The sequence below is a fragment of the Lepidochelys olivacea genome (genome assembly GCF_965140295.1).
Source record: "Lepidochelys olivacea isolate rLepOli2 genome assembly, chromosome: 4".
Classification (NCBI taxonomy): Eukaryota; Metazoa; Chordata; order Testudines; family Cheloniidae; genus Lepidochelys; species Lepidochelys olivacea.
Genome location: NC_140414.1, coordinates 112996098 through 113140276, shown reverse-complemented (window position 1 = coordinate 113140276; position 144179 = coordinate 112996098). Strand labels below are relative to the sequence as shown.

The 144179-nt window shown below is 41.2% G+C and overlaps 1 protein-coding gene and 1 long non-coding RNA gene across 3 annotated transcripts; one reads left to right on the top strand and one right to left on the bottom strand.

Annotated features, from left to right (window-relative positions):
• Positions 1–8726: 8726 nt before the first annotated feature.
• On the bottom strand, positions 8727–29478 carry LOC311519417. Its single transcript, XR_014711272.1, has 3 exons — positions 29390–29478; positions 9920–10113; positions 8727–9266 (listed from the first exon to the last, which is right to left on the bottom strand). It is a non-coding gene; the product is annotated as an uncharacterized lncRNA (long non-coding RNA).
• Positions 29479–48210: 18732 nt separating this feature from the next.
• RBPJ (recombination signal binding protein for immunoglobulin kappa J region) lies at positions 48211–143269 on the top strand. Of its 2 annotated transcripts, none has more exons than XM_084626971.1 (12): positions 48211–48306; positions 106006–106044; positions 109919–110014; positions 119114–119279; positions 120333–120507; positions 123972–124058; positions 124316–124428; positions 127877–128017; positions 137119–137274; positions 138298–138401; positions 138585–139231; positions 143030–143269. In XM_084626971.1, exons 1-11 carry the CDS (start codon positions 48287–48289, stop codon positions 138898–138900), a joined length of 1413 nt encoding a protein of 470 aa, XP_084483097.1. In that variant the 5' UTR covers positions 48211–48286; the 3' UTR covers positions 138901–139231; positions 143030–143269. The 2 variants fall into 2 exon arrangements, with proteins under 2 accessions (XP_084483097.1, XP_084483096.1); XM_084626970.1 differs by having other exon boundaries at positions 48214–48306; positions 123972–124109.
• Positions 143270–144179: the final 910 nt, after the last annotated feature.

Below are 144179 nucleotides of genomic sequence, written 5' to 3'. Positions count from 1 at the left end.
AGCTGCGATAGGCCAAATCTGCGGACGTGGCAGGTAAACAAACCAGCCGGGCCCGCTAGGGGCTTTCCCTGAACAAGCGGCGTCCCAAGTTTGGGAAACAGTGGCTTAAAGGACTGTTCCTGTACTTCCAAAATTGAAATACCTTGTTTTCTTGCAGTCTTCGATTTCTTGCAAACGTCAAGATTTTTTTAAAATTAAAAGTGGGTGCGCCTTCAGATTTGTCTCTCCTCAGATGTAACAAAACATTCTGGAGTAGTTATTCTATTGTGTGATTTATTCCAATCTCTCTTCCAGGGAGAGATTTCACAATATTTGGAATAATAATCTATTGCCAGTAAATACTCATTCTCGTCCCTGTGGAAAGTTTGTTCCCAGAGTTTGCCACAGGTGACATGGAAATTTGTGAATGATAAATGTTTCTTTTTGTTGTGATTTTCACATTTTCTTTTTGGTGTTGGCATTTAGACAATTTTTTCTGCTGACATTAGGTGACAATTTCTTCTCTCTGTCCAGACATTCCTGGACAAAACATAACTTTTTGTGCTTGCTTTTACATTGTTCAGTTCCCAGTTTTCCTAGATGAATTCTTTGTTATTGATCTAATGATCACTAGTTTTAAATTATACTTGGTCAGTCTTTCACTCTTATGTCTTATTTCTGTAGTTCCAGCATTCTTGTGTGAGATGAATGAAATGTCACTTTTTTTGAAGGTCAGCTGTTTTGTTTTAGTATTTTTAATATGTTATTGCCTCAAAGATTCAGAGAAATATAGGACTGGAAGGGACCTTGATAGGTCATCAAGTCCAGCCCCCTGCGCTGAGGCAGGACCAAGTAAACCTAGACCATCCCTGACAGGTGTTTGTCCAAGCTGTTCTTAAAAACCTCCAAAGATGCGGATTCCACAACCTCCCTTGGAAGCTTTTTCCAGAACTTAAGTATCCTTATAATTACAAAGTTTTTCTAATATCTAATCTAAATCTCACTTCCTGTAGATTAAACCCATTACCCCTTGCCCCACCTTTAGTGGACGTGGAGAACAATTGATCATCATCCTCTTTATAACAACCCTTAACATATTTGAAGACTGGTATCATGGCCCCCCCTTCAATCTTCTGTTCTCAGGACTAAACATACCCATTTTTTTTAACCTTTCTTCATGAGTCAGATTTTATAAACCTTATATCATTTTTGTTGCTCTCCTCTGGACTTTCTCCAATTTATCAACATCTTTCCTAAGTGCGGTGCCCAGAATTGGATACAGTACTTCAACTGAGGCCTGACTAGCTGAGGAGAGTGGGACAGTTACCTCCTTGCATACAACACTCCTGTTAATATACCCCAAAATGATATTAGCCCTATTTTTGCAACTACTTCACATTGTTGACTTATATTCACTTTCTGATCCACTATTACCCCCAGATACTGCCTAGCCAATTATTTCCCATTTTGTGGCTTTTGATCTTTTTGTTCCTAAGTGAAGTACTTTGCACTTGTTAATACTGAATTTCATCTTGTGGATTTCAAACCAATTCTCTAATTTGTCAAAGTTGTTTTGAAATTAATTCCGTCCTCCAAAGAATTTGCAATCCCTTCCAAGTTGATGTCATCTGCAAATTGTATAAATGTACTCTACCTTCTATTGTCAAAGTCATTCATGAAAATATTGGTCCAGGACTGATGCCTGTAGAACCCCACTAGATATGTCCTCCCAGTTGACAATGAACAACTGGCAACTGCTCTTTGAGTAAGATCTCTCCATCAGTTGTGCACTCCTCTGATAGTAATTTCATCGACACCAATTTCCCTAGTTTTGAGAATGTCACGTGGGCTTGTCAAAAGCCTTAATAAAAACAAGATGTGTCACATATACTGGTTCCTCTCTATCCATCAGGCCAGTAACCCTGTCAAAAGAGGAAATTAGGTTGGTCTGGCAAGATTTGTTCTAGATAAATACATGCTGGTTATCTCTTATAACCCTATTGTCCTATAGGTGCTTACAAATGGATTGTTTAATCACTTGTTCCAGTATCTTTCCAGGTATCAAAGTCAGGCTGACTGGTCTATCATTCCCTGGGTCCTCTTTGTTCCCTTTTAAAAAAAATCTTTAGTATAATGTAATATGATATTGGTTTAACTGGTTTTTGTTCACTCAGTGTCAGGTTGCTGCTGATTAACAATTTCCTTTTCCCTTTTGGAAACTGAATCTATAATATTTTTCATTCAGGTATGCTTGAAAGTGGATCTGCCCCATGCATTTGTTGCCATTGTTTACATGTTGTTCTGAGACAATAAATTTCATTAACAGATCATTGGTTTTTCTACTTTAGTAATCACTCTAGCTTTTTCTATCCTCCTCAGTTCTGGTTAGGTATCTCTCTTAACATCACAGTCTGACCGGGTTTGACATCTCCTGTTTGTAGCTCTGACATGCTGAATATCTACAGGTTTGAAGGTGTCTTGCCTTCCATTAAGGCTCTGCCTGAGATAAAGTACAGAAAGCTGAAAGGATGTACAATATGTGGAAGCCACATAGGTAACAAAAGGATTGTGCTGTTGTGGAGGCAGAGGACACCTTTCAAAGGAATTTTGGCGCTCTGTGGAAAAAAATAAGAGAGCCCATTCCAAAAAATAGTCATCCAATGGGTCTAATTTTGCTCTCTGTTATGCCTCTGCAGCCCCTGATGAGGTCAATGGCGTTGCACAGGTGTAACTGAGAGCAGAACTGGTGCAGTAGGGTTTGTGAAACACAATTTTTATATAAACTTGAAAATATGACACCTTCACATTAGGTAGCAAAGAGTGCTACATGAATAACAGGATGTTTCCTGCTGAGGCAGGAAACTATTTTAAAAAACTGTCAAAGCCCACTGCACAATTGTAATTACAAAATAGTGATGGTTTACTCTTTTTTTTTTCTGGTGGTCTGGCATAGCATACTGACTACAGGGACTTCCTGTTTTTGAACTCCAGAGAGCCCAAGACTCAAAGATTCTAAAAATATATGTTTTTTTTTTAAAATGCAAGGTGTCAGAAACACAAAGCAGCATTAACAAATACAAGCTTGATGAGAGGGCCAAATGTTAGCTTTGCAGAATTTGATATTTCTAAAACTACACTTGGGCTGCCTGGCATATTCTCAAGCTATAGAGTAATCCCTAACTCAGACAGGTACCAGTGGGAGCGTTCTTTCCTTCTCAACACAATTCTATATTGTTCAGCTATACAAGCACAGGAAGTTTAAGAATCAGGAAGCTGTGGATTTTTATTTTTGATTATAGATTGATAGGGTACTTATCGATGTAGCACTTAATTACACACCTAAAAAGCATATGACTACCCTCCCCCACCCCATGGATAGTATTAAAAATTACTGTGGCTGCCCCCAGAAATGTCTGCAACCATGTCACCATTTTGTCCATGAGAGAGGGCCAGGATCTGAGCGGCTGGAAAGAAAGCTCTGCTCTTTCACAGGAGGTCCTAGTTAAACAGAAGAGTCTCTGAGTTTCCAGTTTATTTACAAGGTCCTTGTTCAGCTAAACTAACACAAACCAGCAAAGTCTCATGTAACTTAACTATCCATAAACTTCAAACATTAAAAAAGCGGGAGTCTTTGGAGCACTATGTTCTGACTTCTGGTCAGCAAAGCTCTGTCTATCAGTCTATAAGAGGAACCCTTAGTTACAGCCCAGGGAGATGTCCTCAGCTGGGACTCTGAAACTTCTGTTGGGATTTTACTCAAGACCTATGCCACTCTTTGGCTTGATGGGCCTATTCCTAGGGGCATCACTGGGACAGGCTATATACCAGGACTATGGTGCCCTAGTTTGTACATCCCATCGCAATCAGGAATAAAAACACGCAGCCCAAATCAGACATATAATACAGCTTACTTCCTGTCTTGAAGCTTACTAGGCTTTAGAATTTGCATCCCTCTATGGCCTTTCAGAGCAGGGAGCTCAACTATGAAAGCCCTGACATCAATCCTACTGACTCGAATCCCAGGAAGTGGAAGCGAAACCTGCCCAGTTGATCTTAATTGTCATTTTAGGGTAGAGATTGAGATGTCGTTGCTCAGATAATCCTGTCCCAGCATTAACAGAGTATTAACAGAGCATTAACACGTACCCTGAGCTGATAAAAAGAGACATGATATGACCAAACTCAGACTGTGCAAGGAAGTGTGAAATCCTGGCCTCACTGAAATCAAAGAGAGTTTTGCCACTGACTTCATTGGGGACAGGATTTCACCTGAGGTAAAAATATGTTGATTTCAGTGAATAAGTGTCCAAATAAATCAGGACTGAATTTTGACCAAAGAGCTGAGCATCATCTGAATAATGACTAGATTGATCAGTGATACCAGCAAACTAGAGAAGACCTGAAGAAGAGCTCTGTGTAAGCTCAAAGTTTATCTCTCAAACCAATAGAAGCTGATCCAATAAAAGATATTACCTCACCCTCCTTGTTTCTCCAGCAAACTAGGCTGGCATGCAAGAAACATCTCAATTACTAAACTGAGGTAGTTGTACACATTGTGATTACTAAATGTTATAGCACAATAAACATTGTATGTAGGTATTATAATACTAGAACAGACTGGTTCAATTTAACACTATTTATTTATGAGCATTTTTGTAATGCTTATCTCTGTAGTATCTAAGTGCCAGGTCCATCTAGTCCAGTATCTTATCCCTGAAAGAAGTCAAAACCAGATTCTTTGACGGTATTGTCACTAAGTTTATATTACTATAACATTAGAAGGAATTTTGTCCCAACTCCAAAGCTAACAGGTAATCATTCTATTTCTGAAGCACACTGGTAGTCCTGTGATCTTTTTTGGCTAGTGCAACTGCAGATTCAAATGTAAAGAATTTCAGAATCGAACATCCCTCACGTTAGTGAATCAACTCTGTCCCTTTGGTACTATATATGAATGTGGGGGGAAGAGCATGGGGCTGGCTGTGGAGCAGCAGAAGGGGTGTATGTGTGGAGAGTCGGGGGCTGGATACAGGTGCAGCATGAGAGAGCTCAAGACTTGGGAGCAGCAGGGGATGAGTTCAGGACAGGTTGTAGGGCAATGTGGGTGGGGAGCATGGGGCTGGGTGTGGGGCGAGGAGACTGCAGGGTTGGGTGCAGTGGGAGAACTCAAAGCTGGGTGCAGAGGCAGTGGATGGGGTGCAGGCTGGGTGCAAGGCAAGAGTGAAGGGGAGAGAGCTTGGAGCTGGAAGGGGAGGGGAACTTTGACCCCTTCCTTAGGAAAATTCTGTTTGCGGCCCTGGTGAGAGTCATGTGTGGAATGAAGGTCAGAGATGGCTTTTCTGAGAAATAATTAACTACACTGGTCCCATTTGCCTCCTCTCATAGGGTATGTCTACACTACGAAATTAGATCAAATTTATAGAAGTCGTTTTTTTAGAAATCATTTTTACATAGTCGATTGTGTGTGTCCCCACACAAAATGCTTTAAGTACATTAACTCGGCAGAGTGCTTCCACAGTACCGAGGCTAGCATCGACTTCCAGAGCGTTGCACAGTGGGTAGCAAGTTCCCGCAATCTCCGCCACCCATTGGAATTCTGGGTTGAGATCCTAATGCCTAGTGAGGCAAAAACATTGTCGCGGGTGGTTCTGGGTACATGTCATCTGGCCCTCCCTCCCTCCCTTCTTGAAAGCAACGGCAGACAATCGTTTCACACCTTTTTTCCTGAGTTACCTGTGCAGACGCCATACCACGGCAAGCATGGAGCCCGCTCAGCTCACTGTCACTGTACGTCTTCTGGGTGCTGGCAGACGTGGTACTGCATTGCTACACAGCAGCAACCCATTGCCTTGTGGCAGCAGACGGTGCAATATGCCTGAAACCATTGTCATCATGTCCGAGGTGCTCCTGGCTGCCTCAGTAAGGTCGGTCAGGAGCGCCTGGTCAGACATGGGCACAGGGACTAAAATAGGAGTGACTCGACCAGGTCATTCTCTTTAGTCCTGCCGGCAGTCCTGTTGTACCGTCTTCTGGCTAGCAGGCAGGAGATGAGGATGGCTAGCAGTCCTACTGCACCGTCTGCTGCCAGCCAAAGATGTAAAAATAGATGGAGTGGATCAAAACAAGAAATACACCAGATTTGCTCACCCCTCCCTCCCTTCGTGAAATCAACGGCCGACAATCGTTTCGGTGAGGTCTGTCAGGGGCACCTTGAAAAGTTTCATGGAGATTCAGTCCTGCCTGAAATACCGGGGGGAGGGATAGCTCAGTGGGTTGAGCATTGGGTTGAGCATTGGCCTGCTAAACCCAGGGTTTTGAGTTCAATCTTTGAGGGGACCTTTCTGTGTGACAGTTGTTTTTGTTTCTCCTTGATGTAAAGCCACCCCCTTTGTTGATTTTAATTCCCTGTAAGCCAACCCTGTAAGCCATGTCATCAGTCGCCCCTCCCTCCGTCAGGGCAATGGCAGACAATCGTGCCACGCCTTTTTTCTGTGCAGACGCCATACCACGGCAAGCATGGAGCCCACTCAGATCATTTTGGCAATTAGGGGCACATTAAAATCACGCGCATTATCCAGCAGTATATGCAATACCAGAACCTGGCAAAGCGAAACGGAGTGAGTAGGCAACGTCAGCGTGGTGATGAGAGTGATGAGGACATGGACACAGACTTCTCTCAAAGCACGGGCCCTGGCAATGTGGGCATCATGGTGCTAATGGGGCAGGTTCATGTGGTGGAACACTGATTCTGGGCCTGGGAAACAAGCACAGACTGGTGGGACCGCATAGTGTTGCAGGTCTGGGATGATTCCCAGTGGCTGCGAAACTTTCGCATGCGTAAGAGCACTTTCATGGAACTTTGTGACTTGCTTTCCCCTGCCCTGAAGCACAAGAATACCAAGATGAGAGCAGCCCTCACAGTTGAGAAGCGAGTGGCAATAGCCCTGTGGACGCTTGCAGTGCCAGACAGCTACCAGTCAGTCGGGAATCAATTTGGAGTGGGCAAATCTACGGTTGGGGCTGCTGTGATGCAAGTAGCCCACACAATCAAAGATCTGCTGATATCAAGGGTAGTGACCCTGGGAAATGTGCAGGTCATAATGGATGGCTTAGCTGCAATGGGATTCCCTAACTGTGGTGGGGCCATAGACGGAACCCATATCCCTATCTTGGCACCGGAGCACCAAGCCGGTGAGTACATAAACCGCAAGGGGTACTGTTCAATAGTGCTGCAAGCTCTGGTGGATCACAAGGGACATTTCACCAACATCAACGTGGGATGGCCGGGAAAGGTTCATGACACTCGCATCTTTAGGAACTCTGGTCTGTTTCAAAAGCTGTAGGAGGGGACTTTATTCCCAGACTAGAAAATAACCGTTGGGGATGTTGAAATGCCTATAGTTATCCTTGGGGACGCAGCCTACCCCTTAATGCCCGGGCTCATGAAGCCGTACACAGGCAGCCTGGGCAGTAGTCAGGAGCTGTTCAACTACAGGCTGAGCAAGTGCAGAATGGTGTGTGACGGGGCAAGCCCAGATGGCTATAGAAAAGTAGTGGGAGATAGATATATTAGCTCCAGGCTAAACAAATCCCTGGTACCAGGTTAAGTGAAATGGAAGCTGCTCCAGGTCAGTTAAGACACCTGAGGCCAATTAAGAACTTTCCAGAAGGCAGGGAGAATGCTAGGTTGATTGGGACACCTGAAGCCAGTCAGGGGCTGGCTGAAACTAGTTAAAAGCCTCCCAGTCAGTCAGGTGGCTGTGCATGTCAGGAGCTGTGGAAGGAAGTTGTGCTGTTGGAGAGGCTGAGTAGTACACAACATATCAGGCACAAGGAAGGAGGCCCTGAGGTAAGGGTGAAGTGGAGCTTGAGGAATTGAGGGCTGCTGTGGGGGAAGTAGCCCAGGGAATTGTACATGTCATGTTTCTAAAAGGTCAGCTACCATCGCTGATACTATTAGGGTCCCTGGGCTGGAGCCTGGAGTAGAGGGTGGGCCCAGGCTCCCCCCCCCACACACCTTTGCCCCCTGATTAATCACTGAGACTGGGAGACAACAGAGACTGTGCAAGGAAGGATAACTTCTCCTCACCTCCCTTACTGGCTTATAATGAAAATGGCTCAGTAGACTGTGACCCTTGTCTCTAGAGAAAGAAGTGTTACATGGAGGGTAACAGTGAGCCTCTGAGGCTAGCGAAATCCACCAGGAAATGCGGGACCCACGGAGGCAAGGACAGAGCTTTGTCACAGGTGGTAGAATGTGCATTTGGATGTTTAAAAGTGTGCTGGCACAGTTTACTGACTTGGTGAGACCTCAGCAAAACCAATATTCCCACTGTTATTACTGCTTGCTGTGCGCTCCACAGTATCTGTGAGAGTAAGGGGGAGATGTTTATGGCGGGGTGGGAGGTTGAGGCAAAACGCCTGGCTGCTGGTTACGCGCAGCCAGATACCAGGGCGGTTAGAAGAGCACAGGAGGGCATGGTGCACATCAGAGAAGCTTTGAAAACCAGTTTCATGACTGGCCAGGCTACGGTGTGAAAGTTCTGTTTGTTTCTCCTTGATGAAACCCCTTGCCCCTTGGTTCACTCTACTTCCCTGTAAGGTAACCACCCTCCCCTCCTCCCTTCGATCACTGCTTGCAGAGGCAATAAAGTCATTGTTGCTTCACATTCATGCATTCTTTATTTATTCATCACACAAACAGGGGGATGAGTGCCAAGGTAGCCCAGGAGTGGTGGTAGAGGAGGGAAGGACAAGGCCACACAGCACTTTAAAAGTTTAAAACTTTAAAACTTATTGAATGCCAGCCTTCTGTTGCATGGGTAATCCTCTGGGGTGGAGTGGCTGGGTGGCTGGAGGCCCCCCCACCGTGTTCTTGGGCGTCTGGGTGAGGAGGCTATGGAACTTGGGGAGGAGGGCGGTTGGTTACACAGGGGCTGTAGCAGTGGTCTGTGCTCCTGCTGCCTTTCCTGCACCTCAACCATACGCTGGAGCATATTAGTTTGATCCTCCAGGAGCCTCAGCATTGAATCCTGCCTCCTCTCATCATGCTGCCACCACCTTTCAGCTTCAGCCCTCTCTTCAGCTCGCCACCTCTCCTCCTGGTCATTTTGTGCTTTCCTGCACTCTGATATTGTCTGCCTCCATGCATTCGTCTGTGCTCTGTCAGTGTGGGAGGACAGCATGAGCTCAGAGAACATTTCATCATGAGTGCGGTTTTTTTCACCTTCTAATCTTCGCTAGCCTCTGGGAAGGAGAAGATCCCGTGATCCTTGAAACACATGCAGCTGGTGGAGGAAAAAAAAAGGACAGTGGTATTTAAAAAGACACATTTTATAGAACAATGGGTACACTCTTTCATGTTCAACCTTGCTGTTAACATTACATACATAGCACATGTGCTTTTGTTACAAGGTCCCGTTTTGCCTCCCACCACCATGTGGCTAACCCCTCGCCTCTCCCCGTGGCTAAGAGCGGGGAACATTTCTGTTCAGCCACAGGCAAACAGCCCAGCAGGAATGGCCACCTCTGAATGTCCCCTTAAGAAAAGCACCCTATTTCAACCAGGTGACCATGAATGATATCACTGTCCTGAGGATAACACAGAGAGATAAAGAATGGATGTTTGAACGCCGGAAAACATACACTGCAATGCTTTGTTCTGCAATGATTCCTGACTATGTGCTACTGGCCTGGCGTGGTAAAGTGTCCTACCATGGTGGATGGAATAAGGCTGCCCTCCCCAGAAACCTTTTGCAAAGGCTTTGGGAGTACATTCAGGAGAGCTTTATGGAGATGTCCCCTGGAGGATTTCCACTCCATCCCCAGACACGTTAACAGACTTTTCCAGTAGCTGTACTGGCCGCGAATGCCAGGGCAAATTAATCATTAAACACGCTTGCTTTTAAACCATGTATACTATTTAAAAAGGTACACTCACCAGAGGTCCCTTCTCTGCCTGGAGGGTCTGGGAGGCAGTCTTGGGTGGGACTGGGGGGTACAGGCTCCACATCCAGGGTGAGAAACAGTTTCTAGCTGTCGGGAAAACCAGTTCTCCGCTTGGTTGCTGTGAGCTATCTACAACCTCATCATCATCATCTTCCTTGTCCCCAAAATCTGCTTCCCTGTTGACTCCTTCAGTGGAGATGGAAGCAGACAACATGGTTGGGGCAGTGGTGGGCTGAACCCCCTAAAGTGGCATGCAGTTAATCATAGAAGCAGCATGTTTTGGGCTGTGACCTGGAGTGGCTGTTTGCCTCTCTGGTTTTCTGGTAGGCTAGCCTCAGCTCCTTAAGTTTCATGTGGCACTGCTTCGGGTCCCTGTTATGGCCTCTGTCCTTCATGCCCTGGGAGATTTTGATAAATGTTTTGGCATTTCAAAAACTGGAACGGAGTTCTGATAGCATGGATTCCTCTCCCCATACAGCAATCAGATCCCATACCTCCCGTTCAGTCCATGCTGGAGCTCTTTTGCGATTCTGGGACTCCATCATGGTCACCTCTGCTGATGAGCTCTGCATGGTCACCTCTGGTGATGAGCTCTGCACTCACCTGCAGCTTGCCACGCTGGCCAAACAGGAAATGAAATTCAAAAGTTCATGGGCCTTTTCCTGTCTACCTGGCCAGTGCATCTGAGTTAAGAGTGCTGTCCAGAGTGGTCACAATGGAGCACTCTATCTAATTGCATCCACAGTACCCCAAATTTGACCCAGCAAGGCCAATTTCAGAGCTAATCCCCTTGTCGGGAGTGGAGTAAGGAAATCGATTTTAAGAGCCCTTTAAGTTGAAAAAAAGGGCTTCGTCATGTGGACGGGTGCAAGGTTAAATCGATTTAACGCTGCTAAATTCGAACTCAACTCCTAGTGTAGACCAGGGCATAGAAATACCCTGGGAGGAGAGAGAACCTCAGATGTTCCTAATATCTTGCACTGGTAAATGACCAGGTAATGAGGACACCCCTCATCCAGTGTTAGCTCATCTGACCCCTTACTTATATTCCTGGTCTGTAAACTCTTATGTCTTGGTGTCTCCATGGATCCAGGTGACCTGAATAGGTGCTGCCATCTGCAGCAGCTCAGATTTGATTAAACTTTCCTCTACTGGTAGTTGGGCACACTCTGAATCCATTTATCCAGACACTGTCTCTCATTCCAGATGCTCAGACACAGTATACTCTCTGGGAGCCCCAGATGCCATAACTGCAGGAATAGCACATTCCGCCATTGTCATGTTCCATACAGTGTAGAATTTCTTTGTCCATCTGACATCAAGAAAAACAGAGAATAGAAAAAGCCGGTTTTCTCCTCCCCAGCATATTCTGTCTGAGCATCCTTATTCCTTTTGACTTCCCTTTGCAGTCTTTGAATCCCTTCCTTTGATTTTTCTTTGATTGTTCCTCTGTCTGTCGCATGGAATGTCCCTGGCTGTGGTGGCCTCTCTGGCAGCTCCGCCGATAGGTATTCTCCTGTTTGTTGTCCAGCTTTGAGCACTTTTGACAGCTAGTCCCAGCACACCCAAGTCTGCAGGCTCCTAGCCAGAGTTTCTAAATTGACTTCCAATACGATGATGTCCCTTAGATTCCCTATTGTCCAGAATTTCAGAAGAGCTGGATTTTTAATTTTTAAGTTTGGAAAATGGCCTTTAAAAATTGTGCTTTTGTTTGTTAGTTTTATTGCTTTCTAAGATTATATGGACTCTGTTAAGTAAAGATCCATAATTCTTCTGTCTAAACTTCTGATTCTTGAAACACCAACAAAGTGAATTATCTTAAAAAATGGCTTTTCTTGTGCCCACAATGACAGAAGATAAATCTGTATTTTAGATTTTCATATGGAAACTGACATTGCAACAGAATTCAATGTGAAGTAAATTTGTCATAGCCCCATTTCTACTGTAGCATTACAACTGCTTTATTTGCACTTGCTGATGACCGTTTCGTTTAATGGAATGCTGATATTAATGTCTGTGACTAAGATTTTGCATCTGTTGTACTTTCTGGGACAGAGTTAATGTTGTGGTTGTTCTCAGACTGTGAGTCCTTGTCTCTGAGAATCTTAGATCCCAGTTCAGCCAGATGCTTAAGCACATGCATATTCTGAGACTTGAAGTCAATGTATGTATTCCAAATTGTATGTGTGCTTAAGTAATTTAGTGAGTCAGGGCTTTAGCTCTGTACATAGCTGGATTTCTAGCATTTGAGATTTTATGTAACTCCATCCTTGTACTCAGACCACTGATATGTGTCTGCAACTTCGCCTTAATGATTTGTTTGTGAGTGACAGAATAGATACTGTCTAGTTGATACAGCACAGACTTTACTATAACAGGTCTTGGTCACATGATACAATTTGGGCTGGATCCTGGCCCCTCCTATCACTTTGGCTTCAGTGATGCAAAACAGCCATAATGCTGACTTAATAGGCCAGTGGAGGATAACCCCTGCCAGGGGGAATTCCTGGGTGCTAGAGAACTGCTGTGATGACTCTACATTATCAGCTGTCTTAGTCCCAAAGCAGTGGACCTTACCTGGAAACAAGGGGCATCTCTACACCCCAGCAATACTCAGCTACTGGGAAAACTCATTGAGGTCATAGGTGTTACTGGATTAAATACTTAAAATCCTGGTTTCAAAATACTTAAATTCATAATCAGGGGAAAATGGGATGTGTGGGATAAAAACTGAAGAACATTCCTGCAGCCTGATTACAAAAAGGTGTTTCCAACACCATGTTATCTAGCAACCAAAGTACAAAATTCAGAGTCGTGATAAATGTATTCATAAAGGAAGAGATCTTTATTCAAGCTACAGACTATATGCAAGTCTTAAGAAGCAAACTTTGGTTCCAGAAAAGACTTTTCTACTCAAACCCCAATTCCAATTGGACTTCATCACATTTTAAATAGACACTTCCCTTCTTATTTTGGGATTGGCTGCGGCTTGCATCACTAGTCCTCACATGTCATACTTGGTAAAGGGCTATTCCAACGCTGAACTGTCATTACAACCACATACAGTATCATTTACTTTACACTTGTACAAAGAACTCCACCCAGACACACTTCTTATGCCAAGCCACCCCTTCCATGTTCTGTCTGAAAGTGTGTCACAATATATCTCGCTTTGGTTCTACGTTCAAGAGACATTACATACATTCCGCAGGAATGATTAATAGAGAAAAGTGACAATACCTCTAGCAAAATTGATTTCAACTTTCTAGAGTGTTCATTATGCAATTAAAAACAAAGCCTATTCACTGGAAATGATCATAATGTGACTCCTGCCCCTACCAGATGTCTTGGCTGTTGGGGCAACCTGTTTTTCCTTTCCTGGCTCTTTCTCTGGCAAGGTGTATAAACAATTAGTAGAACACTTCAGAAGGTCTCTCTCGTATGCTTAAGTAGGGCCACCAGCCTAGAGACAGGTACCATTTAGGATCACATGACTCATTCTGCCTATCATATTGACTTGCATTTGTGTGGTGGTGAAGCTGATTGGTGATACACAGAACTAGTAGCAATAGAGGAGGAAGTGAGGTGCTGAGCACAGAGCTTGATTAAGGCAATCTGGTGTCCTAGGCACACCATGACATGTGGGGCCACGTGGCTCCATCCTGTGATCTGACCCTCTGCCATAGCTCCTTCAGCCTCCTTCCTCATCGTGTGGTTGAGGCAGCAGTGGCAGCAATGGGCCCCCCAATGACTACCTCACCAGCCAGGTTTATCTGGGTGGGCCAGGTCCTTTTCACTCTTCTGCTCTTGCCACATGGACTCCTCTGATGGATGGTGTTGGTGGGACCTTCAGAGCAGTGGGACTAGGACTTCACACATCATTGACATGCACTGTACAGTTCATACCTCTCAGAGCTATTGTTTCAAACTGTCTACTGACTCAGCAGGTATCACTGCTTCAGTTACACTGATCATGCTTCCAAACATCTCTTCACCAAGACTTACTTTTTATTTTTAAATGAAAACTGAGATGTGATGTAATCACATGACTCCAGGAGCCATAGTCTGCCTTAGGAGGTAATGGCTTCCAGTCTTGTGCTCAGTCTGTTAATAGAAGTGATGAGTAAGATGGCATGTTAGCCTCCTCCCCATCCTCCAACCTCCTTTCAGTATCATACACGTGGTTAGACTCCTTTCGACCTTCTTGCCCTTGCCACTGTCCCAATGTGTATAAGGGACCCTAATTTACATCACATCTGAATTTGGCCCAATAACTAGAGAGGACAATATGGTCTACAGAGACAAAATAGGCATATGGAGATAGTAGAAACTACTGGTGAAAAACAGAAGAGTGCACAGTAAGAAAGACAGAAAATCCATTCCTTCTAAAATACCTCATCAACCACAGCACATTGTAACCTAAGGGATACAAGGTAATTACTATGCCTGCTAGTGGTCAACTGTAAATATATTAATTATTATTAATTACTATTATTATTGTAAAGTATTATGTCCAAATATTTGTAGGCTTTGGACACTGAAAGTGTTAATTGACAACACGGGATGTTATACAATATAGTGTCTACCAGCTTTCTCTTTTCTCCAACAATGTCAGTGATGGAGAAATGTGTCTAATTTGCACATAGCCTGATTACTCACTGCATTGGACCTTGTATAAAGGAGAAGTTAATGCTTCCATTCTCATTTGGTAGAAGTTAATCTTTATCCAGAGAATGTTATCAAATGAGTAAATTAAACAGAAAGAAGTCCCTACTCTGAAATCTGTTGGGGTTTAAACAACATTTGTTTACCGTGTAAGTTGTTTGGAGGGTGGAGTGGATAAATGGCAGAAAGGCAATATTGCTTATCACCTCTGTATCTACAAAGCACTGTTCAGCCATTCACTAATTCTTACATATTATTCTCTCTCCCTCTCCATACAACAGATGGGGAAGATGGGATATAGAAAGATTGACTGAGGTTTTAAAAACCGCCTAAGGCAGAGGTGGGCAAACTATGGCCCGTGGGCCACATCCAGCCCGCGGCACTGTCCTGCCTGGCTCCTGAGTTCCTGGCCAAGGAGGCTAGCTCCAGGCACCTCCCCTTATGTTCCCCCTCCCCTGCAGCCTCAGTGCAATGTGACGCCAGCTCTCTGGCCCGCCGCTCCTGCTGGGCAGCGGGATGGTGCGGCTGCAAGCTCCTGCTGCTCTGAGTGGCATGGTAAGGGGGCAGGGAGTGGGGGGGTTGGATAAGGGGCAGAGGGTCCCAGAGGGCAGTCAGGGGACAAGGGGGATTGGATAGGGGGTGGGGTCCTGGGGGGTCTGTAAGGGGGCAGGGGTGTGGATAGGGGTTGGGGCAGCCAGAGGACAGGGAGCAGGGGGCAGTTGGATGGGGCGGAGATCCTGGGAGGGGGACAGGGAGCAGGGGGGGTTGGATGGGTTGGGGGTTCTGAGGGGGGCAGTCAGGGGGCAGGAAGTGGGAGGGGGTGGATACAGGGCAGAGGCCAGGCTGTTTGGGGAGGAACAGCCTTCCCTACTCGGCCCTCCATACAGTTTTGCAACCCCGATATGGCCCTCGGGCCAAAAAGTTTGCCCACCCCGACCTAAGGGATATGGGTGTTGTGTCCATATCTTCTAGGCCTGTGGTTCTCGGGTACTCAGAGGTCTTCCAGGGGGTACATCAACTCATCTAGATATTTGCTTAGCTTTACAACAGGCTACATAAAAAGCACTAGTGAAGTCATTACAAACTAAAATTTCATAGACAATTATTTGTTGCTCTGTATACTATACAATGAAAAGTAATTACAATAGTTATATTCCAATTGATTTATTTATAATGATATGGTAAAAATGAGAAAGTAAGCGATTTTTCAGTAACAGTGTGCTGTGACCCTGGTGTATTTTTATGTCTGATTTTGTAAGTTTTTAAGTGAGGAGAAACTTGGGGGTACACAAGACAAATCAAACTCTTGAAAGGCTTACAGTAGTATGGAAAGGTTGAGAGCCACTGTTCTAGGCAGCTTGAAAAAATATTTCATCCAAAGCCACATGGAACATCAGCCATGGACAGTATTTAAGACCTCCTGGCTCTCAGGCCCGGGCACATTCCACAGGTCATGCTGCCCCATGTACGGATAAGATTTTCCCATTTGCTGTCTCTTTACATAACCCTCATCACAAAACCATGCTTTTTACATTTTCACTTTTCACTTATTTTTAAAGCTAGCATGCTATAAGATGTTTCTGTAAAAGCCTTAAAACAGCCTGCATTATTCCATAAGGTAAGAGTAGAGAAAAGTCAGTAAAGTTAGCTTGTTTTCATTTAATTTCTGCAGACTGACTCATACTCTCCAATCCCTTGCCCTTAGGGAAGATACAAGGAAATGATGTAATTCTTTTTGGATTTTTCATGCCTTGAACTTTTTCTTTTGGCATAAGCAGTACGGGGCCTGTTTTGTAATTAGTCTGTGCTAAACTAAAATTCAGTCCTTTCTCTCCCCCTCTGTACACACACACACAACGAAGCACACAATGTTTGTAATTAAAAAGCATTGATTTTAGTGACTTATTGGGTCACCCATTCATTGCATGCCCACTTTACAAATATAACTTTAATAAACTGGCTGAGGCCTACATGTGATATACGGCTATTGTAGGTCTTCCAATTGTGAAATGATTCTTGCAGTTAGAGACATTTTACCCTTTTGTGTTTTGTTGACTAGAGAGAAGCACAAATCAAACTACGGATCCAAACACTCACCTGGATTGCAGGTATTCCAGATCTGCATCTGAATTTTGCTAACAGCCCCCTTGTCTTTTATTGGGTTAAAGTGAAACTGCAGATCTGAACTGTGAACTATCTGAAATCCAGATCCAAAGTGTGGCTTGAGGCTGTATCTGGTGTTTGATTCTGGATGCATGTCAGTGGGTATGAACTTTTCTCAATGTTTTTGGACTAGAAATTGGGCTGGGAATGTCAGAACAGATTTTGGCAGGGAAAGAAATATTATTCTCTCCCGATACCTAGGTAATAATAATAGGTAATAAAAGCACATTGGTTCCAATCCTGCTCACAGTGGGGTACGTGGCCAAGCTCTCAGTGTCTTCAATGGGAGCATGTGACTGGGTGCTATCAGCAGCACCCTGATCACTGACATTGCTGCAGCCAGTCAAAGGCAATTATACGCTCTGTTGTGGGGTCTGGGATTGTGAGCATGTGGGTGACAATCACAGGGCTAACAAGGTTGTTGGAGAGAATATAAGGGGAGGAAACAAGAAGTAAGGGGGCAGTTCAAGAGGTGCTCACAGGGTGAGCTGTGAGTGAGGACTGCAGGGAAGCCAATCCTTGCTATAAGCCTGTGTTATGTAAGAGAGAAATAAATGCACATCTTGGTGAAGGATAAACAGTCCAGTGTGCATTTGTGACTGTGAAACCATTTGAACTGGCCAGCAGTGAGGTCACCGAGTAGCGACAGAGGCGCACTGTGACATGTGGGGGCTTGTCCAGGATCAGTAAGTCCCTCAGCAGAAGAGGATACGTGATGGGGGACCTGCAACAATGAATACTGCAGGAATTCTTCGAAGGGCAGGCCCAGGTACAGCAACAGCTTCTGCAGGGGCTGGTGAATGCCAGTGAGGGGACTGGGAAGTGAACAGTGGGCCTGGAACTATGTAAAACTATGTAAAATGGTGCCAGGGGATGACCCTGATGCCTTTTTATTAACTTTTGAGCAGCGGTGACTAGCACCAGATGGCACAAGGGTGCATAGGCACTTTGGCTGGCGAGGCTCAGGCAGCCTATATGGCCCTGAGCAAACATCAGGCGAAAGACTATGATACACCAAAAGCTGCTATTTTGGGCAAGGGAAAGCTGAGAAAGCTGTCAGCTGAGAAATACCGCAAAAAGATCGGGTGGCCAGATGGGATGGCGGGATATGCCCCAGGGCCTCTGTGCAGAAATTGTTGGACTGGGCAACTCAATGGTTTCAGCCAAATAGAGAGCATATTGAAGCCCTAATGGACTCCATTATTCTGGAGCAGCTTATACAGAGCATTCTGAAGACTACAAGGATCTGGGTTTGGAGGCAGCAGGCAGAATCACTTGGCGCGGCCATGAAATTAATGGAGTACGTGGAGGCGGACTTTCCACGAAAAGAGCTCTGTCCCCTGATGACTAAGTGTGGGGGGAGAGGGCTGAAGAATCGCAGACAGCAAAGCCCAGGAAGGAGATGCAGGGGGCAAAAGAGGGTGCCCCAGCTGCCCAAGTGGTACCAGGCAAAGGACACATAAGGCGGGACTGTCCCTGCCTAGACTGTGAGTTTGTGGAGTTCTGAGGGTGGATAGGTGTAAAAGGGGTGCTAGGGAGAAAAATGATTACGATCTTTAGGGACCCCGACTGGTGGGACTGCGTGAAGGATCCATGAGTACAGACAGAGCAGTATCAAACTCTTTAACGAATCCTTACATCACCTTTGTGAGAACGTTAAGTATGAGTAGCTATAGGAGCTGAGGAAATACTGCAAAACTACTTTTTGTAAACTTGTTTGAATTTTTAAACAAATTCATTTTGGCTGAGTTTTTGCACCCTTTTTGTGTTTTCTGTGTGCAAACATGTGGGCACTCGAGCTTTAAAACCACAAATACTTGTGGAAAGCAAATGTGATGGCCACACCCTCAAGTATTCACTGAAACTGAATTTTAAACTTCTTTCTATGAGCAATTGCACTAGAAACCTGTTTGAGTTATGGTGATTCAGCCAGGGAACTGAAATGGCACTTCCTGACTTGTGTGACCAATCACAATAAAGCCACTCAATTCAAAGAGTAAGCCATCGGGAAGATGAAATTCAGGACAAATTTTTAATAAATTAAAGAAAATTATTGAAATACATTCCATGGATGGAAAGAGGCAAAATGAGTTAAATTGTTAATTATTCTCTGCCTTCCTGGAAGCATTAATATTGCTGTTTCTCAGATGTGGGGGACTGAGACATAGAAAATTGAAGTAACTTATCCAAGGCCACACAGCAAGCCATGGGCAAAGTGAGAATTGGCACTTGGGCAATCCTGATTTCTAGACCCATGGTCAATGACTGTACTTTCTCTGCCCTGTGCTGTGCTCCCACAGACTGTCACCTCAGTTTCACTCCTTATCAGCCCCTCTTCTCCCCAGCCCTGCCCTCCTTGCCTCCTGCTTTACCCTTTTCTTTCCATTTTAATTAATCCTCTGCTCACTAAACCAACCTCCCAATTCGTAAATACATTTTAAAAAATTGTAGAACTAACATGATGTTTGCTTCCATACTACTGATTGCTCTGCTTCTGTGTTCTACCCTTCCACCCCACCTTGTGCCTGTCCTAGTTACATGGTAGCTCTTCAGGGCTGTGACTGGCTGCTATTGTGTGTTTGTACAGTGCCTAGTACAATGGGGCCCCGCTTTTGGTTGGGCCTTAGGCACTACCATAATAAACATATTAAAAAATAATTTATTAGTGCACTCTTTCCCAAGTATATGGTACCTGCATTTCTAATAGTACCTGAAATTGCCACTGGTAGAGATGAGTAAAAACAAATGAAGAGTTAACCACACTTTTTTTTTTCCCCTGACTTCAAATTCTGATTTTGAATGATGGCTCTGACTAATTAATATTTTTCTGAACCCTTTTGTTGACACATGACACATTTTACACTGTTTAACTTATGTTCTTCATGATCTTTAGAATACCTCAACTTGCTTTTCAGAATCAAACACCAGGCTAAGCTGGTGTATTACAGGAAACGCCCTGTTTTGTTCAGCTTCTAAAATTTGTTTACATAGTGTTTTCATTACTTAAAACCATAAATAAAACCAGAAGCCTGTGATAAAATCTAAGATGTGAAACAGAAACCTTGATCCACGCAACAAAAAGAGAACGCTTCATGAAGTTGAATTTTTAAATGTCAACCTCTTATAAAATCCAAGTATTATCATTATTAGATATACTGGTGCAGATTTTTTCTGAAATTGCCCTTAATATAGTATTAGGTGCAGATTTTCAGCTGATGCAAATTGTCATAACTCCATTGAAATCAATAAGGTAACTGTGGATCTCCCCATAATCTTTGCTTCTAAAACTGGCCAAATCAAATTCTATATTTCCCTGAAGAAATAAAGGAAACATCAGACTGAGAGGGGCAAGTGTGTGGTAATTACTTCATTTAACTATCCTTTACTTGAATACTGAAGGTTTTTCATGCAAATTGTTTTCATTAAGTTTTCTGTGACAGGGTCGGGCCAGATGGCTATAGGAGAGTAATAGAAGGCAGATATATTAGCCCCAGACTAAGTAGGTCCCTTTCCCTGGGTAAGGTAACAGAGAACAATCAGGAACCTTCTGGAGACAATTAAAACAGGCTGATTAGAACACCTGCAGCCAATCAAGAAGCTGCTAGAATCAATTAAGGCAGGCTAATCAGGGCACCTGGGTTTTAAAAAGGAGCTCACTTCAGTTTGTGGTGAGCGTGTGAGGAGCTGGGAGCAAGAGGCACTAGGAGCTAAGAGTGAGAACACGGACTGTTGGAGGACTGAGGTGTACAAGCATTATCAGACACCAGAAGGAAGGTCCTATGGTGAGGATAAAGAAGGTGTTGGGAGGAGGCCATGGGGAAGTAGCCCATTGGGTTGTAACTGTCACACAGCTGTTCCAGAAGGCACTCTAGACAGCTGTATTCCACAGGGCCCTAGGCTGGAACCTGGAGTAGAGGGTGGGCCCGGGTTCCTCCCAAATCCTCCCAACTCCTGGCCAGACACAGGAGGAGTCGACCTGGACTGTGGGTTCAGGAAAACGGCCAAGCTGAGGGCTGCCGTGAAGCTCCAAGGCCAGCAACTCCGCCAATAAGCACAAGGCCCACCAAAGTAGAGCAGAAACTTTGTCACATTACATAATATTAGATTTTTTCTTCTCCTCTCCCTCTGTCTCTTTGAAATCTTATTCTCTGATGAAAGACAGTTATTCACATTTCCTGATTGGCAAACCTTTATTTTTTTTTTAATTTGGTAAAACTTCCTCAATCAACAGTGCAGTTTCCTCACCAAACAGCTTGATAGGAAAATAGCTTTTTATATTTAATTATATAAGGACCCCACTAGCTACCACTTTATAAAGTACAAGCTACTTTTTAAAACTGTCCATTCAAGTACATGTTTAGGACCTCCATGACTGTGTGATGATTCAGTGTAGATGGTCTAGTTGGGCCGTGGCAGTCATTAAGTATGAAAAACTTTCCAGAGTTTGCTGGCCAGTAAGGAATAAAAGTCAAAAAAATTAATGAAAAATTATTTTTGCAATTTGGAAAAATCAAGACACAAATGAGGATGACGACTGGGTCACCACGGGAGGCCCCGAGGGATCATCCCCTCGGCGGCGGGGAGGGAGAGGGTTTCGGGGATGCATGCCTGCTCCTCTGCCCTGGCCCCTGAGTGCACCACATGCACTGAGTTCAGTGTCACCGATGCTGTTGGTTGCTGCTCTGAAGTGGCGGCCAAGGAATGGACTGACTGAGACATTGGCGTCACAGGCATGCCCGACGAGCTCCAGTAGGGCCATTTCACCACAGTGGCATTGTGGAGTCGACATGGCTTCAGGTGCCCCATTGCACCAGTGCTGTCGCCGTGAAGGGCTGAATTCTCTTTCCAAACTGGAGGAAACACCTTCTGGTGACCACGGGGGAGCCGTTGAAGCTTGCGTCTCATGGCTAACCACGGTGCCAGCGATGTAGGATGTCCCGCAGAAGACAGAGACCTGGGGTGTGGAGATGGAGAGTGCTGTCTCGTCTCTGGTGACTGCCATCATTCTCCCATCATCTGGGGGGTCTTTACGGCTGGCTTGCCCTCACCGGGAGCTTTTGCCATGATCTGCGATACACACGCTGCCGGTGGTGCTGGTAGAGGCCTCTGCTTTCTGGGTGCCAGGAGAGCCTGGGAAGGCATTGGCACTCCCACCAGTCTGGGACCCCTACCACTCCCTGGAGTTGGTGACGGATCCCTCGGAGGGCTAGGAGGCCCCCATAGGAGGGGCATCCACATGTGGCTCTGATGTGGGATGTCTGCTTGAACTGTGTCCTTTGCCATTCTTGCTCGGTGCCGGGGAGTCACTCTTCTTCGACCTCTTCTTAGGCACCCATGATGGGAAGCAGTGATGGGTGTAGCCCATTGATAGGGATGTGCTGCTTACCAAGGCTGAGGTTCTCGGGCAGAGTCTGGCTGGGAAGGCTTGAATGCCAGGCGGAGAGCAGGCTCCATGAGGAGGGCCCTCAGACAGACGTCTCACTTTTTCTGAGTTCCAGGATGAAAGTTCTTACAGATGCAACACTTCTCCTTGTGATTCCCCTAAGCATTTGAGGCAGCTGCTATGGGGGTCGCTAGCAGTGATAGGCCTGTTACAGTCAGAGCAGTGTTTAAAACCCGGAGACGGGGCATACTTACTGACTAACTACTGTAAACAAACTATTTACAAGACCTTAAGGCTCAAAGACTGAAGTAGAAGAATCGCTAGCCCTTGCAAGGCAAGGGAAAGGTGCTCCAACTAACCATCATGGGTGGTAAGGAGGAACTGAGAGGGTGTAGGGCCGGTGGCACCTAATATACCGATACATGCGAGCGGCACTCAAAAGGGCGCTACAGCCAACCCTACGGATACCGCTATGGCAAAAAAATCTCCAATGGCCTCACATGCATGTGCGCGCACACCTAGAATGGAATCAACATGAACAAGCACTCAAAGAAGAAGAAATATATGCTAAAAGTATACTAGTAAAATTTTCAGGTGGCACAAAATGAGGAAAATGGTAAACTGGTAAATAATTAGGACAGGTTAGTTATACAGATCACCCTGGATTGCTTAGTAAAGTAAGCTCATTGAACATGTGTTTTAACACAGCCAAATGCAAGGTCATATATCTAGGAACAAAGTGTCTACATAGATATCATACTTAGAAGACAGGGGCTATACCCTGCAAAGCAGAAAGCAGTTATTCTGAAGAGGACTTGAGGGATCATGGTGGGTAACCAACTGAACATGGACTCCCAGTGTGATGCTACAGCTAAGAGGATGAATGTGATCCTTGGATGTATATGTGGGGCATATCAAATAGGAGAGAGGAGGTGGTATTACCTCTTTATGGGTATGCCTACACTGCAGCTGGGAGCAAGCCTACTAGTGCAGGTAGACAGACTGTCGATAGTGAGGCTTGAGCTAGTGTGCTAAAAATAGCAGCATGGGCAATATGGCTCAGGCTCTTAAGCCCACTCAACCCCCTGAGTCTGAGCTCTGGTAGCTAGCTTGGTTGTCCACCAGAGCCTAGATGTCCTCACTGCTATTTTCAGAGCCCTAGCTCAAGCCTCACTAATATGAGTGTAGACCAGAGGTCCCCAAATTGTGGGGTGTGCTCCCCTAGGGGAGCATGGAGAAACATTTGGGGGGGCACGGAGGGCTCAGGCCAGCTCCCAAGGGGGGGCATGGATGGAGCACCAGCCAGCCCCGCCCTGCCCCCAGCTCTGCTCCTGCCCCACCCTCAGCTGCGGCCCTAGCTCCCGGTCCTACGCCCGGCCCCAGCCTTGGCGCGGATCCTCACCTGGTCATGGGCCCAGCTGCCAGCCCCCCAGCCCTGGCCCCTGGCTGCAGCTCCATTCCTGAGCCCAGACCCATCCCCAGCTGTGGCCCAAGCCTCAGTCCCCTTACTCTGGCCATGTTCCCCGCTCCCCCTGGAGCTGCAGCCCCAGTTCCAGGGTGGGGTGCAGGGGCACAGACAGGGGTAAGGGGGGTGCAAACCTCAAAAGTTTGTGGACCACTGGTGTAGACCCTCCCAGCTGCAGTGTAGACATATCCTATATGGCCCTACTGAGACAATTTCTTGAATATTGATTCCAGCTGTAGTAGCCATACTTCATGGCAAAAAATTGTAGAGGGTTCAGGAAAGAATTACAAGCATGATTTGAGGTCTGGAAAATGTGCCATATAGTAAAGAAGCTCAATCTGTTTAATTTATCTGATAGAAGGCTAAGGGCCAACTTGATCACCATCTGCAAGTATCTTCATGGTGAAAAGATTTTTGACAGTAGGTGGCTCTTTAATCTAGCAGAAAGGCATAACAAGATCGATTGGCTGAAGTTAGATAAATTCAGGCTAAAAATAAGGTGAAATTTTTTTACAGTGAAGGTAATTATCCATTGAAACAACTTACATAGGGATATGGTGGAGTCACCATCCCTTGAAATCTTTAAATCAAGCTGGATATCTTCTTAAAAGATACATAGTTTAAACAGAAGTTGTGGGCTTTATGCAGAAATTATTAGGTGATGTTCTTCATCCTGTGTTATGTAGGAGGTCAGATTAGATGATCAGAATGGCCCCTGTGATTGTAAAGTCTATGAAGTCTTACACTTGTATGTAACATAACACCCACCAGAAGAACTCTGCATCTACAGGTTTCACTGCTGATCGGAACCAACCCCAAACTGATATTCAATTTACAGGTTTACATAGCTCTCAACAGCATTTTATTGGAGTGCCTCAGAATTAATTTTAATCTCCTTGGGAATTAGGAAAGTATTATCCCCAATATACAGATGAACAGAGACACTGTAAAACTTGCTCAAAGAAACCTATAGCAGAGCCAGGAATTGAACATAAATGTCCTGAATACCCATCCATTGCCTTAACCCTTTCTCCAAGTGGTTCCCTGCTTCACCAGGCCATTTCTTTATTTGCTATATTATCATGGTAGGAGCATGTGGCAGAATATACCTCTGTGTTCACACCCTGCACACTATTGTAGTAATTTTTGTATAAGGCATGCCTTGTAAGGTATCATTTGAAAACTCATAATTTTCAGGTCCATATTGTCCTGATAAAATGTGTGGGAATATTGTATGTAATGTTATAGGATTTCCCTGAATCATATTAACACATGTTCAAACCCCACAGTACTGCCCAAACAGAATTCGGAAAACAGATCTGTCCTAAAGAAAGGAATGTGTGCTTGCCATAATTTGTATTTAAACAGCAAATAGTCATGAAGCAGGGAGGGAAACAAAGACAGCTCAAACAGGTGAGGAAAAAGGCAGCAGGGAACATCCTTCCATGTAGAATCTTTGTCCCCTCATACCCTGCTAGAAATGTTTTTCAAGCGGGAGACTGAAACTATAAAAAGGAGGGACAAACATCCCAAGGCACACACCTCCCCTCCCCGCCTCTAGCATTCACTACATCTGAAGAGACACAGGAAGTAAGTGTTGGACTGTGAGGGAGGAGTCCTGACCTGAGAGTTTGGTAAACTGCTGGAGTACACAGTAAGAAACTTTGATGGAATCTAACATAGTTTGTTAGGCATTAGTAAATATCTCATCTTTATTTTTCTTGTAACTGTTTTCTGACTTTTATACCTCATTACTTGTACTCACTTTAAAATCTAACTCGCTGTAGTTAAACTTCTTTTACTGTTTTATCTAATCCAGTGTCTTTTAAACTGGTGTGTCTGAATAACTATTTGAGATAATAAACTGGCATATTATTTCCTTAAAGGAATAATGGACTTTAAATATCTGAACTGTCCACAGGAGGGCTGGGCAACACAGGACATACATTTCTGGGGGGAAATCTAAGACTGGGGGTGTGTTGGGGTCGTCCTTCAGTATAACCAAGGCTGGTGAGAGCCAGAGTGTAACCCAAGTGTGGCTGGCAGATTGCAGTAACACACAGACACTCAGGGCTTGGCTACACTTACATTTTATAGTGCTCTAACTTGCTGGCTCAGGGGTGTGAAAAATCACCCCCCTGAGTGCAGCAAGTCAGAGCGCTTTAAAGCAGTAGTGTAAACAGGCTCTGAGCACTGGGAGCCATGCTCCCAGTGCTCGGAGATAATCCCCTTGTGGAGGTGGATTACCAGGAGTGCTGGGAGAGCTCTCTTCCAGCGCTCGCACACGACCACACTTGCACTTCAAAGCGCTGTCGCGGGAGCGCTCCTGCGACAGTGCTTTGATGTTTCCAATGTAGCAATGCCCTTAGAGTGTGGCTTGTATGCTGGAAGGCTGTTCATGAGAAGTCCACATGGGAGCTCCTTCTGCAAGGCATCATGAGGCACCCAAGGTTGCAGGGCAGGGATGACACAGTCCCCCACTGGTCTGCACTGTAACCTGGTATGTCACAAAGGGTGGGTCTATTTTGAATGCCTCAAAGCTGTTTGTGATGCTTTGGGGTTCAACCCAGACCAGTAAGGTGTTCTCACCACCTGCCTTGCAACTCTGGGTGCCTTAATTGGTATGCTGTGGCTCACAGCCTTGACACCAACAGCCAGCCTTCAAGGATGCAGGTCATACCCTAACTTCCACCTCCCAGTTGCTTTTTGCAGGGTGACCCTGACCTCCACAAAACTATATCCCTACAGCATCTAGCCCCCTTACTGCACACTTATAGAAATTGTAAACTTTGTTGATCCTTTAAATAGATGATACACTGAGCCTGTTAACTTAAATGGAATTAACACACACTTTCCTTTAGTTAGTGCACTGAACTGGCTTACAGTAAAAGTAAAACAAGTTTATTTAACAAAAGGACATAGGATTAAGTGATACCAAGAATAAGGAATAAAGATAGAAAGGGTTACAAGCAAACAAAAGTAAAAATACACTTCTAAAACCAAAACCTGATTTTAACAAATTAGACACTCTTGTTCACCAAGTCTCCTTTACAGTATGGCTGACCAAACTCTCTGGCCATGACCCTTCATAGATCTCAAAGTGCTTGGTTCCTTTCTCTCTTTAGGTGAAGGATGCCAAAATGCCTTTTTCTCTCTGCTTACATCTTCCCAAAGTTCATAGACCCTGCTTGAAGAGGCAGCAAGGCCTCCTGGGGTTGCAATCTCCATCCCCTATTGAGATTAGGTGGTCACTTTCCCCCACTTGCTCTTCTGATGGCTTTATTTACCTCACATGTAAATGTGCTTTTCTTTGTCTTTGGGTGAGACCTTGCTTAACATACATTGGAGACGGCAGACAGCTGCATTAATTGCTGTCTGGGAGAGAACCTGTTTCTCCCTTTGTTTGGTCACAGACTTTAACACATAATATCAGTGAATATCCATAATGTCTCCTGTAATATTAATATATACATTTCACAGTGATATTAATCACCAGTGTGTCATCAGTTTTCAAATGATATATTATATGCCACCTTTTAGATACAGATAATAACAACAGTGTGTTAGGTGTAGTGAGTAAGTCAAGCCTGACAAGAGTTGCAGACACAGAGTTGTGAATAACCAGTGGGCTTCTGTGTCATAGAAGCAGACTCCATTTTGTCTTAATAGCCAATAGTTCTTAATAGCTTAATAGTTCTCCTTTCAACTGCACCCGTGCAGCCGCATTGATTTTAAAAGAGCTTTACTAATGTAACTCAGAGGAGAATTTGGCCTTTATCATACGTGGAAAAATAATCCAACTAAACAGCTGAAACTTGTGGAAAACTTGGCATGCCAATTGTTATGATTATAATTTAAAATTCTCAACCGTGTGCTCTGGCATTACACAGCAGCAGTCTCTGGGGAGTGTTGGGAGGTGGAAAGTTTGCTTCTACATATTCAGCCAATTCAGACTTGGATAGGTATGCTCAGCTCCCATTGAAGTAAATGGTGCATTTCTACTTCTATCTGTTTCCGATTTTTGTTGCATCTCTTGACCCCTCCAAGAAGTGTTGAAGGACCCTGTAAAAACTGTAGAAATACCACAATGTATCAAGCAGTATTAACTCCTCTGTGTGCTCTGATCCCATCTTAGAACGCTCACAGACCACCCAGGCACCCAGTGGCAATACAGCTACTTATCTAGCCATGATGCTGTAGTTGGTAGAGGAGATGGAGTCCCTCTGAATGGCTTTGCAATGTTGGGGCTTGGTCCACCTGGGTTCCCTGGCCTCTCCTGCTTTTGCTCACCCTGTTGACATCCTGGTCTCCCTTCCTATTGATCCCATGACTGGGGAGGGAAGGCGAGAACAAGCCAATTCCATGGCTTTGTTTTCTGTTAGTTCATCTCTGCACATTTCTATGCAGATGGGGCATATATTGGTCTTTACGTTTCTTAGGTATCTTCAATTATTTTTGCTTCTCTCTGGAACTAGACAATGTGCGCAGCATGCGGCTAGAAGCTGGGAATTCCTACCTTCTATTCCTAGCTCTGTCACTGACTCACTGTGTGGCCTGGGGTAAGTCATTTAATTGCTTTGTGTTCCTTATCCCCATGTGTAAAATGGTGATTATAATACATACTCGCCTATGTTGCAGAGGTGCAGTGAGGATGACCATCTGTAAAGCATTGCATAAAAGGTGAACTTCCTTATTATTATTATTTAATTTTATTAAGTTTAGGGCAATTCTTTTTCTTCTGACTGTGCTCTTTTACTTTGTTTGCTCCTACACTCCCATTTAATCTTCCCCCTCTATTCTTTTCTCTGCCTCTCTCTGGTCTCTTTCATTGTCACATTCTGCTCCCTCAAATTCAGCACACACTTTGTCAACGGTGCTTCTGTTATGGCTTGAAACTAACAAGACAATGAACTGTTGCTTTCCTGGCAATAAGAGACCAGCTTTTTTTTGTCAGTTTTCAGCTGCTCTGGAGACAGTGTCCGTTAGTTTCTTTCTGCTACAGAAAAGACTGGCAAATGGGGGGTAACAAATTCAGCATGTCCTTCTGGTCTGTTATCAGAGCAGAGACTGGGAGCAATTTAATGCTGTCTCCTCAGCCAACCCCTGTATTGTTTATTGCAGTGACAGTCTCTCACTCTACCTTTCCACCTCCTTTTCTTTCCTGTCTCTCCATTTCTCTCCTATAACATGTCTTCCCTCTCACTAGATTGTCACCCCTTCCATCACTGCTACTCCAGAATAGCCACTGTTTTTGTAGGAGTTCCTTCCCCACTCTGACCTCTAGGGTACAGATGTGGGGATCCGCATGAAAGACCCCCCTAAGCTTATTCTCACCAGCTTAGGTTAAAAACTTCCCCAAGGTACAAACTTTGCTTTGTCCTTGAACAGTATGCTGCCACCACCAAGCGTTTTAAACAAAGAACAGGGAAAGAGACCACTTGGAGATGTCTTCCCCCCCAAAATATCCCCCCAACCCCAACACACCCCCTTTCCTGGGGAGGCTTGAGAATAATATCCTAACCAATTGGTTACAAAATCAAAGACCCAAACCCCTGGATCTTGGAACAATGGAAAAATCAGTCAGGTTATTAAAAGAAGGGTTCTATTAAAATAAAGGTAAAAATCATCTCTGTAAAATCAGGATGGAAAATACTTTACAGGGTATTCAGATTCAAAACACAGAGGATCCCCGTCTGGACAAAACCTTAAAGTCACAGAAAACAGGAATAACACAGGGAAAATTCACATAAAACAAAAGATAAACTAATCCGCCTTGCCTGGCTTACCTATACTGGTTGCAATATTGGAGACTTGGATTAGGATGGGTTGGAGAAGATGGATTTCTGCCTGACCTCTCTCAGTTCCAAGAGAGAACAACCACGTAAGCAAAGAGCACAAACAAAAGCCTCTCCCCCCAGATTTGAAAGTGTCTTGTCCCCTTATTGGTCCTTGGGGTCAGGTGCCAGCCAGGTTAGCTGAGCTTCTTAACCCTTTACAGGTAACAGGATGTTGCCTCTGGCCAGGAGGGATTTTATAGTACAGTATACAGAAAGGTGATTACCCTTCCCTTTATATTTATGACAGCTTCTTTTCCATTTTTACATAAAGGGAAAAAGCAAATGTTACAAAACTGATCAAAACAAAACAGCTGGAGTTTTTTCCCAAAAGGATTCTATAAACAATGAAGAATAAAAAATATGGAAAATAAGAGAATAAAGTTATTTCAAGGTGTTGACTAAGGACTGGCTGTTTAACGTATTTAATACTCTGCAACCTTTTTTTCCTCCCAGAGTTTATATAGGTATATCTAAAAAATGAGTTTTCATGTAACCCCATGGTTAATTATGTTTTCCACATGATTTTCCTTGTTAAGAAGCTGAGTGGAAGTCACTGGCAGATCAAGAAAGACAAGCTTTGCTGGTTCTATTAAGCCACTTGTAGTAACTTAGGAAATGAACAAAAGTATATATGACCTTCTGATCTGCCTGCAACAGCTTGTGAAGATTTATCCAGGAAAAAAATTCTGCATAAATATAACCCCCAGGGCTTTGGTGGCAAGTTCTAAAGCTGCCTATTTATTTATTTTTATTTTTAGTATCCTGAAACCCCAGTCACAATGGGGGACTCTTTCGGCCAAGGGCTGTGCAGACACACAAAATAAGAGGCGGTACCTGTCCTGAAAAGCTTTCCGTTTAATTAAGACAAGATGCAACAAGTGGGTGTAATACTCAGTTGGAAAGAACAAGCGATAGTAGCACATGACTACATATTATACACAAAGTGTGCTCTTAGCTGGTCTTGAATCATTCAGAATTGTCTGGTTTTAAAATTACAAGATATCCATTTGACTTTTGTTTTGTTTTGTTATTTCAGTATTCCCTATTGGCCATTTATCAAGCCATGACCAGATAGCATTCTTCTGTAGGCATTGTGGTAGAAGTGGGTCTTGACAAGGGATTTGAAGGACAGGGTAGTGAAATTTTGAATTAGTTCAGGGCGGGTGAAGAAGTATTGGCATCAGAGTGTCAGAAGGTGGTTGGCGAGAGAATGTGGGATCAAGGCTGATGCTGGCAAAACAATGCGGCAATACAAATATTTATTCTGGGCCAGATTTTCACAAATGCACGACATGCACCCTTTATGCTGGATTTTTTTTAAACAGCTCAGCTCCCATTTAGGTGCCCAAATGAATTGTTTTCAATGGGACTCCTGGGAACTGAGCTCTTTTGAAAATCTGGCCACTTCATTTAGGTGCCTATGTGGGAGCTCTTCTGAAAATCCATCCCTACATTTATAAAATGGAGCCCTATCATATGGTTCATCCTCAACATGAAACTTTGTAAGTGATTTTTATTTAGATTAGTTTTAAGAGCAGACAAAGATGGAAGAGAACTTCACTGAAAACCTCCTAAAAGAAAAATATAGCACAGTTTAGCAGCAGTGCACACAAACATCCCCACACACATCTGTGCATAAGTGCGCACACATACTTTGTTTACTGTTTGGAGACAACTGAATTTTTATATGTAAAATTATTTTATGAAGCCAGAATGCATTCTTGCTTTAGCTTGTTTTGTTAGTTAATTTAGCACTCATGAAATAGTCCTGGATTGTTAAGTCCTACATTTATCTGAAGAACAGGTAACAGTAGTCCTTGTTTCCCACAACATTGTCTGTCTGACAAATGTGCCTGAACTCTGTTCAGGAGGCACCACTTACGGGGGTGAGAATGTGATCTGTTCTCCACTCTCATTCAGTCCTTGGCCTCTCTGCTGAGGCTGCCAATAAGAGTGAAAGTGAGTGCCAAATGGGATGACTTCCATGATGTGGACACCTGTCCTCTAGGAACTAGACTGAGAGAACAACAAATAATGTCTCATAGGCTGCTGGACAGTTATCAGATGGTCATGACTTTCAGTCTCTCACACTTCGACCAGATTAGATCACTGACCTAGAGGTGAAAGGCTCCCTTTATCCCATTAGTAGTCCCCTGAAACATCCAGTCTGTCAGCTTTTTTTGTTCGTTTGTTTTAATTTAAGGGGCCCGCAAATTATTTACACTTTAAATGTTCAGCACTATCATATACAATCTATAAATGAACTACTGTTCTGACTCCACATAGCTTTTCTTTTTAAAATCAGTCCTTATAACATTGATTTTTTTTTTTAAACAAATCCTGTCTTTAGCTCTGGCTATTCACGTAAAAGCTATCTGAATAGAACATGAACTTTGTAGAGCCCAATTCAGGACTGAGATATGCAGGTGCTTCATCGGTGCATCTCCTGAGCTAGTGCCAATGTGCACTGCTTCCGGTGAAATTTTTGCAGAGTGGAGTAAATGCTTCTCCACATTCAGCAAAAGGCTGCAGAACCAGCTTCAGAGCTCCTGCACAATCTGGTGCGTACTACTGCATGTTAGGCCAAGTGGGTGGAGTTTGGCAGGAAAGCAGGTGCAACCAGCCCGAAGGTCTACTGCTACTTATTATGTACCAGGCAAAAACAGTGCATGGTGGAAGCAGCAGGTACCAGCCTTATAGCTGTTGCATAGGTGTAACAGATATATACGGACTTACCTCTGCCAGGGCTCAGGCAGGTGTTAGTAAGGACATGCTAGAGCAGTTAAGGAGGACTCCATCAGTATCTGGCCTGCGTGGGTCCAGGCTAACGATTTGCTAACAAGACCATGCAGCTCAGATGAAATGTCAAGGTGGGAGGTGAAAAACACTGTGTAGCAACATAAGACAGACTACAACCATTCCCATAGGCATGATGGTATATTCTCAAGGGCTGGCTAAGTGGGTGTTATCATTTTTGTGCAGGAGCACTGGAAAGCCCTGTGTGTGTGTTTTGCAACAATCTCCACTATGCTATCAAGTGAGCCATGTTACCACTCTTGCATCAGAGAGGTTTTTTTACGTGAGAGTCAGTTTCTCACTGTTTGCCTTTGGGGCTGAAGAAGGGCTTAGGCTATGGCTACATTAGAGAGCTTATAGCGACATAGCTGCTCGGATGCAGGTGCACTGCTGTAAGCTCTTTAATGTAGCCATTTTAAGCCAAAGAGGGGGAGAACTCTCCTGTCGGCTTAATTACTTCAGCCCCCATGAGCGGCAGTAGCTATGTCGGCGGGTGAAACTGTCCTGCTACGTTGGTGGTTAAATCAGCATAAGTTATGTCTCTCGGGGGGTGGCTAACTTATGTCAACTTAAGCTATCGTGTAGCCTTAGCCTTAGGTCCCTCAGAAGTACCCTGATTGAAAAGCCTGACATGAAAAGCAGAGACACCTGGCCAGACTGAGGCGCCTCACTCTAACACAAGAGAAGAAGTTATTTGTTTTCCCCCTCAGCCATCTCTGCTTTATGAAACATTTATTACGCTCCCTACTGGAAACTTAACTAAACTCAGCTTGGAAAGCTAGGTGAAAGAAAATTGTTAATGAGAGCTAAACTCTGAGTTCACTCTGCGCAAAGCAGATTGTAAATTGGGAAGCTCAAAGGATCCTCCAGAGAACATGCATTGCCACACAAAAATGCTGTTACTCCATTAGTTACTGGAGCTTGTTAAAGTGTGAAATTATCAAAGATCCATCTAGTTAGAGACTCTTTGTGCACTTAAAGAAGGACAGAGTCATAGACTGAACTATACATACATACATGCCGATCGATGCACAGAAAGATACAGAGATCCATGAAAAGGTCTCATTCTTTGTTTCAATTATGGAGAGCTTGCTGCCCGAGGCATCTTTTTCAAGTTCTCATGTCTCTGAATCCATTACTATGTCTGACACAAATACAGTGCTACAATCACTATTTTTTCAGCTGACTGGTGACAGTTTCACCCTACCCCCATTTGTGTTAGCAGCCTGAAATTACAAAGATGAGATCCCCAGTACGTCTTTTGTGATGCATATCAACTTTTGTTGTGTTCCTTTGTTTGGAATGTGACAGAGTACTGTGTTGCCTGTGTCTAGGGAGCAGGTTTGCTTTATTGTTCTTGTAAATATGTACTGCCGAGTGCAACTCAGTGGTAAGCATTCAGTTTGTGCATGACTGACGCCGACCCGGACAACTGCTCTGACCCCAAGCAGATGGTGGTGCAGGGACTCCAGTGATCTGGAACTAATAGCATGTGCCATTTCTTTTTGTTTTGAGCAGACAGCCAGGCCTTACATTTCCCTCCCCTATGCAGCAACAGCTGTATATACAGTACAAGCTGGCAAAACCCTAACTGTCTCTTCAGTGCTCCTCCTCTGTCATTAATCATAGGTCCTAGGGTGATGAGACTTCATCAAAATGAACACTGCATGTACACAGCATGGCTCTTTCCACCATTAATAAAAATGATGTGGGCTAGAGGATAATTCAGACCTCTAGCTGCCCAATTCAATTGAAATTTTCCTGGAAAAGGAAGTAAAATGGGTAATAAATACAAAAATCCTCCATAGGAAATAACACTTTGGTATATATCCTTAAAAGGACAGAGAAGTGGGTCAGGATTAATTATACCATTTTTTTTTCCAGCATGCAAACAAGAGACACTATGATTTCATTAATTTTTCATCTCCATTTATTGTTGTTTTTGTCAATGGGTCAAAATGAAGGACTGTTTTGAAAATGATACATAGAACTGATGAAAGTCTCCAAACTGAAGTTTCTTTCCAGGGCCACAGAGGATTTATTTCTTCTGAATGACAGCAAAGCTGTGGTGTCTATTTTTATAAATGAGGAGCTGCATTTTATATAAACTAGTGTCATTCATAGTGTGCGGGGCATCTTGTAGGCATGCAAACAACCTCCCTTCCTCTCCTTCCCCCTCCCTGACAGGTTTATAGCTCATTCAAGGCTTGATAGACAGGGTCCAATTTATGTTTGCCCTATGGTGTAAAGGGGTAATAGTTCTGGTGTAACAGGACACCAGGGAATTCCTCTGGTGTGGGAGGACTCCTGCCTCAGTGTAGGGGTCTGGGCTAGATGACCTCTCAAGGTCCCTTCCATCCCTACATTTTTATAATTCTATGACTACCTGGATCATAGAAAGACAGAGTAACCGTTCCCTGCTACTCCCCTTCTAGCTCCAATGTAAGCAAGTATTTCAGAGAAAGGGTTTATGGCTGAAGTGCAGCTGCACTCTAAATATTCCTGGCTGCCGCAATGTCTCCCTGGGGTGCTTGACAGCCAGGCAGAGGTAAAGCAGATCCTCAAGCTGATCTAATTTTGCTAGTGGTCTATATAAATATTGTCTAGCCCCAGCATTTGGGAGATGCAAAGGTGATGTAAAGTTATCTTTACACCCCGTCACGTTGGAGCCAGCCTCAGCTCAGGCAATACTGATGAACTGGGCCCTATGGATGACAAAATTTAAAAATAAAAAAACCTGTTCCATACTCATAAACAGGGGAAGAAGGTAGCACAGCTGAAAAGCAGGCTAAAGTTAAATTCAAATGATAATGCCCATTTGTAAGGAACTGTAGGCCTGATCCTTAAAGACGCTGAGCATGTGCAACTCCCATTGGAACTGAAGGTGCTCACCATCAATCAGGATTAGGCCCAAGAGAAATTGTGCAAACGTATCTACATGTGAACGGCAAAGAAAATGATTCTGCTCAGTCTTAACTCCTTCCAGGAAAGGTTTCACAATCTTGACAAAATAAAGGTCGCCAGTGATACCGGGCCCAAACCTGCAGACACTTAAGTAGCTTTACCACGGAGACTAGTCCCATTAGTTTCAATGGGTCTACTCACATGAGTAACATGATGCATGTAACTTAACTGCTAGCAGGATCAGGGCCAGAAATGAGCAGAAAAGCAAATTGACAATTAAGCAATGAGTAATATGGGTGGCAGTCTACAAGTGCTGTAGAAAGGGCTTTAGCTGGCTAGGCCATTTAAAAACTGAAAAGCCAGAATTAAGTGTAAAGAGCAAATAATGTTAGGTTAATTCTGAAACAAATATTGAGATAAACATTCACTAGAATTTCATTTAAAACTAATCAAAATTAATGATGTTTCCACTCACTTCAGCAATAAATATAAAGTCAGTATCTCAGCCATGACTTCTCTGTTCGACCATTCATTTATAAAATGCCCATCACCATTTTATCCAGCACTAATGGGCTAGACAGCTACGAATCATATTTAAGTCATTCCCCGAAGGGTTATTTTAATCCATGAATATCATATACAGTGCATAAAAGCAGTAAGATATTCCTATTTGTTTTTGAATTTACTTCCACTTTATAGCTATGTCAGAGTCCAGTGGATTACCATTGATACACATTTTGTCAGGATGCAAAAGCGATACAGAAAAATAGAGGTTCAAAATGAAAAAGTTATTGCATAAAAGTTAGAGTAGGCCCTGGAAAGTCAAATTCGTACAACTATCCCTTTCACTACAAATAAGCCAAAAATGACATTGACTTGGCAATATCACACACTCATTTTCTTCAGGATGAAGTTTCCTCAACAATGTCTTCAATTTATTCCCTTCTGTTTTGAAAAAAAAATCTTCATTCGGCATGTATAACTTTCCTATTTATTTTTGTTTGAACTATAGAACCAAACTAATAAAAACTGTCCTCCTAGACTGTGGACAAGGACAGTTTCTCCTATGTCACCGAGCACATCAGGTTAAATTTGCCCCAGTGCAGAGGACCAGCACGATGCCTATACATCACATGTGTGAATCAAAGTAGGATTTAAGTGGGATTAAAGTGATACCTCTGCCTTGTCCTGACTCCCTGCAAAGGGGTGAATGTCCTAGTTCTGCTCTGAAATCATAGTAAAATTCCTGTGTGCACATGTAAGCCACACACCTTCTGGGTGTGGTGTTCTGTCCCATCTAGTGGCACCAAGACCACTTAGAGAGAGAGAGAAAATAAGTCTGCTCTACAGCCTTAGCTAAGTGCATGTCTACACTATGAAATTAGGTTGATTTTATAGAAGTCAATCTTTAGTAACCGATTTTATAGTCGATCGTGCATGTCCCCACTAAGTGCATTAGGTCGGCAGAGTGCGTCTTCAATACTGTGGCTAGCATTGACTCACGGAGTGGTGCACTGTGGGTAGCTATCTCATAGTCCCCGCTGCCCATTGGAATTCTGGGTTTAGCTCCCAATGCCTGATGGGGCAAAAATATTGTCGTGGGTCGTTTTGGGTACATGTCATCAGTCTCCCCTCCCTTCTTCCCTCCTTGAAAGCAATGGCAAACAATCATTTCACGCCTTTTTTCCTGGGTTATCCATGCAGATGCCATAGCACAGCAAGCACGGAGCCCACTCAGCTGCACACTGCTTTTGTGAGCATTGCAAACACCTTGTGCATTATCCTGCACTATGTGCAGAGCCTAGCTAGGCGCCGCCAGCACGAGGAAGATAGTGAGGAGGACATTGACACAGACGTTCCTGAAAGCACAGGATGTGGCAATTGGGACATCATGGTGGCAGTGGGGCTGGCTGATACAGTGGAATGCTGATTCTGGGCCCAGCAAACAAGCACAGACTGGTGGGACCGCACAGTGTCGCAGATACAGGATGATTCCCAGTGGCTGTGAAACTTTCGCATGCGTAAGGCTACTTTCCTTGAACTTTGTGAGTTGCTCTTCTCCACCCTGAACCACAGGAATACCAAGATGAGACCTGCCCTGATAGTTGAGAAGCGAGTAGCAATAGCCCTGTGGAAGCTTACAACGCCTGACTGCTACCAGTCAGTTGGGGAATCAATTTGGGCAAATCTACCATGGGGGTTGCTGTGATCCAAGTAGCCAGGGCAATCAATACCCTTCTGCTAAGTAGGGTAATGACTCTGGGAAATGTGCAGGTCATAGTGGATGGCTTTGCTGCAATGGGGTTTCCTAACTGTGGTAGGGCAACAGATGGAACGCATATCCCTATCTTGGCACTGGACCACCTTGCCAAAGAGTACATAAACTGCAAGGGGTACTTCTCAATGTTGTTGCAAGCACTGGTGGATCATCATGGGATGGTCGGGAAAGGTGCATGACGCTTGCATCTTTTGGAACACCGGGCTGTTTGGAAAGCTGCAAGAAGGTACTTTCTTTCCAGACCAGAAAATTACCATTGGGGATGTTGAAATGCCAATAGTTATGTTTGGGGGCCCAGCCTACCCCTCGCTCCCATGGCTCGTGAAGCCGTACACAGGCAGCCTGGACAGCAGTAAGGAGTAGTTCAACCATAGGCTGAGCAAGTGAAGAATGGTGGTAGAATGTGCCTTTGGATGTTTAAAAGGGCGCTGGCGCAGTTTGCTGAGTAGGTTAGACCTCAGCAAAAGCAATATCCCCATCGTTATTGCTGCTTGCTGTGTGATCCATAATATCTGTGAGAGTAAGGGGGAGATGTTTATGGCAGGGTGGGAGGTTAAGGCAGATCACCTGGCGGCCAATTTTGAATAGCCAGACACCAGGGCAATTAGAAGAGCATACCGACGCACGGTCCGCATCAGAGAGGCTTTGAAAAACAGTTTAATGACTGACCAGGCTATGGTGTGACAGTTGTGTGTGTTTGTCCTTGATGCAAAGCCGCCCCCTTTGGTGAATGTACTTCCCTGTAAGCTAATCCCCCTCCTGCCTTCGACAACAGCTGGCACAGGAAATAAAGTCCCTATTGTTCTGAATACATTCATTCTTTATTTATTTAAAAAAACTTCAGATCACTGACAATGCTGGCTAGTAAAAGGAAGCCCAGGTGTACAAAAAGTTTGATAATAGGGTGCGGTTGGGGAGGAGGGAAGGACAAAGCCACATTGCTTATTGTAGCCACACTACAAATCAAAGCTGTTTGAATGACAGCCTTCTGTTGCTTGGGCCATACCCTGGAGTTAAGTGACAGGGTGCCCGGAGCCTCCCCCCTCCGCGTTCTTGGGTGTCTGGGTAAGGAGGATATGGAACTTGGCGAGGAGGGCAGGCGGTTACACAATGGCTGCAGTGGTGGTCTGTACTCTAGTTGCCTTTCCTGCAGCTCTACCAGATGCCTCATCACGTCCGTTTGCTCCCCCATTAGCCTCAGCATCTCCTCCTGCATGTTCCAATCATGCTCACTGTATGCTTTCCTGTCCTCTGCCACTGAATGTCTCCATGCATTCAGCTGTACCCTATCAGTGTGGGAGGACTGCATGAGCTCTGAACACGTCATTGCAAGTGCATTTTTTTCACCTTCTAATCTGCGATAACCTCAGGGACGGAGTTGATGCTGGGAGCACAGAAGCATTTGCAGCTGCAGGGGGGAAAAAAGGGAGAATAGACTTTTAAGAAGATATATTTCTGAGAACAAAAGGGAGACTCTTTCACAGCGAATCAAGCAATTCACAGCAGACAGCAGACGTGTTTTAAGTACAAAGTCACATTTTGCCTTTTATATTGAGCGCCTGCTGGTATGGTGACACCTCACACATGGCTGACCAACAGGAGTGTACGGGGAGATGTCAGCAAACCAGTAAAGTGCCTGAAACCACTATGGCTTATTGCTAAAAGCAGCCAAGTCAGCAGGCCGTAAAGTGCCCATGTATCAAACTTAGCTTTACCAAGGCAGGAGAGGAGGGGGTTTTGGGTGCCACAGAAAGGGCAGCTTGACCCCGCATCCTCCCTAAAGAGAATTGTGTTGAAGTTGCTGATACATGCATTTTGGAAGAGCAGAATGTGCCCCAGGAATGCCTATTGGGGCCTCAAGGCTGCAAACTCTGGAAAATCAATCCTGGTTAATCAATAATCGGAAGGAACCTCTTGCTTGACTTACTTAAGTTTTCTTTAAGGGACATGTCATTCTATTACTAATGTATAAATAAGGGGGAAAACTTTGAGGTAGCTGAACTCTTTTTGGACTCTCCCTCTGGATATATTTTACAGTCCCCACCGGCAGACAGAAGATTTGGTCACCAGAAGCCTGCTGCTGTGTCACTTGAGAGCTACACTTAGCTTTAGTAATTATCAAGGGTTGGGGGTGTTTTACTAACCTGTTGCGGACATGTGTAAGTGCTTGAGACTAAGTAAAGTTTAGCTTCAAGTGAAAGCACTCTTGTGTTGTCCTGTTTGTGCCAGCCATCCAGACGGCCATGTCTCCCCTGATTTATTTCCTGACACCACCTTGCACAGAGTAAAAGTTACCAAGAGCTTTGGGTTGCAAGAACCCCGGGTAACAGGAGGAGCTGCGGTTTTGGGGTGGATGTGCAGCAAACCCCTTTCCCCCCACGTGGCTATTCTCCAGGATGATCACTTTTAGCCAAGCGCAACTAGCCCAGCATGCCTGGGGTCTAATAATAGAATATCAGGGTTGGAAGGGACCCTCAGGAGGTCATCTAGTCCAACCCCCTGCTCAAAGCAGGACCAATCCCCAATTTTTGGCCCAGATCCCTAAATGACTGAACTTACAACCTTGGGTTTAGCAAGCCAGTGCTCAAACCACTGAGCTATCCTAATGTGTCAGTGATCACCAAACAGAGGGGATTACTGTTCCCTTACAAAACTTCCCCTATTTCAACCAGGTGACCATGAATGATATCACTCTCCAGAGGGTGACACAGAAAGATAAAGACCGAATGTTGCATGAATGCGACCAAAATCCAGGACCATTCACTGCCACACTTTGTGCTGCAATGATTCCAGACCTCTTGCTGCTGGCTTGGGATGGTAAAGTGTCCTACCATGGAGGATGAAATAAGGGAACTCTCCCCAGAAACCTTCTGCAAAGGCTTTCAGAGTACCTCCAGGAGAGCTTCATGGAGATGTCCCTGGAGGATTCCCGCTCCATCCCCAGACACGATAACAGACCTTTCCTTTAGCTGTACTGGCTGCGAATGCATCCCAATTGTTCAGGGCAAATCAAATATTAAACACAATTGCTTTTAACCCTTGTAGTGTCCTTACAAATGTTCTCTCATCAGAGGTGCCTTCTCTGCCTTTAGGATCCAGGAACAATATGCCCTGGGAGGGTATTGGCTCCAGAGTGAGGAAAAGGTCCTGGCTGCCATGGAGAACAGATTTTCCGCTTGCCTGCTGCGCATTCTCCTCCTCTTCCTCCACAAAATCCTCATCTGTGTTGCGTGAGGCTGCCACCTTGCAGGCATCCACGAAGAGTTTTGGGGTACTGATAGGGTCCCCCCCTAGAATGGCATGCAGGTGCTCATAGAAGCAGCATGTCTGGGACTCTGACCCAGAGTGAACATTTGCCTCCTTTGTCTTTTGGTCGGCTTGCCTGAGCTCCTTAATTTTCACGCAGCGCTGCTGTGCATCCCTGGTGTAGCCTCTCTCCACCATGCCCTGTGCGATTTTAGCATATATATCAGCATTTCTTTTGCTGGATCCGAGTTCTGCCTGCACAGATTCTTCTCCCCATACTGCAATCAGATCCAGTGTCTCGTTTGCTCCATGCTGGAGCTCATTTGCGATTCTAGGACTGCATGGTCACCTGTTCTGCTGAGCTCGCCACGCTGACCAAACAGGAAATGAAATTCAAAAGTTCCTGGTGCTTTTTCTGTGTACCTGGCTAGCGCAACGGAGTTGAAAGTGCGGTCCAGAGCGGTCACATTGAAGCACTCTGCAATAGCTCCCGGAGACCAATACCATCAAATTGCACAGTGCTGCGTCTACACTACCCCAAATTTGACCCAGGAACATTGATTTTAGCGCTAATCCCCTCATCAGGGAGGAGTAGAGAAGTCAATTTTAAGAGCCCTTTAGGTTGGCAGAACGGGGTTGGTTGTGTAGACACATTCATTACAAAATTGACCTAACACAGCTAAATTCAACCTAACCTCATAGTGTAGACCAGGCCTGAGAGGTAATTGGCTTTTAGCTCATGCAACAGAGGCTCCTGCACTAAGCTCCACAGGTCCCTGGTTCAATCCCTCCCGGTGAGGACCGGCGTCTCTCAGCATTACACACATACAGTGGTACTGGTTTGTAGAATTGCAGGTTAAGGATTTCTGTTGGTATTTTATCACATTCTACATAGTTGTGGTTGGGGCCCAGACTTTGCTACTATATGGTAAAATGGGTTAAATTATGTCAAAGAGTTTCAGCAGTTTTATCAAGGGATTGTATGTGTCTAGTGACGTTTTTATGGGGTAGGTCTGCTGACGTCTTCACTGTAATATTTTTATAGCTAGTTTGAAACTCCCTCATGCACTAACTATGAGACCAAAGTATGCACAGTCAAGGGTGTGGTCTGCTTTTGCATCTGTAAAAATCAAATTTGAGTTTTGGTTATTTCAGGGCTTTTCCTAGAAAATCATGATTTTGATGTTTTCCATATTGGCCTGCAGAGTTCATGTGCTGATATATGGAAACATGCATTATTTCAAAGGATGTCTTTAATAGCAAGCATGTAAACTTACTTATTTAGTGACAGTCCTGGGTGTGAGATTTGCACCAGCATGTAGGTAGGTCACTATTGTACATGATGAAAAGATTAGAGCTGAGGCAGCACCTCTGGTTAACTACTTTTTCCTGCAGGAAGGCATCTGTTTTAAGTGTAGTTTATTTTTACCTTATAGGTGATAGATTGGTACATAGATTTAATTGTCATCTATTTTCACATCAGTTCAAAATTGTGGCTGTCACAGATCAATCCAGAGTGCAATTTTAATTATAGATAAACAGGCAAATGTCTTTTCTCTGAGATGTACTTTTCGATACTTATTATTAAGCATCCATAAAGATGTAATTCCATTAAAAATAAAATAAAAATGGACCAGTTTAATTCCTGTTGTAACTCTGTTGATTTCAGTAAGGTTTAATCAAAAATGAATTTGCTCCTATTAAGCTATCCTTATCATCTCAGAAGCAATCCTAAATGTAGAATAAAGAATGGCAAGAAGGGACATATCATCTCACTTTTCTCTAGCATATTTTGAAAGATTGGGGGAGATGCTTACGGAATAAAATTCCAGAGGATATTCGTTATTTCTCTTTTTATTAAATTATTTTGTAATCATATCTAGTGTTTGCTTAATACCAGAACAGGTTTGGTGTGTATTACGCATTTACCACTGCACGAAGCAAGTACTCTAGGAGCCACAGCCCCAATAGCTCTCTTAATGCACACTAACACCAGGGCAGGGTCCGGTGCAAAATCTTAAGAGCCCTGAAAATGTCAGCAGTTCTGAACTTTGACTGTTGGGTGTGTGAGAGAGGTAATGGGCACCCCATAGTTGCACCTTCACAGTATTGGAATTCAATGAATATGTCTACACTGCAATTAAACGCTTGTAGCTAGGTGGTGGTGTGTAGGGGACAAATGGTAATACTGTATGAGGGATTGTGGTTTGATAGGGAATTTTTAAAATGATGCTAAAAAAATTAAATGATTCAGAGCCATCAGTGCACACTGTTAACCTACATAACCACGATATTAATACTGTTAACCTCATCCTCCCTCCCCCTCTTCCTTCCTATTGTTTGTTATGCTCACTTGTTGCACTTTGTCTTTAGATTATAAACTCTTTGGGCTGGGACTATCAACCTCGGGTTTTTTTGCAGTGTGTAGCACAATGCAGCCCCAACCTGACTCTAGCTTTTGAGAGCTTTCATAATAATAGTAAAATAATACATAGTAAGATATAACCTATTAGCATTAAGATTTAGACAGATTAGAGTTTTTCTTTTCTTTTGTCCCAGTGGCCTACTTGAGAATACAACACACAAGTGTAAACTGTTTAATTTCAAAATCATACCTTTTTGAGATTGCTAGTAATAACTATTCTTATTGATCAAAAGGAGATACTGTAATATTGCCTTCTTTTCTTTCAGCTATGCCGAATAAGAACTTCCATTTTAAACAGCAAAGTCACTTCTGAGATCTAGGTCTTATTCAGTTAGCAGTTTAAGCGATAACTTTTGTTGGTGTATACACACAAGCTTAGATGTAAGATATACTCTGTGGGCAACTGTATTTATTTTCTTTCCTAGAAACGTGGTTAAACCATATTGCACATCCTGTGCTTATAAAATTCCAGAAAGGTTATATCATAATAAGTACTAGTAGTTTATGTGATTTACATCCAGAAATGTAAACTGAAACATCGTGAGATGAAATGTATTATTTATAATGAACTAAGATATGGATAGTCTGTGAGGTACTGGCATATATGTTGCTTATTAGTGTCAGTATCTTTTATAAAGCAGCTAGGGGTTAAAAATACAATTATTAACGACTCTTACGTTTATTAAAACAGTGCCTAAGGATCAACCAAGAATGGGGCCCCATTGTACTAGGCACTGTACAAACTGTAGTAGTAGCAGCCAGTAGTTGCCACAAAGAGTTTATAAACTAGGTTAAAAAACAGTACTTCCTTAGTCACTTTTGAAAATTTTAATCCTACTGTTTTCGGATGCCCAAACTGACACCTTGAAAGGGGACTAAATTTTAAAGGACAGGTGCTCAGCACTTTCTGAAATCAGTCCCCTTTGTGTTTCAAGTTGGGCTCCCAAAATTGCTAGTCACTTTTGAAAATGTAGTCCCTAATACCTGATTTAGAACTCTTTCCATTGAGTTCAATAGGGGCTGGGTTAGATACAAGACTGTATACTGGATTGGCACAGACTGCCTTGTATAACAAATAAATCCAAAGTCCTTACTGCCCTATACTGTATCTAAAGTTGTTCTTATTCCTCAGATCTGGTACTGTCTTCCATTAAGGATCAGATGTTAGGGCCCTGTCTCATGAGGTGGTAGGTGCTCTCAACTCCCATTGAAATCATTAGGAATTAAATACTCAGCACTTTGTGAAATAACAAAAAACAGTCAGTACTAGCAATACTTTAAAAAAGTCCATCCAAAAATTTAAATTTGCCTGAAGTTTATTTTCTTTCCAGATTTCAGAGTAGCAGCTGTGTTAGTTTGTATCTGGAAAAAGAACAGGAGTACTTGTGGCACCTTAGAGACTAACAAATTTATTAGAGCATAAGCTTTCGTGGGCTTCAGCCCACTTCATCAGATGCATAGAAAGGAACATATAGTAAGAAGATATATATCTACATACAGAGAAGGTGGAAGTCGCCATACAAACTGTAACAGGCTATCAGCAGGAGAAAAAAACTTTTGTAGTGATAATCAAGATGGTCCATTTAGACAGTTGACAAGAAGGTGTGAGGATACTTAACATGGGGAAATAGATTCAATATGTGTAATGACCCAGTCACTCCCAGTCTCTATTCAAACCCAAGTTAATGGTATCTAGTTTGCATATTAATTCAAGCTTAGCAGTTTCTCGCTCGAGTCTGTTTTTGAAGCTTTTCTGTTGCAAAACTGCCACCCTTAACTCTTTTACTGAGAGGCCAGAGAGGTTGAAGTGTTCTCCTACCGGTTTTTGAATGTTATGATTCCTGATGTCAGATTTGTGTCCATTTATTCTTTTGAGTAGAGACTGTCCGGTTTGGCCAACGTACATGGCAGAGAGGCATTGCTGGCACATGATGGCATATATCACATTGGTAGCCCTGTCTCTGATTTTATGGTTTGTGTTCCTGATTTTTAATTCTGGACTGTTAGGGTGAGTGACCTTTTAGGCTACTATAGAATACTTATAATTTTTTAAAAATAGTTTAATATGTATCCTGGGGTTTTTAAAAATGCATCTGAATCAGTGATAAAAGCACTTTTCTCAAATTATTAATGATTAATCCTTGGAAACAATATACCTTTCTGGGATCCAATTTTTTAAATCAAAATATGTCCTCTTTGGAAAATATTAAAGTCTTGACATATGGTACACAAGAATATTTTTAGATTTTCCAGTTTGATTCAAAACACACACAAAAAGAAGAGGCCCCACAAAATAACCATTTACAGACAAACTAGGGCAAAAATCCAGAAACCATTCTTACTGCAATGGAACTAGCATGAACTGAGATCATTCATCAGTCTTGGAAAAAAAAGATGTTTTCAGGAAGAGCTTTTTAAAGGGGGATTGTGAGTTACTGCTCCACAAACAATACAGAGGATTTTCAGTACGCATTGTGCTTCAGATGAGGAGTGTACCTGTAAGGAACCAATCAAAATCCTTTTGCAACTAATGAGGAGGGAGAAATTATGGTGGGAAAAGAGTATTCGTAATGATAACTAACACTAGTTGTTTGTACAACTACAGCAAACTCTGTGGCAAAGCAGTCTTTTAAAATGCACAAGTTTACTGTAGTTTGTCTAGGAAGCTGTTTTCCATTGCATTATATTAGCAGTAGAGAATAAGCTGAAGAAGCAGACCAAAAATCATATAGATGATAGAGCCAGACCTGCCAAAGTAGAGTGATAAGAATGAAGTAAACTTTAGAATCTCATTCTCATATTGCATTTTTTTTTATTAATATGGAGGATCTGAGTGTTAAGCTAGATGGTTTCTGATACTACAGAAGCAGCAAGAGGAAGCTGAAGGGGTGAAGGAAGAGCTAGTAGTGATCTTGCACATCAGTAGTCTACTTTTCAAATGTAGTCCACATCTGATATACATTCAGACCCTGAACTGGAAAGTCCTAGTGCACGTTTAGTTATGCAAATAATCTTTTAGGCTCCTAAATGCCAATTTTAGGGCCCCAAATCAGGATTTCCCACTTCCTCTTAAATCCCTGCTGCCAAGACTATATTAGACTCTAAGGTGGATAGAAAGCTGGCTAGATTGTTGGGCTCAACTGGTAGTGATCTACGGCTCGATGTCTAGTTAGCAGCCAGTATCAAGGGGAGTGCCCCACGGGTCGGTCCTGGGGCCGGTTTTGTTCAACATCTTTATTAATGATCTGGATGATGGGATTAATTGACCCTCAGCAAGTTTGCAGATGACACTAAGCTGGGGGGAGAGGTAGATATGACAGAGGATAGGGATAAGATCCAGAGTGACTTAGACAAATTGGAGGATTGGGCCAAAAGAAATCTGATGAGGTTCAACAAGGACAAGTGCAGAGTTCTGCACTTAGGAAGGAAGAATCCCATGCACCACTACAGGCTGGGGACCAACTAGCTAAACAGCAGTTCTGCAGAAAAGGACCCGGGGATTACAGTGGAAGAGAAGCTGGATATGAGTCAGCAGTGTGCCCTTGTTGCCAAGAAGGCCAACAGCATATTGGGCTGTATTAGTAGGGGCATTGTCAGCAGACCGAGGGAGTGACCATTCTGCTCTGTTCGGCACTGGTGAGGCCATACCTGGAGTACTGCATCCAGTTTTGGTCCCCCTACAGAATGGATGTGGATGAATTGGAGAGAGTCCAGCGGAGGGCAATGAAAATGATTAGGGGGCTGGAGCACATAACTTACAAGGAGAGGCTGAGGGAACTGGGGTTATTTAGTCTGAAGAAGAGTAAGATGGCGATTTGATAACAGTCTTCAGTTACCTGAAGGGAGGTACCAAAAAGGATGGAGCTCGGCTGTTCTCAGTGATGGCAGATGATAAAATCAAGAAGCAATGGTCTCAAGTTGCAGTGTGGGAGGTCTAGGTTGGATATTAGGAACAACTATTTCACTAGGAGGGTGGTGAAGCACTGGAATGGGTTACCTAGGGAGGTGGTGGAATCTCCATTGTTAAAGGTTTTTAAGGCCCAGCTTCATAAAGCTCTGGCTGGGATGATTTAATTGGGGATTGGTCCTGCTTTGAGCAGGGGGTTGGACTAGATGACCTCCTGAGGTCCCTTCCAACTCTGATATTCTATGATTCTAAGAAGTTTGTCCATGTGTAGATCATTTAATAGCCTGGTTACTGACATTGTTTCTCTTGCCTGCTCATTCTCCCCTCTACCTTTCCAGTGCAGCCAAAAGGCAGTTGCCAAGTTAATTGTGTTGAAGAAAGTGAGGCCCATGCTCACCACCACGGCAGTTCTCTACTTATCTGTCTGTAACCGAGCAGGGGAAAGGGGGATGCACGCAGAGCCCCTGGCCAGTTGGGGTGCCCTGGTAACCTAGCATGGGGGCTGTCCCAGGGAGGCCCGGGTGGGAGAGTGGGGGAGCCTAGTGAGGAAGGGAGAAAGGACGCACCGCCCCTGGAAAAGAGTGGGTTTCAGAGAGTCCCTAAAATAGAGGGGGATGGAGGGTGGCGGGCAGGGGAGACGAATGGGCCGCAAGGAGCTAGAACATCAGCGGTTACCCAGCGTGCAACCTCCTACCGCGGGCGGCTGCCCGAGCCGGGCTGGGCCGTCCCGCCCCGCGGGGAGGGCGGCGCTGGAGCGAAGGCCGGGGCGGCTCCACGCCCCGCCGGAGCGCTGCCAGCCCCGCGGCCGGGCACGTTGCGTGCCGGCAAGAGGCAGAGGCGCGCGAGGGAACCGCTCCGCTCCCTGCCTGTGGGACAGGGCCTGACTGCCCCACGCAAATGGTCCCTACCGCACCTCTCCCCCGAATGGTTTAGTCCTCGCCCGCCGCCGCCGGCTCAGGGAGATTCAGAGAAACAAGGACCACAAACGCGCAGCGCGGCAGCGAGGGAATCCCCCACCCCCTCCCCTTCACTCTGTTCTCGCGATACGAGTCTGGCTTAGCGCCGGGCAGGCCGCTGCTGGAGTTCTCGCGAGGCTTGGGCAGGTTCCCACGCCTGCTGCTGCTGTTGTGTCTGAGGGGAGAACCCGGGATGAGGGGGCGGCGCGCCTCCCCACTCTCTCCCTTCCGCGACCGCGTGTCTGTCTCACGGGCCCGCGCACGCGCCCACTCGGCCTGGGGAGGAGGAGGCAGGTCTCGCGAGAGTAGGAGTTTTGGCGAGAGTTTGTGGAAGATGGCGCCTGTTGTGACAGGGTAAGTGCGGGGGGTTCGCAGCGCCGGGCCGGGAGCGATCCCTTTCCGCGGGCACTGGGGTTCACCCACCGTCGTCCTCTGGCCCTGCTGCTTCCCCGTCGCCAGTCTGGGGAGGCGGGAGCTCCTAGCCGGGCGATCCGGGGGAGGCCACGAGACACAGACCCTCGGGGGCTGGGACCCCCCAGGTGGCTGCACCGGAGAAGGCCCCTGGGTGATAGGCCGGGATCCCCAGGTGGATAGTCTGGGGGCGGGTCCAGGGAGGGCCGAGATTCCCAAATCCCAGGCGGGACGGGGGAGCGGGCTCGGTGCCGGGCACACTCTTCTCTCCCCCACCCCCACGGTGGGTACCTGTTCGTGGGGCTTCCCAGCCCGGGTCCGGGCTGAGGCCCCCTCAGCCACCGGCCCTGGGGCACCAGACAAAGGCTCCTGTCTTGCTGTGGGAAAGCCGCCTGGTGCCTTCCTCCTTTCTAGCAGGGCGCGCTGAGAGGGGGCAGAGCACTCCTTCCCCGCGCGCCGGGGTGCGCTGAATTCATCAGGCTCTAGGTCCCATTCAGTAGGAACAGTCTCTTCCCAAGCAAGACCCCCTGCTGTCTTGCAGAAGTGGGTGGAAGTTCCCCTTTCCTTGCCTGTTCACCATTCTCTGGGTTACAAGTGAATATTCTTAGCTGCCTCCCTCCCAACAGAAGAATAGCAGCCTTCCCACTCCATCTGCTCCTAATTGACTCCGCATGAAAACTACTTGCCATCCCCATTAAGGCGACTGGGTCATACTGAATAATGGCCTTCCACCTGTAAACTGTGTCATGGTAATCGGTGGCATACTCCTAGTCAGCTGCTGTTAGGTAATAATGGTAGATTCACTATAGTGGTAGGGTGCATCAGCAGCTGTTTTGCACACCTCTGCCACATCTTGAGTTACACTGCACAAAGCAGGCACCATACCCCCAGTCTTGGGTCACACTGTGTAGTTGCGTCCACTCCACTGAACACACACTGACTCTTGAGGGATGGGGCTCCAAGTACAATAGCGGGCCTTGTCTGCTCACCACCTGTTTGTTCATAACAAAATCCTGGTTCGTAAGAATATTGCTGGGTATCTTTACATTGTGGACTTAGTTTGATATTTTCACAGTGAATGTCACAAACACACAAAAGTACTCTTTTCCCCATGAGATTACATTATCTCCAGCTATGGCTATGTGGTTAGAGAGGCCAGCAGCCTGTTTAGGGTGGGGTTGGTGGTTGGTGGTTGCTTTTGTTCTCTTGGCAAAAGTGGCATTATGGTATTTTTCTTGTTTCATTTTGGCCTCAATGGTTGTTCCATTTTTAATCTTGATTGTTGAAAACAAGATCTAAGCTGCTGCCTGGATGTTGCCTTGTTTCTTTCATGTTCAAATGGAGCTTGCTGCTGTTGCTCATTTTTCCTATTTAATATTCTTTAAGGCAGCAGGTGTTTGTTACAGTTTCTGGATGGCACTATTTAGAGTTCTAAGGGTTGTGGGGAACAAGACAAAAAAGTGCTTTAAAATGTTTGTTTTAAATGTTGCTGTGGGGTTAGTTATGGATGAATTGTATTCCAGTTTATGTTCATTTCATTTAATTGTCTGATCATTTGACAGTTATTTTCTTTGCTTGTTGATTAGCAAACTGCTATCAATAATGCTCTCAGGTCTGTATCATCCTGTCTCTTCTTAGGAGATATGTACTACCTTTTGACTAATTCATAATCCTAGAAAATTTCTTAGAAATGATTATACCAGGCTAACAGTAGGAGAGAAGAAAATACATTGTGCTTTAACATGAGAACAGAAAAGACTGTGTGTGTTTGAGGATTCTAAAATTGGTTGTATTGATCAAAACCTGTATAAATTTACTAATTCCTATTAAAGGAAGGAGTTCATTGTTACTCCCTGAAACCGTGAATCATAATACTGTACTTATTAAAGGTGGGAGATCATTTGTTACTACCTGAGACCCTGAATCATTTTTTATTATTATTATGGCTAATCACTTCAAGCATATGTCTATCACACAGGTAGACTTTAAAAGACATGCTAAAATTTATTAACAGGTGTGGCTTTATTGTGTTGAGGAGTGTATGTTAGTATACTGAATGATGGTCTCAGGACCTGCTATCTGGTAGAACCTTGCTAAATGCAGATGACTAAATTTTGACAGGAGTAGTTTAGTTTGCCATGATTTATAATATTTCATATTATAAAGTGGAATGAGTTGATGTTTTTTGGAAGAATTACTAGGTTTGTGGATTAGCAGTATTAAACTCTAGTTTTGAATTAGCAATGTTATACTAATGTTATGCAATGTTATATCCTGTTTTCATTGTGGCTATGTTAAAATTAAAATCTGATGTGTCCTTCAGTAAGTGAAAAATTTTCAGTGGTGGCTTGCAATTTTATTGACACTGAGATTGCTAGACAAAGCATGTAAGTGATTGTTTTCTAGTCAATGCAAGTTGAATGTCTTTCTATAAAAACAATCTTTCTATGAAAACTGAATGCTAAAACTTAAATTACAGTAAATAAACCTGCATACATCTATTCACTTGTGCCAGTAACCTGTTCATGAAATAGCGAGGTTAGCGCTTCACCACATAAGTTGTTTTTCCGGTATGACCAAAACCTACCTGCTTTCTTATCTACACGAAGTTATAGACTGTAACCATTTTATTTCAAATACATTTTTATCGGAATAGTGAAGTATACAGTCATTATTATGATTGAACCTAAGTTACTCACTTCAGGGGCAGAGAGAGAGATAATGAAAAATGTGTTAGAAATGTAGCAGACAAGTAACTGAAAATGTCTTATTCTCAAAAATATTTTACTAATGGAAATGGATAACTTATGGACAGAATATCATAAGCTTTTCTGCAGAATGTAAATGATTGGGAAAACGTTAATCACTTTAAGGCTATGAAGTATTAATGAAAATATCAGCTATTAGAGATGCATAGATTCAATAAGAAACCTTCATTCTGAGCAATTTTGTGTTATGGAAGTACCTAAAGGCCCCAATTAGGTCAGGAACCCATTGTGATAAGCCTCATACAAATATATGACATAGTGAAAGACAATTTCTGCACCAAAGATCTTAGTTTTGTTTAAAACAAGATGGGTGATATAAGCAAACAGAGGTGGATGGGGTAACAATAATATGAGCTTGTTTTTTCGTAGACTTAGCTGTGTGAATAATGTATGGTTATACAGTTTTTAATTATAGGTGTAATATTATCAGATTTATTATTATTTATTTGTTACTGTAGTGCTTAGGAGCCCTAGTTATGGACCAGGACGCCATTGTACTTGGGTGCTGTACAAACACAGAACAAAGAAACGGTCCAGGCTTCAAAGAGCTTACATTTTAAGTGCGAGACAAGATGGCTATAAACAGACAGATGGGGGGAGTACAAGGAAACAATGAGACAGTATTGGTCAGCACGATAGGCAGTGGTATTAGTATACCAGCAGCATTTCCATTGTCAAGTTTTTTGTAGGTATCACAAAAAGGATATGACACAAACACACACACACTATATGTATTTACAGAGGGAGAGTATGCACATGACTGCATGTGAGCAAGACAAGCTTTTAAAAAACAAACCAATGCCAAAACAGCTAAATGGTCTTGAGCCGGTAAGTGGCCATTGAGTCAGCAGTGTTCACTATGGGAAGACCTCTGGGGAATCCAACACAAAAAGTGCAGCCATCCCGCATGTATGCAGCTTCCTGCACAGCATTAAAGGTGCACAGAGGGCTGTCCTTGATGCCCTAGACATGGTCTGTCTTGGCATAGCAAACCCTGCCACACCTGGACCTATTGAACTGTCTCCAAAGGTGGCATAGTTGCCCAAAGTCAGGTTGCTGTTCATCCAGCCTGGTGGTGATGTGAGAGTTACAGGCGGTGGGAGAGGTTCTCTCTCAATTCTGATCACCATGGTGAGCGGAGGATGATATCAGTTGCACAGAGTGTGTGCAGCACTGTCCAGATAAGATTTCTGCTGTGCAGTTGGTGATGGGGTACATCCCATATATTCATTTGCTATATCTTGGTGTCTTGATAAAGGTACTTTGCACCCTGATCAGTTTATTCGCTATATTGTGATGCTAGCTGTTAGGTTGAGGATTTTTGGCTAGGATTGGTAAACATACAAGTTTTATTGTCTTGAGGGTGCCTGGTAATAATTCTCATGGTATGATTGAGTTGTTTGTCTGCTAGTGTAGCATGTGCAGAGCTTAATCAAACGGGCACAACATTCTCCATCTCAGTAGCATATGGTGAGCCCCAAACCACATAGCGCATTGACTCCCCAAGAGGAAACTACTAGTTTGTTCAGAAGACAGTTTCTGCTCTTGATTTTTTGAACTACTTTAGTGAGGTGGCATTTGTGTATAAGTGTGTGATTTAGAGTAACCCCTTGATACATTGGTTTTAGAACATATGCCAACTTCTGACCGTTCAAAAACATATTTAAGCTCAAGTTGGCTCTCCTCATGATGTAAGAGGAAGCATGCTGATGCAGTGTTTCATGTACTTGGTTTGTCTCCATTTCTTACAGTAGTCACCTTTGGCAGCAATATCACTGTTCAGGTTCTCTTCAGTCTTTTGGAAGTTAGAGTCCCTTGAGGCCAAGCAGGTATCATGGGACTACATGAATCTCCTTGAGATGATGTATGTCAGTTCATTGGTGAATGCATAAAATAAATTTGGTTCCAGCATCAAGCCTTTCTAGAGTCTGTTCTTCTGGAACCTTCAAGTGCTGGTTTTATGGTCTAGAGCCACTTGCACATGTCTACCTTGGAGCAATAGCACAGTTGCCATGGCAACCCATCTAGGAAAAATTTTTGACATCTTTACAGCAGCCCTGTGTGCCACATGGTGTCATAGGCTGCTGACCAAAAGAGAGTGTAGAGGAGAATGAGTGAGTTTTTGGAGATGTTTACAGGGAGTTCCTCACAAGCATGAGGGACAGCATATGAGGAAGCATCAAAGGTGTTTAAAAAATGTAACAAGTGGGTGGTAGTGGCTGGCATCATGGGTTGTTTGGAGGTAGGAGTTGATGTCTCTGTGGCATATATGAGTTAATAGGTAGTGTGGAGACAGACCATGAACGGCCTTTGTCAAGGTTCCTCCCCCACTCTGAACTCTAGGGTACAGATGTGGGGACCTACATGAAAACCTCCTTAGCTTACTTTTACTAGCTTAGGTTAAAACTTCCCCAAGGTACAAATTAAATTTTACCCTTTGCCCTTGGAATTTCCACTGCCACCACCAAACTTTAACTGGGTTTACTGGGAAACGTAGTTTGGCCATGTCTTTCCCCCAAAAATCCTCCCAACCCTTGCACCCCACTTCCTGGGGAAGGTTTGGTAAAAATCCTCACCAATTTACATAGGTGACCACAGACCCAAACCCTTGGATCTGAGAACAATGAAAAAGCATTCAGTTTTCTTACAAGAAGACTTTTAATAGAAGTAAAGGAATCACCTCTGTAAAATCAGGATGGTAAATACCTTACAGGGTAATTAGATTCAAAACATAGAGAATCCCTCTAGGCAAAACCTTAAGTTACAAAAAAGACACACAGACAGGGATAGTCATTCTTTTCTCAGACATTTAAAGAAATCATAATCTAACACATACCTAGCTAGATTACTTACTAAAAGTTCTAAGACTCCATGCCTGTTCTGTCCCCGGCAAAAGCAGCATACAGACAGACCCAGACCCTTTGTTTTTCTCCCTCCTCCCAGCTTTTGAAAGTATCTTGTCTCCTCATTGGTCATTTTGGTCAGGTGCCAGCGAGGTTACCTTTAGCTTCTTAACCCTTTACAGGTGAGAGGATTTTTCCTTTGGCCAGGAGGGATTTTAAAGGGGTTTACCCTTCCCTTCATATTTATGACAGCCTTGAAAGTGAAGACAAGCAGCTAATGTTTGATTCAGTAGAGAAGAAGAGAGCCTATTGAGGAATGAAGAGAGAGGGGTGACATGGTCGAAGTGCCATGCTAGGAAAATGTCTTTGTAGCAACATTCTGAATTAATATGAGTGGAGCAAAATTGCATTTTTCAAGGCCAGAGAGTAGGATAATGCAGTAATTGGGATGCTGGGTGAAAGTTTTGGCTCTGTGGATGAATAGAATAGATTATATCTTAGGATCTTATGGAGAAGCACTCAGCAAGATTTAGACATAACCTGGCGGTCCAGCTCAAAGGTGGCACTGAGGTTATGAGCCTGAGTGACAGGCAGAATGGTGGTGTTGTCCATAGGAAAGAAGCAGGAAGGACTGTGGTGGGGGAGACTAGAAGCTTTGTTTTAGCCATGTTGAGGATGCAGAGATGTCAGCGAGAGAGTCTGAGATTTTAGTGTAGACAAAAGGCATTTAGAGGAGAAAGAGAGGAATAGAGAAGAAGCTGTGTGAATTGTCAGCATAGAAATGGTAGTGAATTTGTGGTTGTGAATGAGATTACCCAGAGAAAAGATGTAGAAGGAAAAGAGAAGGGGGGACCGAGAACAGAGCTCTGGGGAACTGCCATTGAAAGTTGGAGGGTGGATAAGGATATGCAAAAGGAGCAATTAGAGAAGTAGCAGAGCCAGAAGAGGACAGTCATGGAAACCAAGGGATAACAATATTTCAATTAAGAGCATGTCAAAGGCAGCTGAAAGGTCAAGGAGTACTGGTTCTGAGCTTAAGCTAGGAAGAGGTCATTAGAGACTTTGGCAAGAGGAATTGCAGTGGAGTGCAAGGCACAGAAGATGGACTGAAGAGGGTCTAGGGTGGAATTGGAGGAAAGCAACTCCAGACAGCAATTGTAAACAGCTGTGCAATGAGCTTAGCAATGAAAGGGAGAAGGGAGATGTGCCTATCACTCTAGGTTTAAACTTTATGGTTAAGATTTGAGAATAGTAAAACTATGGATGTTTATACTGTATGCACACACATACATAGTCTAGAAGGTTGTTTTTATAAGATCATTTATGGTCAAATGAATAAAAGTCACACAAGAAGGAAGTATTAACATATGAATCATTAGCATTACTGTTCTAAATTTCGCTATTGAGAAACCTTTGGGGAATCCTTGAAAATCTTTGAGATAGCTCTAAACACATTTTTTTTTTCATGGTTTTATTAAGGATTGTTGTATGAAAATATTATCTTTGATTTTTAGTGTGTTTGCATTTGCTGCTTGTTCATTACCCTAAATCCTCTATGACAATTATTTAATTGCCACAAAAAGGACTGCAGTGTCCAATGCAGGAGTAAAGACTGACTTAAAAACAAATATCTTGTTTTTATTCAAATTATGGTAGTATGTAGAACTTCACTAATCTGTACGTCTTTTATTTGACATGCACCAAATAGACTGAGGGAAGACATCAGAATTACGTAGTTTTTTGTCTTGTTCAGTGCAGAACAATATGGAAAGAGAAACCAAAAGGGAGTAATCATTTGCATGGTTAATCAGTTTTAATAGCTTTAATTGCTACTAGTGTGAACCTACAGTGGCAACAGAAGGGATGCTACTCCCTTCATGTAAGTTCTTAAGGTGCAGAACAATCAGACAGATATGGTGTCAAGAAGAGTGCAGTTGTAGAGCTCTTAGCAGAACAGGCATGAAACCTTCAGGGGCCATCTCTTTATTTCTTAGCAAAAAATTCTATAATATAATAATGAAGTCTTAGAGATATAACACTTTTATTTTTACAAAATATACTGTAGTACATTATGAAGTGTAATAAATTATTTAAAGAAAATTGCACTTGTCAAAATAAGAGAACAGAGTACTTTTTTCAAATTAGCAATAGAACAATTCACTATAGTGTTCTTCGACATTAGTAAAAATTAACAGGATGCTGTTGTACTAAAAGAAGAGAAATATGGAAAGAAGGAGAAATGTCTCTAGCTGGAGTGGCTTACAAAGATATTAGGTCTTCATGGTCAGAGTTTTAGTACTAAACTATATAGTCAATAATAATTAACGTTTACTCTGCTTTGGTGGAGAGCAGTGGTTGAAGGGGGAAGAAAGAAAGAAAAGCTGTGCTTTTAGATGTCCTAAGATGTAAATTATATAAACATCATAAATATTTAGGACTATGAAATACATTCTTATATCTCTTGAAGTGTAATTTACGCAGTACATAATTTGATTTCATCTTTAGAAGAAAACTGTGCGAAGCAGAAATTTATGTAGGCTTTTATCAGTAAATGTTAGTAAAAGTCAATTTCATTGTACACACACACAGAAACTGATGAAAAAATATTTCCATTGATGAGAATCAAAATTTACATATAGGCAAAGTAAGAAAAATGCTGCTTGAGAACTTATTAAACTTTGATTTAAGGATATTTTCTCTGTATATTTTGACATGTAATGTTGACAATTTGTTTTTAATGTTTGTAAAGCTTTAGCTTTTTTAATCTGTGTCTACAGTCACTAAATAATTGTCTGCCCCCAAATAATTTCCCACAACTTTGAAAATTTAAATAGATTAAAAATAGAAAAAAATGCTTAAAAATAAACATTGATATTATCTGTCTTAAAAAAAATAATCAACATTTCCAAGCCTAACTCTGTGGTTGCAGTATGCTCTTGCTCTCTTACAGTACTCTTCATCCCAAGTCCTTTGAAATTAATTATAAGCACTTCATTAATTGATCTACATGTTACTATAATATACTAAATTGTTGGCTTTTTGCCAAGAAGCATTTTACAGGAAAGGCATAGTTGAACATGCAAGTGGGTTTTTAATTAAAAAAAAAATACTTTGATTAAATTAGCTGAAAGGAACAATTGTAATGTTCATTAACTTAAATATAACCAGTGCTCATCTGTTCCCACTACTTAGGTTAACAGTAAAAAATGTCACCTACTTCAGGGTGAATGCGTAAATCTGTCAACAAATTTTTATGTAAATTTTAAGTGTTTATATTCTAATAAAGCTGTACATTTTTCCAACATAAAATTGACCTCCTACTTGAATTTGCTGAGTGATTGATGTTCCACTGTGGAAGGTCATCATACAATATTAAGAAATTCACAATAAGCTTTCATATGTGTACCAAGACATGGGTAATACTGATTCTTACACATAATTTCAATAAGCAAGTTTATATGATGCAGAGGAATAGGCTATGAAATAGGCAAGCAACAAAAGAGCACCTGTCCAACAGCTGATCCGTTTATTTAAGGAGGAAATTATTGAGAGTAACCATTCAAAAATCATTATACTGTTATTGAATCTAAGAACAGTAAATTTCAAACCCATATTTGTAAATTTCAAACCCGGTTTTGTCAAAAAATAAGCAGAAAGGGATTAAAATACACACAAGATGGCATATTTGTAATGATCATACCATTTCATACAAACACACTTTAAAATGTTTCTCTTACACGTTGTTATCCTTCTTGGTAATGCTGTGTCCTGTTTTATATTTTCTTGGGGCTTTTCTTCACTACATAACTTTAGAATATGAAATCTTTACTGCAAAGTTTTACTGGTGTGAAGAATCAAATTAGCTGACATGAAACCAACCATGACTGTGGTCAGTGTAGCAAGGATAGATTGTGTTCAACATCTTGTCAGCTAGTCATCATTTAATCATGATTAGCTGACATAATACTGGACATAATTTGTCCTAGACTACACTGACTGCAGAATTGTGGTCAGCAGCATTTTAGTTAACTTCATTCTTCGGTACCTTTATCAAACATTTTTTGAATAACAGTTTTTGTAGGGTAGACTAGGATTTAATGTTTCTCCCTGTTAACTTAAACATCTGGCTTCTTCAACAATATACGGTTAAATCAAATAAAAACATTTGTCTTTCTTTGGCCTTTCATGCAGGGGGTAAACTCCCTTTCCCCTGCTCTCCCTTCCCCTGCCCCACTCTGTAATGTGATGGTATGGGTGGTTTGTAAGAAACCACATTTAAACAGTATCTTCAAACTTGAGAACGCTGGTTAATCAAGATATAAAACACCCACAGAATTATTGTAGCTTTACAATGTTCAACATAATGCCAATTCACAATGCTACTTTGAAAACTTGTTGCTTGTGGTCTTAAGTTAATCAAAACTAATGTGTAAATAATACTAAGAGTTGGGGGGATAATATTGAGTAGCTCTAGTTAACAAACTCATTTATTAATATGTATCATTTATTTATTTGTATTATTATAGTATGCAAGAGTTCCAGTCATGAACTAGGACCCTGTTGTGCTAAGTGCTGTACAAACAGAACAAAAAGACAGTCCCTACCCCAAAGAGTTTACAAGTGAAGTACAAGACAAGAGACAACAGATGGATATAGATAGATGGAATAGGCAGTGGTGTCAGCACGCTAGCCGCCTAATCACTATCAAGTTTTGTAGAGGCCTCACAGCAGAGTGGTTGGCAAACAGTCATGTTTAAATACACTGCATGAGATGATACATCTGTGTGTTCATTTCATTTTTATGTATCTCAGAGGAGGTATTCAGAAGTGTGTGTAGGAGGGGTTTTATGCCAGAGTGTGTTCACTGTTAGTCCAATTATTTATAATTGTTAATAAGTCACCAAAATAAATCCATTTGCAATCTTAACCCTCAGTGGTTCATCTTTTTTCTATGTGCCACCTTTAAAGCAACCCTTTCTGAGAATCCTTTGGATAACCCTGTCTGGTATATAGAAGATTTTGGCCTCCCTTTCCTCGTCTAAGAGCGTGTCCACTCAGAGACTTAGTGCATGGCAAACCAAGGCGTGCATTAACAGTAAACTAGCTTGCCGTATACTAAGTGCACTAAAAGTTCCATAGTGTACTTTGACCTCCTGCTATTTGGAACGAAAGTTCTACTAAATTTTTAGTGAAAGGCAGTAGGTCGACTTGGTGCACGGAAGGCTAGTGTGATGAACTGTCACAATTTGGCTTGACTTTTGCTAAGTCTCTCTGTAGACAAGCCCTGAGTTTACACCTGTGCCGCAACTCCTGTGTGCAGCAATTTTGCAGACCAAGAACCTCAAACTCAGACTGAAATTTGACAAAAGCCTAGTCAGTTTCATATACCCACCTTAAGTTCGGGAAAAGGCACTGCATAGAATGGGGATAAGTAACTGGCAACCTGGGGGACAGATTTGGCTTGCCAAATCATTTTATTTGGTCTGCCCAGAGGCAGCTGGTGAAAATATTCTCATGTGTGGGAGGCTGAGCAGGGTTGAGCCCCAGCCTACCCAATTAGCTCCTAGGCCCACCCAATCTGAGCACCAGACACAGTGCTTAAAGTGTGGGGTGTGGGGGAGCAGAGCCTAGAACTGGGAGCAGAAGCCCAGGGACTCGGTCACAATGCTACTCGTTGGCCCAACCACCCTAGTTTCATGCATGCAGGGAAGGGGCTTCTCTCCAAGCCACCTGGCTCTAACTGCGTTCTCACTGGCTCCCGGCTCTCACAGCTAGTCTGATTGGGGCCAGCCTATCTCCCTCTACTCTCCAGGCTGTGGATGAATCGGGGCATATGTCTGCCAGTGGGGAGGCAGTAACCAGAATTGGGTAGTGTAACAGCAAATATCCTTCCCTGTTGGTATGTTGGAGGGGTGTTTGGGCTAGATTTAAATGGTGTGACCTGACACATGGCATTCTGCTTCACTCTGCTGCCCCATGCTACACAGTTCTGGTTACTTCCTTCCCATTGATGGGTGGATAGGGGAAATGTGGTTTTCATTTCCTAACAGTCAGCCAATGGGGCAGTAACTGGAACTGGATGGCATGGGGTAGAGTCGGAGCCTGTGCTGTTGAGGAAGTGAAGCCTAGCGATATGAGACAACAGCAGCTTTTCTAAAAGACTGAGCCCCTTAGCAACCTGGCGCAATCTTTTTGAAAAACAAACAAACAAAAAACCCTATGTGGCTGCTAAAGGGGTTTAGTGGATTTTGTGCTCTAGTCTACCTTAATGTTGCTCATCTCTGGCATAGAAAAAGGTGTTTTGCTCAGCAAGGCACTGTGTGATACTTACTAAACATGTTAGTTTCTCTCTGGTGGGCAGCTGCTTCTACTTTTGGGCAGTTCTGATATGTACTAATTTTGTTATCTGCAGGGAACTTTAAAATGGGGGTTGGAGAATGGAGGGGATATTTTCAAGCCCACTGTGAATTTATGCCATTGTATGTAAGCTCCAATATCTGCACTAACAGAATATATAATACTTGGAGCTTATTCAGTGATTCTCAGCCATAGATCTGAAAGCACTTTTGATAAATGGGGAAACTGAGGCAGAAAGAAGTTGAAAATTCCCCAAGGTCATGCAGAGTCAATGGGAGAGGTGGGACTGGAGCCCTGATTCTCTGAACTGTGTTCTAGCTGCTGGGCCATGCTCCCTTTTGGTGTGCTGTTATTGGCAAGTGGAAGCAGTGTTTTTTCTCACCTACCAGAAATGTAGAATCAGAAGACTGAGGGAAGACATCAGAATTACGTAGTTTTTTGTCTTGTTCAGTGCAGAACAATATGGAAAGAGAAACCAAAAGGGAGTAATCATTTGCATGGTTAATCAGTTTTAATAGCTTTAATTGCTACTAGTGTGGACCTACAGTGGCAACAGAAGGGATGCTACTCCCTTCATGTAAGTTCTTAAGGTGCAGAACAATCAGACAGATATGGTGTCAAGAAGAGTGCAGTTGTAGAGCTCTCAGCAGAACAGGCATGAAACCTTCAGGGGCCATCTCTTTATTTCTCTATACAAGTTAATCTGCATAGATGATTTGGTTTTTCTTTTATGTAACACCTCTTTCCAGCTTCCCAAACAAAAGTAAGACAGAACTGTAGTGAGCTGCAGGAATGAAAATAGGGCAAAATCAGTTATATCGGAGGGACGGATTTTTTTCTCCTTCTACTTTTTCATGGAGAAATCAACGAGTCAATTCTTTGTATATGTTGTGATGTCTTCCAATGATCAGTTCTGGTACTTCTTCTTCCTTTGACCAAATCTCCTGTGGCCAACTGCTTTCTGAGCCAACGTTTTTTTTTTCTTTCCATGTTGTTGAGCACTTCTGCCAACATTTAGTCTTTTTGCATTCAAGATTTTTTCTAACATTCCATGGTTGGTGGAGGTGAACTGGGAATTCTCCAGCTAACTTTTTTGTGTGTGTACTGAAAATAACTTTCCTAATCACAACTCTGCTTTTAAAACCTAATTGTATTTTATCTCAGGACAGTAGAGAGGTAGTAGAGTAGTTAACCGAAATAATTAGTTGGGACCATGACTCCCTGTGTGTGAAATTAATTTACAGATATTTTCCAGCCATTTCATATGAATGATTAAGATATCAACCAGCTATTTCTCTCCCTGCCCTCCCCGCCACCTCTTCTGGAGTTTCACAGTCACTGCTGATAGCTACCTAGCAAAGCAGATATTGAAGCGTTAGACAGGTACACATTCTTTAGAATACAGATCTTTCTCAGCTTTTAGTTCTAAACACAACTGATGAGATTTTCCCAATTACACCAGCTCTTAAACAATTGTAACTTTTTTATAGAATACAAAGGAAATAATTACATCCCTGCCTTGTTTGAGTATTTATGATGTTGACAAGTTCAATATATGTTTAAGGCCATGTGTAGTCTATGATTCTGTAGGTGAAAAGTTGCACTGCAGAACTTAATCTTCTGGCCTTTGTGGGGTGGAAGAAAATAATCTAAATGTGAATCTGTCCTGATACTACAGGAGCCTGTGACAAGTTTGAGACATGAACTGTCTCAGTTCAGCTCAAGCAATCATATCTTTACATCCCAGTGACTTAACTAATATTTAGCTTTATAGAGCACCTCCAGAAATTAAATACACTTTACAAAGGAGGCCATAAATGCCAATATTAACACTATCATTGCTGATTGTTAACAGAAACTTATAGCTTACTATGCTGATCTTACTGGATGCAATGAAAAATATACTTGGGATAGGTGACAGTGGAACAGCTGGTTACTGTAAATTACTCTTGGAGATGGTGTGATCAGGCCCGGGGTCTGCTGCCTAGTGGTTACAGTCTTTGGCGGTTCCCCCATCCCCAGTGATTTCGGTCTATAGCAGTCCCCCCCGCCTAATGATTACAGTTGAAAGACTAGAGGAATGTGGGCCCTCCCGCTCCACCGGGTTCTGACCTATGTCCCCGTGAGGCCTGCTTACCAGCCTTCCCCTAAATTGCCTCGAGTCAGCCTCCCTGGGCCATTTCCTACCTCCATCTTGTCTTTTGCAGTCTGTTCTGGTGGTTGTCTACCCCCACCCTCTGTCCCTCAAGGGCTGCTGCTCTCCAGCATATCTTCACTCAGTTTGTATGTGGCTGCCTTCTGCTCTGGAGCTTCCAGAGTCGATCCTCCTCCCTGCTCTGTCCACCCTTAATTGAGCGTCTCCCTTGTAGATTGCACCTCCAAGTGGAGCATGCTCGGCATGGGTCCTCCTCTGTGCAGATCTGCTCTTTGCTGTCCAGTGAGGGGTTCATATACCCTGTCACAGATGGGAAGCTAGGAATTTAATTTCAAGTAACCTTTGACCATGCCCCTAAGGATCTTCAAAATGGGAAAATTTAAAAACTCTATAGAATGTTGTAATGTAAAAATATTGTACTGACTAAATTAAATATGTAAGGGACTAATACGATAAAATCTCCACTGGAGACTTGCTGCAGAGACATGTTTGCTGCGCTCTTCTTGAGACAGAGAACGGCACTTGATTAACACTGACAACCATTAGTTAAAACAAATGTCAGAGTTGCTCTGCAACCCAAGTCTCCTATGTTTTGCCTATTAAACTATGGTGATGAGCAAGTTCTTTGCTGACAGGAGAGTGCTCTTCCGTTGGCATAATTAAACCAGCCCCAACGAGTGGCAATAGCTATGTTGGTGGGAGAGGATCTCCAGCAGACGTAGCGCTGTCCACACTGGTGCTTTTGTCAGTGAAACTTATGGCAGTCAGAGGTGTGGGTTTTCTCACACCCCTGACCACAAAAAGTTTTATTGACAAAAGTGCTAGTGTGGACATAGCCTAAGAAACACCGATTGCAATCTGAAGGAAGAAAACAGTTCTGTGTTGTTTTTTGTTCTCTGTATTTAATTATAGCATTGTTGATCAGCTCTCTATTTAATTTAAAATGTTATACTCTTGCTTGTGATTTTGATTATGCGTCCTTTCTTTCTGGCTTCATTGCACACTTTTTCTGCTTTTCTGTCATAGGTCATGGCTAAGGCTACTTACTTTTTGTCATGACTAAAAAAATTTAAAAATGAAGAAAAGGGTTAGTCTCAGAAAAATGCAGAACTCACAAATTTATAGAGAAGTGCAAAAGTAATGGTCCACGTTTTTTAGAAAATTAGCCCTTTTACAATAAGTATTTTAAAATTATTTATTTAATAAATAGCATTTAAACATTCTCATTCTGCTATACTGGACCTAGAGATACATTTGAAAAAAACAATGGAAGACTATTGGTGAGTAATAGGTAGATTTGAGTGACAAACACAAGCTTTCTATTTCAGAGTAACAGCCGTGTTAGTCTGTATTCATAAAAAGAATAGTACTTGTGGCACCTTAGAGACTAACCAGTTTATTTGAGCATAAGCTTTCGTGAGCTACAGCTCACTTCATCGGATGCATACTGTGGAAAGTGTAGAAGATCTTTTTATACACACAAAGCATGAAAAAATACCTCCCCCCACCCCACTCTCCTGCTGGTAATAGCTTATCTAAAGTGACCACTCTCCTTACAATGTGTATGATAATCACGGTGGGCCATTTGTAACTCGTATGGAAACTGCCTCCACATAAGGTACAATAGGCTGCTGGAAAGTAGAGGATGAATCTTGGGTTATGGCTACACCACAGCTTAAGTCAATATAAGTTGTCACTCAGGGGTGTGAATTAGCCCTACATAATTACGGCAACATAAGTGTCATTGTGGACAGTGCTATGTGGGCAGGAAAAGCTTTCCTACCAACATAGCTACCACCACTAACGGGGACTGGAGTAATTAAATGAACAGGAGAGCTCTTACTCCTTGGCTTACAGCAGCTTACTGCACCGCTGTAAGCTCTCTAATGTAGCCATAGGCTTTGTTTTCTTTTTTTGGAAGGGTCATCCTTCCTTGCTGAATAGCTCCAGTGTCTGTCTCTAGTGCCTTGTGAAGCTACTCACTAAGGCCCAATTCAGGGAAGCATCTGTATTCAGGATAGCACTTCAGCATGTGTGTAAGTGCTCCCATGAATTGTAGCCTGAATTCTTACTAGCAGTAGTGAAATTTAGTAAAGTCTTGTTAATTTCAAACTATAGCAATTTAACAGTTAGGTGTAGCAGCAGAGGGGCTATGACCATCAATCTGCAGACTCAGGAAGATGACACTGTGTCATCAGATTTGAAAGCTTATCTTTTCAATTGTAATACTTACACTTTTTTAAAAAATTAAAGCTTTCTACAGAAATTGATAGTTGATACACATGAAGTATCTAAAGAAGGAGGCTCTTCCACTCACAAGGGAAAGCTTCCAACTTGCTTCTGGTGTTTGAAATTTTCAAGCCCAAAATTTTATTATTCTAAGCCTTTTCTGCACACAAATTACACTACTTGAACGAAATCATATTCCCATCCCATCGCCATTGCTCACAATCCTGTTTTCCCTTTCTTTTCTACTGAACCTCTCACTTTTCTCCCTCTCCTTCACCTCACAATACTACCATGTTTTAGTCTCTTCCATCTTAAAAAAACAACCAAACAAAAAGTGAGAAACACTTGTTTCTCTAGCTACTGCCCTGTCTCCCTTCTTCCTTTATTGCTAAACTCATTGAATGCATCATTTATGACTGCTGTCTGGAGTTCCTTTCCTCTAATTCCATCCAGTTCCGCTTCCGCCCTTGCACTCCACTTAAATGGCTCTGAAAGTCTCCAATAACATCTTGGCCAAAAATTTTAACCAGTTATACTCATTCTTCTTGATCCTGCCTTAAACACAGTTGACCATGATCATCTTCTTGAAACCTTGTCCTCTCTTGGATTTTGTAACTTTGTTCTTTCTTTGCTCTCCTTCTGCCTCTCTAATTGTTCATTCAGGATATGTCTACAAAGCAAAGAAAAACCCATGGCTGGCCCATCCCAGCTGACTTGGGGTTGTGGGGCTTGGACTGTAGGGCTCTTTCATTTTTTTGTAGACTTCTGGGCTGGAGTCTGAGCTCTGGGACCCTGAGAGGTGTGTGGGTCCCAGAGCTTGAGCTCCAGCCCAAGTCCAGAATGAAAACACAACAATGAAACAGCACAAGCCCAGTGAGCCTGAGTCAGCTCATAGTTTTTGTTTGCTGTGTAGACATACCCTCAGTATTTCACTTGGAGGAGCCTTCTAATCCCATGTCCAGCTTGCTGTGTGGTTTCCACAAGGCTCTGTCCTCTTCCTCTGTCCTATATATTTTGTCTCTGGACAGTCTAGTTTGCAAATACATGTTCAGCTATCCTCTGTGTGGATCGCTCACAGATTTCCTTCCCTACTCCACAGAGCCAATGTGTCAGTCAAGCAACAGCATATTGCAATTCAAGCCCAAATGTGGATCTTTGCTTCTGGGACTAGGAGCTTTGATAAGCCAGTCCACTTGGTCCTTGGAAGAGAGTACATATCAGAAACACTAGAGAAAGCCATTCCTATTGCTCAGCCAAGAAGTGAGTTGCCGTAGTCCACATCATCACATAGGGCAGGGTGGATTGATTTAAATCTCCAAGTGGAAAGCCTTCATTTAAATCATCAATTTTAATCAACTCTTTCATTTGTATTTCAATTATTTTCGAAAGAAAGATGTATTCTCACTGGTAGATGTAAATCAGCATGTTCTAAGGGCTTGTCTACACCTACCGGAGGATTGATGCTGTGGCGATCGATGCATCAGCGGTAGATTTAGCAAGTCTCGTGAAGACCCACTAAATCCACTGCCGATCGCTCTCCCGTTGACTCCTGTATTCCACCTGATGGAGAAGAATAAGGGAAGTCGACGGGAGAGCGTCTCCCATCAAGTAGTGTGGACCCCGCGGTAAGTAGATTTAAGCTATGTCGATTTGAGTTATGCCATTCAGCTATGTGTAGCTTAGATATTTTTCCGTTTAGTGTAGATAAGGCCTAATGATTATGACTAAGTGTAGCCTTTAAATAGATTTAGTACATCTTTTTGCTGCTTATGTGGGTACACTAAAACTATACACATTTATTTAAGCAATTATATAGCATAATATTTTTAGCTTCTTATTAATTGTACATTTTTTGTATGTTAGAAAACATAGAATCATAGAATATCAGGGTTGGAAGGGACCTCAGGAGGTCATCTAGTCCACCCCCTGCTCAAACCAGGACCGATCCCCGACTAAATCATCCCAGCCAGGGCTTTGTCAAGCCTGACCTTAAAAACTTCTAAGGAAGGAGATTCCATCACCTCCCTAGGTAACGCATTCCAGTGTTTCACCACCCTCCTAGTGAAAAAGTTTTTCCTAATATCCAACCTAAATCTCCCCCACTGCAACTTGAGAGCATTACTCCTTGTTCTGTCATCAGCTACCACCGAGAACAGTCTAGATCCATCCTCTTTGGAACCCCCTTTCAGGTAGTTGAAAGCAGCTATCAAATCCCCCCTCATTCTTCTCTTCTGCAGACTAAACAATCCCAGTTCCCTCAGCCTCTCCTCATAAGTCATGTGTTCAAGTCCCCTAATAATTTTTGTTGCCCTCCGCTGGACTCTTTCCAATTTTTCCACATCCTTCTTGTAGTGTGGGCCCCAAAACTGGACACAGTACTCCAGATGAGGCCTCACCAATGTTGAATAGAGGGGAACGATCACGTCCCTCGATCTGCTGGCAATGCCCCTACTTATACATCCCAAAATGCCATTGGCCTTCTTGGCAACAAGGGCACACTGGTGACTCATATCCAACTTCTCGTCCACTGTAACCCCTAGGTCCTTTTCTGCAGAACTGCTGCCGAGCCATTCGGTCCCTAGTCTGTAGCGGTGCATTGGATTCTTCCGTCCTAAGTGCAGGACTCTGCACTTGTCCTTGTTGAACCTCATCAGATTTCTTTTGGCCCAATCCTCCAATTTGTCTAGGTCCCTCTGTATCCTATCCCTGCCCTCCAGCGTATCTACCACTCCTCCCAGTTTAGTGTCATCTGCAAACTTGCTGAGGGTGCAATCCACACCATCCTCCAGATCATTTATGAAGATATTGAACAAAACCGGCCCCAGGACCGACCCCGGGGCACTCCACTTGATACCGGCTGCCAACTAGACATGGAGCCATTGATCACTACCCGTTGAGCCCGACAATCTAGCCAGCTTTCTATCCACCTTATAGTCCATTCATCCAGCCCATACTTCTTTAACTTGCTGGTAAGAATACTGTGGGAGACCGTGTCAAAAGCTTTGCTAAAGTCAAGGAACAACACGTCCACTGCTTTCCCTTCATCCACAGAGCCAGTTATCTCGTCATAGAAGGCAATTAGATTAGTCAGGCATGACTTGCCCTTGGTGAATCCATGGTGACTGTTCCTGATCACTTTCCTCTCATGTAAGTGCTTCAGAATTGATTCCTTGAGGACCTGCTCCATGATTTTTCCAGGGACTGAGGTGAAGCTGACTGGCCTGTAGTTCCAATGATCCTCCTCCTTCTCTTTTTTAAAGATGGGCACTACATTAGCCTTTTTCCAATCATCTGGGACCTCCCCCGATCGCCATGAGTTTTCAAAGATATGGCCAATGGCTCTGCAATCACATCCGCCAACTCCTTTAGCACTCTCGGATGCAACGCATCCGGCTCCATGGACTTGTGCTCATCCAGCTTTTCGAAATAGTCCCGAATCACTTCTTTCTCCACAGAGGGCTGGTCACCTTCTCCCCATGCTGTGCTGCTCAGTGCAGTAGTCTGGGAGCTGACCTTGTTCGTGAAGACAGAGGCAAAAAATGCATTGAGTACATTAGCTTTTTCCACGTCCTCTGTCACTAGGTTGCCTCCCTCATTCAGTAAGGGGCCCACACTTTCCTTGACTTTGTTCTTGTTGCTAACATACCTGAAGAAACCCTTCTTGTTACTCTTAACATCTCTTGCTAGCTGCAACTCCAGGTGTGATTTGGCCTTCTTAATTTCACTCCGGCATGCCTGAGCAATATTTTTATATTCCTCCCTGGTCATTTGTCCAATCTTCCACTTCTTGTAAGCTTCTTTTTTGTATTTAAGATCAGCAAGGATTTCACTGTTAAGCCAAGCTGGTCGCCTGCCATATTTACTATTCTTTCGACACATCGGGATGGTTTGTCCCTGTAACCTCAATAAGGATTCTTTAAAATACAACCAGCTCTCCTGGACTCCTTTCCTCCTCATGTAATTCTCCCAGAGGATCTTGCCCATCAGTTCCCTGAGGGAGTCAAAGTCTGCTTTTCTGAAGTCCAGGATCTGTATTCTACTGCTCTCCTTTCTTCCTTGTGTTAGGATCCTGAATTCGACCATTTCATGGTCACTGCCTCCCAGGTTCCCATCCACTTTTGCTTCCCCTACTAATTCTTCCCGGTTTGTGAGCAGCAGGTCAAGAAGAGCTCTGCCCCTAGTTGGTTCCTCCAGCACTTGCACCAGGAAATTGTCCCCTACATTTTCCAAAAACTTCCTGGATTGTCTGTGCACCGCTGTATTGCTCTCCCAGCAGATATCAGGGTGATTGAAGTCTCCCGTGAGAACCAGGGCCAGAACAAGCACACACAATCTGTAAAATTTATTTTTATGAAACAAAACAACTTTAAATGTTTTGGGTACCTAAACTTTTCTTATCAAAATGTTTCACATTTACAACTAAATGATTTATTAAACAGAAGGATTAACTGTAGTCAGTGGATTAAGCTGATTATTTCAGATCAGACTGGGAAAAATATGCCTAAATGAAAGTGACTGGAGCTTAATTCCCGACTTGCCTAAATCCCTTGAAAATGAGACACGAGTTTCCTTGGGGTATGTGTACACTGCCACACTGCCGTTAAAAACCTGAGTTTGGTCTGTGCCAGCTGACTTGGGCTCACGGGGCTCGGGCTGTGAGGCTGTGTTATTGCAGGTTGTGTAATTGTGTAATCGGCCTGGAGTCTGAGCTCTGGGATCCTACCATCTTACATGGTCCTAGAGCTTGGATACCAGCCTGAGCCCAAAAGTCTACACACCAGTTAAACAGCCCAGCAGCCTGAGCCCTGTGAGCCTGAGTCAGCTGGCACAGGGCAGCCATGGGTTTTTAACTGCAGTGTAGACTTACCCTCAGTTACTTAAGCTGTCCTTCAGACTTTTAAAACTAGTTGATGTCATCCCCTCCCTCCTTGTTTTTATTCATAGGCTGGAAAAGAAAGTCAAGTTTTCCTGCTTTTTCAGGTCCCAGTCGATTTCTCAGCTTTGAGTGATTTAGTCCAAATGAAGTAAATATTCTTTCTGTATCTGCAGAAGAGGCTACTGCTGTCAAAAGCTGATTAGCACTTCAACAAACTCTGGTTGCAGGTGCTTAGCCAGTGACTTCTACTGGTTCACTGATGTGACTTTTTCTAAAACATCAGCAAACATGTACTGCTTGAATGATTCGCCTCCAGCTGTGAAATTTATTATGGTTGGCACGATTTATGGGTGACTATTAGTTGCCCATGTGATAGCAGCATCTTCTGAAGCAGTTAGGCATCTAGCCTGGTACTTTGGGATGAGAATATTGCCAAGAAAATGAGGTGGAGTCAGTGCTTGATCCATCTGCCTGCAATTTAACTTTGTTGTTGGCTACTTCTTTCTTCAGTGTCTCTTGGTGGTCTTTCCAAATTTCAACAGCATTAGCAATACAGCTGCAATATTCTGCAGTTTGTCCAAGACTATGGAAATAGGCTTCAGTATATTCAGCATATCTTCTACATTTCTGTTTAGTCTGATGTTGACTACTTTGGCTGTGAAAGTTCCATCTCTTTTGTCTTTAGCTAACAGATGCTCAAATGAGCACTGCACCCATATGTTACAAGTTAGAGTTTCCCTTCATTATCTTCTTCTAGATTTTTTTTTCATCTTTGCTCCATTGTCTGTGACATAGCTATGTGCGTAACATTTGAATTTCTGTTCAGAGTTTGTAATAGCTTTTATTGCTGCTACTTTTAAGTATTTTGCTGTATGGGCATTTTCTGATGTCTGTTTTTGCAGAAACAATTGATACAACCCCATCTTTTGCTGTCACAAAAGCAGATATTACTGGATTATTGTGTACTTTACTCCATCCATATCTTGCCAATGTTTTTTGCACATTGTGGAGTTTGGTTTTCATATACTCCATCCTGCAACTTTCTAGTGATGTCTGTTCTGCTGGGTGGAGGATAGCCTGATCATAATGATTGAACCGTGTCATTGAAATGTTTGTTCTGAACGACGTGAAAGGGAGAATTTTGTTTCATAAATGAAATGAGCAATCTTTTTATCTTGCTGGAATTTACTGGTCCTGATTGTGAACTCAGACGTGGCTTTATTGGATGATGAAAGTTCTTTTTTGATACAGGTAATTCACTATTTAAAGTATGTATGTTTAATTGCAGAATTGGTGGTATCAGTAAGTGACTGAAGTTGTAGATGCTGTAGATGATGGACATTCATAACCCTTTATATCTAAAGTGTCAAATTAATAGGTAGCAGGCTTAAAAGAAACAAAAGGAAGAATATCTTCACACAATGCACAGTCAGCCTGTGGAACTCTTTGCCAGAGGATGTTGTGAAGGCCAAGACTGTAACAGGGTTCAAAGAACTGGATAAGTTCATGGAAGATAGGTCCATAAATGAATGTTAACCAGGATGGGGAAGGACGGTGTCCCTCGTCTGTTTGCCAGACTCTGGGAATGGGTGACAGGATGGATCACTTGATGATTACCTATTCTGTTCATTCCCTCTGGGACACCTGGCACTGGCCACTGTTGGAAGACAGGATACTGGGCTCGATGAACCTTTGGTCTGATCCAGTATGGCCATTCTTATGTTCTAAACCCAGTTTCATAAGGAAAATAATAAACCATATGGTTATCTAAATTAGTTTAAATCATGATCTCTAGGAATATACCAAACATTTTGGGGAAAAAATTAAATGTTAAAATGAATAATGCCTAATAAAATTTTACTTTTTAAACAGGAAATCCTCACCTAGTCTGATTGTATTGGGCAATAAAAAAATCATTTCAGAAGTCCAGCAGTAACAGTACAATGTAATTGATAAATACTGCAACAACAAACTAACAAAGCAATTAAATTATGAACACACACATCTTGAAATTCATAAGTAATCCACATAGTAGGCAGTCTGTAAGAATGGTGCAAAAAAAATTATTAACTGGTTGATCCAGATTGTTCAGGCGTGTGTCCACATCATCTTCCAAGTCATTGACTTCTGAGGAAGATTTTTCATAACGTTTCATTTTGACAACCAGGTTTTGCATCTTTGTTGCCCTGTTTACACTGGGATGTGTTCCTTTTTTACCTAAGGTACAGAAATTTCTTGAAAATCCTCCCAAAGAGAGTCTCTTTTGTAACCTGCAGCCACAGTAGGATTTTTTTCTCCAGTTCCCAAGTGTTAAAGTCAACAGTGGAGACTGCTCTCTGAAGAATGTTGTCCCTTCTTCCAAGTGTCTTGCTTTGACACCAGAGTTGCTTCTTTCTGGTTGCACACTCTGCTCCTTCTCCCTTGTAACGTAACTCCATTGCCACACCCCACTCCCACCACTACCCCCAGAAAACCAAAAACTAACAGAATTAGATAAGTTTAATTGCATGTGTAACCCACATGCCTTTTGCACTGTAATATTTTTTTTTTTGAGACAGAAGGAGGTTGAGAAATTAATGGATTTCTGTTTGTATCTCTATGTACATATGCAAGAAAAATAGAGCAAGACCATTTACTTGAAGTGCCCAGGACCATCCAGAAACAGGCTGGTAGTTACTCGGCAGATAAGTGTTTTCCTGTGAGCTGCAGAGTATGTTTGTATGGTGGGTGGAGTCATAAATAGTCATTATTTGACAACTGAGCCAACTGGAGCTCAGGTATTGACAAGCTGTAAAATAGGAGTAAAATACGCCCAGGAGGTCTTAATGAATGATCCTGATGAGATAAGTAATGGTGTCTCTTGGAGTCAGGGACCTTGTTCCAACATTTGTGATGACTGTTAGCCTTTTGCACCCAGTAGCAGAACCCCTGGGTCCCCCACAGTAGCAAACCCTCAATACAGTACATGACCTACTGTGCCATATTTATGAAGCTTGACCTCAGAAGTTAGATCTTTCTCCCCAATTGTTTCTTTATATAGAAAAGTAGCCTTTAACTCAGTTTTTGATAGAGACTCATGGATTTAGCACATTTATTTTTTATTTAAGTGTTTTAAGACAGTGGTTCTCAACCTTTCTAGACTACTGTACCACTTTCAGGAGGCTGATTTGTCTTGCATACCCCCAAGTTTCACCTCTCTTAAAAACTACTAACTTACAAAATCAGACCTAAAAATACAAAAGTTTCACAGCACACTGTTACTGAAAAATTGCTTACTTTCTCATTTTTACCATGTAATTATAAATCATGACCCCCAGGTTGAGAAACACTGATATAGTATATAGAGCTATATAAAGAAGTCATTGTATGAACTTTTAGTTTGTACTGAAACTAGTTAGTTCACTAGTGCTTTTCATGTAAACTGTTGTGAAACTAGGGAAATATCTAGATGAGTTGATGTACCACCTGGAAGACCTCTGCATAACCCAGTGGTATGCGTACCCCTGGTTGAGAACCACAGCTTTAAGAGATTATTATAAGGTTAGGCCAATAACATATTTTGTATTCAATTCAGATTTCATTGTAAACAGGTTTCATTTTTAAAAGAAAATCTTGTTGTTAAAATAAAATCAAAGATCTATTTAAGTGCAAAAAAAAAAATAAATCCAATTTAAATGACAACAGTCTGATCCCCCCCCCCCCCCGCCCCATAAATCATTGACTTTTATCTATTCTGGTTTAGGGTAAATCAGGTTAGAGTGGTGGGAGAATCCAAATACCCCTTGGGGGGGAAAAAGTGAGGATGAGACTAAAATAAAGAGAAGGGAATGAAAGAAAGCTAAAAATTCAGGGTGTAGCTAGTTGAGGGAAGGCAATGGGCTGGAGAGGAACAGAGGGTAAGAGCTTCATTGTTGGGGAATTTTTCTTTTAGTTTCTTTTTGCTTTCTCTCTCCCCTCAAACTTTGCTGTTCTTTCATAGTTTTAGAAGTGTGTGGGAAGCTATGTCTGTCTTCTCTTCCTCCTCCTACCCCAAGAGAGATAACTGAAATTGAACTTGTGAATGAGCAGAAGAGAGGTATTTCTGATACCTGCTAGGAATTGTTCTTGTAAACATAATAGGGGAGCATTTCATAGGCACAAACGAAACCATTAGGCACCCGACTCTCAATGACTTTTAATGAGTTGAGTGCTTAACTGTCATTTGTGACTTTGAAACACCCCCCACGCTGATACCTTGTTTGTTTTTAGTCCACTGAGTTTGTGAACCAGCTAGGAAGAACTTATTTTCACTTTTTAAAATGTATGTAAAATAGAATTCTTTACAGTATGTAAATAAGTGTAGTGTGACTGACTGGTACCATAAACTATTTTAAAAAAATATATTTTCACTAAATTTTCTACTCTGCAGGATACTAACTACTAGGTTAGGACACAGTTGCATAGCTGTTGTAGGTCTTCTGTTGCGCAAGCATTCACAGTAAATGCTTGTGGTTTTATAGAGACCCTATTTGAATAAAGACTAAAAAAACAGCAGGACATCTTCTTAAACTTTTATGATAGTGCTACATTTACAAGGCAATGAAACTTTTCTGGAGGAGGGAGGATTAAGATAGTGTTTTGACCTGCTGAAAATAAAAAAAACATCATTTCTAAATGTTGAAATTTACAGCTAATTAGTGCCTAAAATAAAATGCCTGACTTAAATTTTAAAATTATTTACTATGCAGAAGGAGTTTTCTTGTGACTGTATCTGTGGTTAGGACAGCACTGAAAACCTGCTACGTAAAACCATAATGGTTCTTTTGTGTGTAGTGGAATTATTGCATTCTTGTTACATTGTCTTTTTGAACAAGTCATATTCCAGCCACAATATGAAAAAATATTGCATTCTTGTGACATTAACTTTTTGAACATAAGCTATTCTAGCCACAGTATGAAAGAATTAATCTGTTGGCAGTGCTTTGATATGATATCTTCTCTTTTTGATAGAATCCACTTCCATTATTGTAAGTGTCATACGTTTGTCATGTATGACACTTATTTCTAAAGGATAACTCCAGGGAGATATTCCTATAAGAGTGTGAAACAATAGTGTTACTTCCCCCTTGATTTAAATTAGGAAAATTCACCTTCTGTGGTATACAAAAATCCAAAACAAACAATAGCTCCAAAAAGAAGCCAGTCTTTGTCCTCTTTGGGTCATAATGGTTTTTCAAGGGTCTGACCAATCTTACTCACATCCAGTATTGGAAGCCCAGATCCTGGGCCCTGTAAAAGAAAGCTAGCACTTAGTTTACATCACCAGTTCTTTGTGCTCCCTTTGTCCATAGCCTTTTTCTTTACTCTGTTAGTCTCAATTTTGCTCCTGGGACTTGGGTGCTTCTGGCTATTTAGATAAAAATCATTTCTGTCCTCCCCAGTTCCCCTACCTTCCCCTCCTATCCCCACCCACCCCCTCCCATTCCCAAGGTCTGTAACAGAGTCCCTAGAACTTTCTTCTCCCTGGGGTTCCTTACTCTTTTGTCCAACTGCCTCCTAGACTAGCTTCCCAGACCTGTCATCTCCTTAGCCCTTCTAGGTTTTCTCCACAGGAGGACCTCTTCCCTCAGGTGTCTCCAAAGAACATGAGGATGACCATACTGGGTCAGACCAGTAGTCCATCTAGACCAGGATCTTATCTCTGACAAAGACCAGTGCCAGAAACGTCAGAGGGAATGAATAGAAGAGGTCAGTTTTGAGTGATCCATCCTCTGTCATCCAGGCCCAGCTTCTGGCAGTTGGAAGTTTAGGGACACATGGAGCATGGGATTGCATTCCTGACCATCTCAGCTAATAGTTATTTATGGACCTGTGTTCCACTGACTTATCTAATTCTTTTTTGAACCCAGTTATATTTTTGGCTTTCACACAGTCCTCTGGCAACAAGTTCCACAGGTCGACTTTACATTGTGTGAAGTACTTCTTTTTGTTGGTTTTAAACTTGGTGCCTATTAATTTCAGCGGTGACCTCCAGTTCTCATGTTATGTGAAGGGGTAAATAACATTTCCTTATTACTTTCTCCATATCATTCATGATTTTATAGAGCTCTATCATACCCTTCCATTCGTTGTCTCTTTTTTATAAGCTGAACAGTCCCCGTCAGTTAAATCTCTTCTCATATGGAAGCTATTCCATCCCCCAATTATTTTCATGGCCATTCTCTGTGCCTTTTCCAATTCTAATGTATCTTTTTTGAGATGGGATGACCAGAACTTAAGGCAGTTCAAGGTGTGGGTGTACCATGGATTTGTACAATGGCACTGTTATTTTCTGTCTTATCTATCCCTTTTCTAAAGGTTCCCAACATTCTGTCATTGCACATTGAGTGGATGTTTTCAGAGAACTATCCATGACGACTCCAAGATCTTTCTTGACTGGTAACAGCTAAAATTTAGATGCCATCATTTTGAATATACAGGAGGGATTAATCTTTCCAATGTGCCTTACTTTGCACTTATCAGCATTGAATTTCATCTGCCATTTTGTCACCCAGTTTATGGAGATCCCTTTATAACTCTTCTCAGTCAGGTTTGGACTTAACTATCTGAATTAAGTAATTTTATATGCAAATTATGTCTCTTCACTCCCTTTACCAGAGCATTAATAAATGTTGAATAGCACCGGTTCTAGTACAGCTCCTTGGGGTACACCTCTATTTACCTGTCTCCGTTGTGAAAACTGACCATTTATTTCTCATGCTTTGTTTCCTTTCTTTTAACCAGTTACTGATCCATTAGAGGACCTCTTACTGGTTCCTATCTCCTTTCCCAGCATGCAGTGCTGCCCAGCCAATAATTCCCGGTGTCCATCTGGAAACTCCTCGTTTCTGAGGGTGAAAGTTGGAACAGGCAGAGATGGTCCTGTAGCCTACCTTACAGGGCCAGCTCACCCTGTTGCAGAAACTTAAGGTGTTTAGCTGCCATTGTTTTCAGTGGTGGATAGCAGGCTTTGTTGGTACTCTAATTTTTACTTAGTTCCTGTTTGAAAAACAAAGCCAAAGCCAGTGTAGCTCCATTATGTTTTCCTTTTTGGTTACAAGAGGCAATTAAGGCTGGTGCTTCATCGAATCATAGAATCATAGAATATCAGGGTTGGAAGGGACCCCTGAAGGTCATCTAGTCCAACCCCCTGCTCGAAGCAGGACCAATTCCAAGTTAAATCATCCCAGCCAGGGCTTTGTCAAGCCTGACCTTAAAAACCTCTAAGGAAGGAGATTCTACCACCTCCCTAGGTAACGCATTCCAGTGTTTCACCATCCTCTTAGTGAAAAAGTTTTTCCTAATATCCAATCTAAACCTACCCCACTGCAACTTGAGACCATTACTCCTCGTTCTGTCATCTGCTACCATTGAGAACAGTCTAGATCCATCCTCTTTGGAACCCCCTTTCAGGTAGTTGAAAGCAGCTATCAAATCCCCCCTCATTCTTCTCTTCTGCAGGCTAAACAATCCCAGCTCCCTCAGCCTCTCCTCATAAGTCATGTGTTCTCGTCCCCTAATCATTTTTGTTGCCCTTCGCTGGACTCTCTCCAATTTATCCACATCCTTCTTGAAGTGTGGGGCCCAAAACTGGACACAGTACTCCAGATGAGGCCTCACCAATGTCGAATAGAGGGGAACGATCACGTCCCTCGATCTGCTCGCTGTGCCCCTACTTATACATCCCAAAATGCCATTGGCCTTCTTGGCAACAAGGGCACACTGCTGACTCATATCCAGCTTCTCGTCCACTGTCACCCCTAGGTCCTTTTCCGCAGAACTGCTGCCTAGCCATTCGGTCCCTAGTCTGTAGCGGTGCATTGGATTCTTCCATCCTAAGTGCAGGACCCTGCACTTATCCTTATTGAACCTCATCAGATTTCTTTTGGCCCAATCCTCCAATTTGTCTAGGTCCTTCTGTATCCTATCCCTCCCCTCCAGCGTATCTACCACTCCTCCCAGTTTAGTATCATCCGCAAATTTGCTGAGAGTGCAATCCACACCATCCACCAGATCATTTATGAAGATATTGAACAAAACCGGCCCCAGGACCGACCCTTGGGGCACTCCACTTGATACCGGCTGCCAAGTAGACATGGAGCCATTGATCACTACCTGTTGAGCCCGACAATCTAGCCAGCTTTCTACCCACCTTATAGTGCATTCATCCAGCCCATACTTCCTTAACTTGCTGACAAGAATACTGTGGGAGACCGTGTCAAAAGCTTTGCTAAAGTCAAGAAACAATACATCCACTGCTTTCCCTTCATCCACAGAACCAGTAATCTCATCATAAAAGGCAATTAGATTAGTCAGGCATGACCTTCCCTTGGTGAATCCATGCTGGCTGTTCCTGATCACTTTCCTCTCATGCAAGTGCTTCAGGATTGATTCTTTGAGGGACCTGCTCCATGATTTTTCCAGGGACTGAGGTGAGGCTGACTGGCCTGTAGTTCCCTGGATCCTCCTCCTTCCCTTTTTTAAAGATTGGCACTACATTAGCCTTTTTCCAGTCATCCGGGACTTCCCCGGTTCGCCACGAGTTTTCAAAGATAATGGCCAATGGCTCTGCAGTCACAGCCGCCAGTTACTTCAGCACTCTCTGATGCAACTCATCATTATCGGTACTACAGAATTGGCAGATGGCCAGGTGTGGAAACCTGGAAAATTTTTAACTCTCTTCTTTATTTAAATTCTCATTTTTACGTTTGCATTGGGAAGTTGGTCTTCCCTCCCACAGAGGGAATTTCCTGTGTACATGAAAAAGTACAAAACAGAAGTGAAAAGTACCTCAAGCTTCCGAACCTGTCCCCCACCCCTCACTTCCCCCATCACAGACAGTCTTGCAGTTCTTTCTACACCCCCAGACAGTGACATCATCTACTCAAAGAGTAGTACCTATAAATTAATAACAGCATCCTGAACATCACTAGAGAAAGACAAAATTAAATCACACAGGGAAATATTTTGTGTATCTTTAAATTGCCAGTTTTCTATTAGACATTCTCCAGACTAGTGTGCAGTTGGTCCCTGCTCTAAGAAACTTTAAGATAAAGTTAGTATTCATCCCATAATTTTTTTCCCTTCAATTTATATGAATCCATTTAAGTCAGGGACTCTAGAATTATGTGTAATTTTAGAATTAAGTTGTGATATATACGTAATAACTTAGAATTCTGGAAAACCTTCTATTTATAACCCTACAGTTGGACAAGGAATTGCCCTTAGTTAGGCTTGGGTGAACAGCACATCTTCATATTATGGGAGGGATACCATGTGTATCATGGCAAACTGAAAAGCCATGTAAGATGAAGCCTTGATGTTATATCCAACTACATATCCTTGTTTTCCTACAAAAGGGGTTTAAAATTACCAAGATTCACCTAAATAAAGAAAATCAGAGGGATAAATACGAGAGAAAGAGAGAGAGATATTTAAATTCAGCACCAGTGTGGACACAAGAACAAGTGTCTATAAACTGGCCATCAGTAAGCGTAGGCCAGTGAAATTAGGCAGAGGTTTCTAACCATCAGAGAAGTAAAGTTCTGGAACAGACTTCCAAGAGGACTAGTGGGGCTAAAAAACCTAACTGGCTGAGCTTGATAAGTTTATGGAAGGGATGGTATGATAAGATCGCCTACATAAATCTCCAGCTTCTGGACACAGGACACTAGATGGGGAGGTCTCTGAGTTACTACAGAGAATCTTTCCCAGGTATCTCCCTGGTGGGTCTTGCCCACATGCTCAGGGTATAACTGATCATAAAAATGGCCCTACTGGGTCAGACCAAAGGTCCATCTAGCCCAGTATCCTGTCTTCCGACAGTGGCCAGTGCCAGGTGCCCCAGAGGGAATGAACAGAACAGGTAATTATCAAGTGATCCATCCTCTGTTGCTCATTCCCAGCTTCTGGCAAACAGAGGCTAGGGACACCATTCCTGCCCATCATGACTAATAGCCATTGATGGAGCTATCCTCCATTAATTTATCTAGTTCTTTTTTGAACCCTGTTATGGTCTTGGCCTTCATAACATCCTCTGGCAAGGAGTCCCACAGGTTGACTGTGCATTGTGTGAAGAAATACTTCCTTTTATTTCATCTCCATATTTGGGGTCAGGAAGGAATTTTCCCCAGGGACAGATTGGCAGAGATCCTGGCGGGGTTTTGCCTTCCTTTGTAGCATGGGACACGAGTCACTTGCAGGTTTAAACTAGTGTAAATGATGAATTCTTTGTAACTTTCAGAGTAGCAGCCCTGTTAGTCTGTATTCGCAAAAAGAAAAGGAGTACTTGTGGCACATTAGAGACTAACAAACTTATTTGAGCATAAGCTTTCGTGAGCTACAGCATCCGATGAAGTGAGCTGTAGCTCACAAAAGCTTATGCTCAAATAAGTTTGTTAGTCTCTAATGTGCCACAAGTACTCCTTTTCTTTTTTCTTTGTAACTTGACGTCCTTAAATCATTATTTGTTTTGAGGTTAGGGGTCTGTTTGAGGAGTGGATGAGGTTCTGTGGCCGGCAATCTGCAGGAGGCCAGACTAGATCACAGTGATCCCTTCTGACTTTAAAGTGTATGAGTCTAATTAAAACAGTTCAAATGAGACATTCTGAATTTTTTTCATCATCAATCTAGAAAGTAATTTGTCAGCATTACTTGTTGACTATAGAGGGTTTCCCTTGTGATTTAGATAAGACAGTCTTTTCTTGGTGTAACCTTGGCCCTTCTTCATGCCATTGTCACAGTGTAATGCTGACAGACCCTGGTCGTCAGTGGGTGGGATCGAACCTGGGACCTCTGGAGTTCAGTGCATGAGCTAAAAGTCAGCTAGCTCTTAGCTAATGCTGTAGAGCAGACTCATTCTATTTCTCTCTCTAAGTGGACTTGGTGCCACTAGATGGGACAGAACACCACACACAAAAGGTGTGTGGGTTACATACTTCCCCTAGCTGAGGAAGAGCGTCCCAAGCTTCAGAGCCTTCCCAGTTGATATCCCAGATGAGCCCCCACTTGTAACGCTGACAGACCCCGGTCATCGGTGGGCGGAATTGAACCTGGGACCTCTGGAGTTTAGTGCATGAGCCTCTACCACATGAGGTAAAAGCCAACTGCCTGTTAGCTAAGGCTGTAGAGCAAACTCATTTTATCTTTCTCTCTAAGTGGTCTCGGTGCCACTAGATGAGATGGAACAACACATCCAGAAGGTGTGTGAGTTACAATTGCACACATCACATTATTCATATTTCCAGTGAAAGAGGGATACCCTGAAGGAAGACACTGGGAATCTAATATCTGAACTTTAATTTCTCAGATAAACAGATTATCCCCTGATGTTTAGATTATGACTATTTCTGTCCATCTATCTTAGCTATAGAAGAATCTTTGCTGCAACTCCACACTTTTTTCATGGACAATCTAAGGTCTCCCACCTGGTAAGCTGTGGTGGTGGCTCCAGTTCAGTGAATCTGTTGAAGACCCAGTGCCTTCTTCAATGCTGCTTCTTAGAGAGACCATCTACCTCTCTATCATCAAGTGGGAAGTGTCAATTCCAGAATTCTTTCCCAATGAATCCTTGTTTCAGCCATGTACCAAAGCTGCTTCTGACCCTGTATGTTCAGCAATCTCCAAGTGTTTCAAAATGGTACCAGACTAGGTCCTCAAGGTGGTGTTGGTATTGGGGCAGCTGACAAAAGGCCTGCTCAGTTCTTTGGCGTTTCAAAACAGTTCTTACAAATTTACCGTGCTTTCTGGATGAGAATATTCTTTAGAAGCTGAGACAATTTAAAAAGAGGTTGGGTGCAGAACTGAGAAATTGGTGTCCTTACAACACTGCTTATGTGCTCTTAATTTTATCTTGCAGTATAATCATAATGCTAAGTTGGTGATATCATGATTGTCATTATGGGAACACAGTATTGTAATAAACACAGATTATGACCATTACGCTTAAGCAGAAGTAGTTAAGCTCTGTGAGGTAGAATTTTCATTTAAAACACTAGTTTTGTAGTGATATCAAAGGGAGCTCAAAAATTCTAGCCAAGAAAAATTATAATTTAAAGCATTCTTTTTTTCCAGTTTGCTTTGTAATATGCAGTATACTTCACTGTGGTGCATGGAGAAGCTTTAACTGTAATTTGCCTGTATGTGGAGTTTAAATGTGATAAACCTGAAAAACAAGGCTCCTGACACTAGTGTGGAATACATTTGGACAACAATTATTTGTGTTTTGAAAAATATATTTTGTACAATAATGACTTTGCATTTGTTCATTGGAGATCTCCTTCATGTGAAGATCCCCCATAGAAAACATGTGTTTCTCCTCTGTGGATGAAATAATTTGATTCTTTTTAATGTCTTTTTAAAAGTAATAAAATTTTTTTTTCAAGGCAGCATTACATTTTGATGAGTACACTTGGAGAAAGAAGACATTAAAAAACACAACAAGGTACATAGCTGAGATATTTATAAATGTGCTGTTTTATGCACCCATATTTTATACTGAGATTTTGTATGAGACGCTACAATTCAAATGGAGCAAAAAGAACGGAGCATGAGACACTGATTGAGATGTCAGTGTACCTGACACACATGATATATTATAGAAATACTATGACATGAATTAAAAAGCATATTTCAGAAATTTGCAGGTAACCTTCTTATTCCTATGTCACTGACCCAGTTAACTATAATAATATATTAGATGTACATAGCATCTGCTAATGGAGCTTTATTCTATGGATTATGTCACAAAAAAAGTAATTAATTATGCAATCATAAATACTGGGAGTCCTAAGAACTGGTTAATAAAATATCTAGCATCAGATATTCAACTTTAAAAAATCTTTTTGCTGTTTAGAAAATGTAAATGTCTGATTTTTTTTCTCCACAAAAATAGTTGATAACACAAATTATATGTCAGTTGTAGCTAACCCTTTTCTGCAGAGGGCAGACTCAATTCTGTGAAGTGATTTCACTTAGGAAATAGCCAGATTAGAAAGCAATGGCTTAGTTTGCCTGGAGATTAATTTAATAAAATAATGAAACTTTTAAGCCATTTTAAATTATTTTAATTTTTCATAAAATTATGACATTTAAAAACGTAAAAATTACTTGGCTGCCATAATACACAGGAAAAAGTTGGTAACTTTCATAAATTTTCAACATTATCATCTTTTTTCCAACATGTGTGTGCATTGCTGATGTTTGTATATTCATGGGATGGTGTGTTGTTGGGTATATTGTCACATAGTACAGCTTATTAAGATTAATTCTAGGCCACGACACTCAATTGAATGTTCTGTAACCAAGTATGTCTTGGGTGATATAATTGGTCACTTTGAAATCTAAGAAACCCTATAATTTTGTAAAACTTACTGTTACTAAATATGATTTCATTAAAACACACAGAAAGCAGACTGGCAAAACTTGTGCATTCACACATTTCCTCTCATTGCTTTTGTCAAGTGAAGAAGAAAATGCTTTTTGGGAAGTTAGGAAATGGCCCCACTAAACAACTACCAACAAATTTATTATGGCTTGATTTTCATCCTCTGCCTAAATACTGTTGATGGTTATGATCTGTCATTTTCTGGATTCAGGGTCAACAGGTGGAGCACTCTCTCCCATGCAACATCTTTTATCACTCTAGCGATACTTTCTTACTGCATTAATGGCCTTAATAGGTGGTAGAGGTAGCTGCAACCATTCCTTGATGGAAGGGCAGATTAATGTGATGCCCTTGAAGGGGGAGACAGGAAATAAAAGGGAGTGGGAGATATAAACATTGTACACCCCCTTGTATCAAAAAGGTTCTCAAACACAAAATGAAGAGTCTGACTGTCTTGCCCAAAAAGAGTGTGTGGAGTAGGGAGTAGAGGGGTTACAAACAGAATTGAAAGAAAACAAATTTTTTGAATGTCCTCTTCCCCTGTGTTGTTGGTTATGCATACAGCCTCATGTGATATACAGAAGCTTTCTTTTGTAATAGAGCTTTCCTGACTGGTATCTGATTATTTTACTACATGATTTCAAGGACCCGCATAGTACCAGACAGGTTGATATTGGAGCGTCAGGTCTTTTTTGTGTGTCAGGGAAGTAGAAAAGATTGGGATAAGGCTGAAATCTGTCTTCAGGATCATTTTCTGAGTAAACCCACTCCCCCCATGTTGGTTATCAAAGATAGTAACATTTTTATCTCTGCTGGGAAGTGGTTTTTCTGTTTTACGTCCCTACCTGCAGCATGGTAGGGGAGGAAAAAGAGGATTCCAAGAGTTACACAGGGCAATGATTCTAAAATGGTCATAATATCCTTCCCCAACAGAGTCTTCTTGGGCCTTCCACTGAAACTTTAGAAAATTATATGTAAATAGAGTTGCCTGTTCAAATTTCATTTTTTTAATTTTTATTTTTAAAGAGGTGTTTTGGTCCTAGCTATTTGGATTTGGAAAGAGCAGAATTATTGATTGACTATTACATTGAAGTTAATTATTTATTAAATGGTTCTACTTTTGAAGAATTCTAGGTAGGAAGAATGTCATGTCCCTCTTGCTTTCACTTGCAGAGGGTTTGGTGTCCTTTCACATATGGTTATAGTCAGAAGAGTGACAGTGTATGAAAATGACAGCTTCATACTCAACAGTTCTGTTCTCTCAGCGTAGTCAGTCTCACTATCTACCTTACCTTAGTTTCAAATATTTTTGTCACCATTTCTCACACCTTTAAGCACTGCAGAAACACATCTATAGGAGAATGATCTAGATTCTGCTTTGGCTCATGCATCATAAACAGAATTAAATTAATTAAATTCCAGCTGCAAGATCTTTATTAGACTTAATGATGGATGAGCCAGAAGGAACACAGCTTGTCTTTGAAATTTCAGTTGAGTTTGCAGTACTGGCTTTTGCAAGGGGTTGGGGAGGAACTCTCTCAGGAAGTTACTATACAAAATAGAATTGTATTTCCACCTTGATAGTTTAATTTTACCTCCGTCACAGAGAGAATTTAAGACTTCGCTATACTTGCAAGGGTAATCAATTATGTAATATTTTCACACATTCTCACGTTTTCTAGATATTATACCTGGGATGCCGCTGCCCTTTTTTGAGGTCGTCTTTAGTAGACTAGTTCTGCCTTCGTTAAAGTGCAGAACTTTGTTATTGTTTTAGTATTTTAATACAAATGCAAGACAAATTATAGCTTAGAGCTAAAGTATCCTCAAACAATATAAAGTTTTTACACTATGTGTAAAGATCACAAGGGTTAACACATTTCACTGCCATATAGCTTTGTGTGCTGTAATCCCCATATATTTTAAATGTCTGTCTGTCTGTCTGTCCAAATTTGGGAGGAAAGCAGCAAAACAGAGTCTAGTCAGGCAAGTCACCAACACACTGAAACAATACAGCTAAAGTACTCCTAACTTCTAGTAGAATAAAACTTTATTATCCAGAGTTTACTCCTACAAGACACTTGCTTCAAAAGCTGCAGATTCATTGTTGTTGTTTATCTTAGGCCTGGTCTACACTTACTGTTTGGGTGACCATAGCTACAGCACTCAAATGTGAAAAATTCACATGTTCAGCTGACCTAACTCCTGATGTGTTCTTCCATTGACCTAGTTACTGCCTCATGGGGAGGTTCATTACCTAAATCTGTGGAAAACCCCCTTCCATTGCTATAGCAAGTATCTGCACGACAGTGCTACAGCAACATAGCTGTAGATGTTAGGGGGCTGAATATCTGAATACCTGAATATCTATATCCTAACATGCCATAGCTGTGCTGCTGAAGCACCCATAGAAATGGCCTAACATTTAACCATTGATTTTTTGTTTGTTTGTTTTTTTGCAACACCAGTCTAAGATTTATAGCAAACTTGTAGCTACAATCATTTCTTCTTGGAAAGCTCTCCCTCAGCTTCTCCAGCTCTGTTGGGAGAGACTGTGAGGAAACTTTGAACAATTTCTTTGTTTCCTTCAAACATTAAGTCTCTCTTTTGAGCTGCTGCTAAGATTCTCTGTCTTCTCCTTCTTTTGAAATCGTAGCAATAACTGTATTTTATTTTGTTTGCTGTAACTGATCCGTTGGTAGGGAAGTAGTGGTTCCAGTGGTGGTGATGAAATTCCCTGTTGTGGGGCATAGGTAAGCATAAGAGCACAAAAGAATGATCACCTTTTCCTACTTAGTTGAGCAGTGGGTAGAAGTCACTCAAAAGTGGATTGTGAGCATCCTGATCCACAGCCTAAAAGATTGTTTAAGAAGGTCAGAAATGCTCAGGGAAAAGAAAAATCCTTTTAAGGTTAGCAAGATTGGTTTAGTTTTGTAAGAGCCTTCCTCCTTGGTAATGACACTATTGCAAGCTCAATTTAGTCCTTTACCACTTCCTTGTTGGGTCATTCATAGTTTCTCTTTATAGTATGTAGTACTGGCATTGTATGGAATGATGGCAGTTAAAAGAAATTCATTATGGCTCCAGATTTTATGTGATTCGTACGAGACACCTTTCATGTGAGTATAAGATTAAAGTTTATTACTGTCTTCCACTTCAGGGATGGAAGGTGTAGTTAAGAACAGGAACCTCTGTTCTTTGAAAACTGGAGAGGTTCGGACATTGAAAACAAGATAGAACAAAACCTCATATTACACTGTAGAGAACAATCAATCCCGCACTGGCATGAAAGTTGCCTAAATAGTCTAATAGTAGGTCTCTTTCATTTCTAACTTCTGTCAGTTAGACTCTTAAGTAGTCTAGCAACAAAAGCAAACACATAATATATTGAGAAGGTTTATTTAATTTAAATTAACTCCTACTGCAGTTTAGAAATTGCTGTTGTCTGAACTCCACTATGCAGTTATGGTCAGAAAACAACTGTAAAAAGTGGTCCTTCTGACTCAGTCGCTCTGCTTCTTCTTTATATTCACAGTAAAAAGTGGTCCTTCTGACTCAATCGCTCTGCTTCTTCTTTATATTCACAATTTCATCAGCTGACAAATAAGTTTTTACTCCAACTTGCACTATAGAGCTAGTACAGCTTTGGGAGGGTGAGGATTATTTTCTGAGAAATAACTAAATTCAGTTGCAAAATCTCTTACTGATTGTGGTATGTGGATCAGGCCACATCTACATTATAGGTGCTACAGCGGCACTGTTATGCCACTGTAGCTATGCCACTTAGATGCTGTAGTGCAGAGCAGTGGTTCTCAAAGCCAGTCCGCTGCTTGTTCAGGGAAAGCCCCTGGTGCACCGGACCAGTTTGTTTACCTGTCGCGTCTGCAGGTTCGGCCGATCACGGCTCCCACTGGACACGGTTCGCCACTCCAGGTCAATGGGGGCTGCGGGAAGCGGCGCGGGCCAAGGGAGGTGCTGGCCGCCCTTCCCGCAGCCCCCATTGGCCTGGAGCAGCGAACCGCAGCCAGTGGGAGCAGACGTGGCAGGTAAACAAACCAGCCCGGCCCACATTTTACATCTTGCTATCTCTATTTCTTACCTTTTTTGGTGGATAAAGATATTTCAGACTAGAGCCTTACATTGAACATTCCCAATGTAATCACAATAGCTGAGCCAAATTATATTGTGTTTTAGGGACTGAGATTCTGTTGGCATGCTGATTTTTTCAAGCTGATATCTCTTTCAGTTGCTGAGGTAAGTGTCTGAAAGTCTGCAGTTTGCACTGAGCTTTTCAGTCAGCCTTATTCATTCATGAGGGGTTAATACAAAATGTAGTAGCATATCTGATAAAAGGTATCTTTCAAAATTACATCCGATGAAGTGAGCTGTAGCTCACAAAAGCTTATGCTCAAATAAATTGGTTAGTCTCTAAGGTGCCACAAGTACGCCTTTCCTTTTATAGTGTGTTAGAATAAACATGTTAAATTCTGGTTTTCACTGCAAGTGCCGCTTTCTGTATTTCTATTAATTGTATATTAACCTTTCATAGATTTGAAAGATCATTGGAATAATGCAGCCTGTAACAGCAGATAACTATGGTAACATTTGAATACATGAAAAGTATCTTCAGATTTATGGTCAGGCACATTGTTGGCCTTAGACGAGGTATCATATTGGCTTTCTTGGTTTATTTATTTATCCTTGTGGCAGAATTGCATGAGTTTTAGTTGGATTAAAATGCGAACCACTTTAGGTTGGACTGTAGCTTGTGTTCCTTGGAATTAGGTAGCGAAGTTGTGATAACTTACTAGCTGAGTTTTTCCTCCAAATGCAAAATGACACTTTTGTAGAAGTGAGCTTGTTTACTCTTGTAAACTGTTTAAAAGTTAACCTACTTATTAAAACAGAACAACGACGCAGCATTGCAACTGTGCTGCCTCTGTTTTCTTTCTTTGGGGATTGGAAAAGAGAGAAGACAGTGATGAAAGAACTGTGGGAGGATGAAAGAGGGTAAGAAAAGGGAGAGGGAGTTTCTTATTGAACAAGTGATTTCAGTGAGAGGGCGTGACTAAGAGAACCAGCGCTCTTCTCCTGTATTTATGTGAGCTTTATTTGGTATAGTGCCAAAAGTGTGTATAGTGCTGTACAATAGGAGACTTGTTTCAAACAAGTAGCACGTTCTCTGTTTTGGAGGACTTGCTGTCTGTGAACGTAGTCTGGTGTAGTACAGGACCATGCCGTACAAAGATATAATGGTGCATGGTCAGTGGAATTCATCATGGAACAGGTGGGTTTTTAAGAAAGTTTTGAATGACAGTTAAGGAATTTTCTGTGTATTGACTGGGGGTGGGGGGGAGACTGTGTTATTCTTTCACTTCTGGACTCCCCAAAGAACCATGGTGGAGTTAGGCCATCTAGCACTCCCCCTCCAAATGGGGAAGAGCAGCTGAAGTGACATTGGAGCACATGAGTAGGAGAAGTCATGCCTTTATTCACTTTCGGTTACGCAGATACCATTAGGTTGGTGCAGTTTTTTAATTCTTGTATCTGTTTCTGTAGCTTGGGCAGCAAAGAGTGCATATTGGGTCAGCAGCGATGAAGCAAGTTAGCTGCAGTATGAGCATGGGTGCAGATGTTGCAGCTTATTTTAAATGTGGCTGAGGCTAACTAATGACATACCTTTGACATTGTCTGTATTTGTGTATTGTTTGTCTTGACTGTTTATAAATGTGTTTATATGACTACTAGAGCAGTGGGGCCCCAATCCAGATCGCAGCCTCTAAGTGCTTGTAGCATATAAATAATAAATGTCTGCAATGTCATGGTGGCTGAAAGCGATTTTATCAGTGTATACACATACCTTGCATGGGCTAAGGCATGAGGGGTGACCTTGTGAACTCTTAGATTTGTGTTGACTGACAGACCCTAAGGCAGGGGTGCGCAAACTTTTTGGCCCAAGGGCCACATCGGGGTTGCGAAACCGTATGGAGGGCCGGGTAGGGAAGGCTGTGCCTCCCCAAACAGCCTGGCCCCTGCCCCCTATCCTCCCCCTCCCACTTCCTGCCCCCTGACTGCCCCCCTCAGAACCCCCAACCCATCCAACTCCCCCCGCTCCTTGTCCCCTGATCCCCAGGACCTCACCCCCTATCCAACCACTCCCTGTCCCCCTCCCAGGATCTCGGCCCCATCCAACTGCCCCCTGCTTCCTGTCCCCTGGCTGCCCCGACCCCTATCCACACCCCTGCCCCCTTACAGGCCGCCTGGGACCCACCCCCTATCCAACCCTCCCTGTCCCCTGACTGACCCCCGGGACCCCCTGCCCTCTATCCAACCCCCCCCCATTCACCATGCCACTCAGAGCAGCAGGAGCTTGCAGCCATGCCACCGCGCTGCCCAGGAGCGGCGGACCAGAGCACTGGCAGCGCGACACGGCGTGCTCAGACTGCAGGGGAGGGGGAACATCAGGGGAGGTGCCCAGGGCTAGCCTCCCTGGCCGGGAACTCAGGGGCTGGGCAGAACGGTCCCACAGGTTGGATGTGGCCTGTGGGCCGTAGTTTGCCCACCTCTGCCCTAAAGGCTGTCCTTATTATAGAATTGTACTGGCCGGGGCGGGGGCAGCTAGCTCATTTTTTCCAAGAACAGTGCCTGTTTCTTCAGATGCAAAGTACCTTTGCAACACCGTTTATTTTATCAGGCTGTCAGCATAACCAGGCATTTTGTAAAAAGAAAACTTTTCATGTTGCAGAGACTCTACCGAGTATTTTAAACAAATGAGCCCTTTTTAAAATGTTCATTACTGTGGTACAGTGGATCTGCATAACTTTCTGTGGTTTCTGCATAGAACTGAGCTGCTGCTCCAGAGCATTTTTATTAAGGAAATGACAGAGACAACTTTCATGGCCATATTTAAGTGAGAGGAAGCAGCAAAGGGCATCTAAAATGTTTAGGATGTGAGCAAGCTGAGGAATTTTAAGATTCCTTTCCCTCAGAGGTTACCCGGACTAATCATTAGGAGTTGGAACCTTTCACAGCTTGTATTAACTTAGACTGCAGTGGCCTCTAATGTTCTGATAATCAGTAAAAGTTAACTTAAGAGGAAAGGTTGGGGATGAGAACAGCTAGTGCACTTAAAAATTCTGAAGACTTTATTTATGGAATCACAGAAATTAGAGAGAAAAGACCCATCAAATCAACTAGTCTATCTCTTTCTCAGTGCAGGATTGTTCCCTGCAGTAATACATGTTTCTGGTATTTTGTCCAGTTTAGTATCAGATGTCCCTACTGATGTAGCTTCCACCATACCCCTTAGGGAAGCTACTCTACAGTATAATGATATTAACATTTTCCTGGTTATTCAACCTATATTTTCCTTTTTAGAAACTAGGATTTTTCTGTTGAAGGTGCCTTTCGTCTCTGAATATTAGAAAATTCTAACAAATCGTAATACCAATGAACATTTAATTGAATGTCAAGGCACTTGATTGTCAATTATCCTTTTGCTCCATGCCTCATACAACATTTGGAAGAATAAAGTATGAAATGCCTTAATAGTTCAATAAAAAAAATCAAAATATGCATATTGAAGTATATGGCATCTTAAAATGCAAATAAACAAAACCTATTAAGTGATAACAAATATCAAATGGCTCCCGAGTTCCTGGGCAGCCTCTAAAAAATAACCTGCTTCCATTTTTTTAACTGGTTTGAGGGCACGATTGGTTTGTTTGTTTTTAAGCCTGAAGAGCATGGCTTTTGGGTGTTACCGATTTTTAGCTTTGGGAAGACACAGAACGCCACCTGCTCAAATACAGATCTCAAATCAGGGTCTCAACAGCACATTGCATGTTATTTAACATTTCCTGTGTCAGCTGTCAGAAAACCAAAAATCTTGGTTAAGGTTGTCTAGTACAAATCAAATACCCAATTCAATCAACAACATCTGACAAACAAATATTGAAAACTGTGAATCAACAACTAAGGTTACATACACAATTGTGACACTGAGTTTAATAGAAGTTATTATTGTATTGTTATACAAGAGGTCAGACTTGATAATCACAGTGGTTCCTCTGGCTTTAAATCCATGAAAATCATTCATGAATATGCACCCACAGAATGGGAAAAAATCATATAAATGGATAAGGTTGTCTCTTAGGAGATTTTGTTTTTGTTTCTTAAGACATCACTACATGGGGGGATTACCGTTGTTTTGGTGATGTGCAGACAGCAATCTTATCAGTGTTTGTGGTCACTTAGATCTTCACAGCCATAAACAACATAGGAAAATACATATTTTACAAATTATTAATTAAATTACAGCATAGAGAAATTCCAGATGCTTAAGATTCATGTATCTATCTTTGGTTCCTGTCACCAGGATTCCCTAGCACCGAAGTCACTGATGTGTTAAGTATATGCACATCTGTAAATACAGAACTAGTGGGTCTATAGATATTAAGCTTCTAAGTCTGGATCATACTCCATATTTAAGGTTTTAACATACTGTTTACAAGTTCTTATGAAAAGTATAACCACGGGAAAATAGGAGAATGGCAGGGTTATGGTCATTACACCACACATTGGCATTCACAAATTTAAGATGTCGACAACTATACATGCAAACTTCCTAGAGCCCTTGAAGTCCTTGATCCAAAATGAAACAACTTAGGGGGCCTCATCTTGCATACCATTAACCATGCAAACTTCTGCAGTATCAGGCCCTAATTGTGAACTAGAGTAAAAAAGGAAAGATGTTGAGGCTGATGTCTCTATAGGGTTAGAGTTAAGGTTATTTTAGTTTTGCAGACAGTTTTTTTCACTCAGGATATATGTAACGTTTGATTTAATTAAATGTCTTGTTAAGCAGAAATTGGTTTTTAATTTTGCTTTTTCAGTGATGCATGTTGAGTGGTGTTTGGTGTGGAATGGCACACAGAAAAACTTGACTACAAGTTAAACTTCTTCTGCATGATACCATCTATTTGTCCCCACTAGTGTTTGCAACTCCTCCCAATTTTGTATCACTATGAATTTAATGAGTATACTCCTATTTTCAAAAGTATTAATATTTTAATAACTAGCTCAATTCTGATGGCAAAAGATAGTCCCTTCTCTAACACCTCTACAGTTTGATTCATTGTGCTTTATTATTAGCCAATTTTAATTCCACATGATGTTGTCACAGCCAGACTAATTTGAATACATTTTCAGGATTTCATGGGACTGTATCCTTTATTAAAATCCATATATATTACATCTGTTGCATTCCCATATTCAGTAATTCTAATTATATATTTTTATAAAAAAGCCTGGCACGCCTCTTACCAAGTGATGATTAAATTTTACCTGAGAGAGATCAGAAAAAAGACAAAACATGTAAAGGAGAAGTAGAGTCCCAATATGTTTGAAAAATAAAGATTCCATCAGATGCAGCTTTTGCTCAAGCCAATTAATTGCTGAAAAAAATGTTAGTTCCCATACAAGTTTCATAAATATATTACTGACTAGGCAACTGTGAATTTCATTCTCCGCATTTCTTTTTAATTGAACCTTGTGCCAGTAGCAATACCTTAAGCAAAATTTATAAAAATACTATTAGTAAAGTGAATTCTACTATTGCAGATGTGAATATGTAGGGTACAAGGGTCATCAGTAGACAAGACTAGGACTCAGAACAACATAGCAACACACTATATACTTTAAAAAAAATGCTTTGTTTATATTGTGGTAATGCTGGTAGGTCCAAGTCAGGATCAAGGCCTCATTGTGCTAGGTGCTGTACAAACATATAAGAAGACATGATGCCTGTACAAAGATCTTGCAATCTAAAAAAAACCCATAAGTGACTTACAAAGAGTTGTGGGGAGAGAGAAAACATGAAAGTACAGTGGTCAGAATGATTTTGTTAGTTCCTTTAAAAAAGTAATAGAAACTTTCCTTCAACTGCTCCTCAACCAAGCTAAAGTTATTTATTATTTTTTCACTTTTTCAAATTTAACTGTTACTGTGACAATGTTTGTGTCATATGGTTACTTGTAAATGTGTTTATAAAATAATCACATCTGCCAGCTGAGAAACGTGGTTTTTAAATGAAGGATTAAAAGTCCTCTTGTATGCTAAAGCACTAACCAGAATGTCACCCAAAGTTCATTGGAATGCCAGTCCCCATAGTTTCCCTTTAAGGACCCTCAGTGCACTACCCATTTACAGAAATGAGCAAAAAATGCTCTATTGTCATGCTCCCAAGTCTGCGAAGTTTCCTTCCTGCCTACTCTTGCTGCTCTGGAGAAGCCAGAAATTCTCTTACTTCCTTCTTGTTGATCCCCATAGAGTGTATCAAAACTCCTCCACCGATTTTATGAAAATCTGGAGTCCCATTCAAGGTTCTCTGTCTTTCAAGCGTTACTCTCCTCTAGCAGTTAAAACCAAAACCTTCTTTATCCCTATGTCCTCCATGTATGGTCTAGTTCCTTTAGCTGCCTTGCTCCGGTAATGAGCACACACTTCACATGGCTCACCTTCCGTAACTCCTGAGTAGAGTGGAATCAGTCCCCTACTTCGCGCACTAGATTGAGATCTATCTAAAAGAGAGAGAATCCTCACTTGATAAACACATTTAGGAATTGTCATATTGGATCATCTAAGTCTAGTATCTTATTTTTGACAGTCGCCAGTGCCAAAAGCTTCAGAAGAAGGTGCAAGAAACCTTGCACTAGGCAACAGGATAACCTTTCTCAAGGGAAGTTTCCTCCTAACCCCAAATCTGGAGGTTAATGCCGTCTCTAAGCATCCATCTGAAATATTGCAAAAATCTCTCTTCTGGCTCATGAAAAGTTGTCTGAACACTCTAAAGATGTTCTGTAGTATAGACAATCTCTCCCTGCAATACTAGCCACATTTTAATGTGTAGGTGGTTTGAGATTTTTACAATTAAAACAAGATACAGTTCATTTCACTATTTAGTTGCTTTTATAATAAAGTGAAACATGCTTTTGATTGACCTAATTTGTCCCTAATTTGACCTGATTTGTGCCTGAAGTTTAATTGCTTGTGCAAAATGTTCTGCTGTTCAATTTTGTGGGTGAAAATTTTGTGGGCAGAAATTGTTTCAGTCATATTCTGTGCCTTTTTGAACATCTGCTTCATGCTTTCTGTGTAGAGCTGATTGCGCATTTTTCATCAGCATGTTTTTTCTTACAAAAAATGCCATTTTTGCGAAACTGAAATTTTCCATGAGAAAATTTAAATTTTGCTAAAGATTTCTTTTTTTTCTCATTGGGGAAAATCAAAATTACTGCCTGCCTGCCTGGAAGGCTCTTGTCAATTTCACATTCTGCAAGTGAAATTGATAAAAGCTGTACCTGAGGGCTCCTATAGCACACCCATGTGCTCTGCCTCCACCCATGAAATTGATGAGAGCACACACACACCCTTGTTAAGACAGTTGAATTTTCCAGGCGGGTGGCCAATAACATTAGTTTTGGTTCTCCTAGAATGGAGTTTAAAAAAAAACATTTCCATTGAGTAATTCTGCTTTTTTGACATTTTGTATTAGTTTAGGGCAATCTTTTTCTTTCAAAAAAATCCAAATTTTTCATGGGAAGGGATTTTCATGTTTTGGCCAGCTCTCCCTCTGGGAAGGAAGCAGGGCTTTTTCCTTTTGAATTCTCTTCACAAGGATATTCAGAGATTTTTATGGCCAGAAGAAAATATTTGCATAATCCAGTCTGATCTCTTTTATAACACAGGCCAAAGAAGTTAGTAACCTACATCAAGACCTTAACTTTGTTTGACCTACAGCATATCTTTTAGAAAGAGGTCTAGATATTTGCTGTAATATGTTTCTGGCTCCTTTGAGGGAAGACTGAAGACATTTTGTTCTTATTTTACTTCAGTGTTTCTGCATTGTTATATTTTGTGTTTGTTTTCAGTAAGATGGGCTGTTTTCTGACTTTTAACTGTGCCTGTATCAGACATTTATTGGGGCTTATTAGCTTAGTAGGCTGCATGTGTGAATTTTGTTTTGTGGTTTACGACCTCCCATATATTATAATATTTTAAAATATAAAGTGACAGTATATTTCGGCCCCTGTTCATCAGCCAGGAAACTTTATGGGAGTAATTCTTGCTGTCTTGAACTGGGAAGACATAGCCAGTTGTTTGTTCAAAATTTGTCTTAGTCTCTCAGGAAGTCTTACTGTATCTACGTATCGGAGAACTTGGACTTGTACATGTGAGGGTGTGACGGTGCTGCCTGTGGGAGCCAGCTAAGGTCACTCAATCAGGTTGAACTGCAAACAAAACGGGGCAAACAAACCCCAAATGCTGGTGGATATTCCAATACTTAGATTTACCAAGCCAGCACAAAACAGCGTCTATAGTACCTCACTGGTTACTCAGAAGTCCAAATAATGCAGTTCCCTTAAAGTACCCAGCCTCAGGCCTCCATCCAGACACATGTCAAACATATGATGATAAATTCTGAAAATCTTATTTCATCGTATAAAAGAAAAGGTTCTCCTGACCCCAAAGGACCAAGCCCCAGACCCAGGTCAAATAATAACTTCGATCTTACCCCAAAATACACGCTATAGTCAATTCTTGTTAACTAAACTAAAATTTATTAAAAAAAAAAAAGAGAGCATGTTGGTTAAAAGATCAATATACATACAGACTTGAGTTGAATTCTTGAGGTTCAGTTACATAGCAGAGATGAGCTTGTAGTTGCCAAAAGTCCTTTTAGAAATAGTCCATAGGTTATAGACCAATGTCCATATTCAGGGTGACTCCAGTCAGTGACTGGGGATCTCAATCCTTATGGCTTAAGGTTTCCCCCTCTTGAAACCCAAAGCAGATCTGAGATGAAGAAGGATCATATCCCAAGGTTTTTATACATTTCCTGCAGCCTTTTGGCCTGAGAAAACAATAGGCTTAACTTTCCTTCTTCCAAGCATCATGGCAATTAGCACAGGATAATTTGTCCATTAAACAGTTCAGATATAGGTTATTACAACCTTCAAAGAGACATAGACAATAGTACTATTTCACTCAAGTATCTTCCTAAATGTTAATTTTCCTTTTTTGATCTTTGAATCAAAGCTATAGCCATAGACAAGACTTATTTGCTTACATCACAAGACCTGAGCAAACATTTATTCTTCTATCTCTAACAATAGAGGTTTGCACTTCAAAGCTCTTTTCATTTACATATCTTCCTAACCAGTCTCTAAAGTTCGGCCATGGGTCAGGTCAGTCTGTGAGTTAATTAACTCTTTCTGGCCCAGTCACCTTTCAATGAGATATTATATTACACTCATAATGTCACAGAGGGTCCAGGGAATTCTGGATATGCTAAAACAAATGAAAATAGACGTTGGTAATGGTATCTCATTGCTGGGGTACTGTTCCAGCTCTGTGACGTGAAAGTGAGTATGAACCATAAAGAATAGCAAGAATGGGAGCAAAAAAAGCAATTGAGCATTGGTGTTCACGTTTTTGTTACATCCATGCTCTCGATAAGCTACTAATTTGTGGTACCATTATAATTAGGAATCTTGTTGGAATTCATACATGTGGCATAATTTATTTTCTTTAGTATATCAAAGTTACATGGGGCAATGTAATCACAACATACCCATTTAATTTTTTACATATTTTAATCCTTAAACCTGGAGCAGTATAAATGAATAAATTAAATATTGATTTAAGGACAATTAATATTGCACTTTGAAGAAGATAAGATGTTTACAGTAACATTTCAAATCCCTGAAATCCTCATTTTAGTATAGTTTAAGGAAAAGTGTAAATATACTGGGGTTATTTCACTACTGAGCGAACTTTCATAGCAGAATAGATTGGATATCTTAAACTAGGGTCTACACAATTTAGAATGAAATAGCTGCTGAAATTAATGTAAATTGTGGATTCCATGAAGGGACTTATCTGATACCATTGAAATCAGGACACTTAATGAAATTTTAAAATTCATTTTTTATTTTAGCAGTCAATATAGAGATATAGCAGGAACTAATATAAAAATTGTTCATTTTTACTTAAAATAACTTTCTCAAGGTTTTAGTTCATTTATAACTAAATATGGGGGCGTATGCCTTTGTGTTGGTTGCTCTAAACAATTGTTGATGTCTAACAAACTGTTTCTCATCTTCTGAAGGGAGCTATTCTGCTCCTACAATTTCCGCTTGATATTGCTACAATAACATTGTACAGTCAGATCATCTTGGTATCTGATTATCTTCTCTTTTCTTCTATTGGGACTCTCAAATGGTAGTTTAAAAACCCAGATTGACAGGCTTTAGCTACTATGAAACAAAATTTAAAAATAGTTTTGAAAACCATGCCTTATGGTAAATGTGATATCATACAATGCAGAGCTTGGTAAACCTCCTTGCCCAACACTAGTGTAGGGAAAGCTCAGGCATTGTTATCCCCATCATCTAACGCTGTTCAGAAGGTAATATGACATGTAAGTAAAAAATGTTTGGGCCTTGTCTATTCTAGTGTTTCCACAAATGATAGCGCTGAAGGAGTGCTACTTGGTGGTAATAACAAGGAAGTTTGTATAGCAAGCACAAACTCATAGTGGCTATTTCCTGTCCATCAAGCAGGTTTTTTTCTCCCTTTGTTTACTTCACCTGAGCCATGTAGATACATGGTAACTTTTTAACCTTCTTTTCTTATCTTCAGTTACCTGACCTAGAAGTCAGGCTAAGAATCCATCTGCTCTAGCTACTTATCATCTGCTCTAGCTACTTATTACCATACTCATCACCATTATGTCTGAGGATGTCACTGAATTACACACTTCTTTGCCCAGTTTTCTGTTGAGGAATCAAGTGCAAGTGTCTGCTCTTGAGCTGTTTAGGATCTGTTTTCTCTTTGACACAAACACTGTTGCACTCATTCATACATGGCACCTCAGTGGAACTTAATCTTTCTGTATTTCATGGTGGTTAAAAGATTGGGCCTGAGGAATCCCACTAATATATTGGGTGCCCAACTTGAGACCCTTGGGACCTGATTTTTCAGCATACTTAGCATTATATGTAGGCTTGGAAGAATTCGTTTTTTATCAGTAAATGTTTATTTCACCATACACATGCAAACTGAAGAAATATTTTTCTCAATAATAATCAAAAATTACAAATAGACAAAGTAAGAAAAATGCTGCTTGAGAACTTTAGTCAAAATTCAGTCATACAGACTTTTGAATTAGGCTTGTTATGAATAGAGTAGTGAATTAATAGTAAGAACAGGTATGATTTGTTGATTTAAGGATTTTGCACAGGCAGTCTTAATTCTGGCATTTCCTAATTTTGGAATGCTTGACATTGCAACCGTAATGTGTTTTACATAGTTCTTGTGTGTAATTTCGTAGATTTTTTTAAATGCAAACTGAAAAAATAGACATTCAGTCACATGGCATCATATTGATACCCACATGGGTCCTGAGCATGGGTGAAACCTTTAGATCCAACACACAGACCTCTATCCTTTGTGCTAACAGAGTAACTGATGCAGAAGAAGGTTGTCATCCTCTCTGGCTAGAGCAGTGGTCTCCAAACTGTGAGGCACAGCTCCCTAGGGGGGTGCAGAGGAATGTCCAGGGGACATGGCTGGGCGTGAGCCAGAGCGCCACCCAGCCCCACTCTGCTGCCTGCTCCTCTCCGGCCACAGCTGCGGTCCCGGCTCTGCTCCTAGCCCCTGACCCTGGCTGCAGCTTGGCTCCTGCTCTCAGCCGCCAGCTGTGGCTCAGCTGCTGGCTCCACCCCTGGCTGCGGCCACCAGCCCAGCTGTGACTCAGCTCCCGGCCCTGTGTGTGTGTGTGTGTGTGTGTGTGGACACATGCCATTACTGGTCACAAGGCTGGGGTGGGCATGGGGGGAATATTTGGGGTACCGCTGGTCTAAAGGGGGTGGGGCACTTTGCCAGTAGGTTTCACAGATAGTTGCGGAAAGCAGAGGGGGGAAAGGTGAGAATCAGGAATCTTGGGGTTCCATTCCAGGCTCTGGAGACAAGTGTATTTTAGTGTGCATGGTCTTTTCTGCCCATTCCCCCCAAGCATTACCCCATCTGTCGTGTCCCCTTCAACCTGACCCTGTCCCAGTTCTGCCTTCTCCTAGTTCCATTCATGTTCTCCTCACCTAGCCAGTCCTGGTCATCACTCCTCAGGCTTCTGATCCCAGACTTAGTGTCCTTGTTCAGCAAGTCCTAGTCTTACCCCTCCAGATTCCCAGTCCCAGTTTTCTTGCCCACGAATCCCAGTCTTACCCTTCAACCACCCAGTTCCTTCTTCCTCCCCCTTACTCACAAGTTCCTCATCCCTAGTGGTGCCCAGTCCCAATCTCCCTCCATGGATGGCTTGTCCAATCTCAGTGTCTTGCCTCTCCCCACTTCTTCGCTAAAATTGGGCATTTTTCACATGGATGGTGAAAGACACATCCTTGGCACAAATGTTAACCCCTGCAAAATTTCAAGGTCCCTGTTCTAAAACATTGGGGTGCGAGGGCTGTTAAAAGAAAGGGTTGCCAGAATTTAACAGGAGCAAAACATTATTTTTTTTCTAGGCTTGTTCTCAGAAATGGCTGGACCATTTTGGCTGAAGTTTTCCCAGAAAAGACAGCCTGAGTCCGACACCCAGCATGGAGAATTTTTTGTGTTCACAAGAACACAATTTTTTGTGTTCACAGTGAATTACCTAAACAGCACATTGTCCCACCTTGCTGCCATAAAAGCAGGAGCCAGCATGTGATACAACAGCTGTCCTGCCTTGTCAAGACCACCCTTGCCCAACATTGAAGGTGTATGCCCTAGGGAGAGAATGTGGTATGCAGAGGTTTTGAAAATGAGCCACTTGCACTGGGCAGAACTCTGTCCCACCAAGGATGCAAAGTATGCAGTGGAGGTGCAGAAACTGCGGAGGAAGGGTTGTGGCAGCCAAGGGCCAAAGCTGATGAACTGCTACTGTTGGTCGGAGCTCTGTCTGGCCAAGGTAGAGGTGTGGCAGCAGCTCGGGACCATAAAGGGTGGAGCTTTACCCAGCTACCATATACTATCTCCAGAAACTGAGTGTTTGTATAGGGATTCTCAACATTCAGCCTTACTGGGAAACTTTTGCCCTCATCTAGAGATCCCATAGAAGATGTTACTTCACATCAACTACACATTATGTTAATTTTCTGATTTTTCATAATTAATATTGCAGTGCATTTATGGGCTACCTGCTGTGGAATTTGGGTCCATTGTGCTGCTGAGTGTGTGGAGCCCTTTGTTGTTCATTGAACACCAACAGTCTGCTAAGCACCTTATGTAAAAGAGACTTCTGTCCTTGCTACCAGTTAGATACAAACAATATCTATTCACATTGCTTTCCATGCATAAGGCATCCCAAAAGACATTACAAACAGTAAATTATATATTAATATTGCTGTGACTGTGGCCATTTGTGCATACAAAGCTTTGGACTTTAGAACCTGTTTGTAGTGAGAAAAGAAATGCCGAGAAGATAGAGGGTAGCATCCTCGTTTTCATTTGAAAAATGCCATGATATGACATTCACCTCTCCATGGACTTCAGCTTAAGGGGACTGAGATAATACAGTTGTAGAAAAGGCAGCTTGATTTAATAGAGGCAGTCACAATTTGGGCTTACAGTAAACAAACATGGACCTACAATCCCCAAAAGTATTTGTATTTTAAAAAGATAGCAGCTTAGAGAGTTAATAGTTTGTTCTCTCAGGCTTGATTTTAGCTTTATGTGCTTAGAAAAAGTTCCTTTAAGTAGAGGCAGTACCTATCCAAGATCACACATCCATTTCAACAAAATCTGTAACTTTCATCTGGAAGTATACAAAGTGAGGATGGTTTTGGAATTTACTCGGGATATCGGGGTTCAATTCCTGGCTCTACCACAGACCTGTGTGACCTTGGGCAACTCACTTAATCTCTCTATGCTTCAGTTCGCTATCTGTAAAATGTGGATGATAATACTTTTTGTCTTGTCTAATTAGGCCCTATCTAGACAAGAAAATGGTACCAATTTAAATAGGTTGAGAAACTTGGTTAAATCAGGGGAACTACCTGGTCTGGACACTCCAATATAAGGTGTGTCGTGGAAAGTTCTTCCCCATATTATTATATCATCTATGTACACTTGTGTGCCATATATATATATTTTCAAAAATCTTTTGTATTGCTTTGTGAAATATCTCTGGAGCTGAACATAATCCAAAAGGTGATCTTTTAAAACAATAACATCCAAAAGATGTATTACATGTGCATAGCAATTGACTTTCTTACTCCAGTACTATTAGCCTAAATCTATTCAAAGCATCTAAAGAAGAGAAGTATTTTGTTCCTGATATTTGTCCAAATATTTCTTCCCTGGTAGATATTTTTAAAATGTTCCATTTTAACATACTCATTGGGATCTAAACATAACCATAAGAATCCATCTTTGTTTTCTACGATTACTAATGAATTCACCCACTCAGCTGGCTCTCACACTCTTTTAATTATATTTAAATTAACTAACCTTTCCAGTTCCTTGTGTACCCTGTTTCTTAAAGCTAAGGGTATTTTTCTAGTTGCATGTATTATTGGTTTCTTTGTTTCATTTAACTCTATTTTATGCATTGTATCTAATTTACTAATTCTAGTGAATAACTCTCTGTAAATTGATACTATATTTCCAATGTTTCAGAATCCTGAATAGTTTGAATTCTACCAATTAGATTTAGTGCTAAACATGTTTATAAACCTAAAATAAAAATTAATAGTCCCTTAACTACTACAAAAGCGTACGTTTTCTAAATTATCTTTAACTATGACTTGTAATTCACAAATACCCATAACAGGATTTTTTTCACCAGTGTAAGTTTGCAAATTAATATTTAGTTCTCCTAATACAGGTTTTTACTTTAGATATTTTATAATTTCTTCTGAAGTTATATTAGCTTGTGCACCTGTATCTATTACATATGAAATAAATGTTCCATTAGTAGATAGTGTACTGTCGTATCCTTCTTGTAGTTCACAGAATGACTGTTTCAAAATACCCAGAAACAAATTGTTTTCATGTGTACTATAAGCTCTGTATTCCTTATTCAGCATCTTCTCCGAGACTTTTTTTTTAATTTTGAACTAAGTGTATATTTCTAATTTTACTTGACTTTTACGTTTTCAAAGTTTTGCAAAATAATTTTGTTTCTTGCAGATATGACAGGTTTGCCCATATGCTGGACGTTGTTTAGGTTGGTGTCTTCTTCCATATCTAGAACATTCTTTCATATGCTCATATTTTTCAACTTTAATATTTTCACTGTTTTCCTCAATAGACTTTTTCTTATTAAGTGTATATTCGCATCAGTTTGTTTTCTTTCTAAAATATGAAATCATTGTTGATTTAGTTCAGTAGTTTGGCAAATTCTCACTGCTTTTTCCAGATTTAGATCTGGTTCTTCTAACAGTCTTTTTCTTACACTGATATCTGTTAGACCCATCACAGTTTGACTGCTTATCATTTACTCAGATAGATTCTTGGAAATTACATTTCTGATTTCTTATCTTTACATCTGTTAAGACTGATGCAGAAGTCTCTTCCTACTTTTGATTTCTTGAGTGAAATTTGAAATCTTTCAAATGTTTCATTTTTTTGGTAAACAGTATTTCTGACGTTTTTTTAAGACAAACTCATAGTGAGCTCGTTCTCCAACAGTAAGCTCAAATAAATTATATAATGAAATTCCTTCAGTACCTGCAATATTCAAAAAGATGGCAGTCTTTTGTTCATCTTCTTTATGATTAGATCCCAGTGTCCTCAAAAATCAATCAAATATTTGTTGAAACATTTTCCAGTTTTCCATAGCATTTCTCGACATTTTTAGAAATGTGGGAATTCTTAATTGATCCATCTTAGTTTGATCAAACTTTTTTCACTTCTCAGTAACTTTTACTATAGGTGGTTTTTTAACTTCTTTCACTGCCAGCACCTTAACTAGACTCTTTATTAGCTACATAGTTAACATATATACAGAGCATCTTAACTCAGGTCCATCTATCAGTCTAACCTAAAACCAACTTCTTCCTCCCACTGTCTGCTCCAACACGCTGGAGATTCTCTTAAAGCCACAGTAACACCACATAAGACTCTCTTAAACTGAAATAAGAGAGTCTCTGCAAGGGAGTTGCACTGATTTAACTCAAAAAACCGTGTATATGTGTGTGTGTGTAGAGAAGGCCTTAGATTGTGATTAGTTAGGGGCAGGAACTTTTCCTTTCTTTGAATAATACAGCTGCTTGTAGAATAAGATCCTAATCTAGATTGTGGCCTGCAAGTGCTACCGTAATATAAATAAGTAAATGAAAGTTTAATAACTGATCTGGTCAGAATATAAATAAATATAAAAAATCGAAATCCACTTTTCTCGCACAGCATTGGACCCTAATCAGGTGATCTTAGTGAGCTACACTACATAGGTAGCACTGCAACAGAGAATGCACTTCTCCACAAAGTCATACTACTTACTCAACTTTCAGGTTCTGCTTCAGTTGGTCAGGTGGCATTGGTTAGAGATAGTTCACTGCCTGGTCAGTGAGAGTCTCAGGAAAGTGAATCTTCAGGTTTTTTTTCACCCTATTTATTCCTTAAATATAACTATTGTCGTAAGTCTCCAAAGGAGAACAGTGACTAAATAGATGTTAGTGCAGCATATATTCTTGTTTAAAATCTCACACACACAGACACACACACTTACTTTTACATTCCAAATAGAATCATATAAGTTCTTATAACATTCAAAGGCCAAACAGTTCAGCATTGCACTAACACACAAGAAATAAAGTGAAAGCAGCTATATACTGATCATAAAAATAAGTTTCAGAGTAACAGCCGTGTTAGTCTGTATTCGCAAAAAGAAAAGGAGTACTTGTGGCACCTTAGAGACTAACCAATTTATGCTCAAATAAATTGGATAGTCTCTAAGGTGCCACAAGTACATAAAAATAAGTGAAATTGAGCAATCTGCATTCATTATTCAAGCTGAGACTAATGTAAAAAAGAAACAAAGCATAAATAATAAGTAAAATCAATTTTTATAACTTTTTAGGTTTTAGGTCAACACTCAGAAAAATGACTAGTGATGTTGGGTACTTCAATTTTGGGGTGCCCAAATTGAGATACTTTAAAGAGACCTGATTTTCAGAGAGTGGATGGTTGTCATCTGCTCAGAGCTAAATGCAAAATCCTTCACTCAAGCTTGCAAATTCATTTAAAACAGACATGTCTTCCAAAACACTCCGGTCTGGTCTACACAGAAAGTTGAACTGGTTTAATAGTTCAGGTGTGTTTTTAAATTGATTTAATCACCTTAAATTAATGCTGCTGCCTGTCCCTTATAGTTTTTCTCTTTTGGTGGTCTCCTAAGCAGGATGGTATTCCTCTGTTACAATGCAAATTAAATTATATGCATTAATTATATATTTTCACTTTGTGGTGCATTTCTGGAATTACTTAAATAAAATTTAGGTGTATTGAATAATTGCATAATCAATTAACATTACTGTGTTATACTTGCTTTGCTACAAAGTTTAGTGCAGATCTGCTCCATAAATTAGGGGATCTCTTGTCATGTAATAGGGAGCCTCAAATGTTGTAGAGCACTATTATAGATGGATTTGTTTCATTGTTCATGAAGCATAAAGGGAAAGATATATCTGTTTATGATATACTGAACCAAGAACATTGCCATTCTGGTGTATTTACCAGTAATGGCTGTGTATTCATTGCATGGTTGACTTCCTTGTCTCATATCATTTATTTTTAGGTAGAAGGGTGTTGAGCTAGCTGCTACACGTTTCTTGTTCTCATTTTAGCTTGTGATTGTACTTCCTTTAAGAGATTGAACATAGGAACAGACGTGTTTTGAGGCAGGGGAGCAATATTCTTGCCTTCCTTTTCTCAAATCTTCTTGACAATTCTGACTTAAACTTTTTGGTTTGCTTTGTATTACTGAAGAGAATGTTTCCATACAACTCATGTATGCATCTTCTTACATACTTTAATATTTTTAGGAAGATTTAGCTTAAAGTTTGTGGTGAGGTAGTATAGCCTCACAATGCTATTGGATTATTAGATGTTTTTGAATCACCCTATCTATACCTACGTGTTAGCGGAGAACCTAACTTTTCTTGAGTCTCTAAACCATTGTATATAATAAACTTTGTCAACCCTACTGTAAGAAGTTACTGGGCGGGGGAAACCCAGTTTCTTAGAAAAGTGATTCTAATGTGAAGTATTTATAGTGCAGTGTATTTGCCAGCTCAGAATCAGACAACTGATGATCACAATATTAGTAATGTTGTTGTCATTGTGTTGATTAGTAACAGTTCTTACTGGCACTTCTAGTAGGTGGTAATAGCAGATACCTGATTTTTGATGTAGTTAAGAAACTTGGACTTTTAAAGTAAACTTCAGAAAAATGAGGCAAATATAACTTTTTGCAGAAGGCATAGTAAACAAGGACATTAGTAGGAATTGTACTACATTTCCCCCTCCCTCCCCCCCCAACTGGACAATAATGGATGATTTCATTTGCCAGGCCTTTTGGTGCATAAAGAACAATTTCACAGTGAAGGGCTTTTTTTCATTTTAGTTAAAATGTGAATAACATATAATTTTTCTGATTTTTTTGAAATAGAAATGTCTTTAGTATTACAGAAAAACTCTGTAAAGAGGCTGGTTTGCTTTAAACAAAAATACAAATGGAACATACTCAATTTAAAACATTCTGAATCATAAATGAGTTATCAGTACTTGTACTGTGTTTTTAAATATATCAGTGTGTGTGTATATATACTTTATTATGTCAGCATAAAAAAAGAAAGAAAAATAATCAAGGAAATAAGAAGATACAGCAATATAGCAAATTCTAATATTTAAGTGTAAAAATCTATCACAGAATGTTTGTTTTAAATTACTGGCTTCTTGTTTGTTTACAGGAAATTTGGTGAGCGACCTCAACCTAAACGTCTTACCAGGTGAGCATAGAATAGTTTATCATTTTATCTAAACTTATTTTTTCCTTTCAAAGATATATAACAAATTTTAGCTTGTCAGCCTTTAATTTCAGTGCTGAAGGATAATCATTCGGCAGAGAGTCAGAGTACATTTCAAAATGTTGGTTTAAAATCTTTCCCCCAAAATGGAAAGCTTTAACAAACAAATTATCAACCAGAAATAGTACTCTGAACATTGATTGCCTTCCTTTCATTTCTCTGTTTAATCTGAAATTCAAAATTCTTTGCAGAAATCACTTGGCTTTTATGTAGTCAAATATTTATTATTTGTAGAGCATTGTAGTAGGTGTTAATTTGCTCAGGTCTAAGTTTCCAGAGATGACTTCAAATCTCTCCTCATTGACAAGTACATATACATTCTATCCCTATATTCATTGATAAGTGTGGCTAATGAAATCACATCAAATGCCAAAACTCTCTTACTGGCAGAATTTAAATATTATATTTGACGGCTTTTGCGCAGCAATGTACATCACAATCAAGAATGCTGTCAGGGAACGATCTTAACCTAAAAGTTTTGTGAAGTGTGACCAGTGATAAGTAGTACCACATTCTCAAGGGAACCTGTTCATGAAAGGCTGTGAGAAGGGCTGTGAAGTATTCTATCTGAGTTATTCCTGTTCTGTCTAGGAGTAACTTACTGTAGAAGCCATAAAATAGTCACCATTTTCCAATTGTTACCAAACAGTTACTATAAATACTGATTAATCTGTGGAGAGGGGAAAACTATAGTAATCTTGGCTACTACTGTGTGGCAACTGTAGGTAAATGTTTACTTCATGCTGGCGACTGCGTTTGCCTGATTTGCACAAAACCTGCACTTTTGTTTATAGCTCTGTGTGTGAACAATAGTGTTTGGGGGCATAACACACCCACTGTACCCTGGCCTACTTCCTTTTATGTGAGGTAGCAGGATGCCTTATGCAAAACAAGAAGAAACATGTTTTGTGTCATGTCAGGTTTGGGGTACATTTCATCAGGAATGCATTTCCAGATACACTCTAGCTTTGTGCTCAACTTGCTTCATATTTAGGCTGTAAGTACTTATAACTCAAACCAGAGTTTATCCCATAATAGTTTTAAATAAGATCAACAGGTGATTTTCTCTTTTCCCATATGAGTTATACAGTTATCTATATCTATTTGTGGATTTTTTTAAACAGGTTAGGTTTAAAATCATGAAGTATTTTCTCCCCTTGAAGGTTAATCACTTTTGGAATTTTCTGCTTCCAAATTTGTTGGTAGGATCCACCTTCCTGGGATTAATTAAAAATGGAAAATTGAATGAACATCCTGTAGGATATCAGGGCATAAACTGTATTGTATGCTTAACTTTGATGAATCTAGGGTTCAGCTACTTGGTTAGAAAAGTATCTTCAACCTGGGAACCATTTCCCATGTGAGAGTGGGTGGTTCTAATTTTTTTTACATACCAAGACCCCATGTTCTGAAAATGTAGTAAAATGTTGAGGAACTTCCATCCTATAAAATCTGAACAAAGAAGTGCCCTCCCCTATCCTCTACTAAGACTTCCCAATGCCTCTTGTGGTCTTGACCTCTTTGTTGAGAATCTGTGCTTAAAGAATTGAGTAGAGAACATCTTTTAGGATCTGGGTAGACGTGTCCCAGAAGATAGATTTCTTGTAAGTACAAGAGGGCAAAGAAGGTGGAAACTGGTGAATTGGAGTCCTTTCTTGTATCTCTTTTCCCTTTGAATTAGCAATCCTATACTTAATACATAATAGAAAATATAAGTAAGAATATGATACATTTAGATAGTCTGAAGAATATACCATTATGTTAAAATTCAAATGCTCTTTTAACTAAATTATTTTCTATTTATCAAAAGTCCTATATGCCTAATAGAATATGTTGCACCTACTTGCCATCTCCAGTTGGAAAATAACTTTTTTTTCTGATACATGTTCTTCAGCAATTCTGAAACATTCTTTTTCTCTTCATTGCTTAAGTTCCTTGAAGGAATAAAAAGATCTCTAAGCAACTTCTGTTCTATTGTGCTATTTGCTTTTGCAGTCATATATAAAATTACATATTTAGTAATGATGAGTAATGGTGCTTACCTCCTTAAAGTGCTTTGAGATCTACTGATGAAAATAGCTATGTAAGAGGTAGGTATTCTTATTCTTATTGAACATTTTCTTGATAAGCGGTAGAGAAAGGAGGATAGTCTTTCCATTCTTAGGGGGTTAGGTCTATGTGGCAACAGTGATTTTATGAATACAGCTTTTAGAGCAGAAGAAAGGGGTAGAGATAATTTGCTCCCAACACAATGCTTAATATACACTAGAATTGACAGCACATGGGCATTCTTTACTATATTTGTTTCAGTTTCTTTGAACAATTGTTTAACATGAGTACTGTAGATATTCATGGATATTGCATAATTCACTCTGCAATTTGAACATATGTTTATGATTAAGTTAAAAGAAGCTAAAATGGAGAATTTTGTGTCAGTACTGAAATATGTAAATATAATTCATTGAGAAGATATTAATCTTTGGTTTCGTAGTTACAAAGTACTGAACATCTGAATACCTATGTAAATAGTCTCAGATAGTATATGTAAATATACTTGAGAGAAACAGTTTTTTATTGTCTATACTTTATGGCTGTATGCAGCATAGTATCGATGTTACTAGTTATTAGCCAAATTTCGCGAGATCAAGGTAATCCACATTTAAAATTGTGATTTGGCCCATATTTCTGTATCGATGCATCATCCACTTATATACATATTTCTGGTGCACCAGTTACCATGGTATCTATGTGACAAGTACAAGAATTTAAGCTGAAATGTCATCCCAGTTGGATTACGTTCTGTCCCCCACTGTCCTGGGTGAGTTTGTATTCCATAGGCTCTCTTTATCTGAGGGGTCTTTCTAGTGGAAACAGATCTTGTCAACTAAGAATATTGTTTCCTTGGTTGAGTAAAGTTCTCGGTCAACAAATGTTTTGGTGCCATTAAAGAACTATCCAAACATTGGTTGAGTTTGATCTCCTGCGTGGCTGCCTTTAGGTGGATGCCCTTCACCAAAAATGTCCTGAAACCCCTTCCACGGAGTTTTATCTCTACTTCTGTTAGTTTCAGTAGGTAGCTTCAGTATTTGCACTTACCTAGTTAAGGGCTTTGAAGGTAAGGACCAGGGGACCTTGAATTGGTTATAGTGCTTAATGGAGGATTGGTGTAATATGCAGAAGACTAGTAAAATGTCATCATCTACCTATTCAACTGAAGAGATGGTTGTCTTTGTTTTTAAGCCGAACAGCTTCTGTCTGGCTTCTGTTGTCATTGTGTGGATGAATGTTAGAAAACCAACATGGACCGTGTATGTCATGTAGGCACATCAGTGCACATCAGATAAAACTAACAAAGGAGACCTTGGATTTGTTCAATGTTTTTGAACAAATATGGGTAGCAAGTTATTGTAAATAGTAACAACAAGACCTCAAAACATCCCTGTTGGTGTGAATGGACGTATTGAAATAAACACTGTCCTTCTACAGCACCCCAAGGTTTCCCTGTAGTGGAAAACTTTGAGATGGTAGTAGATGTTGAAAACCCACTGAAAAGTATTGCAGTATAACTTACAGTTGTGAGGTGCAAATTGAATACTGTTTTTTTTGTCCCCAAAATTATCTTTTAAAACATCTGGTTTAAACCCAACTCTGTATTGTTAGTGTGCTGCATGTGCCCCCGGTTTTGCTTCTTTCCACCTCAGCTGCATTTTTTTCTTAAAGTTCTATTTGAATTATTATAACTACAAAACTAAAAAAAACTTCCAAAACTTATTTTCACTTTAAATTTAATTTTTAGGGAAGCTATGCGGAATTATCTAAAGGAGCGGGGTGATCAAACAGTACTAATCCTCCATGCAAAAGTTGCACAGAAGTCCTATGGAAATGAAAAAAGGTAAGGAAGAGTCAGTCTCTCTCTCTCTCCCATCGAGTCAAAAAAACTGATTATCTGGCGTGTCGTTAATTTTAGCATAGTACCTAACAAAATTGCCTTAAATTAAAAACACCTTAATCTGATTCTAAATAAATGTATTAATGAAATATATCAAGTGTATTGCCAAAATCTAGATAGATGTTTGTATAGTGAATGTTGGAAAACTGCTGCTTTTAGTACATAGACGTTTGTGTCTGTTTCTGCTGGCAGTCTCAGTCCCCAGGTTCACTTCACCCTGGGATTTCTTTCTTTTATCTAGTTCACATGGTTGGGAGAGCAGTGAGGTTCTGTAGATCCTCATATCCTTTGCAGGGGTTCTTCCCTGCACAGTTTGATTTCTGTGGGGAGAAGGATATCCTTAGCCTGGGCCTCACTTCTCTTCCTCACCCCAATAACAATGTTGTATCTGTTGCAGGTGCTTCTGTGTCTGTTCATGCCAGCTGAGTTAACTAGTACTCCAGTTACTTGTGGAGCATTCTGAGGTAGACAATATCTCAGTGTTTAATTTAAAAAAAAACAAAACAAAAAAACAATAGAATGAGAACCTTTACCAAAATAAAAAGTGACACACACCCTCTTTTTTGGTCACTTTTAAGGGGATCAGTGTATTCAGATTATAGTTAAACTTAGCTCTAGAAAAATGGGAGAAAGTCTTAGTAAGACTTTCCTATTAGTATAAACTATTTTTCCATGGTAAAGTGTCTGTTTAAAGTATTTTGTTTGGAAGAAGTGGTGGGAAGGTCAGCTTTTTTCTTTCAGTAATTTTAAATAAAGATATACATGGCCTCAATTCAGGACAGCATTTAAGCACGTGCTGTCCTGAATCAGGCCTGTAATTGCAATAAGACACATCGAGATGTATCATTAAAATTAGTATAAAGTATGTCTTGTTATAACAACTTCTTGCCAAATATAGATCAATATATAAGTAGTAAGATGCTGTCTATCTGAGTCTATTTGTGTAGATTTTTATACTGCAGCTGTCAACAACATATCTGATCACTGCATTTCCAGGCAATTGTAGTACGCTTCAGGTAGTTTTTAAGGCAAGAAGCTGCAGAAGAAGCATTTTGGGAAGGCTTGTTAGTGAATGTGCTTTATGGATATGTTGTGTGCAGACTCTTCGGCACTGTTCTGCTGGTGCACTTAAATTCTGACTTGGAGCATCAATCAGAAAAAGCTCCCTTATGTCTAGATTTCTAATTATCTTATAATGCACAATGACTGACTGTTACTGTAAGTGTCCATAACAAATTTCAAAAGTTAAATTGCTGAGCTAAAAATATTGGACTAGAGCAGATGAGGTTTCAGACACAGATGTTATCTATGTGCAATAGCCACAAAACAGCCACACGTGCTGCATGTACTGTTACCTTTGATGCTTAATCTTTCTTTCTCCACCTTGGTCCACATCCTGTTGTATCATATTGCTTGTAAAATTTCCTGAGGGTTGAGATATTAAACATCTCAATGTACAAAAACAATTGAAAATCAGAATCCATCAGAAAATTGCCTGCAGAGTACTGAGATGTAATACCACTAGTACAAATGGATTCATTTCCAACCGTTGGGCCTCTGTTGTTCATGAAAAGGCCACTGTTGGCTGTTCTTCACACTTCTGTGCCTAGTTACTGGTACATCAGTGTATTTCCACTCTCCTGATAAGACCTTCACAGCTTGCAGTCTTCACTAAGCTTCTCTTCTAGGCAGTTTCCAGGTTCAGCAGTTCCATTTAATTGTTAATGATATTTTAGATCTCTTTAGAGCCTTGCATTTCATCTTGAGAATCAAATAGGAAACTCAATGAGGGGGAAAAAAAGGACACAAGTGAACAAGTGCACCGTGTGTATGCGACTATGCAGCCCTCTGTTGCTGACTGCAGTGTTTTTGGGCACATAGCAAGGGAGTTACAATTCAAGGCAGAATAGCAGTAAGCAGTACCTGCTGCTTCACAAAAGAGGATTTTACAGCCATCAAGATTCATGATGACTGAACAGCAGGAATACATGGTTAACTTCCCAGATTGCATCCTATTCCAAAATAGCATGGTTAAGGAGTACAGCATACTGAATTCTTTTAATCCCTGAAAAAGCTTTGTACGCTTCCATCAATAGGAAAACGCTTTTCTAAAGAGCTTTCCTCTGTCAGACAGAAATCTGTTCCTTCTCTTGGGCCCAAAGTACTTCAGGAGCAGGAGTCGTCCACCATCCAACCCTTTTAGGGATAGATTTACTCTTTTCCTGTTTGGATTGCAGTAAAGGAAGTGGGGGGAGGGCTCATTTTATTTGAAGTTTTAAAACTCACCATTTGTGTTAGGAAAATGTGTAAAGTCCCCATCCCTCTCCTTCTCCAAAATGACTCTTAAGAAATATGAGGTGATACTTCCAAGGTGGGTCTTTGTTCCTAGCAATTTCTAAATATTCCCATGTGCCTTTGACAGGTAATATTTCCCTAAACAATTCCATGGATAAAATACAGAGTAGAGCTTCAGGCATTCTTGATGTGGATTGCTGGTTATCATAAGTATATATTGTTAATGTTAGTAAAACCACTATGGCATGCATACAAGTATGCTTTCCCAACTCCTGAGAATTGCTGTCCTCATGCCAACTAGTAATCACAAGATGCAATCAGAACGACATTAATATTACATAAATACAAAATGCCAAATGTTAAAATGCCAAAGCTCTTCTGAGGGGGAACTGTATTGTAGTGTTTGATACTGGATCCTCATGATCTGGTACGAAAAATTTTACATCACTTATCAGGGGTGTCATGGCCACCATTAGTGGCTCAGAAACTGAACTGTAATCAGATATTGATTAAAATAGATACATAAAATATTTTTGCATAGCATGTTCCTCCATCACTCTGTGGACATTGTGGAGGTAGGTCCATCCACTATTTAGTATAGCTGGAGTTTTTATTCACACCAGGTATTTTGAATTATTTTCCTAGTAATAGACTTACCAAATGAGTATAGATTTCTTTTTAGACCTTCAGAGTTTCAGGAAGAGAGAGCTCCACGGTGACAGTGGCTGGCAGTTCAGTATAAGATTATAGCATCATTGCCAAACTGATTTAATACTGATTTAAAGTTATTAAAAGAAAAATTGGAATATTTAGAACTATACATTTTGTTTAAATATTAAACATTCTAATTTTTATTCTCCTTCTCAAACCAGTGTTTAAACCAGTTAAGAAGATACCTTAGAGTATTACACTAGGCTCCCAAACTTCTGGCATCACAAATGATGTCTCATTATTAACTAAATTGCCGGTATCAACAGAAGGCTCAGAAGTGCCAGTTGTAATTAAATCTTTGGATTCACTTCTGCCTCCAGATACTTTGTGCAAATGAGTGCAGATTTAGGTCCTTGATTTTCAAATTCATTTTACTTTACTCATAGCGAGACATGCCTTATTCCTTTCTTATTGCTGGGCTAAACAAAATTAGCAAAGGTTTTAAGGACATTTTATTCTAATGATTAATCATGTTCATGGAACATTAGTTTTTATCCATTTTTTTTCCTTGCATTTCCAAAGAGAGAGGTTATTAATTGAACCATTACTGATTGTGCCTATGGTTACATTGTATTTTAAGCTTCATAGAAGGATCTCTCCATGTTTTTTGGTCCTGGACTTTAATGTGATAAGGTAGTATCTTGGCTCACTTTTGATGTGTAATGAATAATCTATCTTTACTTGACAGGCTTCTAAATTTTCAGAAGTTGGGGCTCCTTTTGTAATTCCAGTTTCCAGTCATAGAGATAGTGTAATCACGAGGCTATAGAAACTCCTCATTTCTGTTCCAGTTCTGCATTTGGTTTGCTATGAGGCCTTGGAAAAACCTTTTAACCTTTCTGTGTGCAGTTTATCTATCTGTAAATGAGGGTAATAACTACCTTGCAGGTGTTTTGATGAGGCTTAATCAATAGTATGACATTCTTGGTGGAAAGGAACCATACGATGTGCAAATGTTGTGTAGTGTGATTTTGTTTAAAAACCTTAGGAAGAGGTACTTCCAGACTTAGTCCCCAAGTTCTTGGCAACTTCTTTACTTGTCTATTCATTGCCTAGCACACTGATCTTTGATTAGGGTTCCTAGATGTTAATGTAATAGAAATAATAATAGACAGGTCCTTCACTCTTCTAAGATGAGAGCATATTTCTCTTTAGTAATAATAGCCTTTGGAATGGCAAGGGTGATAGAAATTTAACAGAAGAAATTTGCAGGTGAACCATATGGCAATGACATGTGTACATTAGTTATTGTTTATGTTCTCAGATGTTACATTCAGCATAGTTGTCTGGATTCCTTCTGGGGGCTTTGATTCTAGATTAGAATTGTGCTAGTTATGTTTCTGTAAAGATACCATCCACCATTTCACTCCTGGTTCTCAGCTTCCTGGCATGCGACAGATCCCCAAACTATTGAAGTTTTTACGGTCTCAAAAGGCAGTCACTAATGGGACTTTGAGCCAGCCCTTCTACCAGTGGTCACATACTACTGTCTGAGTTTGTTTAGTACGCTTGGAATATTCTAGTTAGCAATTTCTTGACAGCTGTTAGTGAAAGAACTCCTTGCAGAAGCTGTACCTTGTAGTTATTGTTCAGTTTTTCTCTGCAATGCATTGTTGAGTATGCTTTACCGTGTGCCTACCTTCCAGTTAGGTCCTGGTTGTTATTGCTAAGATTGTTTTGTCATTGAGTGCTTTGCCTTGTTCAAGGCTTGCCAAGTGGCTCCGATGCCTATTTTTAGCACTCTGGCACCTAATTATTTTTCATGTTTTTTTTTTTCTTGTTGCATTGTATTCTTCAGTGGATGTTGTCAGTTTCTTCAGCCCCTAAGAAGGAAAGAAGACTGCTGAGTGGTTTCATGCTCAGAACAATGTGGGTAATTGACAAACATATCTTCTGCCTTGACTGTCTCCAAGTCGACCACCAGGTACAAGGGGAAATATTGTCATGCAAATGTCACCTCCAACAGTGGTGTATTTCTCCAACCCCACATCAAGGGAACCTATGAAGACTACTTTGAGACCAGCACAGGGCTAGGCCAGAGTGTTTCAAAAGGTAAATCCTTGAAGCAGAAGCCAGAGTTGAACAAGAGTGCTGAGTGCCAGGACTCAGTAGCGTTGGCCTAAACCCATTGTTCCCTGGTAAGCCTAGTTAGGGTAGTTTCACCACTGAAGCACCATGTTTTCCCAAATTCATGGCTTTAGTGGTGCCATACTAGAGGGGCTGGGAGTGCACATGTACCCTTACTTGGGGAATTGGCTGGTCAAGAACACCACTATGGAGGGAGTCAAAAGAGCAGTCTGTTCACTTTTCCATGTCATCACGAGGGTTTTGGAGTCAGTAGGATTCAAAGTCTCTACTTTTCCCCAGCAGACATTTGGAGTACATGTGAGCTATGCTAGGCATGTATCCGCTTGGTCTTCCTGCTGCAGAACAGGATTCAACACATGACCAATCTGATGGAGAGGATTTGTCAGATCAGATGGATGATAGCATGGGCCATACTATGAATGCATTTGAGTTTTGGTGGCCTCAACTGAATTAGGAGTACCTTGGCTTTTCTTCTCATGAGACCAACTCAGTGGATCTTGAGATCACAGTGGAAGCAAGCATTATAGGGGGACTCACATCTCTTCTGGATGATGGACAGCCTCTGGGCTTTTCTGGCTAAATGCCAGTCCCAAAGATGAGCTTCAATTAGGGATTTAGTTCAAACTCCAGGCATTCAAATTGTAGTGACCACAGATTCGTCCAACATGACATGAGGAACATACAAAGAAAGTGCCCCCCACCCCACTCAAGGAATTTAGTCTGTCTATAGGAGCAACAACAGAACATTTTATGTACAGCAGATGAGTGGTTCTGAATACATGAAGTACCTTCAGAGACCTGATATGCCAAAAGGTGGCCCTGGTTCAGACATACAATAGGGTCACTGTGCTTTACATCAAGAAGCAGGAAGGGACCAAATTTTGCATCTTACGTCGCAAAGCTTGGCAGATGTGGGAATGAGTTTTTACCCAGAAGACACTTCTGATCACCATATATTTAGCAGGGAAGAAGAACATAACAGAAAGAGCTGATCCATGACAGATCTTCACAAGTGGTCTCTGGAGCAAGTAGTGGCCTACCTACTTCACAGAGGAACAGTGGAGGTAAATTTCTCCATCCCTTACTTGAAAAAGAAGCTACCAATCTTCTGCTCATGGCATGGCAGAAAAAAATTAACAAGGGAATACCTTATCTATCCAATGGATAAGGGGACTCCTGTATGCCTTTTTACTAGTACCTCTTGTAGTCAGGGTTCTGGCAAAGGTTTGGAGAATCAGAGGCAATAGGTTTTTAATCATTTTCTTTTTTTTGTTGGTCAGATTACTTCTTTGGGAACTTCCACCTCCCACTCAAGAAGAAGCTTATGGTCTTGTGGTTAATGTAGAGGACTAGAAGTCCCTATAAATTGAAGATGAAAGGGAAAGCAGTTTTCTTTGTTCCATAGCACCTAGTCCCACTCTGTTTCTAATTCTGAACTCTGGAAATTGTTTCAAACTAAAAATAGTTGAAGGAATTTTTTTTCTCTTTCCTCTTTTCATATGTAGTTGAAAATCAGCCCATGACCAAAACTTAGATATTCTCATTTATTATCTTAACCCATTTCTTCCAAATCCTTTTTCTCCAAGTTATTTTAAACTAATCAAAGATGGGGGCTTCTTTTGTCCCATGTTAAATGAGAAATAACTGCATCAGTGCTGTACATGCACACGTTACTGTACATACAATAGAACCTCAAAGTTACGAACACCAGAGTTGCAAACGGACCAGTCAACCACACACCTCATTTGGAACTGGAAGTATGCAATCAGGCAGCAGCAGAGACCTAAAAATCCAACAACCCCAAATACAGTACAGTGCTGTGTTAAACATAAACTACTAAAAAAATAGAGGGAAAGCAGCGTTTTTCTTCTACATAGTAAAGTTTCAAAGCTGTATTAAGTCAATGTTCAGTTGTAAACTTTTGCAAGAACAACCATAACGTTTTGTTCAGAGTTACGAACAACCTCTATTCCCGAGGTGTTCATAACTTTGAAGTTATACTGTATTTTACACAATATAATTGAACTCTTCTTTACAGGAGATACTAGGATTCTCTGTATAAAGTTAGAAATTGAAAAACCAATACTTGCCTCCATCTGGAGGTAGAGTAAGAGAGATTAACCCTTAAGGCTAGACCAATAAGGGAACCAATCAAGCAGGTCTAATAATTATGACTGTTTCTCTTTTACTTGTTTGCAGTGTTGTAGCCTTGTTGGTCCCACGAAATGAGAGAGACAAGGTGGGTCAGGTAATAGGTATTGCCGTTTGCTGGACCAACTTCTTTTTGTGACACGCTTTTGAGCTTCACAGAGCTCGCACCTGAGAATAGCTCTGTAAAGCTCAAAAACTTCTCTCTTTCACCAACAAAAGTTGGTCCAGTAAAAGATATTACTTCACCCACCTTGTCTCTCTCTCTCTTTGATTTGGCAGTTTAAAATCAGTTTTTTAAAACTTAGTAAGCCACGAGTCTGTATATGATTTTGTTTTGCAATATAATTCAGTATTTTTGATGCCCTTATTGTAAGTTTTAGTTTAAAAGAAAGTTGAAGTGTTGCAGCCAGTTTGTTCTTAAAATGGGTTTTAACTTGTTTTCTGGTGGTCTTTATCGCCTCCTAGTGTCCTTTGGCAAAAGCTTTTCTGTACAACATAAACTGAAAGTACTTGCATTTGGCAATATGTAAACACCCGCATTTGCTCAGTTGTAAAGACTGAAAATAATATAGATACGTAACACAGTACATGACATTGTAACATATTTTCAAAGCTTGAATTGACCTCAAAAGTTAAAGATGCTTTCCCCCTTTTTCTGTAGATAATTTAGAAAGCAATACTCTTTTAAGTCATTACAATTTGAGGGCTCACTGGGGCAGCATATTATTTGTATTTATTTAAATTATTTTAATAGAATATAGTAAGTTTTGTCCTTACCATAGTTTTGTCATAATTTCAAATTTAATTTTACAGAGGTTTATTTTAAAAAAGAAAGTATTTAATTTAGATTTTAAAAAATCTGATTTAAAAATATTTTTAAAGAAAATCAGAGTTTTATCCACATTGTCAGAAAACAAGTCTTGTTTTCATTTGTCATTGATGAAAGGATGTAAATATAACAATAAATACTAAGTGAATATTTTAGAGTGGTTTTTCTGAAAGGCTTATGTTTTTATTATTTTATCTGTCAATCAAAGCTCTTAATATCTCTACACCAACTTTACGGTCCTTAGAGTAGTAGTGGGCAACCTGCGGCCAAAATGCAGCCCATCAGGGTAATCTGAGTGCGGTCTGCGAGACATTTTGCCGACTTTCACTGTCTGCAGACACGGCCCCACCGCAGCTCCTGGTGGCCGCGGTTCGCCATTCCCAGGAAGCTACACACACAAAGATGAGAGTTGCCAGAATAAATTGCATAAAGGAATCACGTTTGTTTAATTTTAATTCATAAACTAATTAATAGATTCATTTGAGAAAATCCTCAAAATTCAGTTTAGTCATAGATTATATGCTGTAAATTTGGAGGAAGATACAATATACTTTTTATGCAAAACAGAATTTGCATCCTGGCTTAAAGTGAAACTCTCAGCCCGACCGTAATTGAGGGGTTGCAATTGTGTGTGTGTGTATATATGTATATGTGTGTGTGTGTGTGTAACCTACAAATACCCACTCAGTGTCATTTTAAGACCCAATACTTACCAGGGCTCTATTTAAAAGCTCTGAATATCTCCCTTCCAAGAGTATAAAGCTCCTGATTTTGCTCTGTACAGTTGCAAGATGCCATATCTTTAATCTGTCTCCCCCTTTATGCTGTGATGGAGGGCTTTTGTTCAAATATCAAATGCTAATTTGGCTAGGAATGTTTTGTATTGCCGGGACAAGACTCAATTTTGTCACTTGTGTGCAAAGATTTTTATAAAAGCTGTATGTAATCTGTAAATTGTTCATCTTCAGGTTTTTTTGCCCCCCACCATGTGTGTACCTTATGGGCAGTGGATGGAAGAAAAAAAAAGAACAAATGGAACGGGATGGTTGCTCTGAACAAGAGTCACAACCATGTGCTTTCATTGGAATAGGAAACAGCGACCAAGAAATGCAACAGCTGAATTTGGAAGGAAAGGTAGAGCCCGTATGATAATTACTCCTGCAGATTACAGCATGGGACATTCTAACCACTACTGTCTCCTTTCAGCAAATGCTTTCATGTTGTGTTTATTTTCTGATCACTAACTAGTTATTGTGGCCCATAAGACATTAGGGTGGGAAAGGTTTGTCAATTGGTAAAGAGAATGAAATTATTAAGTTTCTAAGCAGGTATAACAAATATTTAAAAGGAAGGAATAAAAATACTTTTAAAAGAATTGATATAGTATTTTGCTAAATGAAGAGAGATGTTTTACAATAATGCAAATTACTATGGGATGTTTTCTTGTGCCATCAATGAACTAAGATAGCTAGAATAAAACTAACCAATTTATTTGAGCATAAGCTTTCGTGAGCTACAGCTCACTTCATCGGATGCATACCGTGGAAACTGCAGCAGACTTTATATATACACAGAGAATATGAACCAATACCTCCTCCCAGCCCACTGTCCTGCTGGTAATAGCTTCTCTTATAAGCTTATCTTATCTTATAAGCTATTACCAGCAGGACAGTGGGGTGGGAGGAGGTATTGTTTCATATTCTCTGTGTATATATAAAGTCTGCTGCAGTTTCCACGGTATGCATCCGATGAAGTGAGCTGTAGCTCACGAAAGCTTATGCTCAAATAAATTGGTTAGTCTCTAAGGTGCCACAAGTCCTCCTTTTCTTTTTGCGAATACAGACTAACACGGCTGTTACTCTGAAACTAGAATAAAACTGACTGTGCATAGGTTTATGTTGTTTGTAGGTGTTGCAAGCACTATTTCAGTTACCTTGTATTTGCAATGTAGTTCCTTCACTGATGCTGTAAATGTCTATTTTACAGTGCTCTTCATGATGTACGCTTTAAATAATTGGAGCAGGATTTTGTGATTTCAGGGAATGTGGTAAAGAAAAACATTTGGGTAGGCGTTTTTAAAGATGAATTCCGCCCATATTTTCTGATTATTTAGTGTGGTAAGTGTTTCTGCTATCTTGAACTAAAAGTTTATCTGAAAAAGAAACAATAGTTTATTCTAATCTACAGAACTATTGCACAGCCAAAACATTATACATCTCTGACTCAGACAAGAGAAAGCACTTCATGTTATCAGTAAAAATGTTCTATGGCAATAGTGACGACATCGGTGTGTTCCTCAGTAAACGGATCAAAGTCATCTCCAAACCTTCTAAAAAGAAGCAGTCACTGAAAAATGCAGACCGTAAGTATTTAGTGTGCAGGTCTTTACTTTATGTGGTGATATGTTTGACCTCACATGACTTTCTTCTTGTATGTTTGAGGCTTGATTGGAACTAAAAATAAATACAGTGGAATTTTTCAGATTTACTGTAATGTATTTAAGACCTCTGCACACTGATGTATTTTACAATATTCCCCTTTATTTACCTGGCTGTGCTGTAAATGAATTGAATATGGCTAGCATTCGCAATATAGATTAATAGTCTTAAAAAAAGTCCTTCAGCAGATTTCCAATCATGGATCTGAATACCTATCACAGGCTTGTCAAGAACTTCCTTATCTCAAAGTTCTAAGTTGTTGATTCGAGCAGGTCAGGACCCTTCCTGCTGAGGTACTTAAGCTACCTCCAGTAGTCAACAGCAAAGGCGTTGCTTTAGGAACATTAGTGATTAGCTCCATATCACCCCAATCAACTCTGCACTTCTCTGCATCGCTCTCAGTCTCTCACTATCTTTCCTCTCATTGATGTCAATTTTATTTATAAATGTATTTTGTGTGATTATCTTCAAAGTATTGACTTTTATTGGCGTTTGGGACTCTTCATGTTGTTGATTCTCTAGACTTTAAACCCAATTTTCTTGCTCATTCTGGAACGCCTGTTTTTTGTTTTGTAGCTCTAGAATTCTTGGGTACTGATGCATAACTGAAGCACTCCAAGCTATAATCTCCCTTGCTTTTTTCCCCTCAGAGTTTTCCTTGTCCACAATTGATGCATATCAGACGCTGTGTATTCCCTTTTTCTTGATCCGTCAGATTCTCTCGTATTCAAATATTGTCGTCTAATCTTCTCCAATCTCAGAATCCTGCATTGGGATTTCCAGACTAGTTCATTGGGGTGCAAGGCTCAGGAGAGGGAATCGGTGTAAGTGGGGAAAGCTGAAAGACCCCAGTCCCCCAAACCAACTTGCAAATGTGCAGTTAAAGTAGCAGATGACTTCTTGAAAACTCCCTACCTTCCCTCTTGCCTGTCTTTGTGGCCGAATGTAGTTGGAGGAGCAGTTCATAAGTAGAGATCTGCAGATGAAGGCAGTTGTCTGCCAGCCTAAGTGTCTCTTCTCTGCTCATGTGGAACTCATCTTAGCCTTAGATGCACCGGTGGACATCCTTCAATACTAAAAGCATTCACTTTTCTGATAAGTGGGGGAATATGGAGAAGGTTAATTGTGCTGCCAGAAAGGAAAACAAAAGAGGGTGCTGGATGAGAGGAAAAGTGCAAAAAACATACAGAAGAACAAAAAAAAGGAATGAGAGAGGGGAGGAGAAAAGAACAAAATATACAGAAAAGGGAAAGGAAGGAAAAGAAATGAAGAGAAGTAAGGGGAAAGGGAGAAATCGTAGAAACTCTGTCAGAGCGTTGTGGAAAGGAGCACGCAGATGGAAGGTGCCCACTGCTCCCAACAACACAAATGGGTCTACAACAACCAAAATGACTGGAAGTCACGACGATAACCATTTCTCAGCACATAAGTCAACACATGAGGTTGCACTGTGTTTTTCTTTTTTCCCTTCTCTTTTTTGCTCAAACATGCTCTGAAATGCAATTTGATTGCTCCACTAATGGGGAGTCACAGCTACTGTTTTGTGCCTTGGAAGGGCTGTGATTTATGCCTCCAGAGACCATCACAAGCCGTGAGGTACCAGAATGTTTACCTTAAAGCCCTCCTGATCCTTTCCAACAGTTCTGTTGTGAAACTGGGCTAGGAAGCCTTAACGGGTATGTCTACCTTGCAACTAAAAACCTGCAGCTGGCCCATGCCATTTGCCTTGGGCTTGTGGGGGTTGGGCTAAGGGGCTGTTTAATTGTGAGGCAGATGTTTGGGCTTGGGTGGGAGCCCAGGCTCTAGGACCCTTCAAGGTGGGCCTACCCTGCAATTAAACATCCCTAGAGCCCAAGCCCAAGCCAGCAGGCACGGGACAACTGCAGGTGTCTAATTGCAGTGTAGACATATCCAAAGACTTCAGCCCCAAGAGCCAGGGTTAACATCGGTCTTGGGTCAAGGTCCTATAGTTCAACCTGCACTCACTCTAACAAAACATTCATCTAGATCAGCTGTGTTGTTCTGGTGCCCATTACACTGTTGAGTTGGGACCCATGGTCCGGAGCCGCAAGTGCAACTAGAAATAGTCTTGTTGCTGTGTGAGTCTCACCAGTGGGCCAACATTATGCATTGTTGACTTATGTTCTTATAGCCAGTCTTGCAATTCTGGTGGCTTGTATTGAGCTTTCTTTGAAGGCAAATACCACGTAGAACAGGGGTGGGCAAACTATGGCCTGTGGGCCGAGCCGTTTTAAGCCAGTCCACGAACTACACCATGTGGCTCAGGCCCACTCTGGCTGGGGTGCTGGGTTGGGGGCCTCACCACATGGCTCGGCCCTGCTCCTGCTGGGGTGGAGGGTCGGGGCCTCACCACGCAGCTCCTGGAAGCTGCGGCATGGCCCAGTTCCAGTTCCAGTGCACTCCAATGCCACTGCTTCCAGGAGCTGCTTGAGGTAAGTGCCAGTCGGAGCCTGCACACCCTGAGCCTCTTCCCAGGCCCCAACCCCCTGCCCCAGCCCTGATCCCCCTCCCACTCTCCAAACCCCTTGATCCCAGCCCGAAACAGCCTCTTGCACCCCAAACCTCTCATCCCCAGCCCCACCCCAGAGCCTGTACCCCCAGCCAGAAACTGCACCCTTCCTGAACCACTGCCGCAGCCCTGATCTCCCTCCCGCCCTCCGAACCCCTCGGCCCCACCTCAGAGCACCCCAACCCCAATTTTGTGAGCATTCATGGCCTGCCATACAATTTCTATTCCCTGATATGGCCCTCGGGCCAAAAAGTTTGTCCACTCCTGGTGTAGAAGAAAGATTGCACTTAGGTGGACTCTGTCCTCAAAGAAATCTGAAGCATTCAGTAAGCAGGTTTGTGAGGGATTATACTCTGCCAGACTCGCTGAACCTTTTGTACTTTCAAGAGAGAGAGATCTGAGCAAATCAGAGAGTTGAAGTTTCTGTAATTTTGTACAGTTTTCTTCCTTTTTTTAACTGGTCATCATCATTTTCCTTATGCTTGAAAGGAGCTGGGCACTCAGAATAGCCTAAGTATTTCAGTAGGGTGGGGCAATGCAACCTCTGAGTCCAGTGGTTTAGAACTATGAGCTAAGGGGCTTCCCACAGTGACAGATGCACTGGTCCAAGAGTGGCAAACTACCAAGAATTTATAGTATCCTCAAAGAACAGCAATTATAGATAAACAATTGACTTTTATAATTGTGACTGTTTTCCAGAGTGTCACAAATGTGTTCAATTTACAAAACGTAATTACAGATTGGTGAGGGAATTACTGTCTGAACCAGTCTATTATGCATCTGTTTGTTGTTTTTATTAGTGTTGCATTATTAAAAACATTTTTACAATATTAAGTAAGTCTTTATTTTTTCTTGCAGTATGTATTGCGTCAGGAACAAAAGTGGCACTATTTAATAGACTTCGATCCCAAACAGTTAGCACCAGATACTTGCACGTAGAAGGAGGTAATTTCCATGCCAGTTCACAACAGTGGGGAGCATTTTACATTCATCTCTGTAAGTAAAAATAGCAAACAAACAAAAAACACCCCCCAGAATACAAACCTCCAGTTTTATTCCCTTTTAATCAATTTTCAAAGTAAAGATTCAGTCTTTGTGTGTGTGTATATATTTGTGTGTAATATAGTAACATTTTATGCCCTTGACATCAAGAGAGAAATTAGTTAAACCATTTAACATAGAACTTTGTCTGCTTTATGCAGTGGATGATGATGAATCTGAGGGAGAGGAATTCACAGTGCGAGATGGCTACATTCATTATGGACAGACTGTCAAACTTGTGTGTTCAGTTACTGGCATGGCACTCCCAAGACTGGTACAGTTTAACTTCTCCAATGCTATAGCTAATTTGTAATATACTAATTAGAGTACCTAGATGCAAGTTCATGTGCTGATTAGCACATATTTATTTTTAGAAGAAATGCCAAATTGGCTTTGACTTTTAAAAGCTCTTTTTTGCTATTGTTTTATTTTAAAAATGTTCATTTTAATATGATATTTTATCTTTATTTCTGTTTTGCTGTAGAATTATTTTCTTAGTTAAGGATAAGGTGTAAAAGCATAAACTAAACAGAAGGCATGATAGACAGATCAATCAAAATGCTAAATGTAGGTTACCCTGTGAGCTTTTCAAAAAGATAGATCTAGCTTAGCAATGACAACAAAGGTGCCAGGGAATTAAAGCAAGTGAGCTTGTGATTAACTTTAAGCATGTGAGTAGTCTCATTCAAGCCAATGGCACTTCTCTTGTGCTTAAAGCTGAGTGGTTTATGTGCTTTACTAGATTCAGATCTAAAATCACTCTGTATATTTATGTGCCCTGTTACAGGCAAGTAGAATATCATGGAATCATAGAATATCAGGGTTGGAAGGGACCTCAGGAGGTCATCTAGTCCAATCTCCTGCTCAAAGCAGGACCGATCCCCAATTAAATCATCCCAGCCAGGGCTTTGTCAAGCCTGACCTTAAAAACTTCTAAGGAAGGAGATTCCACCACCTCCCTAGGTAACGCATTCCAGTATTTCACCACCCTCCTAGTGAAAAAGTATTTCCTAATATCCAACCTAAATCTTCCCCCCTGCAACTTGAGACCATTACTCCTTGTTCTGTCATCTGCTACCACTGAGAACAGTCTAGAGCCATCCTCTTTGGAACCCCCTTTCAGGTAGTTGAAAGCAGCTATCAAATCCCCCCTCATTCTTCTCTTCTGAAGACTAAACATCCCCAGTTCCCTCAGCCTCTCCTCATAAGTCATGTGTTGCAGTCCCCTAATCATTTTTGTTGCCCTCCGCTGGACTCTTTCCAATTTTTCCCCATCCTTCTTGTAGTGTGGGCCCCAAAACTGGACACAGTACTCCAGATGAGGCCTCATCAGTGTTGAATAGAGGGGAACGATCACGTCCCTCGATCTGCTGGCAATGCCCCCACTTATACATCCCAAAATGCCATTGGCCTTCTTGGCGACAAGGGCACACTGGTGACTCAGATCCAGCTTCTCGTCCACTGTAACCCCTAGGTCCTTTTCCGCAGAACTGCTGCCAAGCCATTCGGTCCCTAGTCTGTAGCGGTGCATGGGATTCTTCCGTCCTAAGTGCAGGACTATGCACTTGTCCTTGTTGAACCTCATCAAATTTCTTTTGGCCCAATCCTCCAATTTGTCTAGGTCCCTCTGTATCCTATCCCTACCCTCCAGCGTATCTACTTCTCCTCCCAGTTTAGTGTCATCTGCAAACTTGTTGAGGGTGCAGTCCACACCATCCTCCAGATCATTAATGAAGATATTGAACAAAACCGGCCCCAGGACCGACCCTTGGGGCACTCCACTTGATACCAGCTGCCAACTAGACATGGAGCCGTTGATCACTACCCATTGAGCCCAACAATCTAGCCAGCTTTCTATCCACCTTGTATCAGTATACTATGCAAAGTAATTTTAGATGATTACTGGCACTGAACTTATTTAACCATATATAACAATAAGAATACATATATTAAAAAATTGCACATCATCATTACTTTGTGCCTATGAGCAAAAGAAAAATTGTGTTTTGGTTCTGTAAGCTTAAATGATAGTAATCAATTCTGCCTCAATGATTGAGAAAGGGCTGTTTAGGGCTTTTTTAACAAGCTAATTATAGATATAGGAGCACTGAATGCCCACAAATAGCCAGCCTGGGAGGCATTAGTACATAACTGATTATAAACCTTCCCTTTATTTAAGTTTCCTAAAACCATTGATCATTAGCCCATTAGGGACTTCACTATTATCAGTCTTTTTTATGTGTAATCTACTCAAATATGATGATGGTGACAGAATAAAACTCTGACAGATTTAGTTCCAGCTCTATAAGATATCCCAGCATGAATATGTTGAGAATTTGTCTCTACAACAAAATTCAGTTGGAGAATGGAAATGGTCTGCTGAGGGCAAAACTTTTGTTTGTTTTATCTACTGAAATGGTATAAAATAATAAAACCTCACTTTGTTAAGCTGTTATAGCAATAGAAAATTCCATCATTTACCCAGTTTCTAGTTTGATTCAGTATACATGAAAATCAGGGAAAGATTCTCTTTGACCGTAATAGGTTCCATATTGCGATATGACATCATGATTAGCGTGATTGCTGGGCCAGCCACCAGTTGGAAAGGCGCCATCATCTGCAATTCCAGAGACCTCTAATGGGGAAGGGGAAGTAAATTTGCATTTACCATGACATTTTACTTTTTACCCTTGCAGTTGGGAACATTCAGCACACACCCTTACAATTCTTTTTATAAAGTATGTTTGCAGGTCACCTTTAATTTTATTATATTGGCTATAGGGTTTTAGGCGAGAAACTAAATTTTTTTCATAAAATTTCTGAAGAAAAATGTAAACCTTGAAAATAATGTTGCTAATAATTCCATTTATCGTCGTTAGAAATCCCAGAGGACATGGTTGGCTTTCTGATTAGCGGCTTAGAAATCTTCAAGCACTATGGCTGCTGCTTCTGCTGCTGATGCATAAAATGAAGTACTAAACTTTTTTTCTAGAAGTTGAGTTAAAATTCCAAGCTTCAGATTCCGTCGTCTGTAAGGGAATAATTATATTTTAAAATCAAATACTATAACTTTTTAGAATTACAACAGTAGGTATTTTTGTGCTGGATTGTCAAATATAGGAAACAGCCATCCTTTACAGGTGTACTGTACAGTCATGTCTTAACTAATATTTATCATGACCAGCTGTCAAGAGATACACTATTATAGTGTTGCATTTGCAAAACTATAGATAATGATGTGTTAATACTTTTACCATAAATCCCTATTTTGAAAGGTTTAAATTCAATAAGTGGCCTTTTATGCTGCAGTTGGCTATATCAGTTGTCAATCCTGGAGGCATTTGCTTCTGTAAAATTGTGTATTGATATTTGACCAGCTGCTCTTCTGCATCAGGAGACCAAACAAAAGAAATTAGATTTTGCTGGTTTCTGATGCTTTTTTCCTCTCTTCTAGCAAAAAAGTTAAAATATATGCATGCAGCACAAACTCACTTAGGACTCTGAAAAGCAGAGAAGCCTTCATATCTGTCCTTGTTTTAGAAATTGCAGGGAGTTTTTGATCAAATGTTTAAAATTAAACTTGCAAATGTATGTGTTAAAATGTCTCTTGTTACCATACCATTGATGTAAAATTGCCAGACGTAAATGTATAATCTCTGATGTAAATAAAACATAGATTGCATGGTTCTAACTGTATTTCTTTGTGTATTTTTTACCAACAGATCATTCGAAAAGTGGATAAACAGACAGCATTACTGGATGCAGATGATCCAGTATCGCAGCTCCATAAATGTGCATTCTACCTTAAAGATACTGAAAGAATGTACTTGTGCCTTTCCCAGGAGAGAATAATCCAGTTTCAAGTGAGTTATTTAAACAGATTGTGCTAAATGAGAAATGTAATCAAGTTTGTTTCAAAAATATCTGGGAAGAACATTTTTGGTCTCAGCAGTCTTTGTTTTTAATAGAAATTGGTATAGGAAGTACCAAACTTTATTCTTCCTGTTAACTCTGTTAAATTTTCTTTTCTTTCTCCAGTCTTCTGTATCAGACTAGACTCTTGAGTTTTATAGTTCCTCCCAGTCAATAAATGGAAACAGAACATTAAAGCTGTAGATTATGTCATTCTCTCACATATAAGTGTCTTCAGTTATTCTGTTCTCCAGTAGGTGGAGAAAATTATTCCTAGCAAGCTGCTGCATCACGAGTGAAAAAGCAGACATTGGAGGCCTAACAGGAGCCTTGTTACATAGGATGTCTGCAGCTGATCAGGCAGCACAAATGACACACTGACATGATCCCTCAATCTCATCTGATATGGTGAACCACTCTTAGCAGGCGTTTAGTGTGGCTGTCCCCTACAAGGGAACAAGATTAGGGCCAAATTTTGACTCAGCTGAGCAAGACCTGCCTCTACCAGGCCTTGGACAAAAACTTCCTTCCAGTATAAGGAGGGAGCAAGAAGACTCAGTCCTGGCTTTGCCTCAGAAGGCTTGATCCTTGCCCTGAAGAGAGACAGCGGTACCAGGAAAGAATCTTAAGTAGCTGGGAGAAGCCCCCTCGAGTGTCTGGAGGCGTCCCCAGCACGAACTATCGCTCAACCTTAAAGTGTGTCTTCTAGGCAGGAACAGTTGTAACATCAGATCTTATCCATTAGGAAAACACATCCTCCATCAGGAAACAGAAAGCCAAGAAACACCAGGAATGCTTAGAATCAGCTCCCTGATTATACCTCCCCTCACAGAGCAGCCGGGGGAGTCAAGAGAAAAAGCAGCTCCTGCTGCTGTGGAAAGTTGCTTTAGAGTGCAGTACATTCAGCCTCCCTGGAAAATGCTTGTGGGGACTCAGAGACACCCTACCACTGTAACTATTCTTGCGGCACTCATCAAGCTCAGTCAGATCAGAGCCAGCTCTTCTCAGGGGTAGGAACAAGATTAAAGAACAAAACCATCAACTCTTCTAATTTCTCTCTTGAGAATGGAGGGGGAGAACAAAGGAAAGGCTACCATCTGCTTCCCCTCCCCACTGATTAAACCCTGCTCAGGCTGCACATGGGCCTCTTCCCACTTTCATAAGAACATAAAGGCTGTCATACTGGGTCAAACCATGGTCCAATTTGCCCAGTATCCTGTCTTTGACAGTGGCCTGTACCAGAGCTTCAGGGGGAATGTACAGAACAGGGCAGTTATGGAGTGTTCCTCCCTTGTCTTTCACTCCCAGCTTCTGATGATCAGAGGTATGGGTTGTGTCCCTGCCAGTTATACTTGTGGCCATCACAACATATGGTGGCAATGAGTTCTGCAGGTGTTAGGTGTATGGAAAAAGTACATTCACTTGTTTGTATTAAGCCTGCTGCCTGTTAATTTCATTAAGTCACCCCTGGTTTTTGTACTATCTGAAAGGGTCAATAACATTTATCTATTTACTTTCGCCACACTATTCGTGATTTTGCAGACCTCTATCAGATCCCCCTTCTCCCCCGCCCTTAGTCATCTCTTTTTCTAATCTGAACAGCCCTAATCTTTTTAGTCTCTCCTCATATGGAAGCCATTCCATACCCTTGATCGTCTTTGTTGCCTTTCTCTTAACCTTTTCCAGTTCCACTATATCCCTTCTGAGATGCGACCAGAACTGGACTCAGTATTCATGGTGTGGGCACACCATGTCTTTATATGGTGGTACTATGATACAGTACAGACCCATTTATGCGCGAATTTGCTTAACGGGTGGTAGCACCATGCCTGCCAGTGCTATCTATTTAACACGCGAGAGTCGTTAACACGCGGTGCAGGAACTTGCTATGTAGCTCTACAGATTTGTTCACTAACTCATTGACGTAGAAATCGACAAAGTGCGGAGTGGAAACGTGTTGTACGTCTTTACCGATATTGGTAAAGACCTATCACGCACGCTTAGTCATTGTCACTCTCGAGAGATATATAATCTATAGTAGTTATATAGTAATTACATTAGAAAATTTTAACCATAGGCCTAATATAATCGCAGAGGGCAAGCGTCAGCATTCCTACACCATAGAAGAAAAGCTAGCTGAAATAAATCGAGTAAATAGCGGAGAAACCCAGGCCAAAGTTTCAAAAGATATTGGGATTACCAAATCTACTCTCCGAGGATGGCTAAAAAAAACTAATTTAAACTGAATGGCTTTGTACAAAATATCGATTCTGCCGCAGGGCTTAAGCGAAAACCTGTGTGCTATTCAGCAAAACCCACACTAGATAAAGCCATGCGCATGTGGTTTGCTCAGGAAAGGCTGAAAGGAATGCCACTAAGTGGGCCAATTCTTCAAGCCCAAGTGACAAAATTTGGAAATTTAATGGGGGATGAATCATTCCAAGCCAGCAAGGGGGTATAAGTAGTTTTAAAAAACATCATGGCATAGCACAGGTATCGATTTCTGGAGAAAACCAATCAGCCGCGAACGTGTTTACCACCGAGTTAAAATCAGTTTTACAAAATGAAGAGTACCACAAACAACAACTTTATAATTGTGATGAAACAGCTTTATTTTCAAAACTGCTACCTGATAAGACTTTAGCCTTTAATTATAAGACACAGAAAACAGCTGGATTTAAAAAGATAAAAGATTGTGTGACTCATAGATTCATAGATATTGAGGTCAGAAGGGACCATTATGATCATCTAGTCTGACCTCCTGCACAACTCAGGCCACAGAATTTCACCCACCACTCCTGCAAAAAACCTCACACCTATATCTGTGCTATTGAAGTCCTCAAATCATAGTTTAAAGACTTCAAGGAGCAGAGAATCCTCCAGCAAATGACCCGTGCCCCATGCTACAGAGGAAGGCAAAAAACCTCCAGGGCCTCTTCCAATCTGCCTGGAGGAAAATTCCTTCCCGACCCCAAATATGGCGATCAGCTAAACCCTGAGCATATGGGCAAGATTCATCAGCCAGATACTACAGAAAATTCTTTCCTGGGTAACTGAGATCCCACCCCATCTGATATCCCATCAAAGGCCATTGGGCCTATTTACCATGAATATTTAATTACCAAAAGCATGTTATCCCATCATACCATCTCCTCCATAAACTTATCGAGTTTAATCTTAAAGCCAGATAGATCTTTTGCCCCCACTGCTTCCTTTGGAAGGCTATTCCAAAACTTCACTCCTCTGATGGTTAGAAACCTTCGTCTAATTTCTAGTCTAAATTTCCTGGTGGCCAGTTTATATCCATTTGTTCTTGTGTCCACATTGGTACTGAGCTTAAATAATTCCTCTCCCTCTCTGATATTTATCCCTCTGATATATTTATAGAGAGCAATCATATATTACTTTTTTGTAGTAATAAGTAGTAATAAGACTGGCAGCCATAAGCTTGCCCCTCTTCTCGTTGGCTGCTTTCATAACCCTCACTGCTTTAATCACCTCAGTAGAGCCGAAACTGCCAGTAATATACACTAACAGCAAAAATGCTTGGATGATGAGACACATTGTCGATGACTGGTTGCACAACAGCTTTGTTCCAGCTCTTTGTAAGCATCTGCGGTCGAAGAAACTCAAAGCCAAAGCACTTTTGCTAATTGACAGTTGTACAACCCATCCTCCAGCCGAATCACTGGTATCGAGCGATGGAGAAATTCAGGTGCTACACCTACCATTCAACACAACATCAAAAATTCAACCTTTAGGCCAGAGCATTGTTCAGATTTTTAAAAACAGTTATCGATGGGAGCTTATTTCGGCGATCGTGTCTTGTATGTCTTCAGGCATTTCCGAATTCCTGAAACAGTTAAACATGAAGGAAATTATTTATTTAGTTAAAAAAGCTTGGGACGGAGTAAAACAAAAGTCCATTGAAAACTGCTGGATGAAGGCTCTCAGTGATGCCTTTTCTGTCAAAGATGGCTCAGACTCGGAAAACTCCAGCAGTGGCACTGATTCAGAGCCAGACTTTGAAGGATTTTTGGAAGAAGATGTCCTACAAACATGCACGCAGACAAAAGAGGATAAAGGTAAACTTCTCTTTCAAATGATAAAGGATTTTAGTTTGGATACATCGCTGGAAATCATTACTGAGTGGCTGGAGATGGATGAAGATTGCCCGACTTCAGAATTTCTGTCCGACGAAGAAATATTAATGGGCTGTGAGGCTACATCGGACCACGAAAGTGATGGCGAGAATGTCGTTGAAAAGGTCAAAATTTCGCCCAGAGAAGCCCTTAGTGCTGTAGAAACTGTTGTAAGATTTATGGAAGAGCAAAATGCAGAAAATATTGAAATCATTCATCTGCAGCAAATGACAGACTTCATAAGAGAGAAAAAATGCGAGCCAGAAAGAGCAGAAAATAACTGCGTTTTTTTCCTAAGTGAATCATAGACACTTTTTTCAGCCTGGCCCTCTTAACCCACAGTCCATTAACACGCGGTTGTGACTGCTTGACTCCCGACATCCGTGCGTAAATGGGTCTGTACTGTACTTTCTGTCTTATTTTCTATCCCTTGCCTAATAGATCTTAACATACCGTTAGACATTTTGACTGCTGCTGTGAATTGAGTGGAAGTTTTCAGAGAACTATCTACAGTCACTCTCAGATCTCTTTCCTAGGTGGTAACAGCTAATTTAGAACCCATCATCTGGCATTTTGTTGTTTAGTCACCCAATTTAGTGAGACCCCTTGATTACTCTTTGCAGTCTGCTCTGGGCTTAACTATCTTGAATAATTTTGTATCATCTGCAAACTTTGTCACTTCACTTGCCCATCCCCTTTTCCAGATTATTTGTGGAACAGCACACTCTCTTCTTGCGGGCAAAGGCTCTGTGGAAAAGAAGCCTCTGCATTTACAGAGTCTCATCTTCACCTGCTTCTTCCTACCCAATCAAACGTGAGCACCAGGCTGCTTATTCCAGAACTACAGCCCAGATTCTATGGAGTCTTTCGAACTCTACCTTCTATAGTTTAAGAACAAGCAGAAATGAAGGGAGCATCTTAGCCAGCTCCTTCTACCTGCCCATTACAGAGAGGAAATCACTGAGCATGTCCACTTAGTGGACATAGTGGAGTGGCGTGAAAATAGCCAGGGAGAGAGAGAGAGGACAAAGCAAAGGAAAGGAGACTGGAAAATCAGCAGGTCCATCTGGATCCCTAAGATCAAGAGAAAGGTGAACTTTGCATATTTAAGCAGGACCTGCCAATGCTCTTTATGAGGATGGCACATATTTTGGAGCTGCAGGAACTGTTGGCCAGAAGCTGTGCCAGGGAGCTTTCCTAATCTGATAGGACCCTGCAGCTGCTGACCATCCGCTCCTATGTCAGAAAGAAGACTGACCATCAGCAGACCCTAAGCATGGCGTTAAAGGCTCTCTGTCCTCTGAGTGTCAGATGTGGAGATGATCATTGAGAATCAAAAGGGCAGACAGTGCCAAATGGGGGGTAGCAAAGAGGACAATAATTCCTGTGGAAGAAGGATTAGCTATTAGGGCTCTCCGTGACAGAAGTAAGGCATCCCTTAAAAAAGATCTTGTCAGATCTCAGGCCTGTCACTGCAAGCTCCAATTTATGCAGCGTGTCTCTCCCAGGCAAGGGCAAGGTGGCTACAGAGGTAAAGTAGGTATGCAGAGGCCAAAGATGAGGATGCTGAACTGATCTTGACCTTCCCATTTCTGGACCTCATACTCTCATTCATGTGTGAAACCAGATATGACAGTCTATTCATCTTCTAGAGCCGTGGCCACCTTAGTGGCAGGCAGAAGAATTCTGTGACTCAAACCATGGGTAATGGGCTCTTCCTCTAATGTCAGACTACCACCTGTGCACTTCAAAGGCAAATTTCTTTTCAAGGAGAAAAGAGAAGATGTAACAGTCCTTAGCTGCTTCAAAGTAGTGAGTCCTACCCCAGCTGAGGCCCTATGGCAGGGGTTCTCAAACTTCATTGCACCATGACCCCCTTCTGACAACAAAAACTACTGCACGACCCCAGAAGAGGGCACCGAAGCCTGAGCCCGCCCAAGTCCCGCCACCGGGGGGGCAAAACCAAAGCCCCACCTCCCCAGGCAGGGGGCCTATAACCTGAGCCCTGCTGCCCAGGGCTGAAGCTCTCGGGCTTGGGACCCAGCAAGTCTAAGGCAGCCCTGGTGACCCCATTAAAATGGGGTCGCAACCCACTTTGGGGTCCCGACCTACAGTTTGAGAACCACTGCCCTATGGGCTCTAGGATTACAGTCCAACAGGAACAAATCCAGCACAACTAATACCTATAATTAGGGCCCTACCAAATTCATGGTCCATTTTCGTCAATTTCACAGTCCTAGGATTTTAAAAATTGTAAATGTCATGATTTCAGCTATTTAAATCTGAAATGTCACAGTGTGATAATTGTAGGGGTCTTGACTCAAAAAGGAGTTGGCGGGGGAGGGGTTGTGGTACTGCTATCCTTACTTCTGAGCTTCTGCTGGTGGTGGCGCTGTCTTCAGAGCTGGGCTCCTGGTCAGCAGCTGCCACTCTCTAGCTGCCCAGCTCTGAAGTAAGGATGGCATGGTATAGTATTGCCACCCTTACTTTTACCCTGCTGCCGGCAGAGCTGGGTCCTCAGTCAGCAGCCGCCACTCTCCGGCCATCCAGCACTGAAGGCAACAGCGCAGAAGTAGGGGTGGCATGGTCTGGTACTTCTGTGCTGCTGCTGGCATGGCGCTGCCTTCAGAATTGGGTTCCCAGCCAATAGCCATCGCTCTCAGGCCGCCCCACTCTGAAGGCAGTGCAGAAGTAAGGGTGGCAATACCACAATCCCCCTAAAATAATCTTGTGACCCTTCTGCAACTCCCTTTTGGGTCAGGACCCCCGATTTGAGAAACACTGGTCTCCCCTGTGAAAACTGAATAGTATAGGGTAAAAGCATACAAAACACCAGATTTCAAGGTGGGAGACCAGATTTCACAGTCCGTGACGTGTTTTTCATAGCCGTGAATTTGGTAGGGCCCTTCCTATAATTCAGGAAAAGGGAGGCAGAATCACATTAAAAAGATAGGCTTGAACCAGAGAAGAGGTAACAAACATCAAGGGTAGGCCCTTCAGGTTTTGAACAGTCAGGCTGAAGGTGCAAGTACCAGGCAAGAATCCCAGGGGAGAAAGCTGAGAAACTACTTCTATGCCTGGAAACCAATGTTTCTAGGTTCTTGAAGGCAGCAGATAAAGTGAGATTAGCCTCGTGGTTCTTAGCTAAAACTTGAAACTGGTGCTAACTCACCATTTTGAACCTTCTGAGGAGTATTTTGATGAGACGTGTGTTTTCAAGTCCTGTTCCTGATAAAAGCATGGTTATATCATACCTTGCACAATGGGGCTCTGATCTGGTTAAGACTCTGGACGCTAACCTTATTAATAATAATAGGAGCAAGAGGAGTTGTGGAGTTCCAGGCCTTTTCTGAAAGCAGTCATGTGATTTTTCACCTGGTTGTGGTCATGCTGACAACTCTGCCTGAATTCAGGCTCAAGACATCATCAGTCTTTCACCTGAACTGGGAAATCACTCTAACCACATTTGGCCCTAGAATCATACAGGGGGAAGGCTACATTGCCTGGGCTCTATGGACTCAATAGAAAGAATAACAAAATTTAAGCAGTCTTAAAAGTATTTCATCCCACACCAAAATGTAAAGGTTGTCATGTGCCTCTGAACTCCTCATCAAATGATGGATTAGGGAATTAGTCAGAGTGTCTTTATGTTACAGCAGGAAAAAAAACACTAGAATCTTTTAAAGCTCTCTTTATCTGGTCAGTAGGATCTTCATGGGCAGAAAGAGCAGAAGCCTCTTTAATAGAGATTTGCAAGACTGCCTCAGGGCTTCTGCCCACATCTTTGCGAAAACATTGGAGAATAAGATTGCATTCACAACCTTTGTAGAAGGTTGTTACTGGCACTAGTAGTTTAATGGTAGTCCCATCCATACTAAAATGTTGAACTGCTTTGGAAAGTTCCAAGCACCTGGACTGGTACAGAAGATCATAGAAGGGGAAATTTTATTATCTTTTTGGAATCTTCTAGATCAGTTCACCTCCCATCTCCCTTGCTTGGCCATCTACCTCATTACTGAGAGTTTTAATGCCATTATTGAGTCAATCCCATGTTAAGATTTCTTCTTTTACTTACTGAACTTATTTGTTAATGATTATTGAATAGCATCAATCCAATTTTTTTGTTTGGTACGGATTTCAATGAATTCAACAGAAGGTTGACAAACTGCCAAATCTTTGTATATCATGGGTGTGATATCAAAAGTCTTAATGTTCTGTCTCCATCTGTTGGGTGGGAGAAACTATAACCCAAGGATCTAAAGTGGGTCAAATAAAGTAAATGTACAGATAAGTAAAATTTCTCCTTTTGTCACCTCTTTTGGATGTCTGACACTGAACCTGGACACTGCAGTGCAGCCACCTTCCCCCCACTCCCCTCCCAAATTAACAAAGCATTAACACAGAACCACTTAAGCATATGAAGTGACTTTTTCAGCTCTGTATTTCATTCAGTAATTGTACTTGTTCTAGTGCAATGGTTATCAACCTTTTCCATGCCATGACCCCATCTCATAACAGGAAAAAAAATCAAGATTTTCCCTCCTATTCAATCATTAAAAATAGTGAAGGGTGTTCCTCCTGGACCTGTTCACATTTCCCAAGTAGAACCCCTCTTTCGGTGTGAATATTTTTGTTGCTTATTTTGTGTCTTGTATGCTTTGTAAGGCTCTTGATGACTATTTTAGCACAGGAGGATGTGTTGCAAATTGCAATGCATTCCGCATTGTACAAGGGGTTGTTCTTTGACTACATTCTGTTATAGGAAGAGACACAGGGAAACTAAGTTGCATAACTTTGAAATGAGACATTGTGACCCACTTCCTCTTACCAATTCAGATTCTTCATTATTAGTTCTGGTGTGAATATCAAACCAATATACAGACCAAACTTCTAACTATTCTTTCTTAAAGGCCACTCCATGCCCCAAAGAACCAAATAAAGAGATGATTAATGATGGAGCTTCTTGGACAATCATTAGTACAGATAAGGCAGAATATACATTTTATGAGGGGATGGGACCAGTCCATGCTCCAGTAACACCTGTGCCTGTTGTAGAAAGTCTTCAAGTAAGTCAGTTGTTTACTTTTTCTGCTCTTGTTAATAAACTTTGCATTTACTATAGGGCTTCTCATCTGAGCATCTTTAAATACTTCACAGTCTTTAATTAAACTTCATGGTGCTCCTGTGAGATGCTGTAGGTAAGTATTATGTAACCAGTTTTATAGATGGGTAAACTGAGTCAAAGAGAACTTTAATAATTTGCCCAAGGTCACTTGTGAGTCAGTGGCAGAGTTGGGAGTAAAAGCAGAGTTCAGATTCCCAGTCTCTCCCTCTCTAATCACTAGACTGCATTTTCACACTTAGAAAGCGTCTTACAAACTCTCTTAAGCAGAACAATTCTAAACTAGTCCTACATTATATATCTGCATCCACAAGAGAGTGTTTTGTAATGTTAAGTAAAAATACTGTTTATAGTTCCATCAACTTTTAGCTATGTTTTTTCAACTCTGTTATGCAAGACAAGAACACATGCTTGATAAAGAGAACATCGACTTTGTCTATTTCTTAAGAATTGCTGCACTTCTTAAAATTGCCCTCTTTAATAAATCCTCAAAGATCTTTATTTTTGTTTATTTAAAAATTTATGTTGACTCCTTATCAATAACAACTAATTACCAATTAACACACTATGACTGAACCCTTCCTTGTTAACAACAAACCTCATTCTGTTTGAGAGAGGACTCAAAAGGTCAGCTACACAAAAGGTCATATCCTGTGTCCTGAAGTTCTTCCTACTTGAGCTTTGATGAACTACCAGGTGGTGAAGACGGTGCAGGCACTTGACACATAGATGCTTGCTGGCTATTTATATTTTGTGATTGAAATGGTCTTCCTTCAAGCGTTGCCATTCACTTCCGAACACCAAACCATTTGGAGCTATTTATCATGTGATTTCTCTTAACTGAGTTAAATTTGTTTGCTGCTTTTCTTAATTGGAAAAGAAGGAATAAACCAATGTTTATGGTACTCATATGTACTACAAGAGTAATTCCTTCTGATTTTGTATGTCTGGTTTATTTTCTCTCTAGTTAAATGGTGGTGGAGATGTAGCAATGCTGGAACTTACAGGTCAGAATTTCACTCCAAATTTACGTGTCTGGTTTGGGGACGTGGAAGCTGAAACCATGTACAGGTGCAGTATTATTTTCTACTACTATTTTTGGTGGGTGGAGTTCTGATTACAGTCGGTGTTGAAGTTCTGGCGAGTGTATATTGATTTTTGTTGTTTGCTCCATATCTCTTCATTTTCTGAGCCACTACCTTTTTTACTGAATACCTGCGTGGCAGCTAATATGTTGCCTTTTTCTCTTGTCAGATGTGCAGAAAGTATGCTGTGTGTTGTTCCAGACATTTCTGCATTCCGAGAGGGTTGGAGGTGGGTCCGTCAGCCAGTCCAGGTTCCAGTAACTTTGGTCCGTAATGATGGCATAATCTACTCCACTAGCCTTACCTTTACATATACACCGGAGCCAGGCCCACGACCACACTGCAGTGCTGCTGGAGCAATTCTCAGAGCCAACTCAAGCCTCATGGCTTCCAGTGAAACAAATACAAACAGCGAGGGAAGTTACACAAATGTCAGCACAAATCCAACCAATGTCACATCATCTACAGCAACAGTAGTTTCCTAACTACAGTGTTTGCTTGGACTTTAACAGACTTTCAAGTGCTACAGACAAGACAACTGAACAATTTTGTGGTTTCATGGGAAAACACCTTTCCATTCTGAGTGATATTATTTGAACTTTGTTACCTGCAAGTGCTGATCTGAAAAATAGAAGCCACAATAAAAAAAAAAAATCTGAAATGTATAAACTTTATTAAAATCTATTTTTCAGCTGTTTTTTTTTAAATGGGCAAGAAATTGAAATGTGGCTGGGATACAAGTTAAACAAACTAGAAAACATGAACATGACATAATTTTTACGGACCAAGGAACTTGTATAAGCTTTAGTATAAAAGGTACATTTTCACCATACCTTTTTTGTATCACAACATATAGTACACTTTTGTTACCAAATAGTTTATATTTTTTTTTCCTCTGAGCTTTTGCTCTGAAGTATATTCAGGTTCCAAGCCTGACCATGCTTGTATAATCTAATTACCATACTCTTCCAGTTTTAAAAAATAGATATATTTTTGGTCTGTGGCTGGAACTGTTCCTTTTTTTAAACTGAAGTCTTGTGACTTTTTATGAACTGAAATGGTTTTTATTTCAGCAAGTGGAACCTTGGAAAGGCCAGCATATTTTTTTTTAAGATTATATGAAGTCTGTGCAAAAGCTTTAAATAAAATGCCTCTGCCTTGCCTGCAATACATGCAATGTATGTTAACGTTAGTGCTCTGGTTTCAGTCGTTAATCGTTATTTCTGTGTTTTCCTTTTTTTAAAATATGTATTTATAGTGCTAATTCATGAGGGTCTAACATTACAGGAGTTCAAAATATGTGACATTTCAAACAGTCATGTTTATGATTGGTCACGTCACAGGAATACGTTGGTGTTTTGAAGGGTGGTTTTTGCCCCCTTCCCTCCTAAAAGTCAGAAATGTATCATAAAGTGTGTTAGGATCCATTCAGGTTTTTTCTAATCTTGTACATAATTTGTATGAAGTGTAACTTAAACATTTTATTTCAAAAGTGGAATGTTCCCAATGACTTCATTTGGCAGCATGTCTTCTGTCTTGTTGGCATGTGACTAATATCATGAGAAGTATTTGCTACAAATGGGATTGGTAGGTGATGCCCTTCATCATTATACAATGAGAGAAATCACAAAAAGCATGGTTTTTCTTCCTACTGTTCAGTAAATTAGGCCAAACGTTGGTGTAATCCTTGTATTGACGTGCTTTCATTGTGAAGTGATCATACCATAATAGTTAAAAATAAATTTTAGTACTTAGAAATGGGCAATTATAAGATTACAAAAGCACTGTCGTGAAGTCAGCTCCCATCTCTATTTCCAGGGGGTTTTCTCTTTCCCTGCGAACAATTAGTGCAATATTCGAGCCTTCTCTCCACCATAAATTTAAGGCTCAGTTTGACTCAGTTGATTTGTGTGACTCTCATTCTGAATTTGCCTTTTTTTATCCCTCTCTATGTAATTGATCGCTTCAACTGTATTTGAAAATATATCCCAGTGGCTCATTTGCAATCCCAGAACCAGGCATAGGCTTATAGGATGTAGTGTAACCTTTCCCTTCCAGGACAAGAATATAAACTCTATGAATTGCTCAACCTTTACCATCCCATGAAACAAGAGCCACAACTACTGTGTCCATGTGAACCTGTGGTTTACTACAGAGTATGGCCTGCAGGCTTACCCATTGACTATTTGAATAGATTTCCATTGACCACTTTAAGAGTTTCCAATTTCAGCACCAGCACCATTTTAAAGCACTGCTTCTCTGCAATATGTTTGTCTTCTCTGACGCTCTGTTCTACGTGTTTGCCTCAGCCTCTCGATGAACGTGTTGGTTTTGCATTCATTGAAAACTGAAGATAATGTGGTTAAGGGAAGAAATCCGTTGTAAAACATATTCAGTTAGTTGTTAAATCAGTGCCACTGTCCTTCTAAAATGTGCTTGTATTCTACCACAGGCCTTCTTATTAGCCATTTTATACTATGTAACCTTCCCTTGAACATTGTTACAAATACTGCCTCATCTCTATTTCAGTGGCCAAGGGCAGACTTCATTGTGGCCTTATCTCTGTTTTAAGCTGTTTACTGGCATTTATTTGCAAATCTGTTTACTTGTCTGTGTGCTATTTAATTTTATCTTGGTTGTGTTGACAGAAATCATTTCACAAGTTTTTGCTAGAAGTATGTTTGTTTTATACAGTACTGTTTAACTTATGGGCCTCAGGTTTTCTTCATTTATTAGCTTGAGGATTAAAGGAAGTGGTTAGTAATGAATTTAGTATAATATTAAAGAACAAACCATTACATACACAGCAGATAAAACCATAACAAGCTTTTTAACTTTCAAGGAATATTTTTAAATAGCTATTCAAACCATAAGAGGCACCTGCTTTTATATTACATTATTTTAAAATGTTTTTACATGTAAATGCAATAGACTTTTGTATTCAGTTTCTTTCCTTGCAATAAGTTTGCCCAATGGAGTATACACAATCTTCCTGGACTTTTAAAGAATCTAACAAACATGATGCATTTGGCCTAATTTTTGCCACTCTACATACCACAGGCTAGTGGGTGGAAAAGTACATTAAATTCCATTTCAGCAGTATCTGCTTATGTATAATTTTTAAAGCTCTTTTTGTTGGCTTTTTCCTGGACTTGTGGCTCCATTGTTTTTAGTAGCTAGTTAGTAACACAGGAATTGTCTTCCAGATCCACACTGTCACTAAGAAAGATGCTCAGTTGTAATTTAAGTTCAAATAACTTATTTTCTTGAACTCTTTCCTGTGAGTGGCTTTGTTACTTTTAATGGCATCAAGAGCTGTTGATCATCTTTCATGATATTCACAATATTCCAAGAATGCTAAAAATTTCTGTTAAACTACTTATAGAATGTTTCAATATGAAACTATAGAACTGTTCTACTGTAGCTGTTAAGTCTTGTCTTGTCTTATTATTTCTAAAAGTATACATAGAAATTGAGTCTGTTCAGAATGTTTTTATAGTTCCAACTTATTGGATTAGAAAGCAAGTTAAATGCTCAAAGCTACCTATGTTCTGTTTTTGTTTAGAACTGCACTTCAGAATTCAACACTAGTATGATATAACCTGCTGCTGACAATTTTCCTAATTTTATCTGAAGGCTCTCCGCATCTGTCTTTTTGTTAATGCTGATATACACTATTTCACTTCTGTCTTCATTGCACAGACTTATAAGTTACGTGAAAAGACATGAACCTAAAGAAATAAAACCATAAATACCCCTAATACAAATCTGACAAAAATGAAACAAGTGAGTTACCCACTTCAGACCAAGTAACTGTAGAGGTGTCAATTTTGGAACAAAATGCTCTGTAATTATTAACCATGTTATTTACTTTTTACTTTCAAAAGCAGCTGTGTGTATGATGAGTACTGAAAAAATGTGTACTTTCCTGTGCCAGGCGGTTGACTTTGTTTTCAAGCACTGTACTGTGGGGTTGAGTGGCAGCTTTGTTAGAAACAGTAATATATTGGGGTTTCTACCTAACCCTTTTAGGACTGAACTGTTTCCTCCCTTCATAAAGTGACAAAATGGATGAACAGTTCCAATTTTGTACACATTTACCTACAGTCCGTACTGCATTTGTCCAGCTGTAGGCGCTATGCTTAGTTTTAGTTTGTTTCTTGAACCTTGCAGCAAGTGTATGCATTCAGTCCTTTAAGGGTTATATTTTACAAACTGTGCACCTGTAAAATTTCTTAGCAATAAGGTAGAAAATTGAGCAAGTTTTTACCATAATTTTGTAGAAAATTTGAATTGCTCAGTTCCATATTTCATCAAAACAATCTGCAATACGGGCAGTTTCAAGGAATAAATAAAAGTGAAATGTAAACTACGTGTTTTGTCCAGTGTGTGTAAGCGCATATAATATTTTATTTCAATTTTTTTTCTATAAGGTTTCAGTCACGATGAAATGTCATGTTACTGCTCCTGTGACAAACTTATTTTAACAGCTGTATGATGTTACTATATAGGGAGTAATATAATACGATCACATTTGTTGAAAATTGCTACATTTTTGCTGACATAATGTTAAACAAGAAATCAGGTTTTGTTTTTTTTTTGGCTTGTGAACAGTGAGGTCATCTGTGGAACCAGAGCAGCAGAAGACCAAGCCCAGGAGAGGAAAAGTCATCAATAGATGTGAGGCAGGCATCCTGGCTCCACGTAAACTGGATACGGAATGTCCACATAAAAAACTGGTTTCAAATCTAAACCTGTTTCTCTACAGCTTGTATAATTGCTGAAGTTAGACAAGTGACTGTTGTTTTTCCAGTAATGTACAAAAAGAACCGGTTCACTTTTTTGATATTATTTATTAAATAAGAAAAAAATGAACTGTGTTTATTTATTTAAATGTAGCAGCCTCACTACTACAACTACTTAACCTGTTTTATATTTCATCCTAGTCTGTAGTTGCGTTCTGTTTGGATGAGCATTTTTCAGATGTTGGTTAATAGCTAGGCTCATCCTTGAATATGTAACAAAGCTAGTTTGTGCCTTGGTTTTAGGGAGAACATGAACCAGCAAGTCCAAATGCTACAGCTGATTGAGGTTATCTCCTGTTTGGGCTGCAGACACATAGGATTAAGTCCATTATATACATAAAGATACAAAACTCTTGAAAGGAGATGAGGAATAGATGTGGCTTATGCACCAGAAAAAGGTTAGGAATGGCAGGCAGACACTGCACTCATTAACCGTGATGAGATTGTGGGAGGGACGGGAAAGAGGAGGCTATTGCTAGATAAGCAAAGCACTGCTAGGACAAAGACATAAACTGGAGTAAATTGGTAGAGGATTTTAACCATAGGAAATATTTTGACCTTTGGGATAGGTACAATTGAGTATTATCCATGTGAAAATGCTAGTTCAAAGTATAAGGTGAACAAACTGGAGAAAGTAGATACAAAGACTTGAACTTTGCTGGTCCTTACAGATAATGGGCCCACCACTTGAAACAGGGTTTCCCTTATTAAGGTAGAAGAAGACTCATGATGTGAAGGAATCATGTCTGCATAAATTGAGGAATGATTCCTGGTATATTGCAGCTGCACAGAGATGAAGGAGAAGGAAGAGAGAGGGGGAGAATGTGGCCGTAAGAATAGTCAAAGTAAGTGGCCCTCTTAAGGCACCACATCTCATGTAGTGTGGTTGGAACTACACTCGAACCACTGACTGCTCATCAAGGGTCTGATTCTCATTTATGTTAAAGTCCTTTAGGAAG

What these genes read in the sequence shown, in the direction of transcription:
- RBPJ (XM_084626970.1), top strand. Translation starts at nt 48,287, where the DNA reads ATGGCGCCTGTTGTGACAGG. An exon ending in TCCTATGGAAATGAAAAAAG is followed by an intron (nt 110,015 to 119,113) that starts GTAAGGAAGAGT and finishes GTTCATCTTCAG; the next exon opens with GTTTTTTTGCCCCCCACCAT. An exon ending in CTGTTGTAGAAAGTCTTCAA is followed by an intron (nt 137,275 to 138,297) that starts GTAAGTCAGTTG and finishes TTTTCTCTCTAG; the next exon opens with TTAAATGGTGGTGGAGATGT.